Here is a 144,179-nt window from a genome sequence, read left to right as displayed (position 1 = left end):
ATCCAAGTGTTGGATTGATCCAATTCATTTCGATCGATTCAACTTTTGAACATTTTTCACTTCGATCGATCGAAAATTTCTGTGATCGATCGAACTTTCACAGATCATACATACACACTCCATTCATCTTGTGTCGTCTTCATGCTATCTTTATATGCACAATGCCTGTGATATTCCACATTGGATGCATTTCATACCTACATTACTTAGCATGATTCACATTTCATCATCATCATAGATTCATGTCATCCGTATTTTGTCTATCTTATTTGACATACATGTTTCTATTATGCACTTAAATTCTTATATCTGGCACTGACTTATATTGAAATTTTCTTGTCTTTTTGCAGATCATGCCTCCGCGGTACAAGAGTACAGCCAGGAGATCTTCGGGGCCACAGCGACCCCGCAGACATATACAGCCCAGGATAGAGATGGTTGCAGAGCCATCTCATGCTCAGGCGGAGCCCGCACAGGCTACTCCCCCTCAGTCCCCATCCCACGAGGCTGAGGAGGGAGCTGACCACATGCCATCTACATCTCAGGCTCCTCTAGCCTTCACACCATCACATTCTCCTGTGCGCCATCAGGCAGATGCAGCCGCCATGCCATCACTGCAGCCACCTCTACCGGCTCAGCGCCGTGACCAGTTGCTGCCAAGATATGCAGCTATGACCGTGGCTCAGGAATCATACTTCGATACTGAGTACTTCTCCGAGTCTATCCTGACCCGGTCTGGCTATCAGGATATCATGCAGCGAGGCCTCTCAGCCATCTTTGCCCCAGTCACCGGCCTTGTATACCCGCGACTGGTGCGGCTATTCTTTCAGCATCTCCGGCCCTCGCCACGATCTACCGCAAAGATGATCACTACACTGGACGGCCACGAGATTGTCATCACAGTTGACACTCTGGCCCGTGCTTGCCGATGCCCACATCGGTGTCCACCTGAGCTTGCAGAGACATACCCGAGGAGGCTGCATAGGCCTTCATTTTTTGACATGGCTGTCTCCTTGACAGGCCATCATGCCGGTGGTTAGACATTCGCCACCAGGACCTTCTTGCCTGACGACCTCTGGTTCATCGACACAGTTCTCTTCCAGAACATTTACATGACGGCCCACAAGATCCAGAGGTGTCATGACTACTTGACAGCTCTTTACGCTTTTTACACGGGCTACTGGGTATCTATCCCAGTCCTCATCTGGAGCGTGATGAGGTTACTGTATGATTCTTTCATTTCCAAGAAGGACCCTAAACGGTCCAAGGTCTTGCCCTTTAATAAGCGCCGAATATTGCATATTCAAGCACCCTTAATTGCATTATTTAAGTCCATTGTTTGTTTAATTATGTAGATTACCTTCATATGCACGTTTTTGCGTATTTTCAGGTTCATTGGCCAAAAAGAAGCAAGAAGGATGCTTTGTGGAGTTTTGAACATCAAAGGTCACAATGCTGAATTTCTGGCAACAGTGGAGTCAAGACTTTGCTCACCATTTTGACCTAGAAATATCGAGAACTGGACTTCCATCATAACATAAAAGATTTAGAGCTCTGAATTATCTTTCTAAATCTTCAAACGGTTCATCATTTGGAGCTCGGAGTAGAGAGTTATGGCCTTGTTACCAGAGGTGCGCAGAACTGCCTGGCAGCACTGAAGTACTGCCTTTCTCCCCACTTTCGACCAACCAGACTTGAGATTTGGGTCTTCATCAAAACATAAAGTTTTTAAAGCTCTGAATCGGCTCTACAAATCTTTAAACGGTTTGTCATTCGGAATTTGGAGCGCAAAGTTATGGCCATTTCATCAAAGTAGGTCTGGGCGGAGCAAGTGAAGCATGGAGCTTTTTACACTAAATTCGAGTGCTCGAGGCCCTATTTCGAGCACTCGAAATTTGGGCAGTTTGCTCCACGAGACAGCCCACTTGTGCTCTGAAATTTCCAACTTTGGATTTCCCTATTAATGAGGTGGTTGGGGATGTTTTTTTGGAGGAGAGAGAGGGTTTTGTTGGAGGACAAAAGGCAACCAAAGGCCACACATTTCATATCCTTGAATTTTTGCAAGATAGAGGAGAGAGAAGAGAGCAAAGAGGAGGAGTTCTTGAAGCTTCAAGGAGGAAGCTCGAAAATGGAGGGGAAAGCCTTGCTTCTTCCTTCATCTAGGGCCACCATGGGTAACTAAACCTCCTCTAGGGAGGCGATGAAGCTCCATTTTGTAAGCTTTGCTTTGTTTTGATTTATATTTGGGGGTTAATATATGTATGTAATCCTTCCATGAACTAGAGCTCTTCATTTGATATAATGAATTTCAATACCTATATATAATCATCTTGAGTTAAATATCTTGTCTTAGATGGTTTTTCTCCTATGATTATATTGCTACATTTTCATAGTGACAATGGAATGGAGTTTATGGAAGTGATGTTAATGGCATGATATTTAGGAGATTTGATAATCTATTGCTTAGGATCTTCCTTTGATAGATTATTCTTGGATTCTATGTCATGTGCTTCTACTATGTGATTAAGGGCTTGATAACTTTATGCTTAGTGAGTATGTCTAAGGTTACAACCTAGTTTAGGTAACCAAAACATGCAATGCTTTGATAGGTTATTCTTGCCTATTGATTTCATAAATTTCTTGAAGGGAATGTAATAATTTGTGTTGTTGCATCCTATGGTTATACATATATGTTATTCCTCTAAGTAAATCATATCCTAGCATGCTTATTGATGGTTGTGGAGTCTCTTCCCTAGTCTCTTCTCTATTGTTCTATTTCATCCTAAATTCCTTGCAAATTAGTGTTTTATGCACTTTGAATTCCTAATTTAAGTGACAACAAACAAAACCTTTATGAACACCCCCTCATCATTCTAGAAAGATTCTAGACACTAAGGTTGCCGTAAGACTAGCGTAGTCTCAGTGGTTCGACTTACCCGACCAATAGCCCTATTTTACAATGATTCGTGCTATTGCGAAGAGGGTTGATTTATAATTGATTTCGACCGTCGATCACCCTTCGAACACCTCATCACGCAGATCCTTCTTGACCAGCGCTACAGAGTGCCCCCAGATGAGGAGCCCCTTGCACGGTCCAGCTTCTATAGGAGGAGCGACTGGAATAAGAGCTACAATGCTCTTATTCGGAGTCTTCAGGAGCCAGCTGTAGAGGCAGCAGCTGAACTAGAAGAGGAGAAGGCAGCCCAGGCACAGCCGGCACCTCCAGCAGCAGCAGATATCGCAGCGGACGACGTCCGGCTGCCGATCGCATGGACATTGACCTGGAGCGACCTGCGGAGGAGTATGCCGATGCTGCAGATGATGCTGATGCCGATGATACCAGTGATCGAGCCGCTGCTCAGGAGCGAGTTCGGGAGTCTTCTTTAGAGGCATCTCTGCCTGAGTCTCCAGTTCCCACTCCCGGTTTCGGAGCACGCTTGCAGACACTGGAGGAGGACGTAGCAACCATGCGAGCCGACATCACTGCCCATCGAGCTGAGTTCACCTCTTTCAGGGCGGATGTCATGGCTTGCTTTGCCGATCTCTCCAGCCGACTCCCTGCACCTGCACCCGCACCTGCACCTCCAGCCACTGCAGATCTTCACGATCAGGCCTCCTGAGACTTCACCTCTAGTTATTCTATGCTTTCATTTCTTTTATTCTGGATCTGTATTATACTGTCACTGTTACTGTATTATACTTTACGGCCGGTCTGTCGGCTTTATTATTTTATTGATGTACCTGCACTTTATATTCTCTATATATTGCTTTTTGATTATGGATGTCTCTTAGTATCTCATATTTGTATGTTTGACTCCATCAGGTACACCACAGTGACTTCAGTGAGAGAGTGCTGCCTAATTTTTCAGGACCACTCTTACACCTCTCTCTCTATTCTCTATTTATCCCATCTTACACTTGCATGTCCACTGTGCACTGATTATCCTATCTTGTTATCTAATGAGTTTATCCGAGTGCAAACTTTTCAGGACCACAGTTTATCCGAAGTTTGGGGGGGCCATGCCACCCACTTTGGATACTTCTATCCCGATCATTCATGTCTAAAGCACTGGTATACTCTTTCCTTTGTTCTCTTCATACATTGAGGACAATGTGCAGTTTAAGTTTGGGGGTATTGGTGTATATTTCAGTGTTACTTTAAAATTCAAATTTTGAGCATGTCTTGTGTATTTGAGGGATATTTTTATACTTGGTCCATTTCTAGTTATGATTTTGATCTTTTGAGGACTATATTGCTTAAAATTTAAAAATTGCTTGACTTGAGAGTCCAAGACTCCTTGTATGCCTTGAGGATGCCATTTAGGAGTAAATTTTTCAAAAGATTGATATCTTGCTTGCATTTGTGGTCCACATCATCCTGAATTTGTGATTGTTTTGAGATTCATTCTAGGATTCTACACTAGCACCGGTGCACACAAGCATTCATTTGTGGGGTACATGCTTTGTTAATTATTGAATTGGTTATATCCCAATTGGGCTAGTAGTGCATTAAAAGCTTTCATTCTTGATAAAGGTGGATAACAACCCCTTTTCATTGAGTAGCCGGGATTCTTGCCTCATTAAGCAGTGAACTTCTCGCGCCGAAAGGTGGAGGGCCTAAACTCTAGGTTAATAATTGAATTGAAAAAAAAAAAAAGAAAAAAAAAAGAAAAAGAAAAAGAAAAAGAAGAAGAAGTTGCAAAAAGTAATAAAAGTGAGGACTTCTCCCAAAAGGTGAGAAGTGGGAAATGATTAGATGGTTGTTGTCTTGATTTGTAGCCTAGTTGATTTGAGTTTGTAAGTCCGTAGGGGTGTCTTAACACCTAATGCCCTAAAGCCATCTGGTTTGGGAGTCATTGACCTAAAGCTCGCTACATGAATCTTCTAGAAAGCTTAAGAGATCAACACATTGCACGATACTTCCATCTTTGATCCTCAATAAAAAAAAAAAATAAAAAATAAAAAGAGTGAAAAGAATAAGCGCACCTAAAATAATAAAGCTTTAATAAAAGGTCCACTCTCTTATCTTGATGATCGGTACTAGATTTATGTGCTAGTTTGAGGGTAAGGATGTGATTACTTCTCTAGTTGGCTAAGATAGCAACACACTTGATGCCGGACCTCTCACATGGATTCTAGACTTGTTTCGATTTTCATGATCATTTTCTTGATATGTGGAGGACCATACTTGCTTGCTTGATATTGAAATTTTGGGAGATTGCTTGGATATGATTGAAAAATTGCATACTTGAGATAGTTTTCTCCCAATGCTTGTTTGCAATATTGGTGCCTCTTTTGAAAGAATGAGCTTAATGTTTGTGGGTACCATTTCTGGAAACCCTCACGAGACTTTACTCGTCCACTAGGGGTAACCTAAGGGTTTAAAAGGCTTGTTGCATATGCTAAATGCAATCGTGTTCCCTACGAAAGTGGCGCTATCATTTTACTTGCTTTCCAGTTTATACTTGTTTAGTTGTTCATTTCATTCCTTTACTTCTTAGTTCATTGCTAGGGACTAGCAATATTTAAGTTTGGGGGTGTGATGAGCACTGAAAAGTGCGCATTTAAACCCGTTAAGCTTAAGCATTCTAGTACCTTTATCTATCTTACTTTGCCGTTTTAGACTTATTACGTGTTATTTATATTTTCAGGCACTAATCCCAAAATTGAGCTAACTCAGCCAAATAAGAGCTTAATTGAAGCAATCCTGAGATAAACCAAAGGAGGGAGCAAAGTGGAGAAAGAAACGAGCAAAAAGGAATCAAAGTTGTGCAGCTGAAAAGTTCGATCGATCCAACTTAGAGTTCGATCGATCGAACATCTATGATCGATCACAGTACTTCTCGATAGATCCAACCTTGGCCTTTGCTGAAATTCCAAGTTCGATCGATCCAACATCACCTTCGATCGATCGAACCCTATTTTGTCCTATTCAAATGATTGATCTTATCCACAGCTGTACGCCTACCAACCACTTTTATCCTTTTCCCCATAAATATCTTCGAAATATCTCAGCCTTGTCCTTATCCGGAGGAGTCAGACCACTTCGATCAATCCAAGATGCAGTTCGATCGATCGAACCCATCTTCGATCGATCCAAGTTAAGGTTCGATCGATCGAACTTCCTCCAGCGAGAAAAAGTTAAAGTCCAGCTCATTCATTCCGTCCTTCACCCAATCATTGGAGAATATGCCTTGCACGACCACAGCTCATCATAGGGTGTATTTGACCTACCTATATAAGGAATATGATACACTTTTTGGAGAGGAGTCTAGAGTCTCTTGTCACACATTGAAAATCATCTTGGAGGCTATTCTTGGAGAGGAGGAAGGAGGGAAGCTAGAGCACCATTTGGAGGAGATCTTCACCAACAAGGAGCAGCCATGGAGTTAGCCCTTGAGGGTTGGATCATCACTACAATGAGTGGCTAGACATCCTCTTGGGGCTAGAGTTAGCCCCAAGCATGCTTTCTATACTCTAATCTTGTGTATTATTGAAGGATTAGTGTTGTATGATACATCTTGATATTCATGTATATATAAATCTTGATTATTTCATGGTTTGTATGGTTTAATGCTTCCAATTGACTATTCTATGCTACCCATATGCCTATGTATGCTAAAGTAGGATATTCATGTGCTTATCTCTAGATTTAGTGTTTTTGATGCATGTCTATGTGTATGGATGCTATAGATTTAGAGATTATCAAGATGATATGCTTAATGAATGCTATTTTGGTTCATTTGATGGTTTATGCCTATTCTTGATGGTTTGTGCCTCTTCCCTAGTCTAGATAGCTTTATTTTCATGCTAGTAGTGTAGATTTAGTGTAGTGGTAGTATAATGTTAGATGGGAGGACAATCTACTCTTGATGTTTGATGTTCCATGCTTGTGAGTCCAAATGGCATATTCCTCTAATATTGTGTTGCATGTGGATTGTGAGCTTAATGAAGGATTAATGACTAGTTATGATATGTTGTATCTTTCACATGTGTTTAGACAATTTATTCCTCTCCCAATAGATAAATTGTGTCCTCTCACATGATGTTTAGATAATGCATGTTTAACTAAGTCATCCTTATGGATTGCTTGGACTATGAGCTTAATGAAAGGTTCAATGACTTGATTTGATATTTTGTTCTCTTCACATGATGTCTAGACAATATATTCCTCTACCAATAGATGTATTGTGGCCTCACACATGTTGATTGAGATAACTTGCACTTGTTGAGTCACCCTTACCAATTGAATGTCTTTTACACACACAACATTGTCGCAACACATTCATTTCCCTCATTAGTCACTTGATTATGGTTTGGAATAGTATTGTTTGGTGGTGATCTCTACACCCCAAGACCTTTCCTTCTTACTTACTCTTTATCTTATTGCATTTTAATTAATTCTTTTCTAGAAGTAATCAACCAACCCAATTCTCTTTTGCAATCATTTGGTACGCTAGAGTCGAAGTTGAAATTCCAACACGTATAATCCCTTGGGACGATCCCTACTCACTCTTGCTACGTTAGTAGTAGTGTTGGTAGTGGTTTTTATAAATTTAAATTTGACATAAAAGGCTTTTCTTGAACCACACATTCACTACATTCAGTTTGGCGTATTGGAACGGCCGTCGTCACTATCTTCGGTTTCAATCGCACACTCAGTCCATCGGCATTGAACGTTTCAGTATACGACCATATACTCCCTAAGATAAACTTCTACAACAGTGGTGTGGCACCAACTGCCACTTATGCCAAATACACACAATCAATTAATGTTTTTATAATCTTTCCATGCTTTAACGTATAAGGGTCTAGGACTTTTTATATATAGATAAATAAATTTTATATAGAACTTTGAAAATCCATCAAATTTTTATCGTTTATCAACACAAGCTAAGTTTTTTACCACAATTTAATATCTTATAGCTTCGCTGAACAGGGATCTGATTCCAAGAATAGCACACCCATCAAAGATTGATTGAAGGAAATTCTGACAACGGCCTGAATCAAAGATCGATGGAAGGATGTAATCATCAGCGGTGGCGAGAACTTGAGCACTGTAAAGCTGGAATTTGTATTAAACACCGGTGATGAGTAAGGCGGTGGTGAAAGCGCGGCCTTGTGTGTGTGGATATATATATGTATGCATCTCTGTGTGTGTGTATATATATATATATATGTATGTTAGGCTTTTTTTAATCTTTTTTATATAACTTAATAAGTAAGGTTATTTCGGTCACTTCAAATTGTTGCCTATTTTCTTTGTACGTTAAAAATACCAAAAATAAATATGGAAAGAAGCTAAAGAGGTTTTGATGACCTCTCTCTATCTCTAATTTTTCCACAGTGGTATCTTCGTTCTGCTGCTTCTTTCAATCTTTCTATCTCTGACTCACGGTTCTCTCTTTTCCACTTTGCAAAATTGAAGAGAAAACAAAGCATTGAGAAGTTTCTATTGGTTTATAAAATCAACGGGGAAAATACATATAAACGTACATATATGTTTGCTTGAAGACAAAAAAACAAACCCTAATAAGATTGAAGGTATGTTTTCATATTTTTTTTTTCAATATATATTTTGGCTTTTGTATATTGTATCAGTTTTGGAGATTTGATTAGATAAAAGAAAAAAAAAAACTTCAAAAGTTCATTACGAAGTGGATGCGATCTCTCTTTAATCTTCAATTTGACGTTCCACCAGACACATCATCAACTCCTCACCTAGTACGGCCTCCCAGAAGATCTTCTCCCAAAGGCTGTCAAGTCTTACCCTCTCCTCTGACCATGTTCATCATCTAACTTCTTGTTACGTTCATCTTTTTCTTTTTCAATATATATTTTAGCTTCTGTATATTGTATCATTTTAGGGGATTTGATTAGAAAAATAAAATAAAATAAAAAAATAAAATAAAAAAAATAAACAAAAACTTCAAAAGTTCATTACGAAGTGGATGCGCTATCTCTTTAATCTTCAATTTGACGCCTCCACCAGACCCATCATCAACTCCTCACCGAGTACGGCCTCCCAAAGGATCTTCTCCCAAACGTTATCAAGTCCTACCCTCTCTCCTGACATTCGAACAATAATTTTTTTATAACTCTGTATTAGTATTGGTTGAAGATTTTTGAATGGATATAATGTTTTGTTTCTTCTAACTCTGTATGCCTTTTTGCGGTTGATTAAATAATAAGCATATTGATTGTAGTTTTGTTTAAAAGTATATCTTTCTTTATTTTTAAAAAGATTTCTTAATTTTCCCTTTTAGTCTTGAACTTTAGTATTGCCCTAAACATTTACATTGTGATATCTATATATATATATATATATATATATATATATATATATATATTATGGCAATAATAGATGTCATTGATGACAAAAATCCAATACTCTAATGATCCACTACACCACATGGTATGATATTGTCCGCTTTGGGCCTAAGCCCGCACGGTTTTGCTCATAGGCTTTACCTCAAAAGGCCTCATACCAATTGGAGTGACACACTTACATATAAGCACTTCACATTTCCCTTTCCCAGGCGATGTGGGATTGTGCACCCTTAGCTCGCCAGTGTGGTAGCCTGTCAGTGTTTCGCACCTGCCCACGGCACACCTGCCCACAGAGTCATCACAATCCACCCCCCTTGGAGGCTTGACGTCCCGTCAGCACACTTCTGGCTGGGTTAAGCTCTGATACCATTTGTAATGACTCAATCCACCATGTGGTATGATATTATCCATTTTGGGCTTGAGCCCGCACGGTTTTGCTCTTGGGCTTTACCCCAAAAGGTCTCATACCAATTGGAGTGACACACCTACATATAAGCACTTTACCTTTCCCTTACCCAGGCGATATGGGACTGTGTACCGGTAGCTTGCCAGTCTGGTATCCCGCTAGTGTCTCGTACCCGCCCACGACACACGACCCTATGGGCTGGTGTGCTGTGGGCGGGTACGAGACACTGACAGGCTACCACATTGGCGAGCTACGGGTACACAATCTCACATCGCTTGGGTAAAGGAATGAGGCCTTTTGGGGTAAAGCCCAAGAGCAAAACTGTACGGGCTCAGGCCCAAAGCGGACAATATCATACCATGTGGTGGAGTGGGTCATTACAAATAGTATCAGAGCCTGACCCAGTCGGAAGTGTGCCAATAGGGACGTCCGGCCTCCAAGGGGGTGGATTATGATGACCTTGTGGGCGGGTATGCCATGAGCGGATGCGAGACACTAATAGGCTATCACAATGGTGAGCTATGGGTGCATAATCCCACATCGTCTGGGAAAGGAAAAGGTGAAGTGCTTATATGTAGGTGTATCTCTCCAATTGGTATGAGGCCTTTTGGGATAAAGTCCAAGAGTAAAAACCGTGCGGGCTCAGGCCCAAAGCGGACAATATCATACCATGTGGTGGAGTGAATCATTACAAATGGTATCAGAGCCTGACCCAGTCGGAAGTGTGCCGACAGGGAGGTCGGGCTTCCAGGGGGGTGGATTGTGATTATCCTATGGGCGGGTGCGAGACACTAACAGGCTACCACACTGGTGAGCTACGGATGCACAATCCTACATCGCCTGGGTAAGGGAATGAGACCTTTTGGGGTAAAACCCAATAACAAAACTGTGCGAGCTCAGGCCCAAAGCGGATAATATCATACCATATGGTGGAGTGGGTCGTTACAAATGGTATCAGAGCCTAACCCAGTTGGAAGTGTGCTGACGGGGACGTCCGGCCTCCAAGGGGAGTGGATTGTGATGACCCTATAGGTGGGTGTGTCGTGGGCGGGTGTGAGACATTGGCGGGTTATCACACTGGCGAGCTACGGGCGCACAGTCCCACATCGCCTGGGTAAGTGAAATGTGAAGTGCTTATATGTAAGTGTGTTACTCCAATTCGTATAAGGCCTTTTGGTGTAAAGCCTAAGAGCAAAACCGTGCAGGCTCAGGCCCATAGCGGACAATATCATACCATGTGGTAGAGTGGGTCATTACAAATACTCTGTTGTTTACTGGGGAAAAAAAAAAGGCAGTACTTTGTTATTTAGTTCCCATTGCATACTTGGCTACCGTATGAACCAATAGGACAAACCATCTCTGCTACTGAATTTAACTCATAACCCACCATTCTAATATATAATATAGAATTGAATATTTTTAACCATTTGCAATAAGCCAAGTAAATTTTCATATTTCTTTTTGATATCTTTAGCGCACAAAAAATAATAATAAAATAAATAAATAAATAAATAATAAAAAAATCAACGATTTAGGTAATTACGTGACAGTTGCACTTAGGATTCGGATTAAGAGTATGCCAATTTAATCGGACAAAGTATCATTACTCAAACTTTTAAAGTTAACTATTCAAAGTTACTCAGATGGTTAGATATATTAGGTTAAGTATTCAAGATTGCTCAAATATATTACTTCTTTCAATTATGACATTCGAACAATAATTGTTTTCTCCATTGAGAAACAATTTTAAAGTGTTTACTTTAATGACATCTTTAAACAATTTCAAGAAGAGACGAAGGGATTGATTTATTGTAATACCACATAAATCAACCATTCGTAGGTTTTTTTTATTAATCATTGAATTAATAGGGCCTCCATTCACTTATGGTCTAATTTAATTGATTCTTTATTGTGTTCTTTCAGCTTACATACTTGCTAGTTGATGGATGCAAAAATGTCTTACAATAAGGAGAGTGGCATCAATGAAAAAGCGATTGAGCAAGAATTGGAAAGTCCTTTAGTCGAGGATGAAGCGAAAAATCACAAGGCAGGGATGACTTTTGAGTCTGAGGAAGAAGTTTGCACTTACTATATGAATTATGCGAAACATGTTGGTTTTGGTGTAGCATAAAGAAGTACAAAAACTAGAAGTGCCGGAAAGTCAAGTTACTTTTCACTTGCTTGTACTCGAAATGGTAAGACAATATCAAAAGCAAAAGACTCTTTTCATCCCAGGCCTTCAACCAAGATAAATTGTAAGGCCAAAATCAATGTTACTGCTAAGTGTGATTGTAGGTGCAATTTCTTACACCCGAGCACTTAAAGAAATAAATCAAAAAGGAATACATAAAATATAGAGGAAACAACAGACAATTTTGAAAAGAGGACTAATAATGGGAATTCGATGATCTTCCATTCTCATTCATGCTCTATTTATAAGCTTTTTTTCAGAGAATTACACAGAGCCGTTTTCTGACATTCTTTTCAAACGTGGGTATTTATGTATATTGATCGTGTGCTTTTTTCTTTTATGACGGGCGTTGTGGAGTTATGGGTTTGCCGTGTCTGGGCTATCCATTTTTATGTTAAGCAGAGCTTCATTTGCTAATCGGGTCGACTTGATATGTGGTTTTCGTTATTGGGCTCCCAATCGCCTTTTGTTGGCAATGGACTGCATTTTACTGCCACGTGATATGTTGCGATTGGTGGGGATTCCACCCCCCCCCCCCCCCCCCCGCGATTCCTTTTATGAATTCAAATCATATATGGAATTGTAACTGTTTTTAGAAAGTTGAGGAGTTTTACGGTTATGACTGTAATGACTCGGCATTTCCTTCCTTTCCTTTTTCCTCAGAATTTTACGGATGATTTTTTTTTTTCGTTGAAATTTCTTTTCTGATATTAGTTTCTTGTCACTTAGTGTTGTCTGTAATGACCCGGTCATTTCCTTCCTTTCCTTTTTCCTCAGAATTTTACGGATGATTTTTTTTTTCATTGAAATTTCTTTTCTGAGATCAGTTTCTTGTCACTTAGTGTCATCTCGAGTGCTCTGGAATGATTTCCGAGACTCTTTTTTTTGAATTGACAACTTCCTTTAAGGATCAAGTCATTTCCACATTTTTCGTTTTTCGACACTATTCACTTTTCGTCTTTTTCCATATTTTGCCTTTTCCCCGTTTGTCAGTTTGTTGGCATAACCTCACTTTTTGTGTTTGAAGTTGGTTTTTGACTTCATATATCTTCATTCTAAGTGGTTTCCACGAAATACGTATCTTTACTTTTGTAGGAAAGTACTTTGGTTGTTCCCGGTATCCATAGGGGCATGGATTCATAATTCTTCAGAACTTTTTCTTTTCTTGGGGTGTTTTTTGTAAATATCTTTTGAAGATATTTTATTTCAGGGGTTTTTAAGAAAATATTTTTAGAAGATATTTTTATTCAGGGCCAGTTGTGCAGTTTTCATTTTTTGGAGGGGCCATTGTGCAATTAATGAAAATTATTGCAAAATGTCTTGTTTTGAGCCTGGAATCTCCTACAGGACTCATTTTCACTTTTCATCGAGTCACGTACTCTTAGAATTTTCTTCTGGTTGTTTTTCTCCAATTCAGGGTTTTTGGCCCCGGTTACCACTGAACTTGTTCGGGGCATATCTTCATGCACATGACTCAGTTTTTGACGCCGTTTCTTCCGTTGTTCATTTTTTCTCATTTTGGTTCCTTTTTGTTCACGGAGTTTTGCCGTTTGAGCGCGTCTACTTGAATTTCACTTTTCCGAACCCGGCGGGGCCCGTTCGGGGCACTTTTTGAGTTTTTCTATAAATAGGGGGTCTTTAATTGAAAAATCAGATTTCTCTCTTTCTCCCCTCTCTTGGCCAGATTCCATGGCAACCATGGGCTGCCACCTTCTCTCTCCTCTTTTGAGCCACTTCCCTTCAGTGAAACGTCGTAGTGCCTTAGTATTTTATGTTCGCCTTGGCGAAGTCTTCGATTCCACCGATTAAAATCTCATTTTGGCCATTTTTTAAGTTCGGGTTTGAAATCAAGTTGTAATTTTGATGAGGCTTCCTTGGGGTTCATGATCACCTTGTTGTCCCCGACAAAACCTAGAAGTTTTGTCAGATTCGAAGCGGTTTCCATTTGGTAGCTTTTGAGATTTTTATCTCAAATTGAGGTAGGGGGTGTCTTAGGCTTATATATATGTTGTATTGATTGTTTTAGAAGCTTATACAGCTTGTATGCATGCTTTGGTTTAAGTCTTAGAATTTAATTTAATTATTTTCTATAGTGAAGATTTAATTCTCATGATGATATTCAACTTAGAATTAAATTGTGGCATGCTAGAAAATTAGGTTTTGGTATGTTTGTCAACATATATTAAATTGGGAGCATTTAAATAAGAATTGTAAATTTTATTAAACATTTATCTTTGGTGAATGATCAATTCACATTGTTGTAACAAGCATGAAATCAACTTATAATGTGGTATTAAAATAGGTCTTGGTATGTTCTTTAACCTATGTTAAATTGAGGACATTTGGAATTGTTTAAAAATTTAGAGAAAATTAATTAAATAGCTTAATTAATTTTATTTTAAGTGTTGTAGTCACTTAAATTGATATTGAGTATAATACATGTGAAGACTATGTTATGACCTTTAACATATATTAATTTGAGCCCATTTGAAATTGATTTGAAATCTAGTGACTTTTCATGTTAGGTTGATAATCTCTTGAGACGTAATATGTTTAATTACCTTGTGAGCATGCTACTAACTTGTTATAGAATTAGTACTTGTGGTCTCTAAAGATGGTGATTTGACTTAGCATGATATGTGATATCATTGTCTTGAATATCTTGTGTAGGTATATAGCTTGTTAGAATATTACAATTATTTTCCTTGGAAGCAAGTTATTAAATTGAAGCTTATTTAGTACTCGTGGGTTAGGATGGTAATGTGGCTTGATTGTTGTAAAATATTATTACTTTGTGTATAAATTGCATATTGAGGATATGACATGTCATATGCCATTTAGACTTGAATTCTAGGACATGGTTTGTGTGGACTCAACCTTACTTGCGCATGGAATGTGGTAACTTGCATTTGATTTTTTATAAGTTCTGAACTTATTGGTTTTGGAAAGCTTGTGAGGACATAATTTATGTGATAGTTAGGGTTTGGCTCTAGTACGGAGACAAGAGTCTTCTAAGTCATAAGTGCGTACTAGGTGGTACCTTGTGGCTTGATAGGTGTTCTCGTCGTCCTACACCATCAAATTTGAGAGTGTGAATTTTAGGCGAGGGACAAGAGTTTTACATTTATAAAAGCCACTACTACCTTTCACTATAAATATAGCTAGGGCGAGTAGGGATCGTCCCAAGGGATTGGAGTCGTACTTGGTTGTGGAATTACAATTAGGGCTAGTAGGTCGAGTGATCAAACAATAGGTTAGTTGGTTGATTAGACTAGAGAGCAACTAAATTAAACTAAGTGATAGTAAAAGAATGCAATTAAGAGCAAATAAGAGAGAAAAGAGTCTTGGGGTTTAGAGGTCACCACCAAGCAATGCATTTCTATACCATTGACAAGTAACTAATAAGGGCAAATGGTGTGTTGCAATATTGGTGTGTGTGTGTGTGTGTTTGGTTGATTCAACAAACAAAGATGGCTAGTTAAGCATGTATTGTCTAAACATTATGTGAAAGGCACAATATATCTAAGCAATGAAGCATATATTGTCTAAACAACATGTGAAAAGCACAATAGATCAAAACAAGTTATTAATCCTTTCATTAAGCTCACAATCCAAATACAACAAAAGGTTAGAGACATATGCTACTTGCATTCAAAAGCATGGATCATCAAACAATAAGCATGGATTATCCTCCCATTTAACACTATACTACAACTACACTACATCTACACTACTAGCATGAAAATAAACTAAGGGAGAGGCACAATCCATCAAGGAATAAGTATAAACCATCAAGAAAATCACAAGAGCATTCCATTAAGCACTATGTTTTGACAATCTCTAAATTTATAGCATCAATACATATAGACATGCATCAATAACACAAAATCTAGAGACAAGCACATGAACATCTATTCTAATATACATAGACATATGGATAGAATGAAATGATCAATTGAAAGCATTTAACCACATAAATCATTGAACAATCAAAATCTATATATATCAAAGTGTCAAAACATTAATTACAACACTAATCCCTCAATAATATACAAGATTAAGATATAGAAAGCATGCTTGGGGCTAAGTCTAGCCCCAAGAGGAAGTCTAGCCACTCATGGTAATATTGCTCCAACCCTCAAGGGCTAACTCCATGGTTGAGATTTGTTCATTGGATGATGAAGAGTCTCCAATGGTGTCTCTAGCCTCCTTCTCTTTTCTTCTACACTAAAGCTTGCCTCCCTTGAGAATAATCCCTAGAATTATATATACCAAATGCTAAGTATATCTCTCAAAAAGTGCATCATATTCCTTTTATAGGTAGGTCAAGTGACACACAAAATGAGCTGGGGTCGTGCAAAGAATATTCTCTAATGATTGGATAGAGAACGGATTGAACAAGTTGGCTTTTTAACTTTTTCGCACTGGAGGAAGTTCGATCGATTAAACCTTGGACTTGGATCGATCGAACTTGGCTGAGATCTATCAAACTGAGGCTGGATCGATCCAACTGGTTGAGCTTTTCGAGAAAAGACAAATCCGAGATATTTTGGGAGATATTTTTGGGAAAAGGACAAAAGTGGTTAGTGGGTGGTACAGCTGTGGATAAGATCAATCATTTGAATAAGGACAAAAGTGTTCGATCGATTGAAGGGTGGTGTTGAATCGATTGAACTTTGGACTTTATGCTTTGGGTCAAGGTTTGGATCTATCTTGAAGTACTGAGATCGATCAGTGTTTGATCGATCGAACCTTGAAGTTGGATCGATCGAACTTTGCTGCTTCCCACTTTTAGCTTCATTTGCTTCTTTCTTTCTCCACTTTGCTCCTTTCTTTGTTTAATCCCAGAATTGCTTCAATTAAGCTCTTATTTGGCTGAGTTAGCTTATTTTCGGGATAAGTGCCTGAAAATAAAAATATTACGAAATCAATCTAAAACGGTAAAGTAAGATAGATAAAGGTACTAGAATGTCTAAGCTTAAGGGATTTAAATACGCACTTTTTATCGCTCATCATTTGTCGTAATTACCTGAAAATACTTGCTTGGTCTAGCGACCGCATGTCCTAGTCTTTCCACTATTTGATTTCGTATTTAATTTCAAATTGTGAAATCAAATTTATCACCATCCAAATGCTTCCATCTTTTCATGGCTTTGAAAATGAGGACCCTTATAAGCACCTTGATGAATTCCTTAAAATATGCTCTACCATCAAGTTGAAGGGCTTTCCTGATAATGCTCTCCAATTGCATCTCTTCCCATTCTCATTAAAAGAATGGGCAAAATATTGGTTGAACTCCCTTACTGCCAATTCAATCACCACATGGGCTCAACTGCAGCAAGAATTCTTAAAGAAATATTATCCAATGAGTAAAACCAATTTAATGAGGCGTTCCATTCTTAGCTTTTCACGAAGCGAGGGGGAATAACTCCATGAGACTTAGGAGCGATTTCAAGACCTCTTAAGGAAATGTCCGCACCACTTAATTCCAAAATGGCAATTGGTGCAAGCCTTCTATGCTGGGTTAACCAACCCACATAGGTTCATGGTTGACTCATCTTGTGGAGGGATGTTCATGTCTAAAAGTGCGGATGAGACATGGACCTTACTTGAAAATTTGAGTAAAAACTCACTGCAGCATAACACTCGTAGTGGTCCAACCTCAACCAATACAAAGAACACCAACCCTTGTCAACCAAAAACACTGAGGGAGGAATCTTCCCAGGTGGATGCCATAGCTCGTAAATTCTATCAATTGATGGCATCACATCTCTCCCCCTCTTTGTCTCAAAATTTGGCAAGTGCGGTTTGTGCATCATGTACTAGTCCATTCCATCTCTAAGAAGATTGTCCCACCCCGGAACAATTTCCTAATTCCAATCAAGGGCAAGCAAATGCAATGTTCTCAAGGCCTAAAAATAATCCATATTCCAATACTTACAATCCCGGATGGAGAGATCATCCAAATTTCTCGTGGAGGCAACAAGCCCCACAAAATTCAAATTTTCCAAATCAAGGGCAACAAAATTAACCCTCTTCTCAATTTCAAAATAGGCAATTTCAGGCCTCCTTAAGCTACCGTACTCCATACAATCCAAATGTCTCCAATCAACCCAATGTGTTCCCAACTGATGAGATCGTGGCTGCAAACAAGTAAATGATGGAATCATTGAATAAGCAAATGATGGATTCCAACAAGCAACTCTTGACATCTTTGCAACCCACTCTCCAAATGGTTCATTCTCATACTCAGTCCATAGCTAAGCTTGAGAATCAAGTGGGCCAAATAGCTCACTCCATGAATTAATTGCTCCAAAAAGACAAGGGTAAGCTTCCCGCTCAACCATTTGAAAATCTTAAATGGATGCATGTGATTGACGAAACCACTCCTCCGAGTGGGCCAATTCATAAACAAGTCCAAGCAATCACCACCCTTAGGAGTGGTCGTGTTGTTGACAACAAGGTTGATGGAAACAAGGATGAAAAAAATTCTCCTTCGAAAAATCTAAATCCAAGTCCCAGCTCTTCTAATCCAAATCCTACTCATGAAAATCCCAAGCTTGTCACCCCAAATATGGAAACTTCGTATGAGCCTAAAGCTCCGTTTCCTAAACGTCTCCAAGAGTCAACACATATTGGGAACAAGAATTGCAAAATTCAAGACATGTGGGAAGTTTTCAAGCAAGTGAAGATCAACTTGCCTCTCTTGGATGCTATAAAGCAAATCCCTCCCTATGCAAAATTTCTCAAGGATTTGTGCACTCAAAAGCGCACTTCCAAAAATCATTTGCCAAAGAAAGTGAGATTTACTGAAAATGTGAGTGCAATCATTCAACACAGTGCTCCCCCAAAGTATAAGGATCCGGGCGCTCCAATTATCTCGTGTGTCATTGGCGACAACAAGATAGAAAGGGCCCTACTTGACTTGAGAGCTAGTGTAAATTTGATTCCATATTCAGTTTACTTACAACTTGGGTTGGGAGATCTAAAGCCAACCTCCGTGGTCTTGCAGCTTGCCGATAGATCGGTCAAGCACCCACGAGGCATTCTTGAGGATGTCATTATCAAAGTGGACAAATTCTACTTTCTGGTAGACTTTGTGGTTCTTGACGCGGAATCGGTCCATGACCGAAAGAAGCATATTCCCGTGATTCTCGGTAGGCCATTTTTAGCTACGGCTAACGCTTCAATTAATTGCCGAACCGGGGTGATGGATATCGCCTTTGGAAATATACAAGTCAAACTCCACATCTTCCATGCAACACAACATCCTTCCGATGAGGATGATTGTTTCCTTATCGATGTGGTAGATGAAGTGGTCGAAGAATCTCTCCCCTTCATTCTAAACAAAGATCCTTTGGAAACTTGCATGTCTCATTTTGACTTCTCAAACTTTGATATTGACCAATCAATCCAAGAAGTAAATTCTTTGCTTGACATTAATGCTGTCATGGATACTCCTCCTTGGAAAATTCCAAAAGAACCGCTTCCTCAACTTTTTTCTACTCCTCCGGTCCTTTCCTTGGAGTCTCCTCCACAACTTGAACTAAAGCCGCTCTCGGCTCACCTCAAGCATGTGTTTCTTGGTGCAAATCAAACTCTTCCAGTCATCATTGATTCTGACCTTTTAAAGGATCAAGAAACTAGCCTTTTAGCGGTGCTACAAGAGTACAAAGAAGCTATTGGCTGGGCAGTGGCTGATATGAAAGGAATCGACCCTTCTATTTGCATGCATCGCATCCATATAGAGGAGGACGCTAAACCTTCTAGAGAGGTGCAGCGCCGGTTGAATCCCAACATGAAGGAAGTGGTCATGAAAGAAGTGATCAAGCTATTGGATGCAGGAATCATCTACCCTATCTCCGATAGCAAATGGGTGAGTCCCACTCAAGTTGTTCCTAAGAAATCCGGCCTCACCGTCGTTGAAAATTCAGCGGAAGAGCTCGTGCCACAACGCACCACCATCGAGTGGCGTGTGTGCATTGATTACCGGAAACTTAACTCTACCACTAGGAAGGATCATTTTCCACTCCCATTCATTGATCAAATCCTAGAGAGGTTAGCCGGCCAAAGCTTCTATTATTTCCTTGATGGTTATTCCGGCTATAACCAAGTGGCAATTGATCCGCAAGATCAAGAGAAGACCACATTCACATGCCCCTTCAGAACATTTGCGTATAGACGCATGACTTTTGGGCTATGCAATGCATCGGCCATGTTCCAAAGATGCATGATGTTCGTATTTTCGGATATGGTTGAAAAATTCTTAGAGGTATTCATGGACGATTTCTCCGTCTTTGGATCCTCCTTTGACTCGTGTCTCCAAAATCTATCTCTTATGCTTCAAAGGTGCAAGGAAACAAATCTCATTCTAAGTTAGGAGAAAAGTCACTTTATGGTCCAAGAAGGCATTGTTTTAGGACATGTCGTTTCAAAAAGGGGAATTGAGGTTGACAAAGCCAAAGTGGAGTTAATCTCTAATCTCCCTCCTCCAAATTCGGTCCATCAAATCCGTTCCTTCCTCGGACATGCCGGCTTCTATCGTCGCTTCATCAAAGATTTTAGCAAAATCTCTCGGCCCTTGTGTAATCTTCTTGCCAAAGACGTTCCATTCAATTTTGATAAAGCTTGTATGGAAGCTTTCGTGAAACTACACACTATTCTCTCATCCGCCCCAATCATGTAACCGCCTAATTAGTCTCTTCCATTTGAGATCATGTGTGATGCATCCGATTATGCATTAGGTACGATCTTGGGCCAACGTGTGAAAAAACTTCCATACATCATCTATTATGCTAGCAAGACTCTCTCCGATGCTCAGTTAAATTACACCACCACTGAGAAAAAATTGCTAGCTATGGTGTATGCCTTGGATAAATTCCGTTCTGATCTTCTTGGATCCAAGGTTATTATCTTCTCAGATCATGCCGCTCTTAGGCATTTGCTCGCTAAAAAAGAGACCAAACCCTGTCTAATTTGATGGATACTCCTACTTAAAGAGTTTAACATTGAAATCCAGGACAAAAAAGGGACCGATAATGTTGTCGCAGACCATCTCTCTCGTTCACTCATTAAAAAATCTTCTGAATTTGCTGCCGTCCATGATTCCTTTCCATATGAGCAACTTTTTCAGATTTCCCATTCCAGTCTCCCTTGGTATGCAGATATTGTCAACTATCTAGCGATAGGCAAAATTCCATCTAATTGGTCCAAACAAGAAAAAGACCGGTTCTTCTCCCAAGTTAAGCATTTCTTTTGGGAAGATCCGGGGTTGTTCAAATATTGCCCAGATCAAATCATCTGGAGATGCATACCCTACCATGAAACCACAAACGTCCTAAATTTCAGCCACACTCTTGCTTGTGGGGGACACTTCAGTGCCAAAAAGACCGCCGACAAAGTCCTTCAAAGCGGATTTTATTGGCCATCCTTGTTTCGGGATGCATATAATTTCTGTAAATCTTGTGAGCGATGTCAACAGCTCGGATCCATGTCCCAGAGGGATATGATGCCCCTCACTCCCATCTTAATCATAGAAATTTTTGATGTGTGGGGGATCGACTTCATTGGACCATTTCCATCTTCTTATGGCTATGAGTACATTCTTGTAATGGTGGATTATGTTTCCAAGTGGGTTGAAGCCAAAGCTACCAAAATCAGTGATCATAAAGTAGTGATCAACTTCATTCAATCCAACATTTTTAGTCATTTTGGTACGCCTCGAGCAATTATTAATGACAGTGGAACTCATTTCCGAAATTGTTATCTTAAATCCGTCCTCTCCAAGTACTCTGTCCTCCACAAGGTTGCCACACCTTACCATCCTCAAACGAGTGGTCAAGTGGAAGTATCTAATCGGGAGATTAAGCACATCTTAGAAAAAACGGTTCGACCGGACTGCAAAGATTGGTTATTAAGACTAAACGATGTGCTTTGGGCATACCGCACAGCTTATAAGATACCCATTGGCATGTCGCCATATCGACTTGTCTTTGGCAAGGCATGTCATCTCCCCATTGAACTAGAGCACCGTGCTTATTGGGCTATAAAAAGGCTCAACTTTGATCTCAAACAAGCCGGCTCTACTCGTAAATTGCAACTCAATGAACTTGAGGAACTTCGAAATGATGAGTATGAAAGCGCCAAAATCTATAAGGCAAAGACTAAAGCTTTTAATGAAAAGCACATTGTCAAAAAGTCTTTTGCCCCTGGACAAAAAGTTCGGCTTTTCAATCTAGATTGAGACTCTTTCCCAGTAAACTCCGTTCACGGTGGGATGGTCCATATGTCATCACCGCCGTCTTTCCTCATAGTGCAGTTGACCTCCAAGATCCTACCAATGGATCTCTCTTCAAGGTTAATGGCCAACGGCTTAAGCCTTACATTGATGGCATAATCCCTTTTCGAAAAGTTGAGAAAGTCCTATTGACGGACACAATCTACGAGGATTCATGCGCCATACAATACCTGGTTCGTCTAGCTATCGACAATAAATTTAGCTTTCATAGAAGAAATTCTTCCATTTTCCGAGCCCTCTTCTTCCAAGTGCCTCATCTTTTAAGTCTTGCGTTTTTTAAATTGCGCTTCAATTCCTGTTCCGCAAGTTCTATGAGGTGTCAAGGGTCTTTAGACACTTAAATTTTCAAATTCAGTATTCTTTGACCCTGGCCCGGCCTTGCAAGACCATCTTAAGCTGCACAAGGCAGCTGTAGAAAGGCCTCGCGGACGCCCACCAAATGAGGCAGTAACAAGCCAGCTCCCACGGGGCTCCGCCAAGACGCGCGGGCCCCCACCATCCATTCCACGGGCGCACGCCGCGCAACCGCGGGCGCCTGCCGCCTTCGCAATTAGGACTTTAAATGGGCCTTCAAGCCTATTTTTCCCTCTTTTATACTCCCTTCGACCCTTCTCCCTCTCTACTCTCGCCCCCATCCCTCTCAAACCCTCAAACCATCCCACTTTCTCTCCCAATACCTCCCTAATCCTCTCATTCATTCATCTCACCCATCATCATCTTCCAATCTCCATCCTCATCATCCATAATTCAAGCTTGAGGGGATTAAGTCCTTCACTTTGGGTAAGTGGTTCTACCCTTCTTTTTCTTTAAATTTTTGCACTTAGGAGGATGGGATTCTTGTTCTGAGGGATTGGTGATTGTTGGGTTGTGATTGAATGTCCATTACAGGTTAAAATTTTGGGGTTTTTGCATTTCTAACCTTATTTTTGCACTCTTCCCAATTCTGCTGCACGCCAAGTGTTCGTAGAAATTCCCGAACCAGTTTTCTTCATTCCAATGGCTCCTAGGGTTATTTCCAAGCGTGCTCGATCATCTGAGGGCCCTTCTAATGCTCCTCCGACCCCAAATTGGGCTGAATGGCCAATTGAAACCGAAGCTCAATTCGACATTGCAAATACTTTCGAGAACAATTTGGAGACCGCATGGTCCGTCTACGAATTAAGGGCCCGTGGCCTCGCCTCTCTTTTCAAACCGCGCGCTCATTCTTACTTCCGGCGTGTGGTCCGTCTATTCTACGCCAACATGTTCCACTCATGTGAGGAACCAGACAAAATCAAAACCACCATTAATGGCTATGATTATGAATTCGACCTCAATGACCTTGCTATGGCTATGGATTCCCCCTTGGTTTCGCCGATGGATGAGGCGGGCCTCGCCCTTTATGTTGAAGGTCCCAATCAGCTTATCTTAGTGGACATTGTGGGAGAAATTTGTCATGGTCAATTCACCGAAAACAGAACCACAAGCACCAATAAATCTTTCTTACCATGCCGGCTATGGTTTCTCGATTCTGTCCTAGCCAAGAACGTTCTACCCGTGCCAGGCCATTTCGAGCGAAAGGGGGATTTTCTGAAAACCCTATACTATGCTGAAAAGGAGTGTTGGTTTTGTGTCCCACAGCTTGTTTGGGACCAATTGCTAAAAATCTATAATGAATTAATCTTAGTTCGGTCGCGCACCACCACCACCTGGGCATTCTCATTTCCATACCTTATTACAAGGTTGCTCAAAAATATGGGGTTTCGAGCTCCCTGGTGAGCAGAAAGAGAAAGATGTGTTGAACTTCAACCTTGGGGTCTAGAAGTCCAGCACAGTTCAGCTTCAGACGTCCCGTCAGGTCCGCATTGGTGACGCGTTGGATTGGGGTGCTCCGGCCCCCCCTGTGGCTCCTGCTCCTGATGCCCCTGCTTCTCCAGCTCCCCCTTTTGTCCCGCCGTCGGATGTCATGACTCGTGCCGACTATCTCGCCTTGGATGCTCATCTCGATGCCTTTTCCTTGCGTTTTGATGCTATAGAGGGTGCCATCCAGAAGACTCAGGAGAACCAAGAAATTCTGCAGGCTATGCTCTAGTCATTGATTGACCGTGCACCTGGCCCACCTGGTGCTTCCTCCTCTACTCCAATGGTGGAGTGATTTCATTTTTTTCTTCTTATTTCCTTTTTCAGTAGTACTTTTTAGACTTATTTTGGGCCGCGTTTGGCATTTGTTTTTCAATTTTTCTTTGGCACTTATAACTGTATCACTTTTGCTATTTTGCATGGCTTATAGTTTTTAGTCAAATAAATTACAGTTATTTTCATTGGATTTGGATTCATATGATTCTTGCCTTGTATAGATATCTTTTGACAGGTTTTTGAAACCAAGTTTGGGGGCATGCTCCGGGAATTTACGAGCTGGCCTATATTTTCGCCGCCACTCCAATCCTATCAACTTGGTACTATTGTTCCTTTCCCCCTTTGTCATTCTCTTTTCTTGTCCTTTGTCTTCTCACATTGGGGACAATGTGACATTCAAGTTTGGGGGTGCTTGTGCATGCTATTACATTTTTGGTGCATGAGCATGTTATTGCAGTTTTGATTTTTTTTTTTTTTTTTTTTTTTTGCTCTTTTGATATTTTTTGCTCATTTTTGAAGCTCGTAAGTTAATAAAATCATATTGTTTAAAGGGAACTTTTTGAAGGTTGAAGCATGTGGTTAATACTTTGTGTATAGAAGCCAAGACAAATTTTTTGAAAATAAAGAAACTTTTGAATTAAACATGTTGATTCATAATTGGTTGTATAAAAACTTCAATTGAATTTTCGTTAGATTTCATACTCTGTTATGCTTCACATTGTACATTTGCACACCGAAAATCTAAATGTGAGGTATGCAACCCAAATTGACCCTGATCGGGACTCAGTGATCTGAATTAATGACCCTAATGAATGGATATCCTTGGCATAAGTAAAAATTAATTAATTAATTAATTAATTAATTCAATGACCAGTTGAAGTTCGTATCATTTCCAACTCGGGTTATTAAGCCCTAGGAGTGTTTCTACACTTAGCACCCTAAAGCCATCTGGCTTGGGAGTTGTTGGCCTAACACTTGTTACATGGATTGGTTAGAAAGCTTAAAGAACTTAGACATTGCACGGTTGTTCAAAAATAAATAAAGATGGTTCGTCGAAATTCGTAGCCTTTCCAATTCAAGTTATTAAGCCCTAGGAGTGTCTTTACACTTAGCGCCCTAAAGCCATCTGGCTTGGGAGTTGTTGGCCCAACACTTGCTACATGGGTTGGTTAGAAAGCTTAATGAATTCTCGATATTGCACGACCATAGTAGGTGATCTTTAGAGTTGATCAATAAAATTGTCAATAAGCAACAAAAGTTGTTCAGTTAATAAAGTTATGCCTTGGAGACCTCATTTAGAAGGAGATTTAAGGATGTGAAAATGTGTTCTTGAGATTGGAAAAAGAGAGTAAAAGCCACATATTAGGAAGCCGACTCACTTTCACTGAAGTCAGAGTTCATGATTATTCAAGAGATGACAATTGAAGTGTTTATATAGACCTTGATGATTGATGCATTTAAGTTGAACTTGCTTTGCCATTTTGTGTTAAGGCTTCATATATGCAAGGTAGTCTGCCTAATTTCTATCTTCAAAATTTTTTGTGCTCCAAATCATAGATGAGCTTCTTCGATATTTTTGTTTCATGATTGATGCATGTGTTAGCATTTCATTGGTCGTCATTTGCATTAAGCTCTCTGTCTTGTTTTGCTAAAGGACTAGCAAAATGTAAGTTTGGGGGTGTGATAAGTGCCGAATATTACATATTCAAGCGCCCTTTCTTGCATTAGTTAAGTCCATTATTAGAGGATAATGTACAATTTTAATTCAGTTGTGTATTTCTTTCTGATTTCAGGTTTTTTTTTCAAGAATGATCAAAGAAGGGGTTTTGACAACTTTCTTTTGAAATAGGCGCGCCGTGTCGGGAAGTCATCTTCGGGACCTAAACTCTTCACTCACCGTTTTTGTGAAGTCCGTGGCTTAGTGTGCATAGCGGAAGCCGCGTCAGTGCTCCGGCTCGGAAAGGCTTACGAAAAGCCTTGGTTTAAAGCTGGAATGGCAAGCCTCTGCGGGCACCCGCCAATTCCCTCATCTCTCTGCCCCATTTCGTGAGGCCTTACTAAGCCCACGCGGGAGCCCCCGCGAGCCACCGTGGGCGCCCGCTGCGCCATCACGGGCGCCCGCCAAACATGCCAGTGCCCTCTTTGATTTCGCGAGCCACCGCGGGCCCCCGCCGACCTGCAGCAGGCAGCTCAACTGCCCTTGAATTTCAGCATCTTGGTCCCCTTATCCTTCTTTTGTGTGGTCTAGCTTCATGCAGAGGGGGGAGCTCAGGATTTTCAGTATGGGGAGTAGGTTTTGATGTATAATAAGGGGAAAAACTCATTATTTTTGGATATATCTCATATTTTGCTAAGTTTTAGCGAGAGAAAGAGTGAGTTTGGAGGTCTTGGGTGTTCTTGAGCTTAAGGTGTGGAAATGGAGAGGGATTCTTCATCTTCTCCTTCATTCTTTGTCTTCATGGGTAACTAACTCCCTATCTAGGGAGGTGATGAAGCCCCATTTTGTAAGCATTGCTATATCTTGATTTATATTTTGGGTATAATGTATATATGTAACTTTTCAATGAACTAGAGCACTTCATATGATGTAATGAATCTCTTTATCTATAAATTATCATTTTGAGTCAAATATCTTGTCTTAGATTGTTTTTCTCTCATGATTATATTGCTACACTTTCATAGTGACAATGGAGATGAGTTCATGGAAGTGTTTTTATTGGCATGATATTTAGGAATTTTGATAATCTATTGCTTAGGGCTTTCCTTTGATAAATTCTTCTTGATTTCTATTTCATGTGCTCCTATTATGAGATTAAGGGCTTGATGATCTATGGCTTGGTGATCATGTCTAAGGTTGCATTCTAGTTTAGGTGACCAAAACATGTAGTGCCTTGATAGGTTATTCTTGTATCTTGTTTCCATATATTTCTTGAAGATAATGTATCAATGCTATGTTGTTGCATTCCATGATTATATATATATATTTCCTCAAGTAAATCATGTCCTAGCATGCTTATTGATGGGTAGTGGATTCACTTCCCTAGTCTTCTTTTAATTGTCTTTGCCTCTTTACTTCTTAGCATTAATGTTTTATGTACTTTTCAATTCATAATCTTAGTGACAATCCAACAAATCCTCTATAACCCCCCCTTTATCATTCTAAAAATGACTCTAGACGCCTAAGTTACCATAAACTAGCAGTCCCAGTGGTTCGACTTAGCCGACCAATAGCCCTATTTTACAATGATTTGTGCTATTGCAAAAATGGGTTGATTTATAATTGTAATCAATCCGTCGATTGAAGTATGTTCCACCGTAAAATATACGGACATACCGGAAGAGGTTTTAAGACTCAAACTTTTTCCATTCACCTTAAAAGACAAGGCAAAGTATTAGTTTAACAATCTTAGGCCTTTTTCAATCACTTCTTGGGCAGAAATGTAACAAGAGTTCTTGAAGAAGTACTATCCGGTTTCAAAAACCAATGCTTTGAGAACTTCAATTAGAGAATTTTCACATGGGGATGGAGAAACGTTTCATGAGGCATAGGAACGCTTCAATGAGTTGCTTAGGAAGTGTCCACATCATGACATGCCCAAATGGTAATTAGTTCAATATTTCTTTGAGAGCTTATCGGACAATTATAAGGGTATGGTTGATGCTTCCATGGGTGGCTCATATATTAATAGGCATGAGGATGACGTGTGGCGTCTTTATGAGAGCATGAGTGAAAATTATTTGCATAGAACACTATCATCCAAGAATGGTAGAAATTCACAAGGTAGGAAGAGTGTTGGCTTACATCAAGTCGACCATTCAAACAAAATAGCCGCCGAAATGAAGTCTTTATCTCAAAGGTTTGATCAATTTTTGATTAACCAAAACTCGGCGAACCAAGTATCTTTCTTCCCTAACCATTCTCATCGTATCAAATGAAACATGTATGACTTGTTCTAGTGTTCTTCATTCTACTTCTCATTGCTCTCACGGACAAGTGCAAAATGAACCTAATGAACAAGTCAGTGCAGCTTTTGTGACCCAAGGGAACAATCCTTATGCTACTCACTATAATCCAAGTTGGAGGAATCATCTAAATTTCTCTTGAACTAAGGAGAGGGCTCAAACCCTTTCCAAGGCGGTTTTCAAGGGAAGTACATTCCACCTTTACTTCAAAACCAAGGATCCCAAGGTTATAGACCTTATCAATCACAAGGGAATCAATTTGCTAATTCTCATTTTCCCAACCAATCTTATTCCCAAGGAAATACTAAAAGTCCCGCCTTTGAAGAAAAAGTTTTGAATGCTTTGGGCACTTTAGAGGCTAACACTCAATTGTTTCATTCGCACTCTCAATCTATTGCGAAGCTAGAAACCCAAGTAGGGCAAATAGCAAGCACTCTCAATGCAAAAGAGAAGGGAAATATGCCTATTAATGTCCCACCTAAGCAACAATGTGTTGTGGAAACCCATTCCTCATCGGAAGGCCATACCATTGAACATGTTAATGCGGTGACTACCTTGCGGAGTGGTAGGGTTATGGACAATCAAGTAAAAGTGTCTAATGAAGAGAGTGAACCGATGCAACCTCAAGTTGTCACCCGTCCCGTTTCACATCCCATTCCTCCTTCATTGCATATACATGATCTTGTGAATGAGAAAACTTCGAAATGTGATTTGAAGAATGATTTTGAAAATGATTTGAAGAAAGATTTGCAAAAAAATGAACTTGAAAAGGTTTTGCTGAAAAATGATTTGAAACAAAGTGATTTGAAAATTTCTTGTGTTGAAGAGACTTGAAAACGAAATTATGAAAAAGTGTTTGAAAAAGTTCCATTTCCGGATGCCTTAAAAGGATCCATTTCAAAAGGCAAGCAAAAGGCAAAAACCAATGAAATCATGGAAATGTTTAGGCAAGTAAAAGTTAATCTTCCACTTTTGGATGTGATCGGTTGATCAATTAAACATCAACCTTCGCAATAGCACGAATCATTGTAAAATAGGGCTATTGGTCGGGTGAGTCGAACCACTGGGACTGCGCTAGTCTATGGCAACCTAAGTGTCTAGAATTGTTCTTAGAATGATAAGGGGTTTATAGAGGTTTGTTGGATGTCACTTAAGCTAGGAAATTAAAAGTGCATAAAACAATAAATTGCAAGAATTCAAGGGAGTGAAGTACAAGTAAAGAAGGCTAGGGAAATGAATCCACCTCCATCCCTATACACATGCTAGGTTAAGAATAATTTAAGGGAAAAACAACATATATGATAGTCATGATACATAACAATACTAGGTTGCTATAATATCCTCAAGAAGTTCATTTAAATAGGAAGGCAAGAATAAACCATCAAAGGTTCATATGATCAACTACTTAAACTAAAATGTAGCTTAGAACATGCTTACTAAGTCAAGGATTATCAAGCCCTAATTTAAATGGTGAATGCACATAAAACAAAGAATCAAGTATAGACCATCAAAGGGAAACCCTAAGCCATGAACTATCTAGGTTCTCCAACTCCATGCCATTGAAACCATTCCATGATCTAACTTCCATTGTCACCATGGAAGTGCAAGCAATATGATTACGAAAAGCAACCATCTAAGACAAGATGAATAACTCACAATAATCATTTATAAACATTCAACATTCATTACAACAAAAGTGAGGCTCTTGACCATGGAAAGACTATCAAAAATACATTGTAATCCCCAAAAATAAACTATACTAACACATGCTTACAAGGGAGGGGTTTCATCACCTCCCTAGAAGAAGAGTTAGTTACCCATTGGAGCCTTAGAATGAAGAAGAAGCTTGAACTCCATCTCCAATTTTCGAGCTCCCTTCTTCAAGCTTGGAGAACTCTCTTTCTTTTGCTCTCTTCTCTCTCCTCCATCTTGCTAAAAATCAAAGATGAAGATGTGTGGCCCTTGGGTAGCTTTTTATGCTCCAACAACACCCTCTCTCTCCTCCAAGGAACACCTCCAACCACTTCATAAAGAAGGAAGATGGCATTGAGGAAACCAATGTGCAAGTGGCTGAAATTGAGCCATTTTCGAGTGCAATCTGCCTGATTTTCGAGCACTCGCAAAGTGATCTCGAGCACTCTAACTTAGTGCAATGTGCAACATGCTCCTCTTCCTCAGTGCTGACCTATTTTGGCAAAACTGCTATAACTTTGTGCCCCGAACTCCGAATGATGATATGTTTGAAGATTTGGAGAGCTGATTCAGTGCTTTAAAAACTTCATGTTTTGATGAAGACCCAATTCTCAAGTCTGGTTGGTCGAAAATGGGGAGAAAGGCAGTACTTCAGTGCTGCCAGGCAGTTCTGCGCACCTCTGTTATGAAGATCATAACTCTCTGCTCTGAACTCCAAATGATGAACCACTTGAAGATTTGGAAAGCTGATTCAGAGATCTAAATCTTTCATGTTATGATGGAAGTCTAGTTCTTGAGTTTGCTAGGTCGAAAATGGCGACAAAAGTCAGGATCACTGCTGCCATAAATTCAGAAATGGCATCCTTTTTGTTCAAAATTCCACAAGGCATCATTTTTGCTTCCTTTTTGCACTTTAACCTGAAAATGCATAAAAACATGCAAATGGAGTTAATCTACATAAAATAATTAATAACTGGACTTTGTTAATGTAATTTAGGGCGCTTGAATATACAATATTCGGCGCTTATCACACCCCCAAACTTACATTTTGCTAGTCCCTTAGCAAAACTACAATGAATAACATAATGAAAAGACAACCATGGGCATGCTACTACAGAAATATCATCCATGGTAAAATGAGATAGATACATAGTTCAAATATAACTTGAAACAGATAAAAATTGGAGATGGGGTCATTGGGAAAACTACCTTGCATATATGAAGCATTGATACAAAAAATGGGAAAAACCATTTCAACATGCATGCATCAACATCATAGTCCATATAAATAATTCAATTGTCATCTCTTAAATGGAAATAACTCAAACTCCAGTGAAAGTGAATTGGATTCTCAACATGCGGCTTTTACTTTCTTTTCCAATTCCAAGGCACAAGTTTTCAAATCAATGAATTCCCTTTTACATGAAGTCCCTAAGGCATGATTTTATTTTCAAGACAACTTTTGTTGCTTGTTAACAATTTATTTCAACACATAAGCGAAACATAGAATGGTTGTGCAATGCTAAAGTCCCTTAAGCTTTCTAACCAACCTATGTAGCAAGCGTTAGACCAACAACTCCCAAACCAGACGGCTTTAGGGTGTTAAGTGTAGAGACACTCCAAAGGACTTAATAGCTCAAGTTGGAAAGGCTACGAACTTCAGCTAACCATGTTTATCACAATTTTTTTTTGAATGACCGTGCAATGTTTAAGTCCTTTAAGCTTTCTAACCAACCCTTGTAGCAAGCGTTAGGCCAACAACTCCCAAACCAGACGGCTTTAGGGTGTTAAGTGTAGAGACACTCCAAAGGGCTTAATAGCTCGAGTTGGAAAGGCTACGAACGTCAACTGGTCATTTTTCATTCATTTTTTTTTTTTTTTTTTTTTAAGACTTAAATCATGCCAAAGATATTCATCTATCAGGTCCATCAAATCAGATTAACTAGGCCAAGGTCAAGGTTGATCAGCTGCATGCCTCACAGTTAAGTTTCCAATGTGCATCTGTGCATTGTGAAGCTTATAAGAGTGTAAATCCAGCAAGAATCTAATTGAAACATTTATACAGACTAGTTTGAATCTACATGATCATTTCAACTCAAATTTTTCTTTATTTTCAAAAATTTTAATTGCTTCTATACACAAGTTATTAAACATATGTTTCATCTCCGACAAGTGTCAAGTTATACTATCGTTGCTTAGTAAAAATTATGAAACCAAAAATATGCCAAGAATGCTTTAATGCACCCCCAAACTTAAACTACACAGTGTCCTCAATGTGGGACATGGATGCAAGTTAGAGACAAAAATGACAAAGAGTATAAAAGGAACAACAATACCCAGGGGGAGGAAACGGCAGTTTTGAGACAAAAACCCCCAAACTTGAATTGGACTGCGCAACCTGGAGAGCAACATGAAGAACAAAAAGAAACAACCACACACAGCATTAATAGCACAAGCATAAATACAGAAAAAGAATGTAGCGAAAGTTAACAGAACAGAAAGAATTTGCATTGCAAAAAGAGTTTACATGATGACAAAAAGAGTTGTACAGGGATCATGTCGACTAGAGCAACCTATACATAGCAAATTCTTACAGTTTAAAAGGAAAACAAAAGATACAAGAGAAATAGTTACAGATGAAACAAAAAGAGAAGGTCCACACTCGCAACAAGCTACTGTCCAGAAGGTAAACGGGCGAGGATGGAATGGAGGAGAGATTGAGTCTTACGCCGTTCAGCGGAAGCCAAACGACGGTCCTCAGCAGCGACACGGCGGTCTTCAGCAGCAAGACGACGATCTTCTTCAGCACGTGAAGAAGTCTCACAAAGAGTCTGAGTGCACGCGGACAAAGAATTCTCAAAACGATCTAGTCGCTCATGAATACCGGCAATGGAAGCCCGGATGAAAGCCTGGTCCTGGTGAGAGTCGACCGGAGGCTCTACCCTTGTAGCGGCTGCGGCGGTGGAAACCGCCTCAGAAGGAGGAGGAGGTGGAGCGTGGATGAACAGGGGGGCAGGAGGCGGAGGGGTACTAGAATGGCTCAGAACATTGATCCACCGGCGCTGGGTTAAAATTTTAATTTTGTCGCCTTTTGGTTCATGGGGAGGAACAACGAAACCCTTGTGCTGAAGGAGCCGAGTGATGAAAAACGGCAAAGGCAATTTCCGATTTTTAACTCGCGGAGCCCGTGTATTATGAGCATCATGCCAAAACTTCATAAATGTGGTCCAAATGAGCTCTGGGATGGAGAACCATTGGCCTTGGTCCATAGCATATAAGGCTTGCAGAAGGAGGCCCCGACGCTCGGTGCTATGCACCAAAGGGCAGACATTATGCTTGAAGACAGTGTCAATGAACCATAGGCGTTCCGGAAGATTGGTTTTGCGGATAAAAAATCGGGGCCTAGTAGGATCGTCAATAGTGCAAATGGCAGCGGCAATCTGCGCCACAGTTAATGTATCCGGCTCCTCATAGAAAGGGAGATTCTCACGATTGACAATGTCATCGGGGCACTCAATGGGGCAACCAGAAACCTGAATGATGTCGGTCATAGTGAAAGCATAGGCGGTGCCATCAATGGATGTAGTGAGAGAAATGGGTGGCTCTTCAGGGCATTGGAGATTCTGGTAGAAGAGACGCACTACACGGGGGTAGGCAACCCTGGCAAGGGGTGCGTAAATGTGTTGCAGACGCCGGTTAGTCAATTCGGCTACAGCCCACGAAGTTGTGGGTAGAATGTCAAAGGCATCCGTGAGCGGAAATGAGAGTTCGTAGTTGAGTTGTTTGCGATCCCAAGGATCACGTGGTCGCTCACGAGTGACAGCACGGGCACTTGAAGAGGGTCTAAGAGGGCGAGAAGGACCGGCACGAGACATTTAGAGAGGTGGACTTGGTTGAGGAATTTCAGCGAACACCTGGCGTGCACCACAAAAAGAAGAAGGTGAAAATGAGTGGGGAGGAGGAGGAAACCCAAAATTTTTGACAAACAAACAAGCCCTATTATCAACAAATCAACAACAAAGCATCAACAGAACCAAACTCCAACATTACAAGCCCATCCTCCTTGTAAAACACCATGAATGAACAAAGGAAAAGAAAAACAAATGAAGAGGACACAAACCTGAATTTCAGGGTATCCGAGAGCAAGAAGGAAGGCAGGAAGAGGGAGGTGAGAGGATGGGGTGGTGGGGTATTGAGGTGAGTGAGAAGTGGTGTGGGTGTTGGGTTGAGGATGGTTACTTGTGAGAGAGAGAAGGAAGGTGATGAGGTTGGGAGGGTGAAGGTGGTGGGGTGGTGTTTGGTTTGTGGTTGGGGGGGAGTGGGTTTTAAAAGAGTAGGGGGTAAGCTTGGTTCGAGCACTCGAAGGTGGACTTCGAGTGCTCAAGAATGGGGCAGTGGGCTCGGTTGGCTTGGGTGAGAGGACTCAAGGAATGGCGAGCACTCGAAGCTTGGCTTCAAGTGCTCTAGAATTGGGCAGAGAGGGTTTGGTTTGGTGGTTGGGGTGGGAGATGAGGTTGGAATGAAGTTTGGAGCATGCATGGGTGGGTTTGGGAGGTGGATGCAGGTTGGTGAAGGTTGCATGGTGTGTTGCATGCATGTGGCCGAGAGGAGATGAGGAAGGTTGTGTGAGTTGGTGGAGGTTTTGGTGCATGGGGGTGGCTGGGATGGTTGTGGTGGGTTGAAAATGCCGAGAGGGTGGTGAGCTTGGGGGTGGGATGGTGTGGGGTGGTCGTGCATGCATGGGCTTACATCCATGCATGCAGGACATGAAGCGGGATGCTGGAGGTTTTAGGTTGGTTGGAGATGAGTAAAGGGTGTTGTGTGGTGGAGAGAGAGAGGAGATGAGGTAGGTGGTGAAGTTGGTGGTTCAATGAATGGTGAAGATGGTTGGGGGGTGGATGGTGGAGTTTTTGAGGGGTGAGGAAGGAGATTCGAATGCTCTACATGGATTGAGGTGCTTGTGCTGGGTTGAGGTGCTTCGAGCACTCGCAAGGGGGAGGTCGAGTGCTCTGCATGGAGACAGTAGGCTCGGGTGGTTTGTATGGGGAGTTCGAGCACTCGGAAGAGGGAGCTCGAGTGCTCGAAATGAGAGCAGTGAGTTGGGTGGGCTGGGGCATGAAATTCGAGCACTCAAACTAGAATTTAGAGTGCTCGAAAATGGCTCAGTAGGCTAGGGGGTGAGCTCGACTGGGAGGACTGAAGCAAGGAGTGAAGGGGACAACATGCAAGACAGTGAGCACCATGGAAGTTGAATTTGTTGCAAAGGAATATGGAATGTGAGCAACATGGAAATGGAAGCTATTCAAAATGGAGTCCATGCATGGAAATTCCATGCATTTGCATTTGCAATCTCATTCCATGGGAGACAGTGAGCACTATTGCATGCATTTTCATGCATGTTGATGTATTTGCAACATCATTCCAGGAATTTTGCAAGTTGGCGACTTGGAAATGCAATGGAATGGAATGGAAGAATTTCTGAAAATTTTCAAATTGTCTCATAATGCTTGAATGAACTGAAGAAAATTTTTAAATTGCATCATCTTTGGAAAATTTCCAGACTTTGAATGAATTTGAAAATTTTGGAAATTTTGAATATCTCTTCAACGCAACATCACACAATTCATGGAAAATTTTTTTTTTAAAACTTGCAATGTCAATCCAATGCATGGATTAATTTTTGAGAATTCTTCAAACTTTGCAATTGTGCGCCAATGCTTGGATGAATGTAGAAAATGTTTAAACTTGGCAACTTTTCTCTAATGCATGGAATTTTTTTTTTTTTTTTTTTTTTTTTGTTAAAAAAAAAAAACTTGTCAACCTCAATCCAATGCATGGATGGAAAATTTTTAAACTTGGCATGCCATTCCTATGCATCGAAAATTTTTCATGTCATTCCCATGCATTGAAAAATCATTGCAAGCAGCAGCTTCAATTCAAGTCATGCATGGAAAATTTTAAAACTTTGCACATTATTCCAATCTAATGCATGGATGGATTTTTGAAGCTTTGCATGCATGGAAAGAAATTGAAATTTTGCATGGGACAATGCATGGGGAATTTTGAAAAATTTTCAAACATTGCAAATGCATGGAAAAATGTTAAACAGTGCAAGAATTTCAATGCATGGATGATTTTGCGAAAATTTTCAAGAATGTATTACAAATGAGACATTATGCACATGAGTAGCATTCCCAAGATCCGATGAAATTGCTAGGAAGCGATGGAAATTTTCGGGAATGAAAATGAGGGAAGCGATGGAAATTTTTGGCTTTTCTAAACCATTTCCCAGAAAATTTTGTAAGGCACGAGCAATTTCAAAGAGAAGGAAGCTTGGAAATTGAAAGAATTGCTTCCTTTGTTTTGCTAAATTTTCTGTCGATAGCTAGACCAAGCTAGAGCAGGCACTAATCCTCAAGAATTGGATCCGTCAAGAGGACTTCCTCAACTTTTTGGGTTAGAATTGTGCCGTCAATGCAAGGCTTAAGCCTTTGGCCATTTACCTTGAAGAGTGATCCACTTGCAGGATCATGAAGTTCGATTGCTACATGAGGAAAGACGGTAGTGACAATGTATGGACCATCCCATCTTGACCGGAGTTTACCGGGAAAGAGTTTCAAGCGGGAATTGAAAAGCCAGACCTTTTGTCCCGGGGCAAAAGACTTTTTGACGATGTGTTTGTCATGAAAAGCTTTAGTCTTTGCCTTGTAAATTTTTGCGCTTTCATACGCGTCATTACGCAATTCCTCAAGTTCATTTAATTGCAACGCACGATTAGAGCCGGCTTGTTTGAGATCAAAATTGAACCTTTTTATAGCCCAATAAGCACGGTGCTCTAATTCTACCGGGAGATGACATGCTTTGCCAAAGACAAGTCGATATGGTGACATGCCAATGGGTGTCTTATAAGCTGTCCGGTAAGCCCAAAGCGCATCGTTTAGCCTTACGGACCAATCTTTGCGGCCCGGTCTAACCGTTTTTTCCAAAATGTGCTTAATGTCCCGGTTAGAAATCTCTACTTGACCACTCGTTTGAGGGTGGTAAGGTGTAGCAACCTTATGAATGACGAAATACCTAGCAAGGACGGATTTTAGATAACGATTTCGGAAATGAGATCCGCCATCACTAATGATTGCTCGGGGCGTACCAAAACGACTAAAGATGTGAGACTGAATGAAATGGATCACGACTTTATGATCATTGGTTTTGGTAGCCTCGGCTTCAACCCATTTAGACACATAATCCACCGCTACAAGGATGTACTCATAGCCATAAGAAGATGGAAATGGTCCCATGAAGTCAATCCCCCACACATCAAAAATTTCAACAATTAAAATGTTGGTGAGGGGCATCATGTCTCTTCGGGACATGGATCCAAGTTTTTGACATCGTTCACACGATTTGCAAAAATTGTATGCATCCCGGAACAAGGTAGGCCAAAAGAATCCACTTTGAAGGACTTTGTTAGCGGTCTTTTTGGCACTGAAATGGCCTCCACAAGCAAGAGTATGGCAAAAATTTAAAATGTTTGTGGCCTCGGTTTCAGGAATACATCGCCGGATGATTTGGTCCGGGCAATACTTGAATAGTTCCGGATCTTCCCAAAAGAAATGCTTGACTTGGGAGAAAAACCGGTCCCTCTCTTGTTTGGACCAATGAGCTGGAATTTTGCCAACCGCAAGATAATTGACAATGTCCACAAACCATGGAAGAGTAGAGTGTGAAACTTGAAGAAGTTGCTCATCCGGAAAGGAATCACGGATGGCTGCAAATTCTGAAGATTTCTCAATAAGTAAGCGAGAGAGATGATCGCCGACAACATTGTCGGTCCCTTTTTTGTCCCGGATGTCAATGTCAAACTCTTGAAGTAAGAGGATCCATCGAATTAAGCGGGGTTTTGTCTCTTTTTTCGCTAACAAATGCCTAAGAGCGGCATGATCTGAAAAGACGATGACCTTGGAGCCAAGAAGATAGGAGCGAAATTTATCCAAGGCGTACACCACAGCTAGCAATTCTTTTTCAATGGTGGTGTAGTTCAATTGGGCATCGCAGAGAGTTTTGCTAGCATAATAAATGACATGCGGAAGTTTATCCACACGTTGGCCCAAAACCGCCCCTAATGCATAGTCGGATGCATCACACATGATCTCAAAGGGAAGAGACCAATTAGGGGGTTTCATGATCGGGGCAGAGGAGAGGAGAATGCGAAGTTTGATGAAAGCTTCCATGCAAGCGTCATCAAAATTGAACGGAACATCCTTGGCTAAGAGATTACACAAGGGCCGTGAGATTTTGCTAAAATCTTTGATGAAGCGACGATAGAATCCGGCATGGCCAAGAAAAGAACGGATTTGACGGACGGAATTCGGAGGAGGAAGATTAGAGATTAACTCAACTTTTGCCTTGTCTACCTCGATTCCCCGCTTAGAAATGACATGTCCTAAAACAATGCCTTCTTGGACCATAAAGTGGCTTTTCTCCCAACTTAGAATGAGATTCGTCTCTTTGCATCTTTGGAGCACAAGAGATAAATTTTTGAGACACGAGTCAAAGGAGGAGCCAAATACGGAAAAATCATCCATGAAAACTTCCAAGAACCTTTCAACCATATCGGAGAATATGGACATCATGCACCTTTGGAACGTTGCCGGTGCATTGCATAGACCAAAAGGCATGCGTCGATAGGCAAAAGTACCAAAGGGACATGTGAATGTTGTTTTCTCTTGATCTTGGGGGGCGATGGCCACTTGGTTATAGCCGGAATAACCATAAAGAAAACAATAGAAGCTTTGGCCGGCTAACCTTTCTAGGATTTGATCAATAAATGGGAGTGGGAAATGATCCTTCCTAGTTGATGAGTTGAGTTTACGATAGTCAATGCACACACGCCACCCGGTGGTGGTTCGTTGTGGCACGAGCTCGCCCGCTGAATTTTCAACAACGGTGAGCCCGGATTTCTTGGGGACAACTTGTGTGGGGCTCACCCACTTGCTATCAGAGATAGGATAGATGATTCCCGCATCTAGCAATTTGATCACCTCTTTCATGACCACTTCCTTCATGTTTGGATTTAACCGGCGCTGGACCTCTCTAGTAGGCTTTGCGTCATCCTCCATATGAATGCGGTGCATACAAATGGAGGGGTCAAGTCCTTTCAAATCTGCCACTGTCCAACCAATAGCTTCTTTATGCTCTTGGAGCACCGCTAAAAGGTTGGTCTCTTAGTCTTTTCGAAGGTCCGAGGCAATAATGACCGGAAGGGTTTACTTTGGACCAAGGAACACATACTTGAGATGGGCCGGGAGCAGCTTAAGCTCAAGTTGTGGCGGAGATAACAATGATGGGACCGGAGGAGTGGTGGAAAGTTGGGGAAGTGGTTCTTTTGGAATTTTCCAAGGAGGTACATCCATGATAGCATTAATATCAAGCAAGGAATTGACTTCTTGAATGGCTTGATCAACATCAAAGTTTGAGAAGTCAAAATGGGACATGTAAGTGTCAAGGGGATCTTTGCTTAGGATGAAGGGGAGAGATTCTTCGACCACTTCATCGATGACATCCACAAGAAAACAATCATCCTTATTGGAGGGATGTTGAGTTGCATGAAAGATGTGGAGTTTGACTTGCATGTTTCCAAAAGCAATGTCCATCACCCCGGTTCGGCAATTAATTGATGCATTAGCCGTGGCTAAAAATGGCCTACCAAGGATCACGGGAATGTGCTTTTTTGGGTCATGGACCGGTTCCGTATCAAGAACCACAAAATCTACCGGGAAGTGGAATTTGTCCACTTTGATGATAACGTCCTCGAGAATACCTCGTGGATGCTTGACCGATCTATCGGCAAGTTGCAAAACCACGGAAGTCGGCTTAAGATCTCCCAAACCAAGTTGTAGGTAGACCGAGTATGGAATTAAATTCACACTAGCTCCTAAGTCAAGGAGGGCCCTCTCGATTTTGCTGTCACCAATGACGCACGAGATTGTGGGGGCACCCGGATCCTTATACTTCGGGGGAGTGCTGTGCTGAATGATAGCACTAACATTTTCAGTCAACCTCACTTTTTTTGGCAAATGATTTCTAGAAGTGCACTTTTGAGTGCACAAATCTTTGAGAAATTTTGCATAGGGAGGGATTTGCTTGATAGCATCCAAGAGGGGCAAGTTAATCTTCACTTGCTTGAAAACTTCCCACATGTCTTGAATTTTACAATTCTTGTTCCCAAAATGTGTCGACTCTTGAAGACGTTGAGGAAACGGAGCTTTTGGCTCATAAGTAGTTTCCACATTTGGGGAGACATGTGTGGGATTTCCGTGAATGGTATTTGGACAAGAATTTGGATTAGAAGAGCTTGAATTTGGATTTTTCAAAGGAGAAACTTCCTCACTTTTGTCTCCATCGACCTTGTTGTCAACCACTCTACCACTCCGAAGGGTGGTGATAGCTTGAACTTGTTCATGAGTCGGCCCACTCGGAGGAGGGGTTTCGTCAATCACATGCATTCCTCTAGGATTTTCAAAAGGTTGAGAGGGAAGCTTGCCCTTGTCCTTTTGAAGCAATTGATTCACCGAGTTAGCTATTTGGCCCACTTGATTTTCGAGATTAGCTATGGATTGAGTATGAGAGTGAACCATTTGGAGAGTAGGCTGCAAGGATGTTAAGAGTTGCTTGTTGGCATCCATTATTTGCTTATTTAATGATTCCATCATTTGCTTGTTTGCAGCTACTATCTCGTCAGTTGGACACACAGGAGGTTGATTGGAGACATTTGGATTGTAAGGAGGACGGTAGCTTGAAGAGGCTTGGAAAGGTCTACCTTGATATTGAGAAGAGGGCTGATTTTGCCGCCCTTGGTTTTGGAATTGGGAATTCTGTGGGGCTTGTTGCCGCCACGAGAAATTCGGATGATCTCGCCAACCCGGATTGTAGGTGTTGGAATATGGATTGTTCCCGGGCCGCGAGAACATGGCATTAGCTTGCTCTTGGTTGGGACTAGTAAATTGCTCCGGTGTGGGGCAATCTTCCGAGAGATGGAATGGACTAGTACATGAAGCACAAACTGAACTTGCCGAATTTTGAGACAATGAAGGAGGAAGATGTGGTGCCATCAATTGGTAGAATTTATGAGCGATGGCATCCACTTGAGATGATTCCTCCCTTATTGACTTTGGTTGACAAGGGTTGGTGTTGTTTGGAGTGGTTGCGGTCGGAGCCCTACGAGAATTGTGTTGAAGTGAATTTTCACTCAAATTCTCAAGTAAGGTCCAAGCCTCATCCGCATTCTTGGACATGAACATCCCACCACAAGAAGAATCAACCATGAATCTATGGGTTTCGGTCAAGCCAGCATAGAAAGCTTGCACTAATTGCCATTTTGGGATCAAATGATGAGGACATTTTCGAAGAAGATCTTGTAACCTTTCCCAAGTCTCGTGGAGTTGTTCTCCATCAACTTGAGAAAAGCTTAGAATGGAACGCCTCATTTGGTTGGTTTTACTCACCAGATAGTACTTCTTAAGAAATTCTTGTTGCAATTGAGCCCAAGAAGTAATAGAGTTGGGAGCGAGGGAGTTCAACCAATATTTTGCCCTATCCTTTAGGGAGAGTGGGAAAAGATGGAGATGAAGTGCATTGTCCGGAAAACCTCTCAACCGGATGGTCGAACAGATTTCAAGGAACTCATCAAGATGCTTATATGGATCTTCATTATCAAAGCCATGAAATGATGGAAGCATTTGAATGGTACTAGACTTGATCTCATATTGAGCTGCATTGATGTTTGGCATTACTATGCAAGAAGGAGAAGCATAGGTGGTAGGGATGAAATGATCTCTAAGAGTCATTGGTTCTACATTAGGAATTTCAGCCCTTTCATTCCCCGGATTTCCTACGTTATCCCCCATTATATTGAATTCAGTTTCAAGGTCCCTTGTAAGAGTGGGTTCCCTAAGGTTCCGTCTAAGAGTTCTTTCAAGTGAATTTATATCAATAGGCGAGTCAAGTGTGGGAAGAGAGAGTGACCTACGGCCAAACATCAACATTTCACAACAACAGCATCACAACAAATCTTTATCATCAACTCCACATACGATGTTCCCTTTCTCCTCAATTATCAAGACAGAAAATAAATGGCCACGACAAGGACCGATGCTTGGAATTGAAAATACACAATTGAAAAAGCCTCGACAAGGGCTTGTAATTTATCTACTTCTAAGCTTAACACATGCACGATATTCACAATTTGAAACTAGAAGTCACGAGACTTACCTGGGGTCCTCTAGACTTACAATTTGCTAGCATTCCCACGGCGAGATTTGAGTTCCTAGAATCTCACTTACAACACAAAAATGGTTAAACCACACAAGAAATATTCACAAAACACAGTATTCACAATCAAACTAAATTTAACCCTAGAACCTTGGTCACTAAACCGTTTGCAGTCCCCGGCAACGGCGCCAAAAATTGATCGGTTGGTCAATTAAACATCAACCTTCGCAATAGCACAAATCATTGTAAAATAGGGCTATTGGTCGGGTAAGTCGAACCACTGGGACTGCGCTAGTCTATGGCAACCTAAGTGTCTAGAATTGTTCTTAGAATGATAAGGGGTTCATAGAGGTTTGTTGGATGTCACTTAAGCTAGGAAATTAAAAGTGCATAAAACAATGAATTGCAAGAATTCAAGGGAGTGAAGTACAAGTAAAGAAGGCTAGGGAAATGAATCCACCTCCATCCCTATACACATGCTAGGTTAAGAATAATTTAAGGGAAAAACAACATATATGATAGTCATGATACATAACAATACTAGGTTGCTATAATATCCTCAAGAAGTTCATTTAAATAGGAAGGCAAGAATAAACCATCAAAGGTTCACATGATCAACTACCTAAACTAAAATGTAGCTTAGAACATGCTTACTAAGTCAAGGATTATCAAGCCCTAATTTAAATGGTGAATGCACATAAAGCAAAGAATCAAGTATAGACCATCAAAGGGAAACCCTAAGCCATGAACTATCTAGGTTCTCCAACTCCATGCCATTGAAACCATTCCATGATCTAACTTCCATTGTCACCATGGAAGTGCAAGCAATATGATTACGAAAAGCAACCATCCAAGACAAGATGAATAACTCACAATAATCATTTATAAACATTCAACATTCATTACAACAAAAGTGAGGCTCTTGACCATGGAAAGACTATCAAAAATACATTGTAATCCCCAAAAATAAACTATACTAACACATGCTTACAAGGGAGGGGTTTCATCACCTCCCTAGAAGAAGAGTTAGTTACCCATTGGAGCCTTAGAATGAAGAAGAAGCTTGAACTCCATCTCCAATTTTCGAGCTCCCTTCTTCAAGCTTGGAGAACTCTCTTTCTTTTGCTCTCTTCTCTCTCCTCTATCTTGCTAAAAATCAAAGATGAAGATGTGTGGCCCTTGGGTAGCTTTTTATGCTCCAACAACACCCTCTCTCTCCTCCAAGGAACACCTCCAACCACTTCATAAAGAAGGAAGATGGCATTGAGGAAACCAATGTGCAAGTGGCTGAAATTGAGCCATTTCCGAGTGCAATCTGCCTGATTTTTGAGCACTCGCAAAGTGATCTCGAGCACTCTAACTTAGTGCAATGTGCAACATGCTCCTCTTGCTCAGTGCTGACCTATTTTGGCAAAACTGCTATAACTTTGTGCCCTGAACTCCGAATGATGATCTGTTTGAAGATTTAGAGAGCTGATTCAGTGCTTTAAAAACTTCATGTTTTGATGAAGACCCAATTCTCAAGTCTAGTTGGTCGAAAATGGGGAGAAAGGCAGTACTTCAGTGCTGCCAGGCAGTTCTGCGCACCTCTGTTACAAAGATCATAACTCTCTGCTCCGAACTCCGAATGATGAACCACTTGAAGATTTGGAAAGCTGATTCAGAGATCTAAATCTTTCATGTTATGATGGAAGTCTAGTTCTTGAGTTTGCTAGGTCGAAAATGGCGACAAAAGTCAGGATCACTGCTGCCAGAAATTCAGAAATGGCATCCTTTTTGTTCAAAATTCCACAAGGCATCATTTTTGCTTCCTTTTTGCACTTTAACCTGAAAATGCATAAAAACATGCAAATGGAGTTAATCTACATAAAATAATTAATAACTGGACTTTGTTAATGTAATTTAGGGCGTTTGAATATACAATATTCGGCGCTTATCAGGATGCAATCAAGCAAATTCCGGCTTATGCCAAATTCTTGAAAGACTTGTGCACCCAAAAGTGGAAGAATAAGAGCCAAGCACCAAGAAAAGTGGTTTTGACCGAGCAAGTAAGCTCAATTTTGCAACATAACACTTTGCCAAAGTTTAAGTACCCCGGTTCACCTACTACTTCATGCATCATTGGTGATCATATCATTAATAGGGCGCTTCTTGACTTAGGAGCAAGTGTTAACCTTCTTCCATACCCGGTTTATGTCAAATTGGGCCTAGGTGAATTAAAACCGACGTCGGTAGTTTTACAATTTGTCGACCGATCAATTAAGAAGCATAGGGCTATAATTGAGGATGTTTTGATAAAGATTGGTAAATTCTTCTTCCCGGTTGATTTCGTTGTCATTGACATGGAACCGGTCCCCAATCCTAAAAGCCAAATTCCCGTTATCCTTGGCCATCCTTTCTTGGCAACCGCTAATGCCAACATCAATTGTAGGACGGGGATAATGAAGATCTCATTTAGCCACATGAAGGTGAAGTTGAATATCTTCAATCCCACACCCAATTCATTTGACAAATATGAAGGAAAGGTTAATGTTGTTGATAAATGTCATGATCTTCAATGTCAAGGAAGTGAGCTTTTGTGTAAAACCAAAACTTCAAAGGGATCATCTTCAACCTTGCATTCTCAAAGTGTTGTTTCAAATTCTTGCTTTAAAAGGGCATGGAAGCCCAAAGGTTGTGATTGCATAGACAAATGATCAAAAGTTTCTTTTGAGCTTAATCCAACAAGTTCTTCAAAAAACCATTTGTTGGGTGTAGTTCAAAGCATCTATCACCCCAACAAGGAAGGGATGCATTACAAGATCTTTGATTCGGGCTAAAAGAGCCCAATGTCTTACTAGAGACATTAAAGACTAGCAAAAACATTTCGTAGGGTGTCAAAACCCTATTCCCCCCTCATTTCTATCTTAAATTTCATTTCTTGCGAAGTCTAGATACTTGTTTTTGGTTCATATGCATTGCTAGGAACTGTGATTAGGATTGCATGAATTTTTGTGTTCTGATTAAGCATTTTGCATAAGTTCGATCGATCTCAAATGAGAGTTCGATCGATCGAACTTCCACTTGCATCCAACACTTAGAAAAATTTTCTACCTGCATCCAAATCACCTCTCTGTCCCATCATTCGAACTTATTCTTAGATCGATCAAGAGACCTTCGATTGATCCAACTTCAAAGTTTGATCGATCTCATGACCCAACACTTAGAAAAATTTTGAGCTTGCATCAATCTGCATATTTCACCTCTCTGTCTCATCGATCGAAAACATTCCAAGATCGATCTGAAGTTCTTCAATCGATCCAATTTCAAAGTTCGATCGATCTTCAAGTTCAAACACTTAGCCAAATTTTTGAACCAAAAAGCTGCATATTTTTGCCCTCTGTCTAATCAATCGAACATTTTGTTCAGATCAATCTCAGTTCTTCACTTCTCTATTTTGACCCTTGTTTGACTTTATTTGACTTTTTAATTTTCAAAAATCCAAAAATATTTTTATTTTATTTTATTTTCCAAAAATTCAAAAATATTTTCTATTTTTCAATTTTAATTTTATTTTTTATTTTATTTTATTTTTCAAAAATTCAAAAAAAAAAAAAAAACAAAAATCCAAAAATATTTTATTTTATAATTTTTTTTTAATTTTAATTTTAGTTTTTCATTTTTCAAAAATTTCAAAAAAATACTTTGGGGAGAGTTCATCAAAGTTCGATCGATCTGAAATCTCGGTTCGGTCGATCGAACTAGTAGGGAAATGTTTTTAAAAATAAAATCGAGAGTTGTGAGATCGATTACAAAGTTCGCTCCAACAACTCCCTACCCTACCCTTTGTTTCCCTCATCGTCGCCGTAAACCCCAATCACCCTCTCCATCTTCCTCATCTCCGGTGACACCTCCGGCGACATCAAGCTCACCCCGAATCTCACTCCCTCTTCATCTCCACTTCTCTCCTTCGGTTGAGGTAAGATCTGAGGCACCATGCTTGATTTCGGCTTAGATCTCATGCTTGCATGCTTTACATGTTCAATCCATGCCATTTTCATGATAAATCCACCATTGACGAGCTTGAAGCATGTATGTATATATGTGTATATGCTTTGTATATATTTGTGTATTTAGATTCGATTTTGGGAGTATGGGCCTTGTTTGGGTGATGGTAATTGATGATTTGTTGTGTTGATGGGCCCACGACCATGTCGTGAAGGCCCCCGTGCTTCCAAAGTCACAGATCTGTGACCTTTGAGTTTTCACCTTTGCACAGTTCGATCGATCGAACTTCAATCTTAGATCGATCTTGAGAGATCGATCGAACTCATACCTCAGATCGATCGAAGTTTTGAGATCGATTTCAAACCTTTTTATGATCGATCGAACTTCACAGATCTCATACACACACTTCATTCATCATGCCTTATGTTCATGCTATCTCATATATGCCCAACGCCTGTGACATTCCACATTGGATGTATTTCATACTTACACTATTTAGCATGTTTCATATCCTATCACTTGCATAGATTCATGTCATATATGTTTTGATTTGACATGCATGTTTCTATTTTGTGCTTTCAATTTTTAATTCTGGTACTAACTCCCCTTGCAAGTTTTTAAATTATTTTTCAGGCTATGACTAAGCGCAAGACTATTGCCAAGAGGCAACATAGTCCTCAGAGACATATCAGACCACAGATAGAGGAGCCAGCAGAGCCCTCTCATGCACAAGAGGAACTAGTACAGCCTACTCCACCTCAATCACCTGCTCATGAGGCTGAGGATGATCATATTCCATCCACCTCTACAGCTCAGTCTGCATTTACACCATCACCATCTCCACCATATACTGGAGCTGAGCATTCACCAGTACCATCTCCACTGCGCCAGCCAGCTCAGGAGCGTGATAGGCCCGCGCCTAGATATGCGCATACGGCAGTAGACCATGAGTCAGTGTTCGACACAGCCTTTTTCTCCAGATCAGTGCTAACCCGATCAGCTTACCAAGACATTATTCAGAGCAGTCTTGCAGCTATTCTTGCCCCAGTTACAGAGCCAGTCTACCTACGGCTGGTACGGTTGTTCTTCCAGAACCTCCGACCATCCCCGCGTACCACAGGGGTAACCTAGGGGTTTAAAAGGCTTGTTACATGTGCTAAGTGCAATCGTGTTCCCTACGAAAGTGGCGTTATCCATTTATTGTTTTATAGTTCATAGTTGTATAGTTGTTCATTTCATTCCTTTACTTTCTAGTTCATTGCTAGGGACTAGCAATATTTAAGTTTGGGGGTGTGATGAGCGCTGAAAAGTGCGTATTTAAACCCCTTAAGCTTAGGCATTCTAGTACCCTTATCTATCTTACTTTACCATTTTAGATTGATTTCGTATTATTTCCATTTTCAGGCACTTATCCCGAAAATAAGCCAACTCAGACAAATAAGAGCTTAATTGAAGCAATTCTGGAATGAATCAAAGAAATGAGCTAAGTGGAAGCAAAAGGAAGAAAAAGGTGAAAATCAACATCTTCAATTGATCTCAAATCAAAGTTCGATCGATCCAACATGATCGATCTTAGCACTTCAAGATGGATCAGAGCCATGATGACATTTTCGGAGATCTCAAAAGTTCGATCGATCCAACATCATTCTTCGATCGATCGAACTGCTTTATCCTTGTCCAAATGATTGATCTTATCTAGTTATACCACCCTACCAACCACTTTTGTCCTTTTCCCAAAAATATCTTCAAAATATCTCAGATTTGTCTTTATCTAAAAAACGCCACTAATGAAGATCGATCCAGCCTAAGTTCGATGGATCTCAGCAATGTTCGATCGATCCAAGTCCAAGGTTCAATCGATTGAACTTCCTCCAGTACGAAAAAGTTAAATTTCCAGCTCACTGAAAATTGTCCTTTATCCAATCATTAGGGAATATTGTGTACAAGACCCCAGCTCATTTTTGGGTGTCATTTGACCTACTTATATAAGGATAAGGGTTGCTTTTTACAATGGGGAGCCAATATCATATCATATCATCTATTGGAGAGCAAGCTTAGAGGAGGAGGAGGCCAGAGACACCATTAGAGACTCTTCATCATCTAAGGAGCAAATCTCAACCATGGAGTTAGCCCTTGAGGGTTGGAGAAGCACTACCATGAGTGGCTAGACATCCTCTTGGGGCTAGAGTTAGCCCCAAGCATACTTTCTATATCTTAATCTTGTGTATTATTGAGGGATTAGTGTTGTAATTAATGTTTTGACACTTTGATATATATAGATCTTGATTGTTCAATGATTTATGTGGTTAAATATTTTCAATTGATCATTTCATTCTATCCATATGTCTATGTATGTTAGAATAGATGTTCATGTGCTTGTCTTTAGATTTTGTGTTATTAATGCATGTCTATGTGTATTGATGCTATAGATTTAAAGATTGTCAAAACATAGTGCTTAATGGAATGCTCTTGTGATTTTCTTGATGGTTCATACTTATTCCTTGATGGATTGTGCCTCTCTCCTAATTTATTTTCATGCTAGTAGTGTAGTTATAGTGTAGTGTTAAATGGGAGAACAATCCATGCTTGTTGTTTGATGATTCATGCTTTTGAATGTAAGTAGCATATGTCTCTAACCTTGTGTTGTATTTGGCTTATGAGCTTAATGAAAGGATTAATGACTTGTTTTAATCTATTGTGCCTTTCACATGTTGTTTAGACAATATATGCTTCATTGCTTAGATATATTATGCCTTTCACATGATGTTTAGACAATACATGCTTAAGTAGTCATCCTTACTTGTTGAATCAACCAAACACACACACACACACCAATATTGTAACACACCATTTGCCCTCATTAGTCACTTGTCAATGGTTTAGAAATGCATTGCTTGGTGGTGATCTCTAAACACCAAGACTCTTCTCTCTCTTATTTGCTCTTAGTTGCATTCTTTTGTTATCACTTAGTTTAATTTAGTTGCTCTCTAGTCTAATCAACCAACCAACCAATTGTTTGATCACTCGACCTACTAGCCTTAATATCGATTCCATAACCTTGTTCGACCCTCACAATTCCTTGGGACGATCCCTACTCGCCCTAGCTATATTTATAGTGAAAGGTAGTAGTGGCTTCTATAAATGTAAAGCTTGGCCCTCGCCTTAATGCACACTCTCTAAGCTTGATGGTAGTGTGACAGACCAGTCAGGATGACTTGTAGCTTTTAAATTTCCATTTCATGCAAATGTTAGCATGAAATGTCATTTTGTAGCTTATATGTCAAAACTTGTATCCTTGATTCCACATATGTAATGTGTACATAAGTACACTTTTTGTAATGTATTTGACGTGTATAACATGAGTCCAAGGATCAAGCATGTTTATATTCGCACTTGTATTCATTTGGTACCACATTTTGTTTAAGAAATGCATTTTTATTAACTTTGGAGGTTGGCATGTCAAATTTTTGTAAATAAATTGTAATAAGGCCATGGACCATTGTAACATGTTTAAAACACCATTTTACACTTATGTGTATATTCACACCATTACACGATAGCATATAATGTAAATTGATCATGCCATGGGGGATTCAAATGAGACTTAGGAACTTTTTTTCAGCCTTGGTGCATAATAGGCCTGATTTTCACATTTTCGACCTATTTCGGTCTATCGGTGGCTCATTTCGGTCGATCGATTCATTGTTCAAATTGATTTGAATAGTATTTTGTCAATTCCAGTAGGCAATTTCACTTCGAGCCACAAACCGGTCGACCGGTTTGTCATTTCGGTTAACCGAAATGAAGGCTCATTCCCTTTCTGTTCCTGGCTCACTTCGGCCGACCGAAACTCTATTTCGGTCGACCGAAATGGAGCTGCCTTGTTAATTTTGTTTGATTGTTGTTTCTTCAAGCTTGTACCAATTAGTTTACTTCCATTCGACTTCGTTAATCTTGTTTGGGCCATTTAATGGTATATGTGATCGAGTTTGAACTAGATCTTGTTCCCTTGGTTGTCATTGGTGCCACAGGGTACCATTTGACGCCTTTCATTCTAGCTTTCGCTTTCGGTTATTTCCTTGAGTTTCGTGACTTCATGAAAGGTCACTCTGGTGTCTTAGGGATGATGATGTCTCTATAGACCTTGTTTCTGTTTTGTTTCCGCATTTTTGGATCCGGTTTGGGTCATCACAGGATACACTGGATTGAAAAATCTAAGGTCATCACAATGACTGCTTATCATTACCATTTGTGCTCTTGATTTTTTGGGGTCTCGTGGTTGCCTTTTCGTTATCTGCTTCATTTTGTCTATATATGTTGTGCCCTTGCTATTTAGACATCCAGATCTGCAGTTTTGTTCTTGATTCTACGCAAGAGTTTTTCTGACGCTGCATAATCCTCTTCCCGTCCGTTAAGGTTAGTCACTTTTTTCTTATTCCCTCTCTGTCATTATGAGTCAAGCGAGTAGCAAATGGACCTATAGTGTTTGTGCATCCAATTATGAGTTGGTAACGCTGGTAGTGAATTCGAGTGGCGATGTTGAGGGGCTGATTGTACTTCCCCCAGATATTGTAAAGAGGAAGTCTTTCTCTATTGCACAATTGAGAAAGAAGAATCGTGTCCCTTCCAATGTTACCCTTAAGGAATATGATTATAATCTGAATTTTAGTATCGGCGAGGGTTTGGAAGAGGGCGATATATATATTATGATTGGGCAGACTTCTCCTTAGGGCTTGGATGAGCCCTAAGCTTGTAATCGAAACCCTTGTCTTTCAAATTTTGGGGATTTATATATTGTGATTCATGCTATAGTCTTGTGTAATGAAACTTGGTTGTACCAAGGATTTCTATGGTTAATTCTTCCTATTGATTCTCTATGTTGGTTGCATATTGTCTTATGTGTGATTAATTGAGAATTAATCTTTACACTAGATACTTTTTGTAATTGTGTTTAGTGATAGCTATGCATGGTATTTATTGGATACATTTATCAATTAGTCTGATGGATTATGCTTAGACTTGTTGGTTGTACTACACTTTAGTTTACTTATTGTTAGGTAGACAATTCATACTTGATTTTGATAGTCCATGTTTATTATTGCAAATTGTCTTATCCTCTTGATTGATATGTGCTTATAGCCACATCTTAATTGCAACATTGTTTTTCCCCAATTAGTTGAAAGCAAATTGTTTAGTAAATGAGTTTAGTGGTGATTCCTATGCCCTAAAACTCCTCTCTTATCTCTTAAACTTTACTCGGTTTAGCTTAATTTTCATTGCATCATTTAAATTGAATTTTAGATTAATCACCTAACCAAACCTCTTTTCAATCTGATTAACACTAAGTCAAGTTAGATTATAACTTCGTGTTTAATCCCTGAGGACGATCCCTTCTCACTATACTTAATGTATAAGTATTAAGTGGCTTTTATAAATTGTAAAAGTTGATGGCTTTTATATGTACACATTTTGTGCACACGCCCAAGTTAGCACTAAGTTTTTGGCGACGTTGCCGGGAATTAACGGTTTTGTTGGAATCGAATTAGGCATTAGTGCTCATTTGATTGCATTTTTGAGAAAATGCCATTATTGCCCCCCTAATTTGATTGATTTTACTTGTGGGGAAGTACTTCTTAAGGGATTCTTGTTGCAAGTGAGCCTAAGAAGTGATAGTGTTCGCCCCGAGAGTATTGAACCAATATTTGGCTTTATCTTGTAGGGAGAATAGGAAGAGTTTCATCTTTAAGGCTTCTTCCGAAAAATCGGTGATTTTAACGGTTGAACATACCTCTAGGAATTCGTCCAAATGCCGCTATAGACCTTTATTTGGTTTGCTATAAAAGGATGGCAACATTTGAATGATTACAGTCTTAATATCATAATGATTGACCCAAACATTAGGCATTTGGTAGCATGTGGGAGAATTATATGCATTGGGAATGTAATGAACCTTAAGAGCCCTAGGTGAAGGATAAGGCAAAGGATGGGGTTCATGGTGATGATGGGGTTGAGGATGAGGACATGGACTGTCAATATCCGCCATTAGAACGAGACAGTGGTTGTTAAAGAGCAGGAGCTTTTTATCACGTTTTCTAAGTTCTCTAAGAGTAGAGTCGATTTCGTGATCAATAGGAATAAGAGAATTATGAAGAGACCTCCAACTGAGCATATACCACAACAAAGCATATCACAACAACTTTTTCAACTTTACCACAAAAACATCCATATACATTGATCCCATCCTCCTCAATTTGAATAAGAAAAGTAAAGCAATGATAGCCTCAACAAGGACTATACACCAACAAAAACAAAAATTACACAATAGAATTTCAAGAGTTCAAGATACGCTCACAACGGTCCGAAGCAAAATACCATGATCCCAAAGCTTACTTCTCGATCTCTCGATAAAGTATCTAATTGCACACACAAACAAATAATAAGAAAATAATATACAAAAGTCCTAAGCAAACAATCAAATGATCACTACTCTTAAAATTGATTCAATTAAACCGTAATCCCCGGCAACGGCGCTAAAAATTGATCGTCATTCAATGTGGTTTGTCTGATACCCCTCGGATCCGAGACACGGGTTGATCAGGCCCAGGCCCAAACCCGAGGGAATATCAGACAATTAATACTTTAAAACGAACACAGATTACAAAATGAATTAAGAAGAAATAAATAATAACGCTGAAAGAAACTAAAAATAAAATCCTTAAAAATATAATTATTAAAATCCGATACTCCAAAACTCCATAAGTTTAACAACTCGGGAATCCATTTGGTGGACCCCTAATAAAATCCCAAACTGAAAACTAAAACAACTGAAATGAAACATAAAACTAAATATAGAGAGTAGTCCTACGTAGTCGGAAGAATGAGTGTCTGTATCTGCTTTGCACGTCCAAGCTCTAACCCTGGAATTGACGAACACCTGAAAATAAAAGAGTAGGTCAGGCCCACATGTAAGTCCTATCCTACTATGATCAATACAGAAACCCGATACGCAGATATATCCTAGATGGCTCAACAATATCTAATAGTTTGTACATAAGTATATCCACACTACTGGACTCTCACTAGACTATGAAGAGGGTCTCAACCTGAATAGAAGGCATCACGCAAAACGCACCTGAGTGGGCATGAGTACCTAAGCCTAACAGGGTATACCTCAACTCTCACAGCCAGCTACGCATCCTACTGCATATACGCACCCTAACCGACAATCATGAGACTCAAGCTCATAACGTGGTACCATAATCATATATTTAAAGTCCTATCACATTCATCCATAAGAAATCTAGTTAGCCATTTAGCTTGTGCAGCTTCTTTGACTTAAATACAAGTTGGATTTATTTTATAATCCATTCCCTTATTCCGTATAAGTAGGATTTAGTATTTTGAAACAAATCCGTCCCTGGTATGCCACCGTCCTATACCAGTGCACACAATCCATACATCCAATAGTTGATAATACAGACAATGAAAGTAAATATCAACTATCCATAAATCCAAAAGAAATCCAGTTAGTCGTTCAGCTTATTCAGCTGCACAGACTTAAATATAAGTAGGATTTTATATTTATAATCCATTCTCTTATTCCGTATAGGTAGGATGTAGTATTTTGAAACTACTCCGTCCCTAGTATGCCACCGTCCCATACCGATGCATACAACACACAAGTCCATATAATTGACAAAGCAATATTAGTAACTCATCAATCATATTCTAAAATATGCCTCAATATAAATTAACACATATCCAACAATATTAGGCATTCATTGTAGAGCCTAACAATCATATTCCAATCCTTAAAATGCTAACATAAGTCTAAGCATTTAAATCCTCTACCGTCCATAAATTGACATAATGAAAATCAAGTTAAATATCAATTTGTTTCAACACAAGCATGGTTATTTTCAATTGTCAAAGCAATTAAATTTACCCTTCTATCCGATCTAAACAACATATAAGTTATTTAATTTCCAAACCATCCACCCTCTTAGCATATATAGATATAAGATGCATTCTAGGATCTTCCTAAGTCCATTAAACCCATTTAGATTAATTAACATAGGTTTAGAAATAATTCTGGGCAATTAAAACCAAAATACAGGTCGCGGTCTAACTTAGTTGGCTGAGTTGCCAACTTAGTCAGCTGAGTTGCCAACTGAGTCGGCTGAGTTGCTGCTGAAGTCGTCTTCTTCGTCTGTTCAACCTTTGTAAACCCTAAAACTTCATTGTTAAGGCTCCTAAGCTTCAACCTATGTCCCATACGTCCATACTAAACTATTTGAAGTGTTTTAGTAGGCAAAGATTCAACTTAACAACAGTTCATGCATAAAGATCACAAAAATAAAAAAATCACGAAGAAGCATATAAAATCATGAAATCCTATGTTTTAATCCAATGAAGCTTGCATGACTATTTCATTTTATCATTAGTTAAACCCCTGGAGTCTAGCTAGGCATGCACAGAACACAGATTTAAGGGAAAGAGTAGAACAGAGACTTGCCTTGAGTTTCAGTTTTGAAACTTTACTCCACCGTCTCTGAATGTTCCGTCAACGTACTAGACTGTAGTTCTACACCTCCGTTGCTTTGGTTCAACCCAGAAGCAACCACGTTCCTTCCTCCTTGAACTGCTTTGTTAATCACCCAAGTTCACTCTTTGTTTCTCTTTGTGTTTTTCACTACGGGAAAAAGAGGTTCTGTATTCTGTATTCTAAAACCCTAAGTCGACATATCATATAGTATTTATAGGCTTCAAAACAATAACCCTACTCCGTTTAAAATTAGAGACAAAACCCTAATTCTAATCCTACACCAACCTTAAGTCGGCTATGTTGAACATATAGAATACACAATCCTAATTAAAACCAATTAACTTATTTAATTAAATAAACAATTACAATAATTCAAATAAAACAATAGCAATAACAGCAGACAATTTAATCAATTAAAGCAAGTAATTCAAATAATAACCATTAATTTAATTAATAAAAATAAAAACACAATTAAATAAAATAAATCAACAAGTAGTTCAATTAAAAAGGCAAACAAGCAATTAAACAACTAATTTTATTAAAAAGGCACATAAATAATTAAATTAAATTTCAAGACTGTCCTTTTAAAATTAGGGGTATTACAGTTTGTTGTATAGAAATTAATTTTAAATTTTTTCCACTACTTTTGCGTTATACGGAAGTAGTGGATCTAACATAAGGACTAATGGCTTGATTCAAATTCAATTTCAATAATCATTTGACAAGAAAGATGGTTTGTTTGTTCCAATTATGCTAATTAAAATTAAACTATCTAAAAATGCAATTAAAGGGGACATTAATGATCAAGTTAAAGGAAGATGAGAGAGACTTAGGGCATGGAATTTACCTCTAAGCCCTTGTAATTTGTAATACCTCTAATTTTAAAAGGATAGTCTCGGTATTATTTTTAATGTTTTAATTGCATTTTATTTATTTATTGGAATATTTGGCTATTTGATTAAATGATTAATTGAAATTATGTGATTAAATGTTTTATTTGAATTAAATGATTAATTGAAATTGTGCTTGTGTATTTTAATTTAAATTTAATTGTATGATTTTTATGTGCTAAATGATGTGTACTTAATTATCTACATGCTAAATGTTTATTTGTAAATAAATTTGGTTATTTCATTTTATTTAATTTTTATGTTAAAGGATGAATGTGGATAGTAGTAATGGACTAACCATTTGGGTCCCTTGGACTACTTGGATAGGAGTCTGAATGGGTATGGATAATTACCCATGGATAGTAATATTTGTATGTATATATATATATAAAAGGAAAATAATTTATTAATTAATATTATTATAACATTAGTATTAATAAATAATCTGATGTATATATTTTATGTATTTATATAATAAGGATATGCAAAAATTATATACGTAACATATTTTTAGTTACCTTTTTAATATTATAGTTTTTATTATTTTCTTTATTAAGTTGACTTAGTTTGGGAAAAGGATTAGGGTTATTTATTTCCCTATAAATATATAACTATAGTTAGTAAAAAGGGGTTAGAAATTAAATCACGTAGTATATTTTGAAGGAAAAAGGCAGAGAGTTTAGAGAGAAAAAAAAGGAAGAGGAAGAAGGAGGTTAGGGTTTTTAATCAAATCTTTAAGGCAAGTTCTTTTATTCTCTTCTCATTTGATTCAGATTATATACATGCTAGATTAGTTTTAGGATTATTTAATTAAACTAATTGAACCTATTTGCATGATTAAAACTGAAATTACAGTGTCTGTATATATGTAATGGGTTTGTGTATATGCTTTGTAATTTGGACAAATTAATGCATGAATTGGGTTCTACTGTATTGAAATTTTACTTATGAACTATATTGTTGTTGTTGGGACGTTCTGGGAAGGTGAAACAAAGCTTTAAATCTCAATAATGGAGGTTTAAAGAGCAAACTCGTTGAAGAAGACGATGAACAGTTCAGGGTTCGGCTGACTGACACAGGGGTTTGGTCGACTAAAGAAGGACCATCAGTCGACCAATAGGAGGATTCGGTCGACTGACTGAAAGAGGGCTGTCGGCTGACCGGTAGGGGATTTCGGTCGACCGACATAGCTTAGGACGGGGTTTTCTTGGAGTTTTGTATACTCTATGTGTATATATATTATTTAACTTGTTTTAATGATTTTTAAATTGTTAAACTAGATTGTGGAGGATTTAAAAAACATGATTTAAAGTTTATATGTTAAGCATGGAATTTAATTAATAGAAAATGTTAAGTTAATTAAATGTGATAGCATTAAATTATTTTATTCAATTGTTTGAATTTAAATGAATTTAATCAAATTATAGATCGAGTTGTACAATTTAATTGAGATACATGTTAATTTCTTATGAGGTAAATTAAATGCATGTTACTTAGAATTGTGATATTTTGCTCAATTAAATGGAAAGGATGTATATTATGAATTACATCATGTTTAATTGGATGATAAGATGTAGTTTACATTATTGGAATCATCCTTGAATTGGAAATCTGTAATTGGTTATGTGATAGTTTAAATACACTATTATGGGATGAGGGCATATTAGAAATTGATTAACGGAATAGTGAAGTCCAACCTATTTATATTTATAAGGGAATTGATTAACCATAGAGTCAAGTCTTATTTATTCGTGTCAGGTCAGCGGAACAGTTGGATGACATATTATTAAAATAATACTTGGATAATTTTATTTTTATTTGGATATGATGGACATTATATATATAGTTATGAGCTATGATATGAGCTTGAGTCTCAGGATCAATGGTTAGGGTATGTATATTGTCAGGAATATGTAGTTAGATATAGTGCAGTTGTGTGCCCTGGTAGGTCTAGGTACTCATGCCCACTATATGTGCGTTTTGCATATTGCCTACTATTCAGGTTGAGGCAACCCTATAGCTAGTGAAGTTCCTTTAGTGTGTATATATATATATGTGGACTATTAGTTATTGTTAAATTATTTAGGATGTATATGATTTCTGAGTTTCTGTTTGGGATGCAGTAGATTAGAATTTGTTTGTGAGCCTAATCCACCATTATTTTTCAAGTGTTCGTCAATACCAGGCTTAGGGATTGTTCGTGCTGAGTAGAGAGAATCTATTCACTCTTCCGTCTTAACGTAAAATTTCCTTCTTTATGTTTTAGTTGGATATTATTTTATGTCAGTGGGATATTGGATTAGGGGTCGACATGATGGATTTCCAAGTTGTAATTTTAATTAATTACTTGTATCAGAGGATTTTGTTGTTGGAGGTTTATTATTGGATTAATTAATGAGATTTTATTACGTACTTAGTATTCTATCAGCTTTTATTCTTTATTCTTAATTCGTTTTGTATTCCATGCTTGTTAAATACTTTAATTGTTTAGATATCCTTTGGTTCTGTGCTAGGATTTGATCATCCGTGACTCTAGAATCGAGTGGTATCACATAATCACACCAATTGCATTCATATTTTGGATAAACAAGTGTGTATAATGAAGATGTGGTTACAAGCACACATCAAAAGGCAAGAGAATACTATAATTATCACTAAGAAGAATGAACCATCAAAACCAATCATAAATTGTCTACCTAACTACAATTAAACTAAAGGTGTAATACAATCCATCAAGATCAAGCATGAACCATCAAGCTAAATGCAATTGTATCTAATTAAAACTATTGCATGACCATCATCAACCACAATTACAAAGAGTGAGCGATGTAGAGATTAATCATCAACAATCTAAACATAAGATAACATAGAGACTAGATGAAGATTAACTGAATGATTTAAGCACTATCATATTTAGTATAACCAAATTGAATAAGATCACACAATTCATATACACAAATATTCCCCTAAGTTTGAAAACAATTAATATGAATACTTGAGCCTAGGGCTTCATCCAAGCCCTAAGAGAGAGGCTAGCCGGCCATAGAGAGGATTAATGTCGTCTTTGAAACTTCAAACTCCGTCTCCAACCAAGCTCGACCACACATTCTTCTTTGACCATTGAGAGCAAACCACAGAGAAAGAAAGTAGAGAGAGATTTTCTTGATCCAAAAACCCACCTCCCATGCAAAATGGCTTGAATCCCCTTTTACACTTGATCCTTGGGCTCCAAAAATGGTCAAAATTTGTACACAAGGCTCATCATTTGAGTGCACCCCGAGTTGGCTTGAAGAAGGCTAAAGATTTGAATTTCTGAACTGAATGGCCGAAACTTGATCGATCAGATTAAGTGTCCGATCAATTGGATTCCGAACGCAACCCGAATGTAATCCGATCGGTCGGATTACCTTGAAATGTGCTGCAAACTTGCATTCCTTGCTTAATTCTGCCACAATCTTCAAATGAACCTTTAAGCACAAGATTTAGCTTGGATTAGTGCATGCCCAGCCCTAAGCACCTGAAAATGGGGAATAAAGCAATTTATGACTAAAATGGAAAAACAAAGATAAATTAAGGAACTTATGCAAAGATAAGGGTTGAATCATACATCTTTTAGCACTTATCACCATGTACCCTCTCTCGCACATCTCTCTCTCTCTCTCTCTCTCAATTGAAATAACGAGATAAATCTTGTTGTGTTGTCCCTAGCTATTTAATTGGTTCTCAGAATTTCACATTTAGTTAAAAACTCTATCGTTTTTTTACAAGGGTGACATGGTCTTTTGCTTTTTCATGTACTGAAAGGTAGAGTAAAATGCATAAAAAAAATAGTTCAAGAAAGTTTTATTTTATTTTTAGTTCGGGTGGGTTTCTTGCTACAGCCCCATAGTTCAAGGGGGTTTGTACCAGCGGCGGAGCCAATTAAGGCCCAGAGGGGGCATGTGCCCCCTTCACTTTGCTCTAACCTACTATATATAGGTACATATTTTTGGTATATATATATACTTACATGGTAATTTTAAACAGTGCCCCCCTCAAATTTTCAAATTCTTTTAATTTCCTTTTGAAAAAAAAAAAAAAATTATATATATCCATTCTTCAAGTATACAATATATTTTTCATTTTCTAATTTTTTTTTCCTTCTTCAAAAAATTTCTTTTTTCACTTCTGTATAATTATGTATTTTTTTTTTAAATATTTCTTTTTATCGATGACATTTGTGATTGTATTTAATTAAAATATTATTAATTAATATTTTAATTTTTATATTTGTAACTATATTTTTTTTACGGTATTTATTTAGCATATTATTTTTACAACTATTTTTTTCTTATTTGCCTTCTTTATTTAAAAAAATTATATTAACATATTTATTATTATTATTATTATTTTTTTTTTTAACAAATGCATTGTACCCCTTCTGAAATAAAATCATAGCTCCGCCCGTAGTTTGTACTTTGTACTCCTGCTTTTAGTCCTAGGCTCAATCAACATTTTACCTTTTTTATTTTTTATTTTAACAAGTATATATAGTATAGATTTGCAATAAGATATCATAATAGATTTTATCCGAGTAGAAATAACATCTAAAAATCCCATTGTGGCGGACCCTTTATCCCTTCAGAATTTACTTAAACCAGGTTAAAAACACATCCCAGTACGTGAAGCAAATATTTAGGTAAGTTTGAGTTTGACTAACAGTTGGTGCCTATGTTTGTAGGTCCTAAATGTCCTATGATATGATAACAGATTTATTCCTTGTCTATGAATTGATTCTCTCATCACCGCCCAGATACTGTTATAAATTCCTGCAACAAGAAAGTCGATGTTCTATTGAAATATATATATATATATATATATATATATATATATATGGATAGATAGATAGATAGATTCTCCAATGCCCTCAATCAAAATTATTGATTAGATTGACGTTCAGATAGTATATATACCCTCAAACTATAGCATCTTCGTATCAGTCTGTGGCACAGAATCATCTCAAAAATCAAATGTACATGAACCCAATAGGCAAAGAACTTAATTAACCTCTAGTGTTCGCTTATATATACATACATACATATATATATATAGAGAGAGCAAATCTAATTAAGATTTAAGAGTAAAGAGTGTTATATATGATGGAGACCGTGCATAGAAGAAGAAGATCAGGAACAGGTGGTGATGATGAGAGTTCAGAAGATGATGAAGAGTTCAAGGTCGAAGAGCTTCGAGCGGAGTCCAATCCCATATCGACTTGGAAGGGTCTTCTAAAGCTGTTCGTGAACGGGTCAGGAGGAGGAGGAGGACCAGACTCAACCACACATGCGGAGAGGAGTTTCATTATCCATCCTGACAACTGGTAAAATACTCTCACTCTCTCTGTCTCGCACTCTTTTACGGACTCAACTCATATCTCACGTTAAAATTTAAGAATTATTATAAATAAATGGTACTAATGACTCATATTTATTATTTAATAGAATTAAAGTCTAATAGTTTTAAAATAATAAAATTGACCAAAGTGCTCAAAATAATAAAGTTGACCAAAATGCTGCCGTGAATATGAAAAAAGACTATTTGCCAGTATTTTTATTTTATTTATTTTTTTTTTCAATGTGGAATTCTGGTATAGCTCATATTTAATTTTTTTTAAAAAAGTTTATCTATTTACTTGAATTTTATCTAATAAAATACTATTTTCTTGAATTTACAAAAAAATAATAATAAATTTGAGCCAAAAGAATTAGTAAAAATAATAAACATTTTCTTGAATTCTTTTTTTTTTTTTTTTTGGGGCAAGTTTGAGTAGGGAAAAAAACATTATGTTTAATTTATGAGTTATATTTAATTGACCATCAATCCTAAACCAAGTAAATAAGAGTTCTCACTTCCTATCTTGGAAGTTATGAATTAAAATTTTGCTTAAGATTATTCTAAAGAAAATGTTTTGATAATTGGCCGAGTATTTTAAGAGGCCAGAGACCATCATAATGAAAAAAAATTAAAATACATAAGTTCTTTTCTCATATCTCAAACATTGAACAAAATACACTCTTTAGAAAATCAAACTATTAGATTTTTTTTTCAATGTGTGAAACCAAATTCGAGATATGCATCACGAATTTGTTATTGATAAAAAAAAACCCGAGTTTGTCTATATTTATACAATTCGTTGTTGATTTTCTCCTTACGACTGTCTTTCCCAGTTGAAACTTGAAAGTTTGGAACCCTTTCTAACTTGGCGCCAAAAGAAAAGAAAAATAGATAGATCACGGATTCACGCCTAGCCCAAAGGGGGTTTTCTATCTCTAGTTCTCTCTCTAGGTTATGAATTTATAGTTTTGGGTAGAAATTATGAATTCAAATCAGTGTTGAAGAGAATCAGAAAATATATATATACGAATGCAGGTGGTACCTGGTGTGGACTCAGTTCATTCTGATATGGGCAGTGTACTCGTCCTTTTTCACACCCCTCGAGTTCGGATTCTTCAGAGGATTGCCGGAGAACCTATTCCTTCTCGACATCGCCGGACAAATCGCCTTCCTCATCGACATCGTCGTCCGCTTCTTCGTCGCCTACCGGGACGCCCACTCCTATCGTTTGGTCTACAGTCGCACTCTCATTGCCATTCGGTCACTTCCTTTTGCCCTATAACCGTTGTTTTCCTTTTGCCCTATAACCATTCGTTGTTCTGATAATCTATTGTTCTTCACAGGTACTTAAAATCTCGCTTTTTGGTCGATTTGATGGGTTGTTTGCCTTTGGATGCCATCTACAAGGTACTTTCCTTTCCTTGGCTTCACATGTTTGGGTAATTTGTTAGTAGTTACATTTCTTGTATCTGATTTGTTAGTTACATTTCTTGCATCTGATATTGTCTTTGAAAATTTGATATTTCTTGTACTTTTTCCTTTCCTTGGCTTCACATGTTTGGGTAATTTGTTAGTTACATTTTCCTTTTATGTTTGGGTAATTTGTTAGTTACATTTCTTGTACCTGATATTGTCTTTGAAAATTCAATATCATTATTCTGTTTGCTTGCTTAATTCCCTCTCATCTCAGCATTTATTATGAAATCCATTATTCATTGTGCCATTCATTTGTTTTTCTACACTATTATTTTCCCCCTTCTTAATATGATGTGATAATTCCAATTAGGGATTTGGACCCTCTCCAAAACTTTCTTCTTGCAAGCATCTCCAATTCACATCCAACTATAAAAATGTGCCATGTCATCGCTTGTGTAATTATTTTTATGCTTTTACACACAAATTATTCCAAACAACAATGGTGATGTGGTGTTTTTTTAAACGTTTTAAATTTAGGATTGGAGATTATGTCTATCACTTGGAGAATACATTGATTATCGGTAGTTGTATTCCTACCTAGAAAACATTACATTTAAAAAAAAAAAAAAAAAAAAATTATTAATAGGTTTTTTTTAACATAACACTTTTTTGACCCATAGAGAATGCAATTTGGGAGGCTTGTTCATGAATTCCATGTAATATGAACAACAAACTTTCACATATGCATTATATATATATATATATATATATATATATGAATATTAACAGAAAATTTTCTTTGTGCATGCACTATAACAAGTTTAATTCTTTCTAGTTCATCCTAAGCCATTTGCTCTAATCAGGTTTGCGGCAGAAAAGAACCAGTGAGGTATCTATTATGGATTAGGCTAAGTCGGGCACTTAGAGTGACAGAATTTTTTGAGAGGATGGAGAAAGATACACGTATCAATTATCTGTTTACGAGGATTGTGAAACTTCTTGTTGTTGAACTCTATTGCACACATACAGCTGCCTGCATCTTTTACTATCTGGCTACCACTCTGCCTGCCTCCAAGGAAGGATATACATGGATAGGAAGTTTACAGATGGGTGACTATAAATACGCACACTTCAGAGAGATTGATCTTTGGAAGCGTTATGTAACATCACTGTATTTTGCCATTGTTACCATGGCAACAGTTGGTAAGCTTCTTTTGCATGTTATGTTTCACCAAATTTGATTAGATTGCATTTGTCTGATTATTTATTTGTTGGGAAACCTCATTTCTAACCTCAAAGTTCTATATATGTTCATTTTTACTGTCTTAGTTTCTGAATTCATCAATAATGGTCCATGTCTTTCATTTTTTCTCCTGTCAAATCTTACAATAGATTAGAGTTATTTGGATGCTTCTTGAAAAAAGATAAAAAGTATATATCAGTGCATCATTGAATAGAGTTCAATCATGTGCTATAAGATGTTTGCAAACTCTCATGCAATGAATTTTCATGACAGTATCATGAAGTAGTGAAACAATTAAAAAATAATAGAACTTAGGAACCCAAAAACTTAGTTTCTAAATTCCTCAATAATAGTCGATGTCTTTCATTTTTTTTTTTCCTGTCAATTCTTACAATAGATTAGAGTTGTTTGGATGCTTCTTGAAAAAAGATATATATCAGTACATCATTGAATAGAGTTCAATCATGTGCTATACGATGTTTGCAAGCACTCATGCCATGAATTTTCATGACAGTAACATGAAGTAGTGAAACAATTCAAAAATAATAGTAGAACTTAGGAACCCAAAAATGTAGTTTGTTCTTTTTTTTTATAAGTAAAAATAGAAAGCGTTCAAAAGGGGAACGCATCCCAAAAGCTACACAAAGGCCAAGGCAAAAAATGTAGTCTGTTCTTCATTTAAATATTTATGTGCATCACTTGTTTCTTTAAATTAGCTTTCTAGTCATCAAGCAAAGTTCTTTAATTGTCTTCTTTTATTTATTTATTTTTGTGGTTTTGCACTACCATCCAATTTCCCTTTCTGTGTATTAGTGACAAATATCAGAACTAGGAGGGGAAAAAAGGGCATACACCAAACATTAAAAGCAAAAACTGGGGCTTTTTTCTTTGTATCTTTTTGTGTGTTTTCAAGTGTAATATCACAGTATAATTGTTAAGAAAATTTTAGAATATCTTCAGGGAAGAAGCAAGTATTGAGATATGTATCATTACTATTTTAGTTCAAAATTCATCGATGCAATATAACTCCTAACCCTTAGCTTGTTTTTCATTTTTTTTTTTTTAAATTTTATTTTATTTATAAGGAAATGCTAGTAACAATATATCTAACATGATAAACAATTATTCATTTTAAATATACATGGACACACACACATATATTAATTTTTATACATATCTACATTAATGTGACATATTGGCATGTTCTTGCTGTGCCCGTAATGCCTCATATTCTATGTTTTATGAACTTGTTGTATCACCATATCCGTATTGTTTCCGTAGCCCACATCTGTGTTCATGCTACATGTGTAACCATTAGGAAGTGGGATCTTACAAATATTTTTCATTTCTTGATTCTTGATTTTGTGAAAAAAGATAGCTACTATTTTATTATATCTTTTGTTTTATAATCCCTTGAAAAAAGATTCTTGATTTGGTTGAGTTTCCCATAGAGATGGGAAGTTCATTTTGCAGCTGTTTGCGATGAATATCTTGCAGGCTTTAGTCTACCAATTAATATCTTACAAACCATGAATATATTGCTGTGATACTGTCTCATTGACCTTTTCTTCACATGGTACATGCGTTAGTTTAACTGAGAACAAATGCATTGCTTGTTGTAAGCTCTTAGAATAAGAGGTAAAGGTCCATGGATATCGACCGAGTAATCAAATATTTTTAAGGACATGCAATTAATTACTGATTATTAAAAAAAAAAAAGAAAAGAAAAAAAATTAAAAACACGTTTCTGTGGCGGGCATAAGATAACCCAGTTTAACCATGAAGCTCTAATAAGGATATGTTCCTCGGGAGACTAAAGCCTCAGATGGTTAGGACAAATGTTGATGGTGAGGCTAGACACATTTTACTTCTTTTGATAATCTGCAAGCACATACACACATGGTCAACATATATGTCTGCTTTATTATACTCTCTCTCTCTCATTCTCCTTTCCTTTCATTAATTTTACCTCTTTGAGGAAGGATTTCGTGCCCTTTTCTCCTATGTACTTCCACTTTATTCTTAATAAAATTCTTATCAATATTTGTTAGATATAAGCTAGTCTCTAGTAGACTGTACACAACAACGGTTACTTCTAAGACTGCCTAAAGTTACACCGGGTACAGCCCTACGGGTGTATGCCCAGCTACTTAATTCTTCTAATACCCAATTCTTTTGAGTTGGGGACATCAATAAGTTGTTGAATGTCAATTATGTCAGTATATCTTCTTGTATGCTCTAAGAAATATACTATCTATGTAACATATTTTGCACATAGGAATCTTCCTCTAATCTAGATAGAATGGAGGACCAGATGGGGAAGTTTCTTGAAATTTCTGGTAAACTGGGAATATGTCTCTCTTGGATGTGCAATGGGGTTGCTTATGCTTTCTTAGAGTTGGAATGCTAAATCTCTGCTGTGACCCCACTTTTCTTTGGTTGGATTTTTGCCTTTTGCCACAGGTTATGGAGAGATACATGCAGTCAATATCAGGGAAATGATATTCATTATGATCTATGTCTCTTTTGACATGATTCTTGGTGCTTATCTACTCGGTAACATGGCGGCATTGATTGTGAAAGGATCAAAAACAGAAAAATTTAGAGATAAAATGGCAGATATCATCAAGTATACGAATAGGAACAAACTTGGAAAGCACATAAGTAATGAGATCAAAGGCCATGTGCGATTACAATACGAGAACAGGTACACTGAGCTTGCAATTCTGCAGGATATTCCAGTCTCTATCCGAGCTAAGGTATTATGTTCTTAAACCTTAATTATGCCTCAATTACAGGCAGATCAACAACCAATATTGATTTAGTGCTTGAAATCAGTTCATCCATGCCTACTAATGTATCTATCTCCTTTGGAGAATTTGCTTATGTGCAATTTTATTCATCACCCAAACAAGAAAAAAAGAAATGGTCTGAATTGCTTCGCCTCATGAATTGTTTCTTCTTTGCAGATTGCACAAAAGTTGTATGAGCCATACGTTAGAGAGGTTCCTATTTTCAAGGGGTGTTCTTTGGGATTCATCAACCAGATAGTAAGTCATTTAACATAGTGTGGTACTTGCATTCTACATTTACCCTTTACCTAAGAAGCACGGACACGGATACGGGACACGGATACGACACGACACGGACACGGCGACACGGCAAATCCAAAAAAATTAGGACACGGACACGGACACGGCGAATAGTGTGTGTGTATATATATATATATATATATATATATATATATATATGATGTAGTACTTTAAAAATTACCGAGTGTTACTATTTTTCATCAACCTCACAATGGAAAATATATACAAATCATAACTTATAACTAATAAACTATAAAAGAACAATGTTGCAGAGTTATAAAACCAAATAAAAAACAAGATATTAGAATAATAACTAGTATCATTTAATCATCATTGCAACTTTACTCCAAATACAAAAGCATAGACTGAAAGGACTATTAACATTCATGATTGTTTAACATTCAGGACTGTACTGTTAGCACTTAACATTCACAAAAACCTAAAGGCTAGTCCCCAAAAAAGATACAAAAACAAGTCAGTGTACTATCATCTATTCCCATCCATCATTTGACCTAGGACTTTACCATTTACAATACCAAAAGGGTAGTCCAAAACAAAAAAAAAAGAACATATCAGCATTCATCTATTGTTGTTCATCATCAATTGTCTCATGAATCTCATCATCGTTAACACTTCCATCATCGGTAAATAATACCGTCTCTAATTCTGGCTCATCAAGTGAGAGGTTTGCAACCTCAAGCACCCCAACATCACCAAATGAATCAAATGCATCTCCTGCAATATCCCACATCTTAGTTCGTCCTTCATTGTACTGTGGGGTTCTCCTTGACAGAAGACGGAGATTACTATGAATGAAAACCAAATCTTCAGCCCGTTGTGGCGCTATCTTGTTCCTTCTCAATGAGTGAATAAAAGAATAAGTACTCCAGTTCCTCTCACAACATGAGTAGGAAGAAGGCTGGACAAGCAACTTCAAAGCTAACTCTTGAAGCAAGGGACCATATGAACCATGTACAACCCACCAACTTTTAGGATCCATGGTATATTTATCACATATAGAATCACTCTCCCCAAATTCCCCCGAGTTTGATGAAAAATTAGCATACTCCAATTGGACTTTTGAACGCTCTTGTGGGTCACTAAAGTATTTTTTAAGGCACCTTGTTCTCTCTCTTGAGACCTCTAAATCCTTGTGTGGTGGAACTCGACTTTGGTCTTCACTAAGCCACACATCACTATAGTACCTACAATAAATAAGAGAATGCATTTAATTCATAATTTAATTTCCTTAATTCTAAACTAAGATTAAAACTTCTTTAGCTTACAAATTAATATCTAATGATTTACCTTGGATTTAGTGAATGTGCCAAGCAATGAAGCGGAGTATTGTTCTTGTTCCAACGAGCTACAAGTATCCCATGCACCACTTCATAAAAGGAAGAACTTTCACTTTGTCGCTTTCTTTCATACCTATATATTGCCATCTTCACTTTTTCAATCATTGTATCCCACATATCATAAACTAAGTGAAGACAAGGCTTATCGGTATCACAAGCCCTTAGCATGTCATAAATAGGTGAAGTAAAGGAAAGGATACAATCAATCTTTCCCCACCATTGTTCATCCAACAGCTTCTCTCTCACATAATCGGCCTTTCCTACATCATCCTCCTTATAGCAAGTCCACTTGTCACTTATGACCATTGCTTGGAGACCACCTTTTATAAGTTTAAATCTTTTCATCATCACAATAACAGAAGCAAAGCGTGTCTCTGCAACTGAAAGCAACTTCAAGCTGACAAACTCATTGAAAATAGCTAATCTCATTGAATGGTTCATGATGAAATTCTTTATTATTGTAACCTCATCAGCATAATCAAGAATCCAACCACACTCTGCATATGCAATTTCATTCTTTTCCACATTTTTTGCAGCACAAATATTTTTGAGAGTATGGACCACACAAGGTGTCCAAACAATGTGAGGGAATTGCCCTTCAATTAGTTGTCCAGCAGCCTTGCAATTTGGGGCATTGTCTGTAATTACTTGGATCACATTTTGGGGGCCAACCTCATTTATGACTTCCTTCAACAAATTGGAAATGAAAAACTTGTCTTTAATTCCACCGGAACAATCAACAGCTTTCAAAAACATGGGACCTCCTTCTGTCATAGCCATAAAATTAATTAAAGGCCGCCTTTGTGGATCACTCCAACCATCACTTGCAATGCTAACACCCTTTGCCTTCCATGTACTCCTAATTGGTTGCAATAATCTATCAATATTTGCCTTTTCTTTTTGAAGTAGAGTGGTTCTTAATAGATTATAACCCGGAGGCAAATAACCTGACAGAGGATTATTTGCAGCATAGTTGTATGAACTCACATAATACGGGTTTCTTGCTAGATGAAACGGCAATCCTGCGGAATAAAACATCCTAGCAAACTCTGAGTGCAATTGTTCCCGAGCCTCATTATTAAATGCCTTCCCAATGGCACCCCCACTTGCCTTTCTTTTCTTTGGTACATAAGCCTCCTGAGTGAGACTAGTAGTACCACCCAATGATGCACTAGACGGCGGCAAAGGAACTTTTTTTGGTTTAGAATTTTTAATTCGCAATTCGGCTTCTTCAATTGCTTTTTGCATTTCTGCAATATTCTGATATGTGACTTTTGGACATATACGAATACCCATACCAGTGTTCTGCAACAAGTGGGCTTTAACTCTTGTATAAGACCCCCTGAATTCGTTATTACAAAAGTGGCATTTGAATAAAAAATTTCCTCCTCCACCACCAATTTTTTCTAATTGTGTGACATAGTTCCAAAGTGGTTTGTTATCATCTTGTTCGAATTGAGGAGTACAACTAGCAACTGATGTAGACAATGACATGTCTAATTTCCTGGACATAAAAAGAAAAGAAAAAAAATCCATACTTACAGCAGTCAGCAAAGAAAGAACAGCCAGCAAAGAAAAAATAAATTCCTATTTGCTACAGATTCTTAAGTCATATGCAATAGCTGAAATTAAATCAAAGATGAAATCCAATTCATTTACAGGTCAATAAGTCACGACTCACACAAGCTAAAATTTAAAGCAAGAATAAAGACAACAGAGAAGAAGAAGAAGAAGAAGAAGAAGAAAGAAATTAGGAAAGAAATTAAGGTCTGTAAAAAAGGAAAAATACCAGAAAAGAAGAAGATGGGTTTGTGAACTGGGGTTAGTGGAGGGGGGGGGGGGGGGGAGAGAGAGAGAGAGAAGAAAAAGAAAGAATTTGGGGTTTTGAAAAAGGAAAACAAAAAACAAAAAATAAAAAATAGATGAAGAAGAAAGAAACTGGGGTTAGTGAAAAACGGGGGGAAAAAAAAAAAAGGAGAGAGAAAAGAAAAAGAAAGAAACTGGGGTTTTGAAAAAGGAAAACGAAAAAAAAAATAGATGAAGAAGAAAGAAAGAATCTGGGTTTGTGAAAAAGGAAAAAGAAAAAAAAAAATGAAGAAGAAAGAAAGAAACTAGGGTTTGTGAAGAAAAAGAAAGAAAAGAGGAAGGAGGAGGAAGAAAAGAGAGGAGAGAGAGAGAGATTGACCTGGAGGCTGGAAGGAGTCGCTTTGATCTGCAGCAGGAAGTTGCAGAGCTTCGTCGTCAGTTTGAGAGAGCACAACCCCCGTCCTTTGAATCTGATCTTGTAATAGTGTAATGACTGCCTTAAATATCTATCTCTTTTGTTTAAAATTACATATTAACCTTGAAAGTTTAAAATTATTATGTTCTGACCACATAAGTAAGTAAATAACTTTATATATTTGTACTTTAACCCAACTTTCTTTTAAAAATTATCTTTTAAACCCCCAAAAATAAGACACGCGTGTCGGACACACACCCTGGCGTGTCGGACGCGTGTCCGTGCCGTGTCCAATCCGTGTCCGAAAATTTTAAAAAAATAAAAAATTCTAGACACGCTTTTTGCCGTGTCCGACACGTGTCGGGCCGTGTCCGACGCGTGTCCGTGTCCGACACGGATTCTTTGCCTATTTCGGAGTGTCCGTGCTTCCTAGCCCTTTACAAAGCTATGACACTTATTGACTTAATTGTGGAAGGTGAATACGTCATTCTGCTAAATGTCGTGGATCTCGTTTAAATGGCAGATTCTATTGGCATTCTGCTGCCTACTACCTATGTTATAATGGAAAATCCAATCGTCTTTCCCCTCTCAGCTTACACCTTTCCACGCATGATGGGTTAAAAATCTATATTCTGGTCTCACAATTTTAAATTGGTTAGATCTTTATATACATTGTCTGTCATGGTATCAAAGCTTTGTTCAGGAGGTTTGATTCAAGTCCTTAATTTTGTTTGTTTGTTTTCACTTGACTTGATCTAAATGCTTGCTCCTCCACATGAAAGAGGTTTGCACATGGAGTGTGTGGAAGCTTGATATATAATTGAAGATGCAAAGAATTCACTCTCTCTATTTTCACAGAGTCTCATTGCATTTTCAACAAAAATCCCCCCTACATTCTCTCCTTCCTCTCTATTTATAGGCATTTACAAGTGCTATAAGTGATTCCCTAAGTTGGGTCTCTTGACCTCAGGCTTCATTCTTTACGGGCCTAGCTCTTCTCGGAAGATCCCATGCAATCGGCCCATTCCGCAACGTCATTGTGTGGGCTGAATCCAGTCTCTCTGCCCAATCCTTTTTTCGTGGGTCATATCCGGCCCATGTCACTTCCGGTACCCTCAACTGCCCCCATAATTACTCCATAATTAATTAGGGCGTAATTATTAGAGGCTGCTAATCATGGCTTGACGGCTTGAGAAGATCGCATGGAAGAATGGACGGTTGGATTTGGGAGTCGGTGCTTCGAGATTCAAAAAACTCCTCGCTTTCCTGGCTCTTCGACCTTTGGGCCCACCTTGTCTTTATAAGCCACAGAGACGTTCCATCAGTCCTCTTTACCGTCTCTATCTTGCTTCACCATTAGTCAAATCTTCATCTGTCCCTTTTGAGTTGAATCTCCTCCGGCGAACTTTTGCAAAAGCTTCTTTTTCCGGTGATCTTGCAGTGCTCTTCGCGGTGTTCAATCTTTCGACGTTAGTTTTGCTTTTTTCTCCTCCTCTAGGGATTTGTTGTTCTTCCTCAGGATCTTTGTTCGTTTTTACCATGACTATAGACTTAGGTATTCTTCGTATGAGACTGAACCTTCCTGATGACATTCAAATTAGGGCTTGCCCCAAAGATGTAAATATCAAGACTGGTGCTGGTCTTCTTCCCTCTGCATCCCTTCTTTAGTTACGTTTTTAATAAACTTAATCTTTCCCCTTTGCAAGTAAACCCAAATTTTCTTAGGGTTCTATCTGTTATGTTGCTTCTGAACCGTGACAGAGGTCTAGATCTTGACCTCATAGATCTTCTCCTCTGTTACAAGGTTAGCAAAATCTGAACTGATGAACCGTTCTACCATTTCTACCCTATTGAGAAGAGGTCCATATGCAAAGATAAAATCAAATCTGAGAAGGGTTGGAGGAAAAATATAATTTGGATTAGGGGAGCCTGGTTTTCTCCAGCCGCAAAAGACTTCCCTATCCCGAGCGCTTTTGGCGAGTGCTCTATCTCTTCGTATAAAAAATACAAAACCCATAAGAGTGATTGTCCTTGCGAGATTTGCGTTTCTCGCTTTTTGTACTTTCTTATGCCGTTCCTTAGGCATTCCTTGTGATGATTTGAGCTACGGTGTTTGCAGGGATAGGGATAACTATTTGAAGAAATACGTTCTGAACGACATTCCCTCTTGCTCGGACCTCCTTACCTCAGACAACCTTTTTGCTCTCTCAGCCCTTGGCAAGACAATGAGTTAACTCCAGATCCCTTCCTTCGGCAGGAAGAAAACTGCCCCCAAGACCGTTGTTGCCCCTGCGGCAACTTCTTCCCCAGTTTCAGTATCTTCTTCTGCCACTATTTCTGATACCACTCCTTCCATCGATTCGACCGTGACGGCTACCGATCCGGTCTTCAACGTTACGCCTGTCAATCCGAACGTGACCCCTTCTGTCAGCAACCTTCCCAGCTTTGCTACTGTTGCCGCTGAGGAAAAGGCGAGAGGAAAAAGGCCTCAGCCTGATAGTGCTCTCAGCATTGATGACGTTCCTTTGTCACAAAGGGTTAGGCCCTCTGGGCCAAGTGTGTCCGTGCATCCTCTGACTAGGCCCCCTCTGACTAGGCCTCCTGCCTTCTCTGGGCCTATCTCTGTTAATGCCTCTGCCTCTGTATCTGCACCATGGAACCTTCGCTTTATTCAAATGGACGGATAGTCTGTAAAGCCGGACGAGACCATGTTCAAGGATGGTCAGACCGCTATGGCATACTACAGGAGCATGTGGACTCCAAAAGACATTGAGGTAGCCAAGGGTCTGTCTCAGAAAGAAGTGTTCAGCCGGTTCCCCTTGTCTGCCACAGAGGTAACTTTTGCCCCTCAGTCAATGAATCTTTACATAGTCTTTACATTTGATTACTTATGATCACCTGCTCGGCTTAATTAGTTATCGTGTATATCTCTGTAGACCCTGTTTGGGATGATGGCCATGCAGAAGCAAGTTGAGCTGGGAAATTCCAAGGCTTGTAAGCTCTCTGACAACCTTGGTGCAGCTAACAAGGAGAACAATGCTTTAGTCACTCAGAATGCCGAGCTGACGGTTCAGCTCAACAAAGTTGAGAAAGAGAGGGACGCTCTGAAAAAGGAGACAGACTCTCTTCAGGAAGAAAAGGACACTCTGCAACTTGAGAAGAGTGTCTGGCATACTGAGCGAGAATCTCTTAAGGCAAAGAATGAAGAACTTCAGCGCTTTCTGAGTGATGAGCAATCCGCTCGGATGGCCTTTGAGAAAAGAGCTCTAGACGAGCGTGATGCTTTACTCAACACCATCAGTAAGGTAAATGGTGGTATGCTAGCTCTGTACGCTCGGTTTTCCAGGGTTGGGGCCCTCAGATATGCTCAGGGGTTCCGAGAGGGTTATATTGACCGTGTTCCAGCTGAAGATCAGACCGGTTCTACCCCTGATGAGGTTGACAAAGAGTTGGAGATTGATCCTCCGGGTGTTTATATCGACCCAGACTCCACCCCTGCTGAGGGCATGTTTGATGAATGCCAAGAGATCGCCTCTTCCAGGATCACTCCTACTCCCTTTACTGCTCAACCTCTGGGCGTTCTTCCTCTGTCCACTGTGACTCCATCTACCACTGCTGCTGAGGATGAGCCTCTGCAAAATGATTCTTCCAATGCTACTGAGGATAGAACTCAGCAGAATGATTCTATCATTCAGCTTGATTCTCCTCCTCGTGAGAACGGAACCGCCAATAGTGATGAGGGGATCGTTCAGCACCATCAAGAAGCTGACGCGGCAAATGCTTCTAGTTAGAGCCTTTCTGATGTACCGACCTCCTTCCTTTTGCACTTTTGTCATCTGTATACCTCATTTTTTGTAACTCAGAAACTTCACTATTAATGAGATGGCTGACTTTTGGTTGAACTTTTGCCAAAAATCCCTTTACTTAATGATTTAATGCTATCTGATCTGGTTTCTCTCTGTATGTCAGTGGTTGGCGTTCGGCTAGTGTGCCACTTTGCCACATTTTTTTTTTTTTTTTTTTGTTTTTTGCAAGTTTTTGGGCGTTCGGCTCATAATGCCAGTTGCCACTCTTCATTTTTTGGCAAGTTTTTGGCGTTCGGCTCATAGTGCCAGCTGCCACTTATTTTGTTGAGTGGTTGGCGATCGGCTAGAATGCCACTTACCACTTTCACTTTTTTACTTTTTGGCAAGTTTTTGGTGTTCGTCTCATAGTGTCAGCTGCCACTTTCTTTGCTGAGTGGTTGGCGCTCGGCTAGAATGCCACTTGCCACTGTCACTCTTCATTTTTTGGCAAGTTTTTGGCATTCAGCTCATAGTGCCAGTTGCCACTTACTTTGCTGAGTGGTTGGCGCTCGGCTGTAAATGCCACTTGCCACTGTCACTCTTCATTTTTTTGGCAAGTTTTTGGCGTTCGGCTCATAGTGCCAGCTGCCACTTACTTTGCTGTTTTCATAAACTCAACTTTTCAGAAGAAGATAGCTTTTTATAAATTTCAAATTTCGGAATTCTGTACAACTGAAAATGAATAATGCCAGAATTAGAATTTTAAACTTTCTACAAATAATACCTTTTTAAAGATGTAGCATTCCATGGCTTGTTAACCAACCTTCCAGCCATGGGCTCTAGTATATATGCCCCATTTCCTATGACTTCTGCAATTCTGTATGGTCCTTCCCAAGGTGACATCATCTTTTCAACCATTCCTACCTTCTTCTTCAGAACCAGATCGCCAAGTGTGAAATATCTGTGCTTCACCCTTTTGTTGTGGCTGCTAGCCAGTGTCTGCTGGTAGGATGCAAGCCTTATTGCCGCAACATCTCTCTTTTCCTCTAACATATCAAGGTTAAATCTCAGCATTTTGTCATTTTGTTCCTGATTCCATGTTAAGCTTCGGACAGTTGGAACCAAATATTTAACCGGTATGACTGCATCAGTTCTGTATGCCATGGCGAATGGGCTTTCCCCGGTCGGCCGTCTAAGGGTCGTTCTGTAAGCCCATAGGATGTTCGGGAGTTTGTCCAGCCACTTCCCTTTATGATCTTCCAGTTTCTTCTTGATACAAGCGAAAATTGTTCTATTCGTAATTTTTGCTTGTCCATTGGCCTGGGGATGACTTATTGCTGCCAACTTTTGGTTAATTCCATATTCTTCCAGTAATTCTCTGACTTGCTTGCTGTCGAGATTAGTCCCATAATCCATAACGATTGACCTCGGAACACCAAAACGGCAAATAATATTACTCCAGATGAAGCGTCTTACATGGGTTTGCGTTACACTCGGATATGGCTCTGCTTCCACCCATTTGGTAAAGTAATCTGTTGCCAGCAATACATACTTGTTCTGAGCTCTTGCAGTTGGCAGAGGACCAACCACATCCATCCCCCATTGTGCGAAAGGCCATGGTGTGGCCATCACGTGCAAGTCCTCAGGTGGTTGGTGGATTAATGGTCCGAACCTTTGGCACTTATCGCATCGTCTGAAGAATTCTTCCGCATCTCGTGACATGTTCGGCCAGAAGTACCCTTGCGTCATTGCTTTGTGCGCTAAAGATCTTCCCCCTGAATGATTTCCACACACACCTTCATGAATAGCCCGCAATATCTGCCGAGCCTCTGTGGGGGTAACGCACTTTAAGTACGGCCCAGAAAAGACCTCCTGTATAACTGGTTATGCACTATGGCGTACTTTGCAGCGTTTGAGTTGATTTTCCTAGCCTCATCTCTTTGCTCATGTAGAGTACCGTCCCGAATATAAGTTATGATCGGATCAATCCAACTTGGCTCATATGGAATAACAGTCACTTGCCAAAGATTTGGGCCCAAAGGTTCTTCAAAAATGGATGGCTGGTTCAGTATTCCTACTGGAATCACCCTTGCCAATGTCTCTCCAGAACCCGAGGCGCTACATGCTAGCCGATCGGCATCTTCGTTATGCTCTCTCGGTATTTGGATGAATTCAATTTTTTCAAAGTCTCTGACTTCTCGCATAACAGCAGAACGATATGCTTCCATCGTTTCATCCTTGGTTTCATATTCGCCATTCACCTGCCGGACAATTAACTGCGAGTCACTAAAGACGGTTAAATTCCTGACCTTCAGCTTTTTGGCGAGCTTAAGTCCAGCCAGTAGTGCCTCATATTCTGCTTCGTTGTTAGTGGCTCTGAATTCAAGCCGGAGCGCTTGACTTAGGGACGTGCCTTCTGGTGTCTGCAGTTTGACTCCAATGGTTGCCCCCATTTGATTTGAGGATCCATCGACAAAGAGTTTCCACAAGCAACCTCGAAGGTCTTCCTCCGTGTCTTCTGAATCACAGTCCAGTAAGAAATCTGCCACTGCTTGCCCTTTGACTGCCGTTCTGGGTTCATATGTTATGTCAAATGAGCTTAACTCTATGGCCCCTTTCGTCATCCTCCCTGAGAGGTCTGGCTTGTGCAGGATTATTCTGATAGGAAAAGTGGTTAGAACGATGATAGGATGGGATTCAAAATAATGCCTGAGCTTTCTTTTTGTATGTACTAGCGAGAGTATCACCCGCTCGGCCTTTGAATAGCGTCGTTCGGCCTTAGTCATCATTTTGCTAACATAGAACACTGGGTATTGCTTTCCCTCTTTACAACGGATCAGAACGCCACTTGTCGCGATGCTGGATACCCCGAGGTATAAAAATAGTTTTTCTCTTGGTTCGGGAGCTGACAGGACCGGAAGGTTCTGCATATATTCTTTTAAACCAGTTAATGCTTGGCGCTGTTCATCCCCCCAAACTTGTCTCCCATGGCTCCGTATTGTGTCAAAAAATGGTTTGCAGCGATCTGACAATTTGGAAATGAACCGGCTCAATGCAGCTATTGGACCCGTAAGTGTTTGCACTTCTTTGATTGTCTTCGGCTCGGCATTCTTAGTCACAGCTTCTGCTTGGGCAGGGCTAGCTTCTATGCCTCTATGATTAACCACATGTCCCAGGAACTGACCAGAACTCACACCGAATGAGCACTTGGTTGGATTGAGCTTCATTCCATATTGTCTCAACACATCAAATACGTCTTGTAGATGTTTCAGATGGTCAACTTTCTTCTTACTTTTCACTACCATGTCATTAATATAGGCTTCCACAGTCTTCCCAATTTGATCCTTGAAAATTTTGCTAATAAGCCTTTGGTAAGTTGCTCCGGCATTCTTCAGTCCGAACGGCATAACTTTGTAGCAATAGGTCCCTTGCTTGGTAACGAAAGACGTTTTCTCCTCGTCAACAGGGTCCATGGGGATCTGATTATAACCTGAATAAACATCTAAGAAGGTTAAACGCTCATACCCAGTAGTAGCATCCACCATTTGATCAATCTTGGGCAGCGGAAAGCTATCTTTCGGACAGGCTTTGTTCAAATTGGTGAAGTCAATGCACACTCGCCACTTCCCATTCTTTTTCTGCACAACAACAACGTTTGACAACCAGTCGGGATGGTACACTTCTCTTATGAATCCCGCATCAAGCAGCCTATCAACCTCCTCGGCTATGATCCGGTTGCGTTCTGGAGCAAACCTTTGTTGCTTCTGCTTTACAGGTCTTGCATTGGGATTAACGTGCAGGGAGTGACAAGATACCAAAGGGCTAATTCCAGGCATGTCTAAGTGACTTCAGGCAAATACATCGGCATTGTGAGATAAGAAATCAATTAATTCCTGCTTTTCCCTCTCGGTGAGTCTTACTCTCACTCGAGTAGATCGCTCTGGCTTAGATTGATCGATCTGTACATCAACAAGGGGTTCTTCAGTCAAGTCCACTGGCTCCTCCTCCCCATTCTGCTTGGGTGGAGGTTTCTGTAATTGCTATCTCGGGCTCGCCGATCGGACAGGTGTTTTTCCTTTCCCAGTGGATTTCAGTGTCACTGAATAACATTCCTTAGTTGCAACTTGGTCCCCATGAATGTCAATCACTTTGGTGCCGTCTGGCCCCAGACATCTCATTACTTGGTGCAGAGTGGAAGGAACACCTTGAACTCTGTGGATCCACCCTTTGCCCATTAGAAGGTTGTAAGAGGGATGGATCTCGACAACCACAAAGCTCTCCATCAGAACCCTCTCTGCAGCATGCACTGCTACTTCCACTGTCGCGATGGGCTCCACTCGTTTTCCATCAAACCCTAGTAAAGGATTCCCAATGGGCTTGAGCCTGTCTGGCTTGATCTCGAGCCGATCAAATGTGTCCCTCGGCATGACGTTCGCACTACTTCCAGGATCAATCAGAACTTTGCGTACCAAACATTCGGCCACTGTCAAACTGACGACTAACAAATCTTCATGAGGAACCTGAACGCGTAATAGGTCGGTTCTGTCAAACTTGATTTGCGTTGATGCGTTCTGTTGATGCAGAGTGTTTACACTGCCTATCCTCCTCTTCATTTGTGCTTGGCGGAGGCGCGCTCTAAGCAGTTCTTCCGACTCTTCAGCCAGTTCGGGCCGACCATGAATCGCATTGATTATGCGAACTGGTTGCAAGTTGTGGGAGCTCGGCTTCTGATTCCTTTTTACTTGCTCCATTGGTCGGTTCTGTTCCACCGCCGTGCCTTGTTTATAACTTGCGAACTCCCCTCTGGCTATCAGCATCTCTACCTGCCTCCTTAAGTTCCTGTATTCATTAGTCTGATGGCCAAAATCAGAATGGAAAGCACAATGCTTAGACTGGTCCCTCTGGTCGAGGGGCTGTCTAATAGGTAAAGGAGGTTGGAACTTATCTTTATTTTCTTGGTACAGCTTTGCCAGTGTGACTTTCAGCTGAGTAACCAGCTCTTCCTCTCTGGGCCTCTTCTCAGCTTTCCAAGAGGTCTGACGCTGTGGCTGAGCCTGCTTTTGCCTAATTTTTGCTTTGGTTTTTTCTTCTGTTGTTATTATGGACGTCTTCTGAGCGTTAGCTGCTTCTTCTTCTTCTAAGCGTACAAAACCATCAGCTCTTTCGTTCAGCTCGTCTATGGTTTGTGGCGTGTTCACCACCAGACTTGTGTGGAACGGAGTCCCACGAATCATGGCCAGCTTGAATGCCTGGACTGCCGTGGACAGATGGCACTCGATCACCATGCTTTTGGTTAAATTGAATCGAGTAAGAAAGGCTTGGAGGCGTTCATCTTCATGCTGCCGCATTGTGAACAGACTGGAGACATCTTTTGCCGCGCGCTTATTCCCATAGTACTGGCTGATGAACCAATCGCAAAGGCTTCGGAAACTGTCAATCGAGCCCCTCGGTAAGTTTTTGAACCAATTGAGCGTTGGTCCAGCTAAGCTTGTTGGAAAACATTTGCACATTAAGGAGTCGTTCTCCGTGTTCAGAGCCATTTTCAATTAGATATGATATACATGATTGATTGGATTAGTCGTTCCGTCAAACAGGATAAAAACTGGCATCGAGAATTTCCTCGGACTCGGTGCATTTAGAATTTCATCGGTAAACGGCGAGTCAACCGTCCGAGCTGCTGAACGAAGGGCCTCATTCTCTCTATGGAACCTTGCGGCAGCTCTCTGATTTGTAGATCTCCTTTCTGAGCTTCGGTAGTCTAACATAGCCATCAAAGGTCGATAGAGCGAATCGGATGATCTTTCCTCCATGTATTCCTTCTGCCAGATCGGTGTAGTTTTGTGTTGTCCAAACTCCACAGCTTCTTCTCGGTTGAACCTCTCCTGATACGGATTAAAAGTCATTGCCTCGTTCCGCCTGATCTGCTCATGCGTGGATCTAAATGAATTAAGCCTTCTCGATCATCAAAACGACGAGGATTTGGCGGCAAATCATCTGGCCTAACCTCCTCGTGACGAGGATTTGTCAGATTGTTCTCTTCCTCTTCACCTTGACGCGCAACAACAAGATGCATAACCTCTTCACCTGCCGGAAGCGGTTGCAGAATCGCCGGAGCTTCTTGGCGCTGCATTCCAGCTTTCAACTCTGCATTCTCTTTCCTGAGAACTTCAATCATGTTCATCAACTCATTAAGCTTCATCTGCTGGACATTCTCCATCGGATTGGAGCTCTCACCTCCTATCATGATTCCGGAGCGAAGCAAAGGCATGAATCACAAGATCTTAATCAGATTTGAACTTTACTGATGCAAATCTCGTTGGATCTGGACCCAAATTCACTGAATCGCGATCACAGTTCGCTAGATCTGAGCTTTTCTAGCTTCTAACTCACCAGATCTAGTTGCGATCAAGCAAATCTCAGCTGCGTAATTCTAACGCAAACACGTCAAAACCAACAGCAATCAAGAATTCCTTCAGAAAAACTGTAATCTCTCCGATCTGGATTCAATTTCTAGAAATCCTGCTTCGTCTTCACGGATCAGTTTGAATTAACATGACATCGATCAAGCATGAATGAATGTTCTTCATCGATTCCCACAGACGGCGCCAATTGAAGATGCAAAGAATTCACTCTCTCTATTTTCACAGAGTCTCATTGCATTTCAACAAAAATCCCCCCTACATTCTCTCCTTCCTCTCTATTTATAGGCATTTACAAGTGTTATAAGTGATTCCCTAAGTTGGGTCTCTTGACCTCAGGCTTCATTCCTTACGGGCCTAGCTCTTCTCGGAAGATCCCATGCATTCGGCCCATTCCGCAACGTCATCGTGTGGGCTGAATCCAGTCTCTCGGCCCAATCCTCTTTTCGTGGGTCATATCCGGCCCATGTCACTTCCCGTACCCTCAATAATGTTTGATCCATTCCCCTATAGCTTAACCAATCATTAGTAATTGGTTCAAACCTCAGTCACATGATTCGGGCATGCGCTCCCAAGCTCCATGTGTGAATTGGGAGCGGATATGTTGCAAGTCCCAAAAATCCAATTTTTACAGTTCGCGAATTGGCTTTTCCAATCTGAGTATACTATACAGATTTGTGTGAAGTCCAGCATCAAGCATCTATAGTCAGACTTTTATGCACAAAGTGTGCTGTGCAGTTATTTCACACACAAAGCCAGCTGTGCAACTATTTATATTCAGTTAATGAAAGAACCAGTGAAGTGTGTGTTCTAGCGATTGAACCTACAACCTATTGAAGGGAACATAAGATACTTGCCACTCAGCCATCTGCTGTTTGTGACATAAATGATAAATAAATATATCGGATTAGATTTAAATAGTCACTCTATATTTAAAAAAAAAAACCAAAAATAGTATTTAATAAACTAAAATGATAATGTATTACGTTGAATAAGTACATACAAGTAAATGTATAGGCCCTCTAAGGGTGCTCCAGCTTCAAAAAAATTAGACTTTGACGCTTTCTCGATCTTGCTCCTTTATGTGACATAGTTTCAAACATCTTAAGATTCACATTATGGGGTTTAGGTAGTCCATAGTAAATTGAAGATATTTTAAGTTTTTTTTTTTTTTTTTTAATCACTCCTCATTTCTATATATTCTCTACAATCTGTCTTAGTAATGAGGGAACTTAGTTCTTCAAGTTGACTCTATGTCTTCTCTTCTGAGTTTTTTGAAAGCATGAACTTGCTCCAAATGTCTAGTTGTGTTCAATTCATTATTGTTCTTGACAAGAGTAGTTGGAATAATCTGAAAATTGATTATATTGTATGTTCATCACTTATTCAATATGCCATGTCATTATGATTATATGAACAAATAGTTTTATGACATGCCTTGAGAAAAATGTGTCCTTTTGAGATGATTTTCTTTGTTTGAATTTTCTTGTCTACTGTAACAGTTTATTATCCCATAGTCATGTTCTTCTGGTACATAATGGATGTAATAAATTTAAGAGCGTAGCTTCATTCACTTGGTGGAAGTCAGCACTACTTACTTTTCTGATATTGCAGGCAATCAATGTCCATGAAGAATTTTTTCTTCCAGGAGAAGTGATTATAGAACAGGCGAATCTAGTAAATCAACTTTATTTTGTTTGTTATGGTAAACTGGTATGAGTTTCCATCCTTTAAAATTTGCTATGCCTATCTTTTCATTTATGTAGTGCTTATAGTAGTTGAAATAAGAAGAATCATATATGCATGAGATATGTGGGCAATTAATTTCTCTTAAATAAGTATTCTTGTATTGCATCAAAAACTGCAATGCTAATGGCTGCTTCACTGTTGCATTAAACATTCATATTCTTTAGGTAAAAGCTCAGTTCTTTTGTCATGATGTTTAACAATTGGGAATTCATGAATTTCGTATGCCATTGCTCTGAACTCAGCTTCTATTGATCTGGAAAGTAGAAATTATTTTTTCTTTTCTCAAGCTGACTAGGTTGTGACTTGTATAAAAGCTGTAAGTAGATTTGGATCTTAAGCTCATCCAAATTGAATTTGTAAATGCCAATATATTAGTATTTAGCAAATAGATGCCACTTACATAAATGCTGTAAATAGATTTGGATCTTAAGTACATCCAAATTGAATTGGTGTATGCCAATACATTGGTATTTAGCAAATAGATGCCTCTTTCCTAGGTAAACTCTCAAGTTTTAAAGAATCTCAAAGGTTGCTTCCATATGAGATAAATAAACTGTATGCATAAACTAAAAGGCATTACCCAATGCATGTCTCACCTGGCGTCTCTGGGAATTGAAATGGGAAGACTGGAGACAAACCTAACTGTTTGACATGATTTTTCACAAATTGGCTGCTCTCCGGACTGGAATTCATGTTCCCGCACGTGTCTCTACAAGCTTTTAGCATTGCATCAAGCAATAACCCCTTAAAGTGCATCATAAGTGTTTTAGTATAGTTCCCAGCTTCGGAAATTCAAGTAGAATCTTGGACATGTGAGTGAGCTTTCCCACCAATCTCAAATATCTATTAAATCACTCGCAATCTCCTAATTGATTCTGGAGCAAGGGTTTGGGATGCTTCAAGTTCTCTTACTTATCTGTCATACCATAGGAATCCTTGGTCAAATGACACAAATCATGGGTTTGACCAAGTCAAACTGAGGATTGAGGGGATTTGCATTAATCCATCCATCGCGAATTAGAATGGAATCCACCTCCATTAAACACGGAGTATCCTAGTTTAAGACTGTTAGAATGTTTTATATATATATATATGTTGGGTCATTATGTAATTACATATAGTTGGTAGGGCCCTTGTGTTATTAAGTAAGTCTTGTATCCTTTATATAAGCCTACGTAGGCTTATTAGGGTTAGTGTGAAATTTACAATAGAAATCTCTCTCTCTCTCTCTCTCTCATGATTTTGAACATGGTATTAGAGTGAAGATACATAGAAATTTGCCCAATTTAGAAAGAGAAATTATGCACTTCAAACAATTTTTTCCAACCCCTTTTCCCTTTTCTTTCCGTTTATTTATAGACGGTTACAACCATTCTTGAAGCTTTCTAACTGATTTTCTTGTGATGGGTTGGCCTTATTTAATTTCTTTTTATTTGGGCCTAACTTCTTTTATCCTACTGCGAGTTTCTCTACTGTCCTCCTGGACCTGGGCCTGCTCAGTGAGGACTTGCTCCATTCCTGTTGCTCTTACCCGACCCATTCTCAACAATCTGGGTCTTATCAAGCTCAGGTCATTTTTGGTATCCTTATCATACCTGAGGGCACTTGTTCTGGTGAAGCGGGCATGAAGAGCTCTCATGCCACCCTTAACTTTGCCAATGATGTTCAGCAAAGAAGAGCGTTCATTTGAGAACTTCTCTTTTGAGTTTGCATGGGTCAACCGTTCAGCAATAAGTGTAAGCTGAAGGTCACCCTTCTCAGTCCTCAGCAAATTCCTTTCAGTAAGGGCAACATTTTTCTCAGTCTTCAGGACGTCAACTTCATCCTGAAGGGAGTCTCGTTCGGCTTTAAGGGCCTCTCGTTTAGCCTTTAAAGCATCCTTCTTAGCTGCTAGAGCATCCCTCTTAGTCGTCAGGGAATCCCTCTCAGCTGTCAGAGCAGCCGTTGCCTTCTCTGATTCATTCAGCTTAACCAGGAGCTCAGAGTTCTTGGCCTCAAGCAAGTTCTCTGATTCAACAGATCTTTTAAGGCCAGCAGATAGGGATTTAAGTTTCTTGTTCAGAGCTTCAATGCTCTTCTGAAAGGTAAACATCCCAAATAGAGTCTGCACAGAGAAAAGGGTATTCTGGTCAGTTCAACCGTCAAATAATTAAAATGAAAAAGAAATATATCTCAAGGGGAGAAGAGTTACCTCAACGGTAGCAGCTGGAAATCGCCGATACATTTCACTAAAAGTCATCTTGTTCTGGATCTCAAGATCCTTGGGAGTTCAGAAGCCTTTGTAAAAAACAAATGAAGTAAGAGGGTCTTGGTATATAGAATCTGTGGGGCCAATGGTCGAGCCATCCTCACGGCTGAGCAAGGGGCGCCATAGAAGAACGGATGATGTGGTACTAGAGGTCCTGGCGGATTCACCCTCCGGTATGAATAACTGAGGGGGGGAAAAGGATTAGTGATCCTGAAAGAGGTCACCCTGGCCCTCTGTGCTGGTGGGATATCGCTCTGATCACGACCACCCTCGGGCATTGGCCTTTTGCCCAGGCTCTTCTGTGACATGCCAGCTCGGACTGGAGGAGGTCTTCCATGGTTCTGAGAGGAACCCCCAACATCTTGAGTGTCATCTGAAGAAGTTTCAGTCAGAATGTTAGGAGATTCATTGGTCGGTGCAGTGGGTTGAGCCTCAGCAGAGGGCTCTGCAACTTGAGCTTCAGCAGGGGCAGATGCAGAGGTCCCAACAGTAGAGTGATCTGTAACTTGAGTTACAACTGGGACAGTCATAACTTGTTCCGGGGTTGGGAGAGTTGAAGTAATTAGTTTCGGAGTTGGAACGGTTGAAGAAGTCGTTGGGATGATAGGTGTAGCAGAAGGAGTGGGGGCAGAGTGCCTCCTCCTGCTGAAGGATGGGATTTGAATACTCTCCATTGTAGATCCTAAGAGAGAGATATCAGAGAGATTGTCAGGGGTAAGCAAGTCAGTAGCTGAAGGGATGTTGTTCAGCACTCTCTCCTGAAGGACATCAAGCCTGGCCTGCAAACGCTGTAAACCAGTTCGTCATGATGTATTTGAAGACATTTACAAAGAAAAGTACAGAAACGGGGAAGGCAATTTTCACAATAGCATTCAGTGGGATGTTTTTTAAGCTTTTTATAGCCAGAGACAGAGCACTTTCCAAAGGTGGTAGGGACAGGGAAGGACTGGCCGAACAGAGTTTGCCAATTCCCACTAACCCCAATTAGATTTTGTCTCCAACCCTTTTCGAAAGAGAGCTTGTCCGTACAGATGGATCGTTTTTCAATAGGATAGAAATGAAAATACTTCTCACTGGGCTTGATTCTGTTAACTCGGTAACAAAGAAGAAGATCGATAATATCTAGATTGAGATCCCTATCACGGTTCAAGAGCAGAAGGACTGAGATTACCCTAAGGAAGTTAGGGTTAACTTGCAGAAGGCAAAGCCCCAATTTGTTGAAGACATAGCAGAAGAATGGGTGTAGAGGGAACCTAATTATGTTTAAGTGAATAGCAGAGAACAAAATTTCCCCAGGAAGGAGACCCTCACCAGATCTCTCATCCAGATTTGTGGGGTAGATTCTGAGGGAAATGTCATTCGGGATGCTATTCTCAGAACGAATAGCGTCTAAATTAAGGGGGCCATGGAAAGGGGGAAGAATCTTTGGGTATAAAAGTTTTTCTTTCAAAAAGAAGAGTAAGAGAAAGAAACTGACCTTGGGAAATGAGTTCATGAAGTACCCTGCAACAATACAATAGCCAAATCGCAAAGAAAAGCTCGCCGGAAAATGCAGGGGGATGACAGAGGTAATCGGGGAAGACGACGAGGGATGATGACGATGGGAGAGATTAAAGAAAGGCAGAGATTGAGAGGATAAGGTTTTTTAAAGGGAAGAAATGGAGGTAACTCAGTGTTCAAAGGGTTAAGGCGAAAGTGGCGCAGCAGATCTCAAGGTATGGGTCTTTTGGCCAGCCGTTCGATTCCCCATGTCATCACTCCGAGCCGTTAAATCATGATTGTGTCTTTTCGATAATCTCACTCTAATTAATTAGGGAGAGATTATGGGGGCAGATGAGGATACCAAAAATGAACTGGGCTTGATAAGACCCAGATTGTTGAGAATGGGTCGGGTAAGAGCAAGAGGAATGGAGCAAGTCCTCACTGAGCAGGCCCAGGTCCAGGAGGATAGTAGAGAAACTCGCAGTAGGATAAAAGAAGTTAGGCCCAAATAAAAAGAAATTAAATAAGGCCAGCCCATCACGAGAAAATCAGTTAGAAAGCTTCAGGAATGGTTGTAACTGTCTATAAATAGACGGAAAGAAGAGGGAAAAGGGGTTGGAAAAAATTATTTGAAGTGCATAGTTTCTCTTTCTAAATTCGGAAAATTTCTGTGTATCTTCACAGAGCTACACAAATTCATGGGTGTGAGAGTCTATAATTGTGTTGTTCTTGTATAAGATCGGAATTGCGATTGTGGTGTTGGTGTCTCTGCTTCGTTTGTCGTCGCCGGCAGCTCCTCGTTCATCGTCGTCAGATCTGAAGCTTGTTCATCGTCGTCTCTGCCTCGTTCGTCGTCGCCTGCAGCTCCTATTTGTTTGTCAGCGAGCTCGCCGACATCTACTGTCTTGATTTGTAGAGGTGAGGTTCATCGATTTGCATTTTTTGGCGGAAGTTGCAGAGGTCGCTGCCTATTGATTTGGCCGTTGCTTGTGACTGGGTCGCCGTTGTCTTCGTTGCATTGTTCACCGGCGTTTGTGAAGGTGTGAAGATGTGATACCCCTCGATTCTAGAGCCACGAGTGATTAAGTCCGAGCACAAATCCGAGGGATACCAACCAATTAATATGTAAATCAGCACGGAATACAAAATAGAAATAAGGATAAAATAATAAAGCTGAAAGAATTCTAAATTAAAATCCTCAATATAAAATTATTAAAATCCAATAATCCAAAACCTCTGTTTAATTTAACAACTCGGGAATCCATCTAGTGGACCCCTAATAAAATCCCAAACTGAAAAGGAAACAACTGAAACAAAATATAAAGCTAAACATGGAAAGCAGTCTTATTTAGTCGGAGGAGTGAGTGTCTCTATTTGCTCTGCACGACCAAGCTCTAACCTTGGAACTGACGAACACCTGAAAAATAAGAGTGGGTCAGGCCCACATGCAAGTTCTATCCTACTATAATCCTTACAGAAACCCGATACGCAGATACATCCTAGATAGCTCAACAATAACTAGAATAGTTGTTGGAGAATTACGTGATTTATGTAATTGTTAGATAAATTTGGAAAGTATTAACTGTCTGATTTTGTACTAATTACAGGCTAATATAGCTGGTGTATTAAAGTTTAGGTTGACTTATTTTTTTTTTCTGATCTTAGGGATTTGATTGTATATTCCTTAATTTACTGGATTCTGATCTGATTGTATTCAGCCTATAAAGGTCAGGCTGCTTTGTATTAGAAAGTAATGAAATATACTCCAGTTTTTCCCAATTTCTGTGTTATGGTATCAGAGCACTAGGTACTCTTTCTGGGATAAAATATTTCATCATTTACAGATTTCATAGCAGCTTGGAGTTCAGTTTTTTACAGAAGAAAAAAGAGATGTCAGAGGTTACACAAACCAGCTCTCAATCGGAGGAACCTACAATCCAACAACAGGTTCCTGGAGATCTACAGAACATTCAAGCTGCGTATAGGCTGAATGGAACGAACTATTTAAAGTGGTCTCAACTTGTTCAAACCTTTCTGAAAGGGAAGGGCAAGCTCAACCATCTTCTTGGAAAAGGGCCTAAGAAAGAAGATCCAAAGTTTGCTACTTGGGACGAAGAGGACTCAATGGTCATGTCATGGCTATGGAATGCTATGGTACCCGAGATAAGTGATACTGTCATGTTTTTGACAACCGCTCAAGAGATATGGGAGGCGATCAGACAAACTTATTCGAAGAAAAATGATGCAGCCCAGGTGTACGAGATCAAGGTGAAGCTAGCTGCCACAAAACAAGGGAACAAGACTGTAACAGAGTATGCTAACACTCTGAAAAATTTGTGGTACGATTTGGACTATTACCAGGTTCTCGAGATGAAGAACAGTGAGGATGCTGCGTTGTTGAAGGCTTTCATAGAAAAAGACCGAATCTATGATTTCTTAGCAGGCCTTAATCCGGAATTCGATACTGTAAGAGTTCAGACTTTGGGAAAGGATTATCCTCCCTAAATGAAGCAATTGCAACTATTCGTGCTGAAGAGAGCAAGAGAGGAGTTATGTTGGATTCGCAGCCATTGGAAGGATCGGCACTCCTTACAACCGCTGCTAGTGAGCGAACTTTGGAGAAGAAGTCTTCAGCTATTACTGATTATAAGAAATCTGACCCGAAGAGGACATTCAAAGAGAATCTGGTATGTAACTATTGCAAGAAAACTGGTCATACGAAGGACACCTGCTATAAGCTACATGGAAGGCCACAAAACATGAATCAGTCAAACTGGAATTCCGGAGGAAGAAGCTAGCAGCAAAAGGGAAAAGCCCACGTTGCACAAAATAGCACTAATAATACCAGTGATCAACCGAATTCCAGCAGCAGAGAATTCTGTAAGGAAGACATTGATCGCCTCCGATCCCTTCTTAATTCACTCGAAGAACCTGCAGGTGCCTGTTCATTAGCACTTTCTGGTATGTATTCTAGTTCTCATGCTCTTAGTGTCTCAGATAATATTTTAATCCACCCACACTTTTGGATTGTCGACTCAGGCGCAACCGACCATATGACCAACTCATCCCAATCTTTTTCTTCTTATAAACCATGCCCAAGTAATGAAAAGATCACCATAGCTGATGGGAATTTAGTTACTTTTGCAGGACAGGGGGACATATCCTTAGGACCTTCCTTGTGTCTTAAAAATGTTTTATATGTGCCCAAATTGACAACCAATCTTTTATCTGTCAAACAAATCACCAAGGATATGAACTGCAATCTTATTTTCTCAAAAAATTCATGTGTGTTTCAGGACCGAGCTTCGGGGAAGACGATTGGGCATGCTAAAGAAAAGGATGGTCTCTACTGTCTCGAGCCTATGAGTGGAAAAGTGAGTACTGGAATTGGTTGTTCATCTGTGCTTTTGTCTGATTCCTTCACAAATAAAGACAAAATTCTCCTTCATCATTTTCAGCTTGGTCATCCTTCCTTCAGAACTCTTAGTCTTATGTTTCCTTCTTTGTTTAAAAATGTTGATTTGAAATAACTTCATTGTGATATTTGTGAAATTACTAAACACAAACGTGTTTCCTTTGAACAATAATAAATCATCAGTTCCTTTTTATTTGATGCACAGTGATGTTTGGGGTCCTTCACGGGTTGCTAATTATTCTGGGGCACGTTGGTTTGTCATTTTTATAGATGATTGTACGTGGGTAACTTGGACTTTTCTCATGAAGCAAAAATCTGATGTAGCCAATATCTTTCCAATATTTCATAACATGATAAAAACACAGTTTGGGGTGAAAATTAAAAGGGTGAGGACAGACAACGGGAGAGAATATTTTAACCAAATTCTTTCACCATATTTGAATCAGGAGGGAATAGTTCATGAGTCCTCATGCATTGACACACCCCAACAAAATGGGGTGGCCGAAAGAAAGAATGGACATCTTCTTGAAACTACCCGTGCTCTTCTTTTTCAAAGACAAGTTCCAAAATATTTTTGGGGGGAAGCCGTTCTTACAGCCACTCATCTCATCAATCAATTACCTACCAAAGTCTTAGATTTTAGAAGTCCTTGGGAAACACTTTCACATCATTTTCCAGACTTCCTTACTCCAAACAGGTTGTCTCCTCGGGTATTTGGTTGTGTTATCTTTACTCATGTTCATGCTCACAATCGAAGCAAACTTGATCCCCGAGCACTTAAATGTATTTTTATAGGTTACTCTTCAACTCAAAAAGGTTACAAATGTTACCATCCACCTACTCGGAAAACCTACATTTCAATTGATGTCACATTTGTTGAACATGAGAGTTTCTTTCATCATCCTTCTCCTCAGGGGGAGGTAACAAGTGATGAAAAGGATGATGATGCCGATGTCCTCGATTTTGATCTTATGCCCAAATTATCACCACCATCTTTGAGTCCAAGTTCTGCAACCACTCCTGCCTCGGTTTCCTTTGGTTCCCCTCTTACCGCGGCTTCTCCAAGTCCGGATCACATTCATTCCCAGGTTTCACTACCTACTTCAGATCCCAGTTCTGATATTCCTCCGCTTCAAAATCCAAGTGTGACATCTCTTGAATCTCAACCACAATCTCCTCCTAAAAATCCAACTCCATCAATCAATCCAGTAGTCACTAAACCACTTCAAATTTTTTCGAGAAGGAAGGGAGGCAAGACTAATCCGAAGCAAGCCCAAAAGTCAGAACCTATGCTTGGGAAAGAAACCACTCAGGAGAAAAACACTACTCAGGTAAACAATTCCACTCTTGTGTTTGATGAGACTGATTTAGAACTACCCATTGCAGTTCGAAAAGGTACCCGAAGGTGTACACGACATCCACTCTCTCATTTTGTTTCCTTTGAAAAATTATCTCCCTCACATAGAGCCTTCCTTACTCAGCTAAACTCAATAGCCATTCCTAAAACATTTTCTGAGGCATTAAACAGCAGGGAATGGAAGCAGGCCATGAAAGTTGAGATGGACGCACTGGAAAAGAACAAGACTTAGGAGATGGTCGAATTACCGAAGGGAAAAAAAACTGTGGGATGCAAATGGGTGTTTTCAGTAAAATTCAATGCAGATGGGTCTCTTGAAAGGTACAAGGCAAGGCTAGTAGCAAAAGGATATACCCAGACCTTTGGTGTTGATTATCAAGAAACTTTTGCCCCAGTGGCAAAAATGAACACAATAAGAATTTTATTGTCTCTGGCTGCTAACTTTGATTGGACTTTGCAGCAGTTTGATGTAAAAAATGCATTTCTGCATGGAGATCTTGAAGAAGAAATATATATGGACACTCCTCCAGGATTTAGTTTTCCGAAGAAGAATAGGGTATGCAGACTAAGGAAGGCACTGTACGGACTGAAGCAATCCCCCAGGGCTTGGTTTGGCAGGTTTGCAAGAGCAATGTTAGCAATGGGTTACAAACAAAGTCAAGGTGATCATACTTTGTTCATAAAACACTCTTCTTCAGGGGGAGTTACAGTCCTCATTGTATACGTAGATGATATTATTGTCACTGGCAATGATCAAGCTGAAAGGGAAACTCTTAAAGCTAAACTGGCCATGGAATTTGAAATAAAAGACCTAGGCAAGCTGAAATACTTCCTGGGAATTGAAGTTGCTCGCTCCAAAGAAGGAATTTTCGTCTCACAACAAAAGTATATTATTGATTTACTGAAAGAAATAAGAAAGATAGGCTGTAAGCCCGTGAAGACTCCCATTGAACCGAATCATAAGCGTGGAGAAGCTGTTGATGATGAGCCAGTTGACAAAGGAATGTATCAAAGACTTGTTGGAAGATTAATCTACTTGTCTCATACCAGGCCTGACATTGCCTATGCAGTTAGTGCAGTGAGCCAATTTATGCACAACCCAAAGGAAGTACATCTCCAAGCAGTATACAGAATCCTGCAATATCTAAAATCTAGTCCAGGTCGAGGCATATTGTTCAAGAGAGGATTGTGCTTGAACTTAGAAGTTTACACAGACTCAGACTATGCAAGTTCAGTGTCAGATAGAAGATCAACCTCTAGTTATTGTGCCTTCCTAGGTGGGAATCTTGTTACATGGAGGAGCAAAAAGCAGCCAGTAGTTGCAAGGTCAAGTGCAGAAGCTGAATTTCGTGCCATGGCTTTAGGAATATGTGAATTATTATGGTTGAAAATAGTCCTGAAGGATCTTGGAGTTTCAGTTAAGAGGCCGATAAAGTTATATTGTTATAACAAGTCAGCCATCAATATTGCACATAATCCAGTGCAACATGACCGCACCAAGCATATGGAAGTTGATCGCCACTTCATAAAGGAAAAGCTCGATAATGGACTAATTTGCACTCCGTATGTCTCAACAAGAGGACAACTAGCTGATGTACTAACCAAAGGGTTAGCCAGTCTTGCGTTTCAAAGAATTGTCTGCAAGCTGGGGATGGAAGATATTTATTCCCCAGCTTGAGGGGGAGTGTTGGAGAATTACGTGATTTATGTAATTGTTAGATAAATTTGGAAAATATTAACTGTCTGATTTTGTACTAATTACAGGCTAATATAGCTGGTGTATTAAAGTTTAGGTTGACTTATTTTATTTTCTGATCTTAGGGATTTGATTGTATATTCCTTAATTTATTGGATTCTGATCTGATTGTATTCAGCCTATAAAGGTCAAGCTGCTTTGTATTAGAAAGTAATGAAATATACTCCAGTTTTTCCCAATTTCTGTGTTAATAGTCCATATATGTATAAATACACACTATAGGACGCTCACTAGCCCAATAGGTCTGTCTTAGCTTGAGTAGAGATACCATGCAAATCGCACATAACGTGGTTATGTGTACCTAGACCTATCAGGGAACAGCAACTTTGTCCAGTTATCTATCCTAGGCGATATAAGCACCCTAACCATGGTCCTGAGACTCAAGCTCATACCATGGCACCATAACTATAAATATATAAAGTTCGTATAAGCCTAATACCAAATATCATCCATCTGATATAGTGGCCTGACATAGGTATAACCATCTATCCAGAAACCAAAGTATGTTATTCAATTAATTATTGACCTGACACCAATATGAGTAGGACTTAACCTTTATGGTTAATCCATACCTTAATCTAGAATAGGTAGGACTTAGTGTCTGAACTAATCCATCCCTAGTTAGCCACCGTTCCATACCAATGCATACAATCCTCGAAACAACATAATTGATAAAACAGTAATAGTTATTCATCAACCATTCTCCAGGATATGCATAAATACAGTTTAATACATATATGACGATATTAGGCATTCATTATAAGACCTAAAAATCATGTTCCAATCCTTTAAATCGCTAAAATAAATCTAAGCATTTAAATCCTCCAAACTGTCCATAAATTGATACAGTTAACGGCAAATTAAATATCAATTTAATCTAAAGCAAGCATAGTTAATTGCAGATAATTCACTATACTTATAACTCTGTTGAAATATGATTAAACAGTATCAAATCATATATAAAGGAATCTCCAAGTTCCAGTAAATAAATTAATTAACAAAATAGTGCAACATGTACGTTTTTCCTTAAACTCATATTGCTCCATTCTTTAATCCATTTATGAATTAATGGTTCCCCATATTTTTATAGGTCCATAGCAATTACTTACATCATTTAATACAATTTAAACGGATTAAAAATGCCCTGTATAACCCAAACAAAACTTTAAAACAGTTAATACGCAATTCTGGGTGAGAGCAGGCTCTCAAAAGTTGAAAGCCTGCTCCAAACACTTGGGAGCCTGCTCCATAACAATGGGAGCCTGCTCTAAGGAGTTGGGAACTGGCTCCACACTCCTGGGAGCCTGCTCCATCATTGAGGGAGCTGGCTCCCTCATTCAGGGAGCCGTCTTTCTCTCCCTATGAGCCGTTATACCTGTTCTGATTGTCTTCTTCGCCTCCGGCGCTATCTAAACCCTCTGTACTGCTTATATATATGTTATTAGGGTTCAATCTCAGTCCCAGATTAATCATAAAACATTGTTATACAACCATGACATGAATTGAACACAAGCTTTTAAAACAACGGCAGTAGGATTCAGTTAAAAACTTTAAGAAAACTTAAACCAGTTTAATTCAACGAGATTTAATACAGTTTAATCATGCATAAAAGATATGTTTTAGCATTAATTTAATCCTTGGAGTCTACCTAGGCATGCACAGAACACAGGTTTAAGGGAAGGAGTTAGAATAGGAACTTGCCTTTAGGTTTCCGTTCAAAACCTTAAACCTCCGTCTCTTAGTTTTCCGACCACTTCCTAGATTGCCGTTCTGCTCTTGGTTTAACCCAAAAGCAATCTGTTCCGTCCTCCTTGAACCCCTCTGTTAATCTCTCAAGTTTCACTCTCTGTTTCTCTCTGCCTCTCAATACGTGAATAGGGTTTGTTTGTAACCCTATACAGACTTGTCACTGTATATTTTTAGACTAATATAAACCCTAGTCCACTTATAATTAGAGACGGAAAACCCTAATTAATCCTAGTCGGCCACCACGTGAATAATAAAAGAACAATAAAACTTAAATTAAACATTTATAAAACCCTAATGTAATCCAATTAACGCATTTAAATAATTAAAACAATTACTTCAATGAAAGAAAATAATAATAACACAATTACTTCAATTAAAGAAAAATGCAAATACAATTAAATAAAACAATTCATTTAAATAAAATAATTCATCAATTAATTCAAATAAACAGGCAAATAAAAATGCAATTAAACAATTAATTAAATACCAGGACTATTAGGGGTATTACATTCTTCCCCCCTAACAAAAGGAATTCCGTCCTCGGAATTCGCTCTTACCTTCTTCCAATATTTCAGGAAACTGCGAGTGAATGACACCCTCCTGTTCCTAAGTAGACTCAGCCTCATTGTGATGACTCCATTGAACACGCACCAAAGGGATAACCTTATTACGAATGATTTGATCCCGACGGTCGACAATACAACACGGTGGCTCCAAATATGTTGCTGCAACTCAATCTCCCCATCATTGATATGTTGATACCGATCTTCATCTCGCAGAAATTTCCGCAACATAGAAACATGGAACACATTGTGTACGCGATCCAAATTATCCGGAAGTGCCAACCGATAAGCTACAGCACCAACTCGATCTGTAATCATGAATGGACCGACAAACCGCGGTGACAACTTCCCTTTTTTCTCAAAGCGCATTACTCCTTTCATAGGAGGTACCTTGAGTAAAACTTGATCCCCAATCTGAAACTCCAATGCACGAGTACGACGATTTGCGTAACTCTTCTGCCGACTCTGGGCCGTGCGCATGCGATCCCTAATAAGAGCAATCTTCTCAGAGGTATCCTTAATGAACTCAGGACCTAAAAATCTGCTCTCACCAACCTCCATCCAACAAACAGGCGATCAATATGGTCGGCCGTACAATGCCTCAAATGGTGCCATACCAATAGTTTTCTGGAAACTATTGTTATATGCAAACTCCACAAGTGGCAAATAATTCTCCTAGTGGCCCTTGAAATCAAGAACACACGAACGAAGCATATCCTCCATAATCTGATTAACCCGCTCTGTCTATCCATCAGTCTGAGGATGATAAGCAGTGCTAAGATGCAACTCTGTACCCAAAGCCTGCTGAAAACTCTTCTAAAGTCCTGACACAAAGCTCGAATCCCTGTTCTATATAATAGACATCGGAATGCCATGCAGCTTCACAATCTCTGAAATGTAAAGTCTCGCCAACTGCTCCGAAGTGAAATCAGTGCTAATAGATAAGAAATGAGCTGATTTAGTCAATCTATCAACGATGACCCAAATGGAATTGTGATTCCTAAAAGAATTAGGCAATCCTTCCACGAAATCCATAGAAATGCTCTCCCATTTCCACTCCGGTATAGGTAGTGGCTGTAGAGTTCCTGGCGGCCGCTGATGATCAATCTTAACCATTTGACAAGTACTACACTGAGAGACAAAAATAGCAATGTCTTTTTTCATACTTGCCCACCAAAACTGCCGCTTCATATCCTGATACATCTTGTCTCCTCTTGAATGAACAGAAAACTCAGAGTGGTGAGTCTCAGTCATCACATCCTTCTTCAAATCATCAGCAGAAGGTACCACTAACCGTCCTTTGTACCTCAAACCTCCATCAGTCCCAACATAGTAAAATGGGACCTCCCCAGAAGTTATCTCTGCAACTCTGTCAATGCACTGCTGATCCGTGAGTTGTGCTTTCAAAACCTTATGAATAATAAAAGGTGTAACTACCATACAAGCCATGAAAGCATCCGACAACTCATCCATCGTCTTCAAAGCATTCCACTCAGTGGTGAATAAAGCAGAAAGACTAGCAACAAGTTGGCGACTGAGTGCATCTGCCACCACATTCGCTTTCCCTGGATGGTACTGTATAGAGAAGTGATAGTCTTTCACAAACTCTAACCATCAGCGCTGTCTCATATTTAGTTCCCGCTGAGTGAACAAATACTGCAGACTCTTATGATCACTAAATAATCTGAAGGATTCCCCCAACAGATAATGCCTCCAAATGCGTAAGGCAAAGACCACAGCTGCCAATTCCAAATCATGTGTTAGATAATTAAGCTCATGAGGCTTAAGCTTACGGGATCCATATGAAATCGGTCGCTCCTCCTGCATCAAAACACATCCAAGACCTTGCAAAGAAGCATCTGTGTAGACAAGATACTCAATCCCGCTCTGTGGAGTAGACAGAACAGGTGCAGAAGTCAACTTAGTCTTTAGCTCATCAAAAGCTTTCTAACAGTGTTCATCCCACATCGTACACCCTTTTTAGTCAGATGAGTGAGTGGTCCTGCTATCTTTGAGAACCCCTGGATGAACCTACGATAATATCCTGCTAATCCGAGGAAACTCCGAATCTCGGTAGGTGAACTAGGTTGTCCCCACTCAACCACTGCTATGGATCTATCGCTATTCCCCTTTCTGACACCACGTGACCCAGAAACTTCACTTACCGTTGCCAAAATTCACACTTCTCGAACTTGGCATATAACTGGTGCTCACAAAGCGTCTGTAAGAGTATGTGAAGATGTCTAGCGTGATCGTCCTCTGATTTTGAATAAATCAAAATGTCATCAATGAAGACAATGACAAACTGTTCTAAATAAGCCCTGAAGACTTTGTTCATTAAATCCATGAAGACTGCTGGTGCGTTAGTCAATCCGAACGGCATGACACGAAACTCATAAGAACCATATCTAGTGAGAAACGCTGTCCTCGGAACATCCTGCTCCCTAACCCGGAGTTGATGATATCCAGAACGCAGATCAATCTTAGAGAAATATGTAGCTCCTTTCAATTGATCAAAAGATCGTCAATCCTGGGCAAAAGATACTTGTTACGAATAGTAACCTTGTTCAACTCCCTGTAATCTATACACAGGCGAAGCGAACCATCATTTTTCTTCACAAACAAAACCGGTGCTCCCCAGGGTGAAGTACTCCTACGAATAAAACCTTGGCTGAGTAATTGTTGAATCTAATCCCTCAGCTCTCTCATCTCCACTGGTGCCATCCTGTATGGTGCCCTAGCAATAGGCGTAGTGCCTGGAGCTAAGTCAATCATAAAGTCCATCTCTCGACTAGGTGGCAACCTGGAATCTCCTGAAATACATCCAAAAAATCCTGTACAATTGGTATGCTATCCAAAGATACAGTAGTCCCTTCCTCCGTTTCCTCCTCCATATGAAACAATTATGTGCTAGTAACCCCATTAGAACGTGGCATAGCGACGACGTACATATCCTGACCAGGTACGGTGAAAACAACAGACCTATCATAACAATTAACTTAGGTATGGTAGTGAGATAACCAATTCATCCCAAGTATCACATCATTAGTGTGCATGTCCAGGACCAATAGATTGGCTAGAAATCTGAGTCTACCAATATCTAGTGTCACAGGCCCATCACTTTCATGTAAAATGGCTGTATTGCCTAAAGGTGTAGAAATACCTTGAGGTCTACTGCATACCCGCGTCATCATCCTAGATAAAACAACAAAAGATTGAGATACAAATGAGTGTGTAGCACCCGTATCAAATAAAACATGTCCTTGTGAACCATGAATAAGAAACATACCCTCAACAGCCTGAGGCGCCTGAACATACTGTGGCATGAGGTTGTACACCCTGCTATAATGCAACTGCTGCGATGCCTGTCCCTGAGGCTGTGGTGGTGCTGGTAAAGTCGGATATGTCTGTCCCTGAATTCGTGGAATTTGTGGAGCGGGTAAAGGTACTGGCGCCCTCTGCCCCTGCTGCACATGCTGTCCCTGTCCTGCTTTAGGACACTGCTTGGAAGTATGACCATACTCTCCACAAGTGTAGCAACTATCCTGGAAAGTACTAAATGGCCTCCTCTGTCGGTTAGCCTGTGGCTGACCCTGTCCTGCCTGTGATTCCCCATTCTGCTGCCTCTGAATAGGTGCCCCATCCATGTGAGCATCAGAACCACCCTTATACTTCTTCCAAGACTGTTGTCCCTGGAATTTGCCCTTGTCATTCTGTCGGTGTCTATTGCCATTCCTTTCTCAACTGACTGATTAGCAGAGTCTCTGTCACCTCGCTTCTCACCCCGTGCTTATCTGAAGTCCACGGTCAACTGATATTGCTGTAGAGCGGCGTCTACCACCTGAGCATAAATAGTTTAGGCTGGACTACTTGTAATAGCTCGCTTGATAGACCACATAAGTCCCTTAACGAAACTATTGCGCTTCTTCTCCTCTGTATCCATCTCCTTTGGAGCAAAAAGAGATAAGCGCGTGAACTGCTGCTCATACTCTGCCACTGTCATGTTTTCCTGATCCAGATTGAGGAACTCTGTCTTCATAGTTGCCCTGACTGCATAAGGAAAGTACTTCTCATCAAAACGTGCACTGAATTGATCATAAGTCAATGACATCATCTCTTCTGCGGTGTTAACCGACTCCCACCACTGTAGTGCATCTCCTACCAGCTTGAAGGTAGCAAGCATCTGCTTCTGAACCTCCGTGCACTGCACCAGACGAAGATGTCGCTCGATGTCCCGTTTCACTGATGAGCTGCTTTCGCATCGGTGGAGCCTGAGAACTCAGGTGGGCTTCCCTTTGTGAAAGAACTCCTAGCTTTTTCCCAAGTATCAACTTGAACCACTAGTGCTGGTATAGGTTGTAACGACCCTAAACTGAATACCAATTATCAAAAAAAATTCGGCATGACCTCTGCTAAGAAGGGGCCTACAACAACTTGCTTAAATAAAAAAAAATTGAATGGCCTTTCTTGGCCCTTCAAAACTTATCCAACCTGTAAAAAAATATATATATAATACATTCCCAAAACAACCACATCAACAATCTCCTCAAGATGGCCCATCATCATCATCAGTCCATTCAACACAAAATATTTACATAGTCTCACTTCCCCTCAAAATACCGACAAAAGTTATATTTTACAATACATGACCTTGGCTTGCAAAATGCATACACTTCACTATGGTTTTGAGACTTTACAAAAGTGTAGCTGAAGATGCTAAAGGCGGATTGGACCAGACTCGACCCGACCCGACCTGCGAGTGAGGCATCAGATTGAATGGTAGGTCCGAACCCAAGCAAAAAGGGTACCGCAATGAGCCCAACACCCACGCAAGAAGGATCGGACCGAACAATCGAGCTCAGCCCATAACACAACACTGAGAGTTGGGCCCAACATCTGAGGTTCACATAATGAAATTAGGCCCACAAGGAAGAAGGCCCTAGAATAAGAGTCCTATACAATAAGTTGGTGAGATTTTTGGTGATGGTCTATAAATAGACCATACGAGTATAGAGAGGGGAGGTTTTTTGGGACTTTTTCATTCTGTTGAAGTGTAAGAATTTTAGAGAGAGAAAAATTGGAAGAAATTCTTGCATCTTCAATTGGTGCCGTCTGTGGGAAACGTGGAAGATTGATTCTTGTTTGATCAACGTCATGTTGATTCCGACTGATTGATGATGACGAAGCTTAATTTGTGGTAGTTTAGTCCGGATCTAAGAGATTGCAGTTGGCTTTTGAAGAAATTCTGGATTCTTGATTGATTCTGAGAGATTGGCATTAGGTTTACGTAGCCGTGATCCACTCCATCGCGACTCGATCCGGCAAGCTCAAACGCCGGAACAACTCTGATCTATTGAAAGGAAAGCAAAACTTGTAACATTTGAGTTCAGATCTACCGTGATTCACATTGGAGAGGCTCCAATCAAGAGTTGAACTTACGATTCATGCCTTTGCTCCGTTCTGGAATGATGATTGGGGGTGAGAACTCCAATACGGTAGAGAATGTCCAGCAGGCGAAGCTTGATGAGTTGATGAGCATGATCGAAGCTCTCAGGAGAGAGAATGCAGATTTAAGGACTGAAATGCAGCGTCAAGAAGTCCCGGTGATTCCGCGACCGCTCTCGGCTGGAGAACAAGTTACACATACCGATGCGGCACATCACGGCGAGGAGGTAGGGAACAATTAGACAGATCTTCACCGCGAGGAAGTCCGGCCAAACGATTTGCCGCCAAATCCCCGCCGTATTAATGATCGTGAAGGATCAGCTCATGTGGATCCACGGCGCGAACAGATCAGGCGAAACGAAGCCATGACCTTTGATCCACATCAAGAGACGCTCAGCCGAGGTGAAGCAATGGAGTTTGATCGTCACAAAGCTATACCTCCATGGCACAGAGAGTTCGTAGAGGACAGGTCATTCGATCCGACCTATCGGCCTTCCATGGCGACGTTCGACTATCGCGGCTCAGAAAGGAGATCTGTGGATCAAAGAGCAACCGCGGGGTTCCAGAGGGAAAATGAAGCCCTCCGTTCAGCAGCTCGAACGGTTGACTCACCGTTCACTGATGAAATTCTGAATGCTCCAAGTCCGAGGAAATTTTCCATGCCCATTTTCATCCTGTTCAACGGAACGACCGATCCGATTGATCATGTGTATCACATCCAGTTGAAAATGGCTCTGAACACTGAGAATGATTCCTTGATGTGCAAGTGTTTCCCTACAAGTCTAGTTGGACCAGCCCTCAATTGGTTTAAGAACCTGCCGAGGGGCTCAGTAGATAGTTTCCGAAGCTTATGTGATCGGTTCATAAGCCAATATTATGGAAATAAGCGTCCGGCAAAAGACATTTCAAGCCTATTCACAATGAAGCAGCATGAGGATGAGCGCTTCCAAGCTTTCCTAACCAGGTTTAACCTTACCAAGAGTATGGTAATTGAATGTCACCCTTCTACGGCGGTTCAAGCATTTATACTAGCCATGACTCGTGGCACTCCATTCCACATAAGCTTGGTAGTGAACACGCCGAAGACTATGGATGAACTAAATGAAAGAGCCGATGGATTTGTGCGCTTGGAAGAAGAAGAGGCAGCAAACGTTCGGAAAACATCCGTCATATCAACAGAGGACAAAACCAAAGCAAAGATCAGACGAAAGCAGGTTCAGCCACAGCATTCCTCGTGGAAATCTGAGAAGAGGCCCAGAGAGGAAGAGCTGGTTACTCCATTGAAAGTTACCTTAGCAAGGCTGTACCAAGAAAATAAAGATAAGTTCCGACCACCTTTACCAATCAGACAACCCCTCGAACAGAGGGATCAGTCTAAGCATTGTGCATTTCATTCTGACTTTGGCCATCAGACTAACGAATGCAGGAACTTAAGGAGACAGGTAGAGATGCTGATAGCCAGAGGGGAGTTCGCAAGTTATATTCAAGGCCCGGCGGCGGAACAAAACCGGCCAATGGAGCACGTGAAGAGGAATCAGAAGTCGAACCCTCACAATACGCAACCAGTCCGAATAATTAATGCAATTCACGGTCGGCCTGAGCCTACCGAGGAGTCAGATGAACTGCTTCGAACACGCCTTCGCCATGCACGGATGAAGAGAAGGGTGGGCAGTGTGAACACTCTGCACCAACAGAGCGCATCAACACAGATAAAGTTTGACAGAACAGATCTATTGCGTGTTCAGATCCCTCATTAGGACCCGTTGGTCGTTAGTTTGACAATGGCCGAATGTTTGGTATGTAGAGTTCTGATTGATCCTGGAAGTAGTGCAAACGACATGCCGAGGGATACATTTGATCGGCTCGAAATCAAGCCGGACCGGCTCAAATCTACCGGGAATCCTCTACTAGGGTTTGATGGAAAACGAGTGGAACCCATCGGTACAGTGGAGGTAGCGGTACGCGTTGCAGAGAGGGTTCTGAGGGAGACCTTTGTGGTTGTCGAAATCCATCCCTCGTACAACCTTCTGATGGGCAGAGGGTGGATCCACAGAGTTCAAGGTGTTCCTTTCACATTGCATCAAGTAATGAGATGTCTGGGCCAGACGGAGCCAAGGTAATCGACATCCATGGGGACCAGGTTGCAACTAAAGAATGTTATTCGGTAACGCTGAAGCATGCTGGAAAAGGGAAAACACCCATCTGTTCGGCAAGCCCAAGATAACAATTACAGGAACCTCCCCCCGAGCAGAATGGGGAGGAGGAGCCATCGGACCTGACCGAAGAACCCCTGGTTGATGTACAGATCGATCGGTTCCGACCCGAACGAACAACCAGAGTGGGGGAACAACTTGCTATGGCAGAGAAACATGAGTTAGTTGATTTCTTGTCTCAGAACGTCGATGTATTTGCGTGGAGCCACCTAGACATGCCTGGAATCGATCCTTCCGTATCCTGTCACTCTTTGAACATAAATCCCAATGCAAGACCTGTAAAGCAGAAGCAGCGAAGGTTTGCTCCAGAGCGTAACCAGATCATAGCCGAGGAGGTTGACAGGCTGCTTGACGCGGGATTTGTAAGAGAAGTGTGTTATCCTGACTGGTTGTCAAATGTTGTTGTTGTGCAGAAGAAGAATGGGAAATGGCGGGTGTGTATCGATTTCACTAATTTAAACAAAGCCTGTCCCAAGGATAGCTTTCCGCTGCCGAAAATTGATCAAATGGTGGATGCTACTACTGGATATGAGCGCTTAACCTTCTTAGATGCTTATTCCGGTTATAATTAGATCCCCATGGACCCTGCTGATGAAGAGAAAACTTCTTTCGTTACCGAGTGCGGGACTTATTGCTACAAAGTCATGCCATTCAGACTGAAAAACGCCGGAGCAACTTACCAAAGGCTTATTAGCAAAATTTTTAAGAGACAAATTGGAAAGACCGTGGAAGCTTACATTGATGACATGGTAGTAAAAAGTAAGAAGAAAGCTGACCATCTGAAACATCTACAGGACGTATTTGATGTGTTGAGGCACTACGGAATGAAGCTCAATCCAACCAAATGTTCATTCGGCGTGACTTCTGGTCAATTCCTGGGACACGTGGTTTATCATAGAGGCATAGAAGCTAGCCCAGTCTAAGCAGAAGCTCTGACTAAGAATGCCGAGCCGACAACAGTCAAGGAAGTGCAAACACTTACGGGACGGATCGCAGCATTGAGCCGATTCATTTCAAAACTGTCAGACCGTTGCAAATCATTTTTTGACACAATACGAAGCCATGGCAGACAAGTTTGGGGAGATGAACAGCGCAAAGCATTAACAAGTTTGAAGGAATATATGCAGAACCTTCTGATCCTATCAGCTCCAGAACCAGGAGAAAAATTATTTCTATACCTCGGGGTATCCGGCATCGCGACAAGTGGCGTTCTGATCCGTTGTCCAGAAGGGAAGCAATATCCAGTGTTCTATGTTAGCAAAACGATGACTGAGGCTGAACGACGTTATTCAAAGGCCGAGCGAGTGATACTCTCACTAGTGCATGCGAAAAGAAAGCTCAGGCATTATTTTGATTCCCATCCTATCATTGTTCTAACCACCTTCCCTATCAGAATAATCCTGCATAAGCCAGACCTCTCAGGAAGAATGACGAAGTGGGCCATAGAGTTAAGTTCATTTGACATAACATATGAACCCAGAACGACAATCAAAGGGCAAGCAGTGGCAGATTTTCTACTGGAATGTGATTCAGAAGACATAGAGGTTATTTGTGGAGACTCTTCGTCGATGGATCCTCAAATCAGATGGGGGCAGGCATTGGGATCAAATTGCAGACACCAGAAGGTACGTCCTTGAGTCAAGCGCTCCGGCTTGAATTCAGAGCAACCAACAATGAAGCAGAGTATGAAGCACTGCTGGTAGGACTTAAGCTGACCAAGGAGTTGAAGGTCAGGAATTTGATTGTCTTTAGTGACTCGCAGTTAGTTGTTCGGCAGGTGAATGGCGAGTACGAAACCAAAGATAAAACAATGGAGGCCTATCATTCTGCTATTGTGCGGGAGGCCAAAAACTTCGAGAAAATTGAATTCATCCAAATACCAAGAGAGCATAACGAAGATGCCGACCGGCTAGCGTGTAGTGCTTCGGGTTCTGGCGAAACATTGGCCAGGGTAATTCCAGTAGGAATATTAACCCAGCCGTCCATTTTTGCAGAGCCTTCGGATCCAGATCCTTGGCAAGTAAATGTTATTCCATATGAGCCAAGTTGGGGCGATCCGATCATAACTTACATCAGGGGAGGTATTCTGCCTGAGCAAAAAGATGAAGCTAGGAAAATCAAATCGAATGCTGCAAAATATGCCATAGTGCATGACCAGTTATACAGAAGGTCTTTTTCTGGGCCGTACTTAAAGTGCGTCACTCCCACAGAGGCTCGGCAGATATTATGAGCTATTCATGAAGGTGTATGTGGAAACCACTCAGGGGGGAGATCTTTAGCGCACAAAGCAATGACGCAAGGGTACTTCTGGCCGAACATGTCGCGAGATGCGGAAGAATTGTCCAGAAGGTGCGATAAGTGCCAGAGGTTCGGACCACTGATTCACCAACCACTTGAGGACTTGCACGTAATGGCCACACCATAGCCTTTCGCACAGTGGGGGATGGATGTAGTTGGTCCTCTACCAACTGCAAGAGCTCAGAACAAGTATGTGCTGCTGGCTACAGATTACTTTACTAAGTGGGTGGAAGCAGAGCCATACCCGAGCGTTACTCAAACTCATGTGAGATGATTCATTTGGAGTAATATTATTTGCCGGTTTGGTGTTTGGAGGTCGATCGTCATGGATAATGGGACCAACCTTGACAGTAAGCAAGTAAGAGGGCTGTTGGAGGAATATGGAATTAATCAAAAACTGGCGGTAGTAAGTCATCCACAGGCCAATGGACAGGCGGAAGTCACAAATAGAACAACCTTTGCTTGTATCAAGAAGAAGCTAGAAGAAAAGAAAGGAAAATGGTTAGATGAATTGCCGAACGTCCTATGGGCTTACAGAACGACCCCAAGACGACCGACCGGAGAAAGCCCATTCACCATGGCGTATGGTACCGAGGCAGTTATACCAGTCGAGCACTTGGTCCCGATTGCTCGAAGCTTGGCATGGAACCGAGAGCATAATGACAGTATGTTGAGGTTTAACCTCGATTTGCTGGAGGAAAAAAGAGATGCAGCGGCGGTAAGGCTCGCATCCTACCAGCAGACGCTTGCGAATAGCCATAACCAAAAGGTAAAGCACAGAGACTTTATACCAGGTGATCTGGTTCTGAAAAAGAAGGTGGGGATAGTCAAAAAGATGATGCCACCATGGAAAGGTCCATACAGAATTGCAGAAGTCATAGGAAAGGGGCCATATACCCTAGAGACCATGACCGGAAGGCTGGTTAACAAGCCTTGGAATGCTACGTCTCTAAAGAGGTATTATCAATAGAAAGTTAAGAGTTTCAATGTTGAATTTTGTTCATTTTCAATTGAATACAAGCGAATGTACAAGTTTCTGAGATTTATAAAAGTAATATTCCTCTTTAAGAGATTGATTAAGTACAGATAGCAAAGTAGGTGGCAGCTGGCACTAAGAGCCGAACGCCAAACTCTTGCTAAGAAATAAAGAGCCAAGTGGCAAGTGTCATTCTAGCCGAGCGCCAGGCACTTAAGCAAAATAAGTGGCAGCTGGCACTATGAGCCGAACGCCAAACTCTTGCTAAGAAATAAAGAGCCAAGTGGCAAGTGGCATTCTAGTCGAGCGCCAGGCATTTAAGCAAAATAAGTGGCAGCTGGCACTATGAGCCGAACGCCAAACTCTTGCTAAGAAATAAAGAGCCAAGTGGCAAGTGGCATTCTAGCCGAGTGCCAGGCACTTAAGCAAAATAAGTGGCAGCTGGCATTATGAGCCGAACGCCAAACTCTTGCTAAGAAATAAAAAGCCAAGTGGCAGGTGGCATTCTAGCCGAGCGCCGGGCACTTAAGCAAAATAAGTGGCAGCTGGCACTATGAGCCGAATGCCAAACTCTTGCTAAGAAATAAAAAGCCAAGTGGCAAGTGGCATTCTAGCCGAGCGCCAGCAAAATAAGTGGCAGCTGGCACTATGAGCCGAACGCCAAACTCTTGTTAAGAAATAAAAAGCCAAGTGGCATTTTAGCCGAGCACTAGGCACTTTCCTATAAGTGGCAGCTAATCATTTGTTAAGCATTTGTTCAAAAACAAAAAGTAAGTGGCAGCTGGCATTATAAGCCGAGTGCCAGACATTGCAAAGTAGATGAATGTGAAGCTGGTTGTTACCGCCCATGCACAGATAAAGTCAATATTTTTGTCATCTCATTCATGATATGATCTGAGGTTACAAAAGATAAAGCATACAGATGACATAACTATAAAGGAGCAGGAAATTGAAATATCAAAAGAGTCCTAGCTGGCTGCCTCTATTCTGTCAGCCTCTTGATTGTGTTGACTCGCCTCTTCATTTTCATTGGTTATCCCATCCTCACGAGGTGGGGAGTCGAGATGAATAACTGAATCATTCTGTTGGGGCCCAATCTCAGTAGCGGTTGAAGAGGGGACCATAGTAGAGAGAGGAGGAACGTCCAGAGGCTGAACGACGGGGGGAACTGTAGTGACCCTAGAGGAAGCAATCTCCTGACACTCATCAACAATGTGTTCAGCAGGAGTGGAGTCTGGATCAACATAGACTCCTGGAGGATTAATCTCTAGATCCTTATCAACTTCGTCCGGAGTGGAACCAGTCTGCCCGTCGGCAGGAGCACGGTCGGAGAAACCCTCTCTGTACCCCTGAGCATACCTGAGAGCCCCAACCCTTGAAAACCGGGCGTGAAGAGCCAGCATACCACCATTCACCTTACTAATGGTGTTAAGCAGAGCGTCACGCTCCTCCAGGGCTCTCTTCTCGAAGGTCATCCGAGTGGACTGTTCGTCAGCCAGAAGGCGCTGGAGTTCAGATTTTTCGTCCTTGAGCGAGTTGCGCTCGGTCTGCCAAACGCTCTTCTCAAGGTGAAGGGCATCCCTCTCATCCTGAAGAGAATCGGTTTCCCTTTTCAGAGCGTCTTTCTCTTTTTCAACTTTTCCAAGCTGGACGAACAGTTCTGTGTTTTTGGTGGCGAGGATGTTATTCTCTTTATGGGCCACCTCAAGGCTGTCAGAGAACTTTCGAGCCTTGGCGTTCCCAATTTCCACCTGCTTTTGCATGGCCATCATACCGAACAGGGTCTGCAGAGATGTGCATGAACACCGGTTAAACCGATCGCATAGTCAGAGGGGGTTAAGCATAAAGATCTTTCTGATTGGGAGAATAAAAATTACCTCCATGGCAGATAAGGGAAAACGGCTGAACACCTCCTTCTGGGATAGACCTTTGGCGGTTTCAATGTCCCTGGGAGTCCACATGCCCCTGTAATATGCCATAGCGGTTTGACCATCCTTGAACATGGTCTCGTTCGTCTTCACGAATGTCCCATCCGTTCGGGCGAATCGAGGAGTCCATGGTGCTGTTGCAGAGGCAGAGGCAGAGGTAGAGACAGAAGCTGAAGCAGAAGCCGCAACTGTAGTAGGCCCAGAGGGGGCAGTAGAATTGACTGGGGGATGCAAGAGAGTACCCGGCCCAGAAATTCGGATCCTTCTTGTATGAGATGCATCATCAAGGTTGGCTGCACCGTCAGGATGAGGCCTTTTGCCTCGCTCTTTATCCTGAGCAACCGCAGTAACAGCAGGATTAGTATTGACCTGAGGAGGTGCGTTCGGATTGGTAGAAGGAACGCTAACGGCAGGATCAGCAGCCACTACGTTCGGAGTGGTGTCAGAAATAGTGGCCGAAGAAGAAGCCGAGGCAGGAGAAGAGGTTGCCGCAGCAGCAGCAACTGTAACTCGGGGAGGGTTCTTTTTTCTGCCGAATGAAGGAATCTGGAGCTGGCTCATTGCGCGGCCGAGGGCTGAAATGGCGAGAAGGTTGTCTGAGGTAAGGAGGTCTGAGCAGGAAGGAACGTCGTTCAGAACGTAATTCTTCAAGTAATTGTCCCTATCCCTGCAAACACTGTAGCTTAAATCGTCACAAGGAATGCCTAAAGAACGGCACAAGAAAGTACAAAAGCGAGGAACACAAATTTCGCAGGGACAATCGTTCTTATGGGTTTTGAATTTCTTATACGAAGAGACGGAACACATGCCAAAGGTGCTCGGGATTGGATAATCCTCTGCAGCTGGAGAAGACCAGGCCCCCCTAGCCCCTATTATGTTATTTTTCCAACCCTTTTCAGACTTGAGTGTGTCTTTGTATATGGACATCTTTTCAATCGGGTAGAGGTGGTAGAACGGTTCCTCAAGTCGGATCTTACTAACCTTGTAACAGAGAAGAAGATCTATGATGTCAAGATCCAGACCTCTGTCATGGGTCAGTAGCAGTAGAACGGATAGGATCCTAAAAAAATTTGGATTTACTTGCAGAGGGGAGATCCCTAGTTTGTTTAAAGAAAGGATGCAAAGGAAACCTAATGATGTTCAACTGAAGATGGGTAAACAAGACTTCACCGGGAAGAAGGCCGGCACCAATCCTGATATCCACATCTTTAGGGCAGTTTCTAATTTCTATATCGACAGGGAGATGAAGTTTCATGCGAAGAACATCAAGATCTACAGGCATGGTGAAAATGAATGAGGTTTTTAAGGGAGAAAAAGTGATCTTCCAAAAGAAAAAGGCAAACGAAACTAACCTCGGAAGGAGAAAACGTAGATTACTGCAAGATCGCTGAAAAAAGAAGCTTTCGCAGAGGTTCGCCAGAGGAGATTTGATTTGATTTGATTTGACTAAGAAGGAAGAGAGGCAAACAAAGATTTGGCTAACAGTGATGCAAGATGGAGACAGTAAAAAAGGTTTGAGGGAACGTCTCTGATACTTATAAGGACAGAGTGGGCCCGAAGGTCGAAGCGTTAGGAAAACGAAGAGTTTCTTTGGAATCTCGAAGCATCGGTTTTAGATCCGACCGTCCATTTTCCCACGAGGTCTTCTTGAGCCGTGAGTGTCATGATTGGCCGCTGACAATAATTACCCCCTTATTTACTAGGGGTAATTATGGGGGCAATTGAAGATGCCAAAGGCGGATTGGACCAGACCTGACCCGCGAGTGAGGCATCAGATTGAATGGTAGGTCCGAACCCAAGCAAAAAGGGTACCGCAATGAGCCCAACACCCACGAAAGAAGGATCGGACCGAACAATCGAGCTCAGCCCATAACACAACATTGAGAGTTAGGCCCAACATCTGAGGTTCACATAATGAAGTCAGGCCCACAAGGAAGAAGGCCCTAGAATAAGAGTCCTATACAATAAGTTGGTGAGATTTTTGGTGATGGTCTATAATAGACCATACGAGTAGAGAGAGGGGAGGTTTTTTGGGACTTTTTCATTCTGTTGAAGTGTAAGAATTTTAGAGAGAGAAAAATCGGAAGAAATTCTTGCATCTTCAGTAGCAAATATACAAAAGATAGCAAAAAATTTAATCCTAGTCCTCCTTAAGTTTGTGAAGGGTCTGCGTCTCCTACTTCCTTCCCGAGTCCTGAAAAAATGTTAAATGTAATGGGGTGAGCAAATTGCTCAGTAGGTGGTGCCTAAGACACATCTCTTGTGACCCCGTGAATCCAAATAATGAATAGGGATAGAGGATAGAGGTCATGCTATGCCGGAAAAGAATACAACATAAATTCCAATTTCAAATAAACAATGCCATGCCATGATATACAATGTCATGTATGTCGCTCTCCATTTTCAAAACTCAAATCCATCGCTTTTTAAACTATTAATATAACCCGTCCTTTGGTGACTCCGTAGCAACACGAGAGAAGGATTGGCTACTGTCCCTGACCCTTGGTACCCCCGCGGCGTCATTTGGGGCCCACATAGCTCAACCACGCTAGGGTGTTTCCCTAGTTCCCTCTAGGTTATATTATTCTCGCATAACTTGGTTGTTTCTAATGAAAGATTGTTCTGAGTTATTTTTAATTTTTTTAAAAATTTCGAAAAGAAATCAAAACTCAGTTTGGATGCCCAATTCATATTCTATGTTCTGATAATGCTAAGGAATATTCTTCAACCCCCTTTGATACATATCTTAGTGATAAAGGAATTATTCATCAAAATTCATGTGTTTATACTCAACAAAATGGAGTTGCAGAACGTAAGAATCGACACCTCTTAGAAGTACCCGTGCTCTTTTGTTTCATATGCGTATGCCTAAACGGTTTTGGGGTGATGCTGTTCTTACTGCATGTCATCTTATTAACCGTATGCTGTCATCTGTATTCAATAGCAAATCTCCACATTCTATTTTATTTCCTGATTCTCCCTTGTTTTCTCTTACTCCTAGAGTTTTTGGACGTGTATGTTATGTCCACAATCTTGGTCTTGGTTTTGATAAACTAGACCCATGTGCCACAAAGTGTGTATTTCTTGGATACTCTCGTTCTCATAAAGGTTATCGCTGCTATAGTCCTGTTTCTCAACGGTACTTTATTAGCGCGGATGTAACTTTTTGTGAGTCCATCCCATATTTTTCAGATATTGATTCACTTCTTGATATCACTCCTGAGTCGCTTCTTCCTGCTGTTCCTCTTCCCTCACTTTCTCTTCAACCTATATCTCCTTCGCCTGCCCCGTTACAGGTGTACACTCGAAGACCAAAGCCGTCTGCTGTCATGCCTCCTCCGTCGTCTTTAGAGTCTTTGGATCCAACACCATCCGCTGTGTCTGATTCCTTTCTTATTGCACTTCGTAAAGGTACTCGCTCGTGTGTCACTAATCATCCCATTGCTTATAATGTCTCTTATAATTCCTTATCGCCATCCTTCTCATGTTTTTCATCTCAGTTGTCTACTACATTTGTTCCTAAGACTGTGCAGGCTGCTTTGTCTGATTCGGGTTGGAGGAAAGCAATGTAAGATAAAATGGATGCTTTACATCAGAATGGCACATGGAATCTTGTTCCATTACCTCCAGGTGCCAAACCTGTTGGTTGTCGCTGGGTATATACTGTGAAGTATCTTCCAGATGGGTCCGTTGAGCGTTTAAAAACACATCTTGTTGCCAAAGGTTATACCCAGACATATAGTATTGACTATGATGAGACGTTTGCCCCCGTTGCTAAGATTTCTTCTATTCGTGTTTTGATTTCTCTTGCTGCTAATAGACATCGGCCTCTGTTTTAGTTAGACGTTAAAAATGCCTTTTTGCATGGTGACTTAGCAGAAGAGGTTTATATGGAGCAACCACGTGGGTTTGTTGCTCAGGGGGAGTATCTTCACACTGTTTGTCGCCTTAAAAAGGCCCTGTATGGATTGAAACAATCTCCACAGGCTTGGTTTGGAAAATTCTCTGAGGCGGCATTAAAATTTGGTCTTAACAGATGTCAGACCGACCATTCGGTATTTCACCAATGCACTAAAGCTGGCTTCATATTTCTTGTGGTGTATGTAGATGATATTGTGATCACAGGTGATGATTCTGAAGGCATTGCTAAGTTGAAGTTGTTTCTGCAGTATCGATTCCACACTAAAGACTTGGGTAAACTTAGGTATTTCTTGGGTATTGAAGTTGCTAGATCCAAGAAGGGTATAAGTTTCTCCCAACGAAAATATGTGGTGGACTTATTAGAAGAAACAGGTATGTTGGGTGGTCATCCGGTTGATGCTCCTATGGATTCAAATACAAAACTTGTGTCTGATGAGGGTGATCTATTTAATGACCCAGGCAGATTTCGTCGCCTTGTTGGGAAATTAATTTATCTCACTATCACTCGACCTGATATTTCATATGCAGTTAGTGTTGTAAGTCAGTTCATGGGAGCCCCTAGAATGCCACATTGGATTGCTGTTCTTCGGATTATCCGATATCTTAAGCAAGCTCCAGGTTATGGGTTACTATATAAATCAAATGGTCATCTCAGGGTGGAAGGTTTTACAGATGCCGACTGGGCTGGTTCTCCTTCAAATAGGAGATCTACTACAAGCTACTGCACATTTGTAGGAGGAAATCTTGTTACATGGCGAAGTAAAAAGCAAACGGTGGTAGCTCGATCTAGTGCTGAAGCCGAGTACAGGGCAATGGCCTATACCATTAGTGAGTTGACATGGATACAACATTTTCTAAAAGAACTTGGGTTGACAGTTGAAGCTCCTACTCCATTGTTCTATGATAATCAAGCAGTAGTTCACATTGCATCAAATCCCGTGTTTCATAAGAGGACCAAACATATTGAAGTTGATTGTCACTTCATTCGAGAAAAAATATTACGTGGGAGCATCTTTACTCTATTCGTGAAGTCTGAAGATGCATTAGCTGTTATGTTTACCAAAGCATTGGGTTATAACCGGTTAAGAACTATCTGTTCCAGGCTGGGATTATTTGATATATATTCTCCAGCTTGAGGGGGAGTGTTAGAATGTTTTATATATATATATATATATATGTTGGGTCATTATGTAATTACATATAGTTGGTAGGGCCCTTGTGGTATTAAGTAAGTCTTGTATCCTTTATATAAGCCTACATAGGCTTATTAGGGTTAGTGTGAAATTTACAATAGAAATCTCTCTCTCTCTCTCTCTCTCTCCCTCTCTCTCCCTCTCGTGATTTTGAACAAAGACCACACAAAATTTTCTTCAACCAGCATGTGTTCATATGTTGTCTTCTGTGGGAGAAGACAAAAGACCTGGAGGAATATGTTGATCTAACCATATCAATTGTTTTTATTTATATTTATATTGAGTTTATCCAAGAAGAGCTTCAAGGACACATGATTATCATCAAGGAAAGTAGATTAAAGTCATAAATGATTAGTGGGCACACAGTGAAAGGAATGCGAGTGATCTGAGGAACCTAAATGTTTCTGAAAATCTTTATTTTGTTTGAAAGTGTCTTCAAATATATTTTTTTAAAGGCTTTAAAGTGTTTCGAAATGAAAAAACAAAAAAATGTTTTTCTCAGACAAGAGCAAGTTTGAGTGGGAATAGACTCGATTCCCACATTGGGTGTTGAATTCAGTCAGAATTTGACTTTTCAACTTTTCTGGAGTCATGATCTTTTATGCTAAATTCCGAAAAAAAGTCTTTTATGCTTAGAATCTTAAGATAATCTTTAGCTTCAAACAATAGACTCAATAAGCTTCCCACATATATTCCTTGCTTAATTTTGAATTTGTTTGGCCCCTCAACTAAACCCGAAAAGACAGGTCTTGTGCGCACTCTTCTAAAGTGCTACAGGGCAAACCAGAGAGTAGTGTGCCAGTGAACTATAAGTCTGTACTGGTACATGCACTCCAAATAGTTCTGTACCCGTGAATTATTGCTCCTGTATCAGTATACCTTCTGCTAAAGCTAAAATCTGTTTCTTTGAGACCAAAAACACTTTCTTATTCAACCAAGACTCATCCAAAAATTTCAATTGATTTCAATGAGTTTTATGGGTTTGGAAAGGTTTCAAAACTCTAGATAATCATGCTTTGATTCACATATATATAAGATAGACTCATTAAAACAATATTAGGGTTTTTCACGTTATAACATTTTGAGTACACACTCTAAGATTTATTGTGTTTTTCTATCACACGCATAATCCATGCACAAGAGAAATGTGCGTGATAACTTAGGATTGTTGAGTAGCTTCTAAATTCTACATTGGAAGAACCTATTGGAAAGAAGCAGTTCCTCAAACAATTTTTTGACGCTGTGCAGAGAAGTTGAACAGACAATTTACTATTGAAGAAGGCGGGTTGTTGTGGAAATGTTTGCCTTGACAATTAGTGGCTAAACTCTAAGGAATAGGAGGAGTAAGTATGAGACATTCTTTTGCTGTTTTATTGTTTTACTCCCTGACCGTGCATGATTTGATTATTCAACCAGATTAAAATTAAGCTTGGTAATTATATAAGTTCAAATCAATCAAAAGAGGAAAATAGTATTCACCCTTCTCTAGGTCTACAAATCACCTCACGAATAATCAAAACCGCTTCTACAGTGCAATCACGGAATATGCATCTAAGCTTCCTCGTCCAAGTCTATCTAATGGAAAGCATCTGTTGCATCAAAGGAACATGTTGAATATATTACTTGAACTCAGGTATCATTCTCTTCTAGCGCGTTCTTTTTTTATCCCATGGCCTTTTTCCACTTAGGATATGCAATAAGTTCCTTCCAAATCTGAGGTAGAGATGCAGACAGATAAGAGACAAAAGCACGATTGGAAGGAGACAAGGAATTATATAAGGCAAGTTTAGAATTAGGGTGTTGGTACAAACCTGAACTCCCTTTTGAATGGATTCGTCACCTGAGGAAGAGAAGACCTGACATCACCTTATTTTGTCTAAGAACATATAAGTAATGAACCAGAAACTGGTAAGTCCTTATCCCGTTTTGTTTCAGGTGGATTTATCCATAAAATTGTGGTCCATTTAGTTTAAGATTGTCATTTCGATATGCTATTAGCCTGATGCCAAATCTCTATGGAGTGAGTTGGTGGTTGAACTGTTGACTGCCATGAACCTTTGAAAACACTCATTGGCTGGCAGATAAACCTACTTTATTGGTCATGCAGCTTAGACTTGTTCAACTGAGTAGCATTTTAAAATTATAAAAATAATAATGGGTCTCATACAGGGCCGGTCCTACCGTCCTGAGATCTTGAGAGGCCCTAGGCGAACTTTAAATGTGAGGCCCTCCATACATAAGTTTCATAGGCGCAATTTTTTTTTTTATAAAAGTGAAAAATTTTCATTAAAGTAAATGTGATCGTCTTGCATTTTGAGCTGCAAAATTATCAATTAAAATGCTCAAATCAACTTTCTGCAACACATCTTTTTCAATAGACAAGATAGCCAATCCATTAAATCTGAGCTGATATATATATATATACACACACACACACACATCGGGCCGGCTCGAGCCTTAGGAGAGTTAGGCGGTTGCCTAAGGCCCCAGCCAATAAGAAGGCCCCATAATTTTTTATTTCTCTATATATTATAACTTTCCTAAAACAATTATAGTATTTTCTTTAATTATTAAACTTCAACGTATAGAGAAATTTGACATATGACGTCAAAAATTTCTATTTTTTTTTTTTTTTTTTTTTGAGGCCCCCAATTTTTTTTTTTTCTTTATACATTATAACTTACCTAAATATTTTATTTTCTTATATCATTAAACCTCAACAAATACAAAATTTAATAGTGTGCGCAAAATATTTCTATCCTAGTATTATCTTATCTTATCTTTTTTTTTTTTTTTTTCCTTTTTCTCTCTCTCTCACATCCTCATTACATCAGCATATATACACACATTAAAATTAAATATTATATTGAGCCGCCCTATATATATATATATATATATATATATATATAAATTGGATCTAAATAATTGGAAGTTTTTGATCAAAATGATGCCAAATGGCTGTATAAAATGGTTAAAAAATCAGTACCCAAGAATGGCAAGGAGGCAAATTCTCCAAAGGAGAGAGAAATTGAATTAAGGAAGCAAAGTTTTCCTGCAATTAAAGATTCAAATAATTAATAATACATATTTAGTGTTAGTCAGTGCGTGTGTACGTGTTAGAAAAAGTAATGGGATGGGTGAGAGAGAGAGAGAGAGACCTGTGGAAAAAGAAGGGCAGGCAAAGGGCAAGAGAGGCGATGAAGACTTGGTAGCTGAGGCCTCTGGAAGTGGCTGCTTTGAAGAGTGTGCTTAGGCGATCATGGCGATGATGATGGATTGATGCAGATGCGAATCATGCGATGCGAGTTACAAACCCAAACCCCAAACTGCGATTTGCGAACTGAAAGTCTGGATTCTGAAACAGAGAGAGGGGAACAAAAGAGTGAAGACGATGATGATGTGATGTTTTCAATTTTCTGGGTTTTGAACTTTTGATTTTTGAGGAAAAAAACTTTTGATTGTTGCAGTTGTAGTCTTGCAGAGCAGAGAGAGAGAGAGAGAGATGGGTGGGGGGGGGGTAACCGGGTAAGCTTGAGAGTTGAGAGTCTGTTGAGATTCTTGAGAACGAGAGTTACGATAATGGAGATTGGCGGTTTAAATGATTTTTTTTTTTTTTTTTTGTGGCCCACCATTCATGGGCCTATAAATTTTGTAGCCCTTTAAAAAATTTGCTGCATCTGGTTACAAATTTTTTTTTTTTTTGGTGGCCCATCATGCATGGGCCTCAAAATTTCGAGGCCCCTTAAAATCTGAGGCCCTAGGCGACCGCCTTGGGCCAGGGTCGGCCCTGGTCTTATACTAAGTAACTAAAACAGTTTATTGTAATTAATTTTACTTAAAAATAAGTCAGGCTACTCTATATTTAGAACACTTCAGAGTATGTGGACCAATATTTAAAATTTTCAAAATCTTGAATTCCCCTGGCATATTATTAACACGTATTCTGTATGCAATGTATATGCACATTTGAATGCAAGTTTGACAATCTGATAGTATTTACAGGAGGAAGTAGGAAGAGATGAGGATGATAAAACAGAAGAACCTCTTCTACGTTCGCAGACTTACAACTCGTTTGGTGAAATTTCTGTTCTTTGCAACATTCCAGCACCTTATACCATTCGAGTTCGTGAATTATGTAGGCTACTGCGAATAGATAAACAGTCTTTCATAAACATCCTTGAGATATACTTCCATGATGGGCAGATTATTGTAAATAACCTTCTGGAGGTAAGTAAGTTTTTGTATTATTTTCCTCCAACTTGTAGCATCTCCTTCGCCCTCTCTCTCTCTCTCTCTCTCTTATTTTATTCATTCATTTTTTTTTTTTTTTGGGGGGGGGGAGGTGATTCACAAAAGGATCTTACGCAAAGCTTTGAATTTTCTGTTATCTGAATTTTTTAGTGTCACTTTTAACATTTCTCCAATCACCAGGGAAAAGAATCCAGTCTCCGGAACAAGCTGTTGGAGTCTGACATTACACTTAATATTGGAAAACATGAATCTGAGCTGGCTACAAGGTTGAATTGTGCTGCTTATGATGGAGACTTGTATCGACTAAAACTTTTGATTGGAGCTGGAGCAGATCCCAATAAAACAGATTATGATGGAAGATCACCTCTGGTATAAACTTTCAGGCGAAAAGTATTTTAATGTAGGGCAAAATTATTTTAATTCTACAACATACTCTTTCCTTGGAATCATCCCTCTCAAGTATATAAGTCGTGCCATTGAACTTTGAAAAATGTTGACAAAATCCTAAGAAAAGGAGTGTAAATTATCAACTAGATATATGTTCAGCAACCAATTCTGATTCAAGAGGCATGAAGAGAGACAGGAAAATGTTGGTTATTTCCTTATTTCATTTCCCCTTTCCTCTTATCCTAAATGAAAAAATGAGCTACAGTTCTCATGTCTTCATGACAGCGTAAATGATTTGATTTATGAACTTATCTGACAAGGTGACATATATATGAAATGTGTCACCTATCTTAGTTAATTTTCGAAGGCAGCAGCCCCTCCCACTTTTTAGCAAATGCTTTATATAGTTTTATTACTTATATGAGAAGTTTTAGTTTATTCTGGTTTTATTACTTATATGAGAGGTTGTAGTTTATTCTACTTTTATGAGGTTGTAGTTTATTCTATGCCATCATACAGTGTGTAAAGATTTTGTAAAGAACTTGCAGGAGATTTAGTTATGAAGGATCTGTCATGATTATCAAGTTTTTCTTGGTTTCATTATAAAAGCAGTGGAAATAATTTGAATAGTGGAATTCATTATATGGGAACTCAGTACCTCACATTCTCTTGGCAAACCAAGGTAGATTATCTCCTCTTGTGTCTCAATTAAGTTTCCTATGCCCAGAAAGATAGAAGACCTTGCAATGACAAGCTTATTAATTTGTTTAGTGCCTGGTAATTTATATTCTTCTTTTTTTTTTAAAAAAACTTTTTGTAGTCATCTTAATGACTTGTCAATGTCAACTTTTAACTAGATAAAACATTTACGATATAGCATATTTCGGCCCATTGTGTTTTATTCCACAAATTAACAAAACTAAGTTAAATGAGAGAAGTCTTGTCTTTCTATCTAAGGGGAAACCTCCAACAAATCCAACAAGAAACAAGCTCTTTACTTGTTTTGTGGCTGCTAGAAATGAATATTAGAATCTATTTATGATCAAAGCAACACACTTCTGCTACTTTAGACTGCACTAATGCTCTTGGTTAGGTCAACAATGTTCCAACAGTGGACTTCAGAATCTGCTGAACCAGCCATATGTAAACTTGTTTTTTTTTCTTGTTAGAAAAAATTATTATAGGAATTCTTAATTAAATTACTTGTTGACAGAATATTACTATGAGATTTGTTACCATATTTATATTTGACTTTCTATGTAATTCCTTTATTATAAAATACTTGAGAAGCAAAAATACTTGTAGACTAGCTACAAGTCTTTCTCATTTCACCTATAAATAGAGGTGATCATTGTATACAAAAAAATCAAGAGAGTATAATAAAGAAAGGTAGCTCTTTGGGCTTTGTGTGCGGTGGATGTAAACCCTAGTGATTGAACCACGTATATCCTTGTGTTCTTCATTTTTTTTTTTTTTTTTTCTCTCTTCAATTTTGACATGGTATTAGAGTATGTTTATCATACACCACTCTATACTCTACTTGTCTCGGATCTTCGGATCAACTTTTCTCGTCTCGGATCTTCAGATCAACTCGTCTCAGACTCTCAACAACTTCATATTTAGTTTCAAGTTGGACACTTGAGTTAAAATCTCTGTGTACCAACTTTGGGGGGGGGGGGGGGGGGGGGGGGGGGGGGTGTCGGAGATAAATATTATAGGAACACTTAATTAAATTACTCCTTGACAGAATATTGCCATGATATTTGTTGCCGTATTTGTATTTGACTTTTATATGTAATTCCTTTATTATAAAATAGTTGTAGAACAAGTACTTTCTATTCTCTAGCTACAAGTCTTTCTCATTTCACCTATAAATAGAGGTGATCATTGTATACAAAAATGAAGAGAGTATAATAAAGATAGGTAGCCCTTTGGGCTTTGTGTATCGTGGATGTAAGCCCTAGTGGCTGAACCACGTATATCCTTGTGTTCTTCATTTTCTATTTCTATCTTCAATTTTGACATTTCTAATACGTGTTATGCTCTCTCAAAGCATAAGTATAATTTAAATGTGAAAGTTCCTCATAATCAACTTTTCAACTGTTTCATATTTCTTTATTTAAAATTTTCAAGACATTCACACATTGCATGAAAAACGATTGTGATATTCATGCTTGTTAAGATCATTGCATGCATGAAACTCAGTTATAATGAGGTTTTGTTTTTTCTATTTCATTTGCTGGAGCTTGCTTGAAAGCTCAGATTGAATCTGTAAGCCTTTCATTAGCATTCTTGTTATTGAACTTTTAAGGATGGTTCAATATTTTTTCATTTTTGATAGGGAGATGGTGTTTGTCTGTTAATTTACCCTTAAAGTTCATCTTCATAGACAACATTTCTTTGTAGTCCTTATATCCTTTACGTCAGAGGAGATGCATAGATTCTTTTTTCTATTCAACCAACAACTTTATTTCCAACTTGCTTGCTTTTACCATGTTGTTACTTGAATGGAGGAAAAAGGAGAATTATAGGAGAATCTTTTAACATACAAAGATCTGCACGTCCTTATATACTTCACATGGTCACCATACAGGACGAGAAAATTTTGTACCATTGCCTATGAGCTTATTTTAATTGATATAGGTTTTATATAAATTGAGTTGTTTGCCAATCTTTTTGATCCTTCTGATTGTTGATTTTAGATGACTAGAAGACCTACCACATGATTGGATGATTTATTTATAACTGGTGAATCATCTTTTTGGTGCTCAAAGCCCTTCACAATTAGCCTAGCTTTGTATCTCTTGCTTTTCACCATCATTTATTTCAGATTACTCCAAAGGTTTCTTGGTGTTTTCTAGTCCTTTAGCAGTTTAACGGATCTGTATGCCTTTCATTATGCAAAGAAGTGATTTTCTTGCATTGACTTTCATTACTTTTCTTTTCTCTATTAACTCGAACGTTTGGAAACTTCGTGGCTATACCAATTATTTCGCATGATATATCACTAGGGAAGTGTATTACGACTTTTTGCTTGAGGTACCATATGCTTAACGAGGTTCTTCTTCATGACAACAATAGCAACAAGAGGACTCTCATCAATTACTTTTACCTTTTTCCACATATCATCATCATGTGGCTTTTGAGTAGGATCCAGGTCAGTGATATTACCTTCTAAAACCATGGTTTTTAGATCCTTTTGGTCTTTAATTGTTTGATCTTTATCTTCAGATGCTTTTATTTCTTTCATTCCCGATTTTTTAGCTGAACTATTTGTTCACATAGTCCAAAAAGTTACATGTTTGAATTGTTAAAGCTCTGATCCTTCTTCCTTGAGAATGTGAATATTTTATACAAGCAAAACAGTCAATGTTCACATGAAGCATATTTCATAGTCCATACCTATTCTATTATCCTCTATAAAACCATGTAGCTTATTATGTATATTGTCACAGGCTCACAACGCTAAAAGACTGTGATAGTAAGGACCGGAACCCAAGGCTCTGATGGAGAGTTGAATAAGGCCTGTGATCTAGACCTAGAGGAGGGGGTGAATAGGTCTTGTAGAACTAACTACCGAATTTACTACTTTTTGAATTTAAAACTAAATTACCAGAATTTAAATTCTGTTCATAGCAGAAAATAAAAATCACTCGATCTATAGCAGTAATAAGCAAATAATGCACTAACACAATGGTTGTAGAGACTTTTTATGTGGAAGCCCTGAGGGTAAAAACCCCAGGACCTAATCCAGGCAAACCAAAATCCACTATGAGAAAGAATATTACATCTAGGCTAAGAATTTCCCAATCCTAGAAATCCCTAGTTACCTCTTTCCACTCGTCAACAGACTTTGCTTCTCACCAATCTGCTCCTCCTTAATTGGTCTCTGCCACTAGTCGTCCATCCTCAATCTATGAAGATAGATTGAATGTGGTGTTGTACTCTTTAATCGAAGTTTGCTGCAATAGTTGTCAACAGACTCAACGCACAATTGAAAAACACTCATCAAAGCTAAGTATAATGAAAGCAAAGAAAAATAATGCTGCACTCTCTCAAAGATGCTCTCTCCATAAACATATAAGTTGTCTATTATTCTGCCCTAGTGTGATTGAAAACTGCTTTTTTGCAAAGCTCAATCAATCAAATTTTATGTCGATTCATCATAGTCTAATGTGGTGTAACCTGAGAAAAAAAAATTAATTCCGAAGTTTCCAAAATTCTTTAATGCATGTTTTGTAAGATTTAGGGAATCAAATAAGATCAAATCATGTAGAAATGGAAAACCTTAATTATGCACGCATGAACCCTAATTTTTATTTAGTGCATCAATGTGTTGAATGAATTACCTTTTTACCCTTGTAGACATAGAATACTGAATTACCCTTGACTGTAGCTTAGATTTCTTTCTTCGTCCTTGAGTAGGAGGTAATCGACTAGTTCTAACTATCTTTTGAAATTTATAGTCCAAACTAGAAATTAAATTAAAAGTTTCACTCCAGTTTTGTTCAATGGTATTTACCAACATAAGTCTTATTGACCTAACAGACTGGAACTTGGCAACTGAGAACACATGATGAACTTCATTGAAAATGGCATCATTTTTTTTCTTTTTCCCTTTCTCAATGCTATTGTGCGGAGGAGTAATGGTGTCTTTCTATGTCTAATGCCAATACGGAATAAAATGATCGTAATGAGAAATATTGGGCTTCAAATTACAGGGATGTCTATCCTTATGTCAGTATCAAAAGAATTTTTGAAAGATTAAAGTATTCCAGAGATGCTGGATACCTGTTATAGATGTCAAAATGTTTATCAATACTTATATATAGGTTTCGACAACCCCCCTCCCCCCCCCCCCCCCCGGTCAAGCCATTGGAGACATCAACAGGTTTATAATCTTATTTTCATGAAGCATCAACCTACTACAGTATCCAACAATACTCCCATCATTACACATATGAGGATCATTGAAAGCTCTTCTGATTTGTTGAATATATTCAAATACATTGTAATATAATTCATGGCTTGCATTTGGCTAAAAAAAATTTATGCTTGCAAAACCACTTCAGAGAGTTACATTGCCTTTTTCCCCCCTTTTTGATAAGTATTCAGAGTGTTACATTATGAACTTGTGCATGGTACAAATTATATCTTTGTTGGCATTATTGCGAAACAATTGGCATTATACTAATGCCTTTGGTGGCTTGGGCAGGCTTTCTTCTATAATCCCCAAGACTCAAAACAAACTACTAATTAGATGAAGTAAGAGTTTAATGAATACTAATAGAATTGAATTCCTGACATCTTTCACTTCATTTATTCTATAACGTGATGTGTTAAAGTTCCATATGAAATCATTCTTTTTTTCTCTTTCCGGTACAAATGAAAAAACCTAAGTACATTAAGGGAGCTTATACCAGAGTTTTTAGTTTATAAATCTTGTGCATTTTTTTAAAAACTAATGATGAAAACAGTTCTGTTGTGGCTTACTGGAACGAATCTTGTTCTATCTGCAGCATCTTGCTGCATCTAAAGGATATGAAGATATTACTCTGTTTCTTATCCACCAACAAGTACCTATAGACATTGTAGGTAAGCATTTTACATGTCCCATTGTGATGTTATTTGTCATGAATTGTGCAATACTTTTCCCATTTAAAATTTACTTTGGAAAATATATTTATTACCTCATGTTGATTAACCCAATAGATAAATTTGGAAACACTCCGTTGCTCGAAGCACTCAAGAATGGGCATGATCACGTGGCTTCTTTACTTGTCAAAGCAGGGGCATCATTGACTGTCGACGATGCTGGAAGTTGTCTCTGTATGGCTGTCGCAAAGAGGGATTTGGAATTCCTAAGAAGAGTTTTGGCCAATGGCATTAATCCCAACTCCAGAAATTACGATCTTCGAACACCACTTCATGTAGCTGCCTCAGAAGGGCTATATTCACATGCAAATTTATTATTACAAGCGGGGGCTAGTGTCTTTTCAAAGGATAGGTATCGTAATTATATAATGGGTATTTTTGTGCATATATATAAATAAATACCTATATGGCACATTGTTAATAATATATGGTTCTTGTAGTGATCCAAAAACTAGTTCTAAGAAGGTTCTGTAAGAACTTAGTGTGCCTATAAGTTTTTAAAATCTTTCTCCTACAATGAGGTCTGTGTGTTGGTTTTGTTAATTAAGATACAAAATTCATTATAGGTCTGTGTGTTGGTTTTGTTAATTAAGATACAAAATTCATTATATGTCTGTTTTTATTTGTGGCAGATCAACCTGCCCCGGAAAATTCCCAAAATTAATTGAAAGAATGCCTTTTTGATGGTTTAAGCATGAAGCTGCCTCAACAACTTTTCTCTATTCATAGTTATTTACTTGTAATATCTTCTTATTATATAAATTAGAACTTATATTCACTACGGTTCCTCTTTTCTTTCCTTTTAACCATCATTTTGCCCTAATACTAACAACACGAACATTAAGACATCATTTATATTATTTTTCACTTTTTCTTTTCATTCATATATGAAGCTTTCTACATACAATTAATTAGATTGATGGCAGCATTCTGACATCTGCACATAGACACATACATTTACTGATACAGATCATTTGTGTAATAATAATAATGATAATAATAATGATAAATAAAGTTGTGAATGTGTGTCAAAATTATTTAAGCATCCATATATAATTTGTTGAAAATTTGTAGGAGAACCTGAAAGTGAAAGAGAAAGAAAAGATAAATTCACCATATGCATGCATAGAATTAAAAGAATGAACTCAATTTATGAGCACATGTTTATGCCTATACATGCATAGTTGTTCAAAAAGCTTAACCTTTACTTGGCCATTGTTGCAGATGGGGAAATACTCCAATTGATGAAGCTCGAGTAGGTGGAAATAAGAATCTAGTAAAGCTACTGGAAGATGCAAAATGTGCCCAGTTGTCAGAATTTTCTGATTGCTTTGAAGGAATTCAAGGTAACACCAAAATTTTTCTTTTATATACTTTCAAAAGTTGGGTATTATTTGAATATCATTCTCAGGATAAGCTTCAGTTGCATTTAAAAGGATTTAGAATGGATGATATTCTGTTATCTTAATACCTTGTCCTTTCAAGGAAAAAAGTGGAAAAAAAGTGATTCCGTGCTTCCATAGTATAGAGAAACAAAAATTTGCTTAAGAAACGATGTTTGTATTAGATGTAAAAGGTCTTGTTGGTGCTCTTCTAAAATGTTCTGTGATTTCATTTCCATTAGTTTAACAGTACATTATCGAAAGTCCTTTTGTCTTTCTTTTAGTACCTCATTATATTCTTATTTCCATTATAATATCTTCAGTGACTTCTGCAATATCCACTTATTTATTGGCTCTCATAAAGGAACATGCGCCATAGAGCCATTTTCTCTCTTCATTTTCAATCCTGCTACACCATGTGTATAAACAACATTTCTTCTTCAAATCATTTTACTTACACATTACACGCAATTTCTACTGCAAGAGTTAATCAACTCTTCTATCACTGTATAATGGATGCTTTATAGTGGTCTGTATGTGTGAAACGTGAGCATAAGTGACCATGAAACAAAACATGATTCACACACTGATCTTTTCTATGTAGGATGCTTGTTTAGTTGTCTGTATGTATACAACATGAGCATCGTGACTGTGAGATGGCACATGGTGTTCCTGTTCATAAATGAGATGTACACAATGATCTTCTCTACGCTTGATTCCACCAAATTTCCTATTTGAGCTGGTCCACTGAAACAATAATACGTAATCATGCTCGTAGAACAACCAACTGGTTATTGAATCTTGTAAGCCATATTATTGCTTTCAGTTATCTAGAGTCCACACTAAGCTAACTGGACACAGATGTCTACAACCTATGGGTGAGGATAGAAAAAATCATTTAGTGAGTTGGACATCCGTTTCTGTCCTGAGAAAAATGCTAGGCACTGGCCTGGGTGATATGAATTCTAGGAACAAGTATGAAAGAAAATTAGGGTTTTCCTCTTGTAGGAAAATAGTTGTATAAATTGCCTAGATAGCAGGATTCTCTTTGCATCTGGTTGTCTGAAGCAAGTGCAGGATCTGTCTAATGTTCAGAAGCTTTTATTTATTTATTTATTATTATTATTATTATTCTTCGATCCTGGCAAATAAGACACGCACCAACTTGCCCCTATGTGGACTTGAACCCTCGACCTTACACTTTGGAAGGCGAGAAAGTACAAGTACCACTAGGCTACAGCCTTCGGTGCTCAGAACTCCAACTTAGCTACTGACTAACATGTGCATATATATATACATAACAGCAATTATCGACCAGATCTTGTGTTGACATTATTGTATCATTGCCCTGGTTTTTCCGGAAAGTTCTTTATTTTTTCTTTTCGTCGGCTTGCAAAAGGTAATTTATATATTTTGAACAACTCAATAAAATGTTTGTCCTTACTGCTTAGGTTTGGCTACAAGAACCTGGTTCACCATTTTATTCCATCTAAAGTCTATAACAACCCTCACCCTATCCACACACAATATTATCTGCTTTTGGCTCCCTCGACTAGAGACCCCATCTTGATACTACTCCAAGTTAAGCACGCTTAACTCCGGAGTTCTGGTAAGTTCACGTCCATTACAGCTTTAAAATGCGTTGTGTCATAGAAGGGTGTAGAATCTACATATAGCACTTTACCTTCCCCAGGCGATGTGGGATCATGACACCCTGTAGTCTACTAGTGCTTGCCCACACCACACCCGTTCACAGAGGTCGTCACAATCACCCCCCATGGGGCCCAGCGTTCTCGTTGGCCACACTTCCGGTTTGGTTTCGGCTCTGTTACCATTTGTAACAGCCCTCACCTGTGACGACCTTTGTGGGCGGGTGTGATGTGGGCGAGCACTGGCATGCTACAGGGTGTCATGATCACACATCACCTGGGGAAAATGAAGTGCTATATGTAGGTTTTACACCCTTCTATGACACAATGCATTTTAAAGTTGTGATGGATGTGAACCTATCAGAATTTTAAAGTTAATAGTGCTTACTTTGGAGTAGTACTAGGATGAGTGACCTCCTGGGAAGTCTTTGGTCTGGGGGAGCCAAAAGCGGACAATATTGTGTCTGGATAGGGTGATGTGACAACTTCTACTAAAATTATAACGCAATACGTCGTGGACAATATTGTGTCTGGGTAGGGTGATGTAACAAGTGTTTGGGTACGGTGATGTAACAACTTCCACTAAAATTATAACGCAATCCGTCTCAGGAACTGACTTCCTTTTTGTCTTCTCATCCTAAATGCTTAACCTGATTCACTATTTTATTCCTTCTAAAGCCGTCTTCCTCTTAATTTATAACACAATAAGTCTCTTTTCATTCTTGTACCAGTTTTCCGCAATGCTGAATTTATCGACCTATATTGCTCATGAAAAAATTATGATTACTAATCTCTAATGTTGTCCTTAATTAGTATTAACTTACCTCACAAATGTGTTGACCTCTAATTTTCACATTCTATTATTGCCTCTCAATTATTTCAATTGCCGTAGTTTAACCATTCTGTTTTATTTTATTTTATTTATTTATATTTTAAGGTAGTAGCCATTCCGTTTTTCTAAAAATTATTGTTAAAAACTTTTAAACTATTAACAATGCCTGATCTTTTAGCTATTCTACAGTACGTTCCTATATATGCTAATTGTACATTACTCTGATGCAGTAGAGAAGTATAACATTCACTCATATTTAGCTCTTGGTCTCTTTAACTACTTCCTCGATTTGGGTGACATTCTTTTCAAGCCTCATATACATAAGCAATCGGTAGAGAAGTATAACATTCACACACATGGGCTTTGGCAAAATCTCTCTCTCCTTCTATATATATGTGTGTTTATGTTGTATGAGTGCATGCTGAGCAAATCACATTTTTGCTTCCATCAATAGATAAAATGCGGCAAAGAAAATGCACGGTGTTCCCCTTCAACCCATGGGATCACAACAAAAAGGAGAGAACACAAGGAGTTGTGCTATGGGTTCCACAAAGCATTGAAGAGCTCATTGTGGCAGCAACAGAGCAATTAAAATTTTCAGGTGCTTCATGTATTCTATCAGAAAATGGGGGTAAGATTCTAGATGTGCACATGATTTCTGATGATCAAAATCTGTTTTTGGCGAGTGAAGAACGATAAAGGTAAATGGGGTGGTGCCTCATGTACTTAGTAAGTTATGAATATTAAGACTCCTATAGTTTGTTGTCTCAGATTTAACATGTATAAGTGAGCAATGCTCCTCCTTGTTTAGGGTTTGTGTATTTCAATTCAATTTGCTATGGAATACGAATAAACTGAACCGAAAAACCAAACAATAAAGAACAAGAAAAGATTGGCAAAATTTTCAATCTTGTGCTCAAATATTTAATCATATGTGTATGTGTACCAATTTGGTAATGAATTGCCTTTGGGCTATTTGTTTTTCATTCTTGATTTGTGGATGTGTTCTTTCTTTGATTTTGGGTATGCCCCATGTAACTCTCTAATGGATTTGATTCAGTAGCATAATTCTACTTGCTCATTTTAGGAAAAAATTAATTAGTGGGAAAGACTACCGAAAACTAGTTTTCGATTAACTGAAGAGTACAATTACTAATTTATCCTTATTTTTTAATTTATTATAAAAAATCAAAATATATGCTATTATGAAATTACCACTTTGCCCATATCTTCTTTCCCAATTCATTTTTGTTTTCCTTTCTTCTTCATAATGTTGTCAAAGAAGTAATACCACAGTGGCTGCCGACTTTCCTTTCCTTCGGCGAGATTGGATTTGGGTTTTGCTGGGATTGGAGATACTCCGATGATTAAACAAAAGAAGGGAAAAAAAGGTGAAAAGTGGGTGAAGGTCAGGTTTTGCAGAAGAGAGACAGTTCCTCTATAGCGGCGCTGCAGAAGCGAGCAAAGATGACATTGGCGAGCACTGTCTGAACGTACGACGATGAAGTGTTCGGCAGTCAAGCGGCGGCGGCAGAAGACGACTACAAACAGCAGCAAGAAGACGCGATTTGCGATTCTGAGATTCCTCCGGCACATCCCAGAAATGATGTGCTCCACTGGGACGAGGGGAAAAAAATAAACACAAAAAACAAGATCACTTTCCTTGATGTTGTAAATTCTGTGATGCACTCAATTTTTGCGTCAATAATGGCTTGTAGTTTTTGCCTCACTTTATTTAAAATATCATACTTTGGACATCATGAAAAGATGTTTAAATCACGTATCTATATTAGAATTTGAGGTGAATTATCTTTTCAATTATCTTCTACATTTCTTTCTTGTTTCCAACATCTTAAAGAATCTCAGAACAATAAATCTGTGATGTTTTTTATATGATCAGTTTTCACACTATAGCAACTGGATGATGATGTGCTAACATCTGGATGGCAATGGTGGGTGGCGGCAGAAGGAAGTGAGAGAGGGGAAAAAAAAATGGTACGAAAAAAAAAAGAAAAGAAAAGAAGATTTGGGAAAGAAGATATGGGCAAAGTGGTCATTTCATAATAGCATATATTTTGATTTTTTATAATAAATTAAAAAGTAAGGGTAAATTAGTAATTGTGCTCTTCAGTTGGTCGGAAACTAGTTTCTGGTGGTTTTTAAGAGGGCATTTTGCTTACTTTTGATAGTTCAAGGGAACAACTTGTTTCCAAAAATAATTCAGATGTGCATTATGCAACAATGAGATAATTTGAAGGGGGTTTTTTGCTCTTTTGCCAAAAAAACAATTCAAGAGGTTATTTTGCAACTTTATCATGGTTTATGAAGGTTTTTTTGCACTTTTGTCGAAGAAAAACAAAAAAGGAGAATAAGAGAAAGAGAGGAAGGAGTGATCGGAAATTGGTGGCATGAGTAGAGTCGAAAGAGTAATGATACGAAACCAACAATGGGACACATCCGACTAACTAAGTTTATGTAAGTAGGACTACTTTGTTTGTTTTTTTATTTTATTTTATTTTTATTTTTTATATTGAAAAATTCTAAAAAATCCTATTCCTTTCCCATCAGCTGTAGGATTAGAAGTTTTTGATCCTTGTCATTAATTTCTTAACAGGAGTTTCTAGAATTAAAAACCCTACCTCTTTGCCCATCATTTGCTGTAGGACTAAAATTTCTTGGAATAATTACCAATACATGGACCTATGAACCTGATATATATTACACAGACTTGGTCATATTTTAAAAAGGGTACGAGCATGGAGTTTTACTATCAATTTTACAAATACATGGACAAAATTCTTATTTTTGACCACAACTTATAATGTCACAATGATCCAAAACACAATTATAACAATAGAAAACCTTTTAAAACATAAAACCACAAAATAAATGGTGAGAAGCAGCATCTAACCTAAGATAGATTAGGCATTTATATGCTAAATCTATAATAGGACAAGTCACCAGCCATAACAAAACAATCCCTTAAAACCTATAGGCCTGAAAATAACATTCATTTACATGTATGCGACACAAATAAACTGTATTTACTATGTGATGAAATTATGGAGTATTCTAAGAGGTCTAACATTGTCATTATCAAACTAAGGGGACTCCAATGATTAGACTTTTCCAATGCAAATAAAATAACGACTAAAACCAAATTCGAGATATGGATCACAAATATATTATCGACAAGTTAAGAAGAACCAACACCGATAATCTATGGACACACCTAGATATGTGTTCGACACTTCAAGGCTGTGTCCATTATTTAAAAATAATTTTATTATTTCGGACACTTGGTTGACACATCTTGAATACTTGATCGACGCATCTTGAATTCTTGGTCAACACATTCCGAACACTCGACTAACATATCCTACACTATTTATCTTAATATAAAACAAATTGACGACAATGTTGAAAACAATATTAAGATATACATCAAAGTGTTCAACCTCTAAAGAACAAACACATAACTATAATAACACGATAGGGACTATTAATGCATGGAACAAGCATCCACTCAAAACCTCGCCGCTTCGCATAGCCATTTCAAATCCTTGTTCTTCGCAATGCTCACACTCTTACTCGCTGTTGATTCTCGAGTCATTGACATTTCAGAAATGGAATATCTATGGCCATTAAATGGAGGAAGAGATCAAAATTAACATGTTAAGCCGAAGGTAGAAGAAAAAAGAAAATTATTCTACCATGAAAGAGCCAAACCAAGTACTAATAGCTCAAGATTACAAAAGGGTCTTGACATAATATATCTTATATATATATATATATATATATAGACACAACACACATGTTCCAATTCAAAGAGAGAGAAAAAAAAAAAGATCCAATTCAAAGTTCTAATTATTATTATTTGAAATATATAATCAATATAAATGGGGATGGAAAAAAGTAATTGATATGATTCAATACTCATCTGAATGGCTTAATATATCTTATCTATATATAGACACAACACACATGATCCAATTCAAACAGAGAGAAAAAAATGATCCAATTCAAAGTTCTAGATATGATTCAATACTCATCTGAATGGCTTAATATATCTTATATATATATATAGACACAACACACATGATCCAATTCAAAGAGAGAGAAAAAATGATCCAATTCAAAGTTCTAGTTATTATTATTAATTGAGACATATAATCAACATACGTGGGGATGGAATAAAGTAATTGATATGATTCAATACTCATCTGAATGGCTTGCAAGTACCATTTGAATAGACTTTCAAATGTATATCCGAGTAAGTTTAACTTTAGGGTTTCAGGTAGCAATGGCTTCATTGAGAGCGATGATCATTTTTTCAAATTTTATTATTATTATTATTATTATTATTTTTGTAAGTGTAAAGAACGAATAATTTGCTAATGGAAGTGACTTAAGACACACCTTTTAGTCATGAGCGAGAGTGTAAAATCCTGCAATATTGCAATATATGAGCCTATATTTTTGAGATTTCCTGTATTGCCAAGTTCATATTGTGTTGTACTCATGTCCTGTGTAGATCCTGTTGGGAAAATATGTCCTACAAGTCAATTATTTATTATTTATTCGATATTTTATTAATAAATGTGATATTCATGCATTGGGCTTTACATATATCTGTATGAGATGCATTATAGTCCTCAAGTTGAATTATAGGTGACTTAAGTGCGTAAATGAGATTTATACGCAGGAGATTTGGATTCACCGATTTCTTGTACCTTGGCATTGTTTGCAGTCAATGATAAAAGTTGGGCACTTTTATATGTAAGACTGTAACACACTTGACCTCTATAAGATAGGATGGTTTGTCTCTACCATTGGGGTAGTTGACTCTAAGGTAGTGTGTTAGTGTGCTTGGAGCATATTGAACTGGATCACCATAAGATCACACCATACAAATTACGTACTGTTATTATTTTGGTGTAATTCTTATTCACTAAATACATTAAGCTCTAAATCCTGAGAGGTTTAATGGACTCAAGTTTCAGTATTGGTCACTTTGACTTACTAACGTGTGAGATCTTGTAAGGTCAATACTACGGTATCTTGGGTGGCTAATATTGGAGCTCTGGGAATACAAATGTTCAACATGGAATCCACACTCATTATATGAGTTAGAATATCCCCTTGATGCAATTTAATAAGTTTGATCACTGGAACCTGATCAGGGCATTTTAGTAAAATGTTTACTAAATTATTTTTTGATTATTTATTTAGAAAAATATTTATTTTGAAAGATCTTTTTATAAAAAAATTTATTTCAGTGATCATAAGGATTAAGTTGGTTACTCAAGGAATATAAAATATAAGTAAGCCTTAGGAGGGACAATATTCATTTTCCTTGGGGCTACTTATGTATATTCGATAGTGGAAGGACTTATATGTAGTTATTTAGTATGACAGGGCCTTGTTGTAATTTTTGAATCCTAGAGTGCAATTACAATATTATTGTGGTGCTTATTGTAATTAATTAGATAGGATAGAGTTATGACTCTATCTCTATCTAATTGGAGCTAGGATAAGAATCCATTTTAATCCTCATCTCTAGCCTTATCTATATACATGTACGATATATCTCTCTGATTCGATTTTTTTCACGCAAAGACCTAGAGAATATAGAATAATCGAAAGTGAGAGTTATAGGTTTCCACAAACCTGTGTATTCCGGGGATATAAAGGTGAAGGTTCACTGGAGTTCAAGGCCTAAAAGAGGGCTAATCAAATTCACTGTTTTTCTCGGAATGTTGACGATTAATCAATCGTCCAAAGGTATGAAATCCCTCTCAGTATTTCTTGATTTAATGAAATATCACGTGGATATGATCCTGAAAATTTTAAATCGCTTCCGTTGTGCCTTCAGATCCATATTTGTGCTTGCAAAATGGAAGAGTTGTATATGATGGATTTTCCGTCTATATTACAGAAGGAACAAATAAAAAATTCTGTCTTAAATGATGTTTAAGTCGCCATAAAATGAAATTTTTCAACAAAATATTATCCAACGCAATGTGGGGAAAAAAATTGCAGTCATCTAATCGAAGATATTGCCCTTATCATAACAAAGTTTTATGAAATAGTAGCTGGATGTATTGACGTGTTTATTATAGTTGCTATATATGGAAGAAGTTTATGTTTCAAGGGCTTCTTAACTTGATTCAAAGGAAATTATCTGCATGCTCCTTAAATCTTTTGCATGATTTTTAAAATAGGCTAAATTACAATAACCGTCCTTAGATTTGATACTTCTTTCATCTCAAAATATTTAGGTTTGTGAGTCACAGTTTCCAAAGTGTCCAAGTATTTTAGTAAGGAGGGAGTATAATTTTATGGATTTCTCTCTTATTTGAAAAAGGATACTGTACTTTTCTTGTAATACCTAATTTTTTTAACATATTTTCCTCTCCATTAATAGTTGAACATGATTCAACAACGATTCCGAAATATTAAGAAAACTAATTTTGCCCTTGTAATTATTGTATTCAATTTAAAACTACAACTAGATTTTATGGGCAAAATGGTAAAATTGAATACTTCATTAAGGGGAGGGGAGGGGATGGATGTGTCACATAAACAAGAAGGGTAGGTGGTGGTGGTGGAAGTGGTGGAAGGCGGTGGCGGTGACAGTGGCGGTGGTTGTGGTAAAAGGTGGTGGCGGTGTGGTGGTGGAAAGCGGTGAGGAGTGGTGAAAGTTTGTGGCGATGGTGGTAGTGGAAGGCGGTGGTAGTGCTAGAAGTCGATGGCTGTGGTGAAAGGCGGATGTGGTTGTGATGGAAGGTAGTGGTGGTTTTTGAACTTGAAACATGAGAGTTTTTTTGGGAAGTTAATTTAAAAAAAAAAAAAAAAAAATTACTTGGGAATGAAATGACCATTCTATAGGTTTAGTTGTGGAATTAGATTTTCATTCTCAGGAATGGATTTTCATTCCAATGGAATGACCATTCCCACTTTATTTTGCTTACTAAACAAAGGAATGGTTGGAATGGGCATTCCATTACATTCCATTCCAGCACATCAAACGTAGCATAAAGGTAGTATTTTTAGGTATGGCAGGGATAGGTATGCAAGAAGAAAGATAAACAAGTTTGGATGGAAGATTGAGAAGTTAAGAAAAGAATAAAGAACAGGGAGAAAAAAAAATACTTAAAATGAATCTAAATGAAAAGAAAAAGAATAAAGCGCTAAGATTTTGTATTTCTAGGAGAGAAATGAAAATAATTAAGCACCAAAGTTTTATAATTCTACTTTAACCTTAACTTTGCACTCATCATTCTCGTTCTCTCCATAAAAACTCCATCCAACCTCCACTATTTCTTGATAACTCTGTTATTAAAAATTGGAAGCATGTAGTAAATTACTTGATAGATGTAGAGATAAACACCCATTTTCAAAAATAGCATGAATATGATGTAGATACACACATATATAGAGATATAGGATCATACCATTGTAGACCAATCTCGTTCTAGATATTCTTAGACCTTCAATGTAGAGTGAGATCCTTAAGCTATGCTAGTGAGCAATATAGAGAAAAAAGTATATATTCAATTTATGTACATAGGCTCTCTTCGTAGGGATGATGCAACTAGGGTTTATAACCCATATATATATATATATATATATATATATATATATATATATATATGAGTGCTCATAGCACTCATATCATTCAATTGGGGTGTTCATAGCAACCCGTACAACCAATATACTAGAGGTACTGCACAATATACCATTAAACGTGGAACCGATAAGAATTGTACCGAACCGTCACTTCAGTTCAATTCTTTTATGGTTCAGTTCTTGTTCTGGTTCCAAAAAGAGGAACCGTTAGTTTATGGTTTGGGTTCTAGTTCAAAGTCCATTGGAACCAAACCGAACAGTAAACTATATATATATATACACACACACACACACACAAATATATACAAATATTAATAAATAATAATATAACACATGTCACAAAGATAAAATTGCACACATGTACACAATATTGTGGTTTTTAGACTACATAAAATGACAAGGCTAGTCTCGAATGGTTTTTTACTTCTAATTTTCATATTATTTAACAAGATTTAGCCTAGAACCGTACCGAACCAGATTGTGTGCACCCCTATAATATACTATGTCTGTGGCATCCCACATCTCCAAGGAGGGAGATGTTGTTGAGTATGTAGACACGTTTTGAGGAAAATCGTGAACACTTCAAGGAAAGTGTGAAAAGAGGACAATATCTATATAGGTTGGGACAGGGTTTGACAAATGGTATTAGAGCAAGTCCTAAGCCAGAAATGAGGGGGGCGTGCATAAGCCCATGAGGTATAGGAGGCCAGCGTGGATACTGAGTCTTAGGAGGGTGTGATTGTGATGTCCCATACTGCTTGGAGGGGGAGGTTGTTGAAACTTATATGTATTGACACCCCTTAACCTTGTAGATGTGTTTTCAGTAAAACTGTGAGCACTGAGAAGAGAATGTACAAAGTAGACGATATCTACACGATGCGATATAGGTTGTGATAGATTATATACGAGCCAATCCCCAATTGAAAATTGGGGGGGGGGGGGTGTTGTAGAAACCCATGCGGGTCAAACAGCCACTGATGAACCAAGGGGGGGGTGAATTAGTTCTTGTATAAACTTTTCTTTTTTGTGTGATCAATACAATGTGATGAAGATGATTATAGATTCAACAAGCTTACACACACTTATAAGTACTCTATGCATTTACAAGGAACCCTCTCAATAGGGAAAAACCTTGGTTATTTGCCTTAGCCAATAAAATCTCCACTAGTTATATGCAAGTAGTTACACAATGATCTGTCTCACACTCTGCACACACCCTTATACAAGTTAAGACACTAGTTTTCACAGCCTCTACACACACATTAGCCCCACTAAGTGTACTCTGCACCCCCTATCCTAAGCAACCCTGATTGGACCTTGCAAGCTCTCATAGCTCACCAAATACATATAAAGAGATGTATTACAATAATATTTAAGCTATTACACAAGATAAGAATGAATAATCAGCTCAAAGTATCAATACAAACACCTTCCATTTATTATGTTGAAACTAGGGTTTGAGGGATAAAATAGGAATTTTGTGTTACACAAACTCAGAGATGAATACAACATGAATACACAATTACAACTTATATATAGGCTTAGTTCTGTAGCCTTTAAGAACTAGGGTTTCACAAGGTCAAATTCTGTATTAACTTTATTTCTGTGCAAACCTCAACTTCAACAGCCTTGATTCAACTATAGAAACTTGTTCAGATGATAATAATGCAACTCATAGAAGATATAGTGATTATAAGTTCAAATCAACAAGCTAAACCAGTAAAATAAGCTAATACACAGGTATTAGACATCAAAATCAAATACAGCTAAAAGATGGTCACAAACATACTTTCTACAGATGTAAAATAATAAGTTACACTTGCCTTAATCTTGTCTCAGCATCACAGCAAGCTTAAACCAAACTTAGACCTCCAAACCAGCTTATGCACTAGCAAAAGTCATAGCAACAGGCCTCTATTTGATCATCTACTCTTGTGAATTCTATGAGTGTATTTCTTAGCTCAAATTAGGCTTTGATTGACGACGGCCGTTCCAATACGCCAAACTGAATGTAGTGAATGTGTGGTTCAAGAAAAGCCTTTTATGTCAAATTTAAATTTATAAAAACCACTACCAACACTACTACTAACGTAGCAAGAGTGAGTAGGGATCGTCCCAAGGGATTATACGTGTTGGAATTTCAACTTCGACTCTAGCGTACCAAATGATTGCAAAAGAGAATTGGGTTGGTTGATTACTTCTAGAAAAGAATTAATTAAAATGCATTAAGATAAAGAGTAAGTAAGAAGGAAAGGTCTTGGGGTGTAGAGATCACCACCAAACAATACTATTCCAAACCATAATCAAGTGACTAATGAGGGAAATGAATGTGTTGCAACAATATTGTGTGTATAAAAGACATTCAATTGGTAAGGGTGACTCAACAAGTGCAAATTGTCTCAATCAACATGTGTGAGGCCACAATACATCTATTGGTAGAGGAATATATTGTCTAGACATCACGTGAAGAGAACAAAATATCAAATCAAGTCATTGAACCTTTCATTAAGCTCATAGTCCAAGCAATCCAAAAGGATGACTTAGTTAAACATGCATTATCTAAACATCATGTGAGAGGCCACAATTTATCTATTGGGAGAGGAATAAATTGTCTAAACACATGTGAAAGATACAACATATCATAACTAGTCATTAATCCTTCATTAAGCTCACAATCCACATACAACACAATATTAGAGGAATATGCCATTTGGACTCACAAGCATGGAACATCAAACATCAAGAGTAGATTGTCCTCCCATCTAACATTATACTACCACTACACTAAATCTACACTACTAGCATGAAAATAAAGCTATCTAGACTAGGGGAGAGGCATAAACCATCAAGAATAGGCATAAACCATCAAATGAACCAAAATAGCATTCATTAAGCATATCATCTTGATAATCTCTCGATCTATAGCATCAATACACATAGACATGCATCAAAAACACTAAATCTAGAGATAAACACATGAATATCCTACTTTACCATACATAGACATATGGGTAGCATAGAATAGTCAATTGGAAGCATTAAACCATACAAACCATGAAATAATCAAGATTTATATATACATGAATATCAAGATGTATCATACAACACTAATCCCTCAATAATACACAAGATTAGAGTATAGAAAGCATGCTTGGGGCTAACTCTAGCCCCAAGAGGATGTCTAGACACTCATGGTAGTGATGATCCAACCCTCAAGGGCTAACTCCATGGCTGCTCCTTGTTGGTGAAGATCTCTTCCAATGGTGCTCTAGCTTCCCTCCTTCCTCCTCTCCAATGAGAGCCTCCAAGATGATTTTCAATGTGTGACAAGAGACTCTAGACTCCTCACCAAAAAGTGTATCATATTCTTTATATAGGTAGGTCAAATACACCCTATGATGAGCTGTGGTCGTGCAAGGCATATTCTCCAATGATTGGGTGAAGGAGGGAATAAATGAGCTGGACTTTAACTTTTTCTCGCTGGAGGAAGTTCGATCGATCGAACCTTAACTTGGATCGATCGAAGATGGGTTCGATTGATCGAACTGCATCTTGGATCGATCGAAGTGGTCTGACTCCTCCGGATAAGAACAAGGCTGAGATATTTCGAAGATATTTATGGAGAAAAGGACAAAAGTGGTTGGTAGGCGTACAGCTGTGGATAAGATCAATCATTTGAATAGGACAAAATAGGGTTCGATCGATCGAAGGTGATGTTGGATCGATCGAACTTGGAATTTCAGCAAAGGCCAAGGTTGGATCTATCGAGAAGTACTGTGATCGATCATAGATGTTCGATCGATCGAACTCTAAGTTGGATCGATCGAACTTTTCAGCTGCACAACTTTGATTCCTTTTTGCTCCTTTCTTTCTCCACTTTGCTCCTTCCTTTGGTTTATCTCAGGATTGCTTCAATTAAGCTCTTATTTGGCTGAGTTAGCTCAATTTTGGGATTAGTGTCTGAAAATATAAATAACACGTAATAAGTCTAAAACGGCAAAGTAAGATAGATAAAGGTACTAGAATGCTTAAGCTTAACGGGTTTAAATGCGCACTTTTCAGTGCTCAACACACCCCCAAACTTAAATATTGCTAGTCCCTAGCAATGAACTAAGAAGTAAAAGAATGAAATGAACAACTAAACAAGTATAAACTGGAAAGCAAGTAAAATGATAGCGCCACTTTCGTAGGGAACACGATTGCATTTAGCATATGCAACAAGCCTTTTAAACCCCTAGGTTACCCCTAGTGGACGAGTAAAGTCTCGTGAGGGTTTCCAGAAATGGTACCCACAAACATTAAGCTAATTTTTTCAAAAGAGGCACCAATATTGCAAACCAGATTGGGAGAAAACTACCTCAAGTATGCAATTTTTCAACCGTTTCTAAGCAATCTCCCAAAATTTCAATATCAAGCAAGCAAGCATGGTCCTCCACACATCAAGAAAATGATCATGAAAATCAAAACAAGTCTAGAATCCATGTGAGAGGTCCGGCATCAAGTGTGTTGCTATCTTAGCTAACTAGAGAAGTAATCACATCCTTACCCTCAAACTAGCACACAAATCTAGTACCGATCATCAAGATAAGAGAGTGGACCTTTTATTAAAGCTTTATTGTTCTAGGTGCGCTTATTCTTTTCACTCTATTTTTTTTTTTTTTATTGAGGATCAAAGATGGAAGTATTGTGCAATGTGTTGATCTCTTAAGCTTTCTAGAAGATTCATGTAGTGAGCTTTAGGTCAATGACTCCCAAACCAGATGGCTTTAGGGCATTAGGTGTTAAGACACCCCTACGGACTTACAAACTCAAATCAACTAGGCTACAAATCAAGACAACAACCATCTAATCATTTCCCACTTCTCACCTTTTGGGAGAAGTCCTCACTTTTATTGCTTTTTGCAACTTCTTCTTCTTTTTTTTTTCTTTTTTTTTTTTTTTTTTCAATTCAATTATTAACCTAGAGTTTGGGCCCTCCACCTTTCGGCGCGAGAAGTTCACTGCTTAATGAGGCAAGAATCCCGGCTACTCAATGAAAAGGGGTTGTTATCCACCTTTATCAAGAATGAAAGCTTTCAATGCACTACTAGCCCAATTGGGATATAACCAATTCAATAATCAACAAAGCATGTACCCCACAATGAATGCTAGTGTGCACCGGTGCTAGTGTAGAATCATAGAATGAATCTCAAAACAATCACAAAATCAGGATTATGTGGACCACAAATGCAAGCAAGATATCAATCTTTTGAAAAATTTACTCCTAAATGGCATCCTCAAGGCATACAAGGAGTATTGGACTCTCAAGTCAAGCAATTTTTAAATTTTAAGCAATATAGTCCTCAAAAGATCAAAATCATAGCTAACATCAATCTCAAATCTCAATCATGCATTTAAAGCTCAAATCTTAAGTAGAATGCAACAAGACACCTTACCCCCAAACTTAAACCGCACATTGTCCTCAATGTGCAATGAGAACAATGGAAAAAAAAAAAAAAAAAAAAAAAAAAAAAAAAAAAAAAAAAAAAAGTGGAAAGAGTATACCGTGGTGGTGTAGACATGAAGCCCGGTCATGATCCAATTCGAAAGACGTCTCCCCCAAACTTGGAATCAATAACCTACTTGAATAACCACGCTAGCAAACTCACATCAAATATCAAATGGGATAAGAATAATCAAATCAAGCATTCTGAGGCAATGTAACACATGATGCAAGAGAGATATAAGATCAAGCCCTAACTAAAGCATAAAGTATGCATGACTACACATAAGGGCACAATGATGAATCTTTTTATATTTTTCATTTGATGAAAGCAAGTATATACAAAATGTAAGAAAAACAAAAAATAAAATGTATGAACAAAATATAAAAAGAAAATTAAATAAGGCAAAATGTAATGAAAGAATATGTTCAATGTAAGAAATGAAAAACAATATGTGCAACGCAAGAAATGAAACGGAACATGTACAATGCAAAAAAAAAATGGAAAGAATATGTACAATGCAAGTATATACAAAATTTTCTTACTTTTTGTTTTTCATTTTTTTTTTTTTTTAATATATATGTGAAAACATGCAAAGAAAAATGAAAAATGTAAGAAATATGCAAAATGGTGCTAAGTTTAACGTCTCTAACAACACGGAATGCTTCTCTGAAAAACCGTTTTTTTTTATTATTATTTTCTTAGACAAAACAAATATGTACACAAATAAAAATAAAAAGGTAAGTAAATAAAAATGTAAGAAAATAAGGAATGCAAAGATTTTTTTTTTTTTTTTCGAAATTAAAAATTAAAGTTAAACAAAATATTTTTGGATTTTTGGAAATAAGTTAAAAGGAAATAAAATAAAAGAAAAGAAAAATGTTTTTGGGATTTGATTTTTTTTTTTTTTTTAAATATTTGAAATAAAAATAAAAATCTTTTTGGAATTTTTGAAAATAAAATAAAATAAACAAAAATATTTTTGTGTTTTTAACAAATTTCCAAAAACTATTTTTTTTTTTTTTTTTTTCTAGTCAAGAGAGAGAGGTAACTAAATGAAATAAAATAAAATAATAAAAAAATAAAATAAAATAAAAATAGAAATAGGAAAAAGTCAAAAAGTGAAAGAGTCAAAGGGGCAAAATTGTGATCGATCGAAGATGAAGTTCGATCGATCGAACATAGCTGTGATCCATCCGAGATGAAATTTGATCGATCGAACATGTAAAATTTTAGAGATCCCGAGAGCAAGCATTTTGGAATTTGGATGCAGGTCCAAAATTTTTCTAAGTGTTGGGACTCATGATTGATCGAACCACATGTTGGATCGATCGAAAGGTAGTTCGATCGATCGAAATGGTTTACGATCGATCGAACTTTTGAAAATTTGGAGATCCCGAGAGCATGCATTTTGGAATTTGGATGCAGGTCCAAAATTTTTCTAAGTGTTGGGACTCAAGTGGAGTTCGATCGATCGAATCCATAGTTGGATCGATCGAAGAACAATTCGATCGATCAAAGGTGCTCTTGTGATCGATCGAACTGGCACCAAATGCCTAATTTTGAACTGAAAGTGCAGAAAATCCTATGCTAAGCCCCAATGATGGTAACAAGAATGAAAATTTGAAAAATAGATGGAAGAATGTACACAAGAATGAAAAATAAAAAGAAATGAGGGAGGAATAAAGTTGTGAAACTCTACGAATTCTAGTGTTTAACGTCTCTAGTAAGACGTTAGGTCAACTCACTAATCAAATGAATCAAAAACTGGATATGAAACATCCTTATTGACCCTCTTTTCACTTTTCTCATTTAATGTCCCACTTATGACAACAAAATCATCCTCCAAAAGAATGACTTGAAAAGAAATAAAAGAGATGATATTGTTCCTTTCATCCACGGTCTTGAAAACAAAATCAATCATGGTTAGGCTTGCCTCTTTGTTGTGTTCTTGAAACACATTCAAATGATCATTCATATTGATAATTGGTGAGGCATTGTCTTTCAAAGACTCATTTGGATTAATAAGAAACACCCTCTCTTCATCCCTCTTCTCCTCCTCATAAATTACCATTTCCTCACCTTCTAAGTAAGCTAAGGAGTCCATTAGAGAGTTTATTTCATTTTTAGAGCTTTTAAAGTCAAAACCACAATTTTTATACATTTCCAAAAGACATTCCTCAAGAGGGTCATTAGAGATAATAGAAGGAAGGCCCTCTTCAACAAGTTCCTCCTCCTTCTCTCCTACCTCAAGTGTGGTCAACAGCTCCTCACTCTCTAGAGTAGCCATATCATAGATAAAATCATAATCAAAACAAGGAAAGTCCTCATTAATCATGTTATGTTCTATTGGATTAGCCACTAACTCACTTGCCACTTCCTCCTCTATACAAGATAGAGTGTTAGGCATTAGCTCACTTGTTTCATTCTCTTCACTCTCATCATCCTCATCTATATACATTGAAGTTCTTGCCATTTTTTCATTTGCCTCTTCCTCCTCCTCTTGATGAGAAAGAGTACTTGCAATTTGCTCAACTTGAGCTTCTAAGTTGGCTAAAGCTTGAGAATGAGAATTAATAAGTGAAGTGTGTGAAATATGCACATCAAGTAAAGCTAACACTTTTTCTTCAAATCCGGGTGAGTACTTAGAAGGTGGTGGAATTGATTCATCATAAAATGGTGGGGGAGGGTAATAGTCACAAGAAGGATTAAATGAGTGATCAAGTCCATAATAAGATGATGCATGAAATGAATTGGACTCAATCTCATAAGGATTAAAACATGATGGAAGAGCATAAGGTGAAGGGATGTAATTCCCCCTCAAACTTGGATCAAACAATTCCTCCATTCACAATTAAAATCCAAATGCAACAAATAATGCCTCAACAAAGGCTTATGCTTGGACTTAAAATTTAGCAATGAAATAAGCCTTAATAAGGGCTATCACAAGCATGCAAAGAAGTGAAACAATTAAAATACAAGAGTTCCAAGAATTGCTTACAATGGTCCTTTAGCACTTCAACTCCAAATTTTAATATTAAGCTCCAATGATTGCTTTAAGTTCCAAAGTTCGCCTTCCTTGTAGTCAAGTACCTAATTGAACAAATAATAATGAGAATCAAGAGAAAAGAATATACAATGGAAAATAAAATAAAAATAGAAGCAATTTAATGAACACTATTGTCTAGTTTAATTCCAACAAAACCGTTAATCCCCGACAACGGCGCCAAAATCTGACGACGGCCGTTCCAATACGCCAAACTGAATGTAGTGAATGTGTGGTTCAAGAAAAGCCTTTTATGTCAAATTTAAATTTATAAAAACCACTACCAACACTACTACTAACGTAGCAAGAGTGAGTAGGGATCGTCCCAAGGGATTATACGTGTTGGAATTTCAACTTCGACTCTAGCGTACCAAATGATTGCAAAAGAGAATTGGGTTGGTTGATTACTTCTAGAAAAGAATTAATTAAAATGCATTAAGATAAAGAGTAAGTAAGAAGGAAAGGTCTTGGGGTGTAGAGATCACCACCAAACAATACTATTCCAAACCATAATCAAGTGACTAATGAGGGAAATGAATGTGTTGCAACAATATTGTGTGTATAAAAGATATTCAATTGGTAAGGGTGACTCAACAAGTGCAAAGTGTCTTAATCAACATGTGTGAGGCCACAATACATCTATTGGTAGAGGAATATATTGTCTAGACATCATGTGAAGAGAACAAAATATCAAATCAAGTCATTGAACCTTTCATTAAGCTCATAGTCCAAATAATTCACAAGGATGACTTAGTTAAACATATATTGTCTAAACATCATGTGAGAGGCCATAATATATCTATTGGGAGAGGAATAAATTGTCCAAACAGATGTGAAAGATACAACATATCATAACAAGTCATTAATCCTTCATTAAGCTCAAAATTCCATTACACCACAATATTAGAGGAATATGCCATTTGGACTCACAAGCATGGAACATCAAACATCAAGAGTAGATTGTCCTCCCATCTAACAT

At 39.0% G+C, this 144,179-nt stretch overlaps 1 protein-coding gene and 1 pseudogene across 2 annotated transcripts; one reads left to right on the top strand and one right to left on the bottom strand.

The window, feature by feature from the left end:
• Positions 1-27,833: 27,833 nt before the first annotated feature.
• Positions 27,834-27,932, bottom strand: LOC132287344 (small nucleolar RNA R71; annotated as a pseudogene).
• Positions 27,933-60,389: 32,457 nt separating this feature from the next.
• Positions 60,390-129,015, top strand: LOC132286004 (potassium channel SKOR-like). 2 transcript variants are annotated; one of them, XM_059788257.1, is made up of 13 exons: positions 60,390-61,042; positions 62,092-62,316; positions 62,400-62,463; positions 63,336-63,675; positions 66,179-66,474; positions 66,685-66,765; positions 82,205-82,303; positions 116,886-117,110; positions 117,315-117,503; positions 123,041-123,116; positions 123,312-123,528; positions 124,401-124,522; positions 127,494-129,015. In XM_059788257.1, exons 1-13 carry the CDS (start codon positions 60,819-60,821, stop codon positions 127,736-127,738), a joined length of 2,403 nt encoding a protein of 800 aa, XP_059644240.1. In that variant the 5' UTR covers positions 60,390-60,818; the 3' UTR covers positions 127,739-129,015. The 2 variants fall into 2 exon arrangements, with proteins under 2 accessions (XP_059644240.1, XP_059644239.1); XM_059788256.1 differs by having other exon boundaries at positions 60,391-61,042; positions 123,234-123,528.
• Positions 129,016-144,179: the final 15,164 nt, after the last annotated feature.

Source organism: Cornus florida, unplaced genomic scaffold, assembly GCF_030987335.1.
Source record: "Cornus florida cultivar Cherokee Brave unplaced genomic scaffold, ASM3098733v1 CherokeeBrave_3.0.0_Hap2_Chr11, whole genome shotgun sequence".
NCBI classification, from domain to species: domain Eukaryota; kingdom Viridiplantae; phylum Streptophyta; class Magnoliopsida; order Cornales; family Cornaceae; genus Cornus; species Cornus florida.
Note: the sequence above shows the minus strand (reverse complement) of the source record. Positions and strands in the feature narration are given on the sequence as shown.

What these genes read in the sequence shown, in the direction of transcription:
- LOC132286004 (XM_059788256.1), top strand. Translation starts at nt 60,819, where the DNA reads ATGATGGAGACCGTGCATAGAAGAAGAAGATCAGGAACAGGTGGTGAT. An exon ending in CAGTCTCTATCCGAGCTAAG is followed by an intron (nt 66,475 to 66,684) that starts GTATTATGTTCT and finishes TCTTCTTTGCAG; the next exon opens with ATTGCACAAAAGTTGTATGA. An exon ending in ATGATGGAAGATCACCTCTG is followed by an intron (nt 117,504 to 123,040) that starts GTATAAACTTTC and finishes TTCTATCTGCAG; the next exon opens with CATCTTGCTGCATCTAAAGG.